The sequence below is a fragment of the Oncorhynchus tshawytscha genome, linkage group LG04, assembly GCF_018296145.1.
Source record: "Oncorhynchus tshawytscha isolate Ot180627B linkage group LG04, Otsh_v2.0, whole genome shotgun sequence".
NCBI classification, from domain to species: Eukaryota; Metazoa; Chordata; class Actinopteri; order Salmoniformes; family Salmonidae; genus Oncorhynchus; species Oncorhynchus tshawytscha.
In genome coordinates this window covers 47,803,004-47,946,038 of record NC_056432.1, presented here as the reverse complement: position 1 = coordinate 47,946,038, position 143,035 = coordinate 47,803,004, and the positions used below count along the sequence as shown (strand labels likewise).

The window sequence follows — 143,035 nt, the reverse complement described above, 5'->3', positions numbered from 1 at the left end:
TTTGGTACCCTTCCACAGATCTGTGCCTCGACACAATCCTGCCTCAGAGCTCTACGGACAATTCCGTCAACCTCATGGCTTGGTTTTTGCTCTGACATGCACTGTCAACTGTGTGACCTTACAGTGCCTTGCAAAAGTATTCGGCCCCCTTGAACTTTGCGACCTTTTGCCACATTTCAGGCTTCAAACATAAAGATATAAAACTGTATTTTTTGTGAAGAATCAACAACAAGTGGGACACAATCATGAAGTGGAATGACATTTATTGGATATTTCAAACTTTTTTATCAAATCAAAAACTGAAAAATTGGGCGTGCAAAATTATTCAGCCCCTTTACTTTCAGTGCAGCAAACTCTCTCCAGAAGTTCAGTGAGGATCTCTGAATGATGTTGACCTAAATGACTAATGATGATAAATACAATCCACCTGTGGGTAATCAAGTCTCCGTATAAATGCACCTGCACTGTGATAGTCTCAGAGGTCCATTAAAAGCGCAGAGAGCATCATGAAGAACAAGGAACACACCAAGCAGGTCAGAGATACTGTTGTGAAGAAGTTTAAAGCTGGATTTGGATACAAAAAGATTTCCCAAGCTTTAAACATCCCAAGGAGCACTGTGCAAGCGATAATATTGAAATGGAAGGAGTATCAGACCACTGCAAATCTACCAAGACCTGGCCGTCCCTCTAAACTTTCAGCTCATACAAGGAGAAGACTGATCAGAGATGCAGCCAAGAGGCCCATGATCACTCTGGATGAACTGCAGAGATCTACAGCTGAGGTGGGAGACTCTGTCCATAGGACAACAATCAGTCGTATATTGCACAAATCTGGCCTTTATGGAAGAGTGGCAAGAAGAAAGCCATTTCTTAAAGATATCCATAAAAAGTGTAGTTTAAAGTTTGCCACAAGCCACCTGGGAGACACACCAAACATGTGGAAGAAGGTGCTCTGGTCAGATGAAACCAAAATTGAACTTTTTGGCAACAATGCAAAACGTTATGTTTGGCGTAAAAGCAACACAGCTCATCACCCTGAACACACCATCCCCACTGTCAAACATGGTGGTGGCAGCATCATGGTTTGGGCCTGCTTTTCTTCAGCAGGGACAGGGAAGATGGTTAAAATTGATGGGAAGATGGATGGAGCCAAATACAGGACCATTCTGGAAGAAAACCTGATGGAGTCTGCAAAAGACCTGAGACTGGGACGGAGATTTGTCTTCCAACAAGACAATAATCCAAAACATAAAGCAAAATCTACAATGGAATGGTTCAAAAATAAACATATCCAGGTGTTAGAATGGCCAAGTCAAAGTCCAGACCTGAATCCAATCGAGAATCTGTGGAAAGAACTGAAAACTGCTGTACACAAATGCTCTACATCCAACCTCACTGAGCTCGAGCTGTTTTGCAAGGAGGAATGGGAAAAAATGTCAGTCTCTCGATGTGCAAAACTGATAGAGACATACCCCAAGCGACTTACAGCTGTAATCGCAGCAATAGGTGGCGCTACAAAGTATTAACTTAAGGGGGCTGAATAATTTTGCACGCCCAATTTTTCAGTTTTTGATTTGTTAAAAAAGTTTGCAATATCCAATAAATGTCGTTCCACTTCATGATTGTGTCCCACTTGTTGTTGATTCTTCACAAAAAAATACAGTTTTATATCTTTATGTTTGACGCCTGAAATGTGTCAAAAGGTCGCAAAGTTCAAGGGGGCCGAATACTTTCGCAAGGCACTGTATATAGACAGGTGTGTGCCTTTCCAAATCATGTCCAATCAATTTAATGTACCACAGGTGGACTGTAATCAAGTTGTAGAAACATCTCAAGGATGATCAATGGAAGCAGGATGCACTGGAGCTCAATTTCGAGTCTCATAGCAAAGGGTCTGAATACTTATTTACATAAGGTATTTCTGTTTTTAATTTTAATAAATGTGTTTTTGCTTTGTCATTGTTATTATTTAGAATAAGGCTGTAACAAAATGTGGAAAATTCAAGGGGTCTGGGTACTTTCTGAAGGCATTGTAAATCGTGAATCTTTGTGTTGTTGTGTGGCTGGGAATGTGCATGGTGCTGAATTTTGCATGGTTCTTGTTAATGCCTTCATCTTTATGAATGGACAATTGCGTGCCTGAGGTCACTTGGGTTCACTGACTTTTTTTTATGCCCGAGGTACGGGACATTTACTGAGGAACCTAAGTTATTATTTTGTGACTAATATTGATTGTGTGATAATTTATGTTGGTAATTGTAACGGAGACGCTGAGTTGAGTTTGGTAAAGAACTGGGCCCTGCGGAGGTATTCGAAGGCACCAATGGGAGATTGTACCGATACTTTGTGGTGATTTCGTTAAGTCCTCTGAGGTGTGTGACATCTACCTCCATGGGTTCAGGCTCTGATCCCGAGTGTTCACTGAGGAAAGGAGAGAAGCGATGAGTACCGGCTCTCCTGAAGTTGGTTATCTGGACGGCGATCGCAATGAGTGTGTCCAGGGTAAGGTTGTCGTCTCGACAGGCCAGTTCCATCTGGACTTCTTTGAGTAAACCTCTTCTGAATAGCATACGAAGCACCGGCTCATTTCATCCACTGGATGCTGCTACTGTCCGGAAGGTGAACGCATACTCAGAAGCTGTCATGTCCCCCTGTCGTAATTGCAATAGAGCATTACCCTCTGGGGAATTATCAAAAATACATTTAAAACAGAGCCATGAACCCCTCACAGGAATCCTGTCTCCCAGATGGCCGTAGCCCATTCCAACACCCGCCAGTCAGTAGAGAAGTAACCGTGGCAACGTTGGACCTCTTGGTGGTGGGGGCTCCCATCTGGTGTGTAAAGTAGAGGGAGCACTGAAGTAGGAAGCCACGGCTTGTGGATGGTGTACTATCATACTTATCCGGGAGGGATAAATGGCCATAGCTGACCTGAGCAAGTTGCTGAATGGGCTGTTGTGCTGGCTCGCTGGGTCGACTGGTTGTAGAGTGTCATCCGTTGGTTGAAGGCAACACCTCCTGGGTGTGTTCGAGACATTTCAAACGGCAAAGAACCTTCTCCATAGCCATCCCCAGTTGTGCCAGCTGGTTATGGTGTTGAAGTAGAAGGTAACCCTCTTCGTCAACCGTCAGAAATATTCAATGTTCCTGCTGCTTCCATAGTTGGAGTCGGTATTCTGTAAAGTAGGCGCTCTGAGTCGAGAAGCAGGTGCAACATTTAATAAAACAACAAACATGAACCGAGACACCACAACAGTGGCGATAATGCATGTACACAGGAACAATACCGACTGATGAAGGAACCCAAGGGAGTGACAGATAAAGGGGAGGTAAATCAGAAAGGAAATGGAGTCCAGGTGTGTATCAAAATGATCTGCAGGTGTGCATAATGATGGATGCCAGGTGTGAGTAATGATGGATCCCAGGACTGGTGGTTAGTATACCGGCAACGTCGAACGCCGGAGGGGAGGAATGGGAGTATTTAATATATATATATTTAACTAGGCAAGTCAGTTAAGAACAACTTCTTATTTGCAATGACGGCCTACACCGGCCAAACCAAATGTCCTCCCAGACCCACCCATGGCTGCACCCCTGCCCAGCCATGTGAAATCCATAGATTAGGGCCTAATTAATTCATTTCAATTGAGAGATTTTATCATATGAACTGTAACTCAGTAAGATCTTTGAAATTGTTGCATGTTGCGTTTATTTTTTTATTCAGTATATATCCCTTTCCCACCCCATCCTACTTCTTGCTATGAATTCTATCTGATGGCATATGCCTGTTTAGGCCAGTGCTTGACTTGGACTGAAATAGGTGCCGGTACTCATTTTGGGTGCCGGTAGCGTTTTTATTCAGGTGCAGGAACTCCTCAATACTTTTGAGCTAATATTCTATAGGAGGTGGAGGAAGTCAAGCAGAAGAAAATTTGAGGTGCCGGTACTCAATTCCAGTGAGCTCCTGCCCAAATCAAATACTGTGTTTTGGTAAAAAGACAAATAATGTCTGATTTGGAACACTGATTGAGTGGGCCTGGGTCCAGGTGGTATATTGGTGTACACTATCAGTCAAAAGTTTTAGAACACCTACTCATTCAAGGGTTTTTCTTTATTTTTTACTATTTTCTACATTGAAGAATAATAGGGAAGACATCAAAACTATGAAATAACACAAATGGGATCATGTAGTCAACAAAAAAGTGTTAAACAAATCTAAATATGTTTTATATTTGAGATTCTTCAAATAGCCACCCTTTACCTTGATGACAGCTTTGCACACTCTTGGCATTCTCTCAACCAGCTTCATGAGGTAGTCACCTGGAATACATTTAAATTAATAGGTGTGCCTTGCTAAAAGTTCATTTGTGTAATTTCTTTCCTTCTTAATGCGTTTGAGCCAATCAGTTGTGCTGTGACAAGGTGGGGGTGGTATACAGAAGATAGCCCTATTTGGTAAAAGACCAAGTCCATATTATGGCAAGACCAGCTCAAATAAGCAAAGAGAAAGACAGTCCATCATATCTTTAAGACATGAAGGTCAGTCAATACGGACCATTTCAAGAACTTTAAAAGTTTCAAGTGCAGTCGCATAAACCATTAAGCGCTATAATGAAACTGGCTCTCATGAGGACCACCACAGGAATGAAAGACTCAGAGTCACCTCTGCTGCAGAGGATGAGTTCATTAGAGTTACCAACCTCAGAAATTGCAGCCCAAACAAATGCTTCACAGAGTTCAAATTACAGACACATCTCAACATCAACTGTTCAGAGGAGACTGTGAATCAAGCCTTCATGGTCGAATTGCTGCAAAGAAACCACTACTAAAGGACAGCAATAAGAAGAAGAGACTTGCTTGGGCCAAGAAACATGAGCAATGGACATTAGACCGGTGGAAATTAGTCCTTTGGTCTGGAATCTAAATTGGATATTTTTGATTCCACCTGATGTGTCTTTGAGAGACGTGGTGTGAGTGAACAGATGATCTCCGCATGTGTATTTCCCAATGTAAAGCATGGAGGAGGAGGTGTTATGGTGTGGGGGTGCTTTGCTGGTGACACTGTCTGTGATTTATTTGGAAGGCACACTTAACCAGCATGGCCACCACAGCATTCTGCAGCGATATGCCATTCCATCTGGTTTGGGCTTAGTGGGACAATAATTTGTTTTTTAACATGAAAATGACCCAATACACCTCAAGAATGTGTAAGGGCTATTTTACTAAGAAGGAGAGTGATGGAGTGCTGCATCAGATGACCTGGCCTCCACAATCCCCCGACCTCAACCAAATTGAGATGGTTTGTGATGAGTCGGACTGCAGAGTGAAGGAAAAGCAGTCAACAAGTGCTCAGTATTTGTGGGAACTCCTTCAAGACTGTTGGAAAAGCATTCCAGGTGAAGCTAGTTGAGAGAATGCCTAAAACTTTTGACCGGTAGTGTATAAATAAAATTGTACTTTGAGTGGTGATGTTTAAGGTTTAAATTATTTTATAGAGGTCAGACTCTCCAACTGTTACGGTTTACTTTAAACTGAGACTCGACGATATGATGTGATAAGTTGGCCGCATATAGCTGTTTACTTTGTGCATAACTGACTTTGCCTTTATTATAATACCTATTTTGCTATAATGAGTTGGGATTTAATTTTTTTTGTCAACGTGGGTCTAGACTTTGACTCTCATACTATACAAGATACACAGGGTGAGAACCTGGGCTATTGCTGAGTAGCAGTGAATCATGCTCATGACAACATCTTTCAGCACTGGCACCAGGAATCAATATTTTGAGTGTGATACAGTGACATACCATCTGTAGTTTGACAGGGCAGTAAACACATTTTGCCACTGCTGTCAGTCAGATATTTGCCTACCACAGAGAGTACACATGACATGATAATGAATGCCCTTCAGACCACCTGTTGGGTGCAAATGGCTGCATGTCAGAAGCGTTTGGGGAGCCTTGTGCCCTCTAGTTGTGCTGTATTTGCTTAATTTCAATAATCTTCTTGTGTTATATGTTTTATGTTCTTTGACCATTCTGTAATTGAAAATGTTTGTACATGACAAATGGTTGATTTTCCATATAGTGATGTTGAAAGATGGACAACTAGCATTGGTGTTGGAAAATAATACCAGCATGCAAAATTGGCTAGGACTACTCTATAGACTGACAAGTGGTCGGTACAGTAATAGCTAACAGCTGAGATATTCCAATATTTTAGGCTATTCATTGTGTGAATATGTCACAGTGGTAGTGCTCTGACAACTTGTTCTAACTACACTGAACAAAAATATAAATGCAACACTCAACAATTTCAAAGATTTTACTGAGTTACAGTTCATATAACGAGATCAGAACATTTTAATAAATTCATTAGGCCCTACTTGGGAGCTAGGCCCAGCCAATCGGAATGAGTTTTTCCCTACCGAAGTGCTTTATTACAGACAATCCCGCAGGTGAAGAAGCTGGACGTGGAGGTCCTGGGCTGGCGTGGTTACACGTGGTCTGTAGTTGTGAGGCCGGTTGGACGTACTTCCAAATTCTCTAAAACAATTTTGGAGGTAGCTTATGGTAAGGGAAATTAACATTAAATTCTCTGGCAAAATCTCTGGTGGACATTCCTGCAGTCAGCATGCCAATTGCACGCTCCCTCAAAACTTGAGACATCTGTGGAATTGTGTTTTGTGACAAAACTGCATATTTTAGAGTGGCTAATAGGTCTACCAAAACAAGTGGCTGACAATTTCACTGGAATAGAGGTAGATAGATATATTTCTAATTACCAGTTAATACGTAGAACACAGTAAATATTTTTTTTTTTTAAACATGACAAGGATATCACAAACGTCAGAGACTTATTTCCATTGTAGTCCCTTTAACTTGCAAAGCAAAAAATAAACAGGCACAGCAATTTATAGATATATTTAAAAAATGTAACGCAAATGGTGTCTCTAGCCTACTTCAGATAGAAGTAGAGGCAGTTCGGAAAGGCAGGATTGAGTGAAGATAAGGGTATTGATAGTTACAGTAGCTAGGGTCCGGGAGAAAGTCAGCCTGACAGACAGGCTCTTCTTCAAGGCACCTTGCCATCTCCAACCTTCATTCCCCCATACTTCCTCTGAATGTCTTAGTGCACCACCGACAACAGTGTAGCACCCGCCTCTGGGTGATGCTTCGGCTGCTCCTGAGGAGGTATCACAAATATATCAGCATAAGTGTCTTAGGCCTTAGAATTTAAAAATATCTACTCATAGCCGCTAGCCTATAGTTTATAAAGGGATAAATACCTACACGCCTTCACCGACTGCTTAGGATACTGAGTATTTTCCAACAGAAATAAATCAACTTACAAAATCATTTGGCATATTTACCAACGTAATCTGTCCCAAACTAACATTTACTTAGATATTTTTATACATGATCTCAGTAAAACTTCCTATATTCATACCAATAGTGTCATTGTTCCATGTAGAAATGGCACAATTTATATAGTTGACTTCTGCAGTCCTTTTACAGTGATACTAGAATACGCTTGAGAAAACTGAACTCCTCGGGTCAGTTTCCAACACTCTTCAACCTGTTTTAACTGCAAGTGTGTACACTTCGTTCACTTAAGCCTACTTAAGCCTATGTGTAAGCCTTAAACCTAAGTATAGATAATGCTGGACTAAAAAGTATGCTCAATAGTGAATCTTCCCTTAGTGTGAGACAAAACAGGAGTGATCATGATAAAACATGTTTTTTTATTGATATCAGAAAAAATACATCACTCTTCACGAGAACAGTGGGGACAAATGCAACACTCCGTTATGTGTCATCTGCCTGTTTGGCAAGTTTGCTCTTCCTCAGAAGTTCGTCATTTAATTTCTTCAGATGTTTTGTTCGATTCTCAAGCCTTCGGTGCCATTCGTCTCGCAGCCTATGTAAAGACAAAGTATTATACTTTTTTAAAAGTCAGACACATTCCATAAGCCATATGTTTCCAATATTGCTTTAGGCTACTTAATTGTATGTGTATTGTTCGGACAATGGATGTTTTCTAGCCTGGTTACAGATCTGTTTGTGCTTTTACCTACTTCATTAGCAAGAGAGCAGAAACAAACGGGCACCCAGGCAAAATTTCTACGACAATTCCTCTAGGAATTCCAATGGGTTTATTATTTGTGACACCATGCTCTTGTGCCCAGTATTGTGAGGATGGCTCTGCCACCTTCCTCACATCTACTTGGCTTATTGCATTTGTTGCTGCTGTGACACTGCTGTGTCTGATAATCCTCTAACCTTAAAGCAGCACAGGTTATTGTAGGACAGCTAAGCAAGGAATATGGCATCCCCTAATATCACTCAACACTCTCTGATTATCATATCGGATTCCCTAAAGTTTTTCCAGTCCTTCTCAGATCGGGGATATACACATGATTACATGGACTAGCTACGGACAAGCCATGGGGTTATGAGATATTAGAGTGCGCTTTTGCTTTTGTGGTTAGAGATTCTTATGGCCAAGTACTTTAATATGATTGTCAGTGTAAGTTGTCCTGAGATGCCCTTAGTGTTAACATTTTGCTCGTAACAAAATCATGATCTGTTACATGTAGCATGTGCGTCGAAAGTGATATTGCCTAAATTGTGGAAGTTTTATCACTCATAGCAGGATGTATTCCTAATCCAATTATGAAGAAGAAAAGTTCTGCAAAAACATAAATAAATAGACCTTTGTTTCCCTTGAGTAACCTTTCCTCATATCCTGTGCAGTATTCTTATAGCACAAAAGTGTATCCCTTCAGAATGTCCAACAATTCTTACTTGGTGAGAGAACTATTTTTCTTCCTCATGTCTTCAGTTTCTGTCCTTTGGTCGTGTTTAGCAATTTTTTGTTCCCAGAGATCTTTTATAAAAAGCTTATCATGAATAAGAGCCACATTCATTTCCTAGAAGAAAATACACATCTAATTAGTTAACATGGACTCAAATAAATTCTTCTAGATTTGATTCTGGTTTGAAAAAGCTACGCAATGTCTCACATTTCTCAATGGCTCAGAAAATCAATGTCAATTATGTTTACTCTTGACAGTAATACATTTTTCATATTGAATATGTATTTGTATAGTAGTAGATAGTAGCTACAGTATATGTAGTCAGATATTAGTGATGAGACAATGAGTTCCAAACAGCTGGACTAATAAGAGGAACAGCATGCATAGATCATTAAAAACAAACCTTCTGTGGGTATGAATCTTCTTCTCCCAAAGAGCCTCAATGTCACAGGATGTACTGTATAGTCCTGTCGTGGTGGATGTGGTGCCGATGAAAGTCTCCCCTCTTCCGCGCCCCCTGCTGAGCTTTATTTAAGTGGGGACAACATAAGACCTTCGTGTCATCTGGCCTTTTTGAGAAGAGTTTGGAAGGGAGGGGGAAACATAACGTTACTTCCCTTTGTTACGTCTGATGACATTATGTTTAGAGGGGACCTATAGCAGAGCTGTAGTAGTGCTCAGCTCAGCATTAGGGGCCTCCCACACTGGCCTTATTCTAATCGCCCCCACTACTCCAATGACACCAGCACCAAAAGAAGGATTGGCTTGTTCTGTTCATTCTGGCTAGATCGCATCAGTCATTTGATATCATCCCCTTTTATTCAATTTGAATGGCTCGCGCCAAATTTTAAGACGGTGGCCCCTGAGAGGCTAGAGCAGCAAGGCTAGACTGGGTAGCTATGGATCGTGTTACTTGTAAAACTGATGAATGTATCAGGTTCTAATTTATGACCAGAAAATCCTTGACATCTTCTTGACAACTCCTTGACTGCTTATGACAACCTCAATGATTGGATGGCATTGAGGTAAAAGGAGGGCAGTCCAAATGATTAGCCAAGCAAGGGAAGTTTGCAACGTAAGCCCCTCAGCCCTCGTGTTTAGTCGGCTTTGCAAGTGTACAATTATGTTCACTCCGGGGCCTGAAACTCCCCATAATTCAATTCGCGACAATAGTACATCCGCTAAGAAAAGTCTGTGAAAACTTTTAAAAAACGTCAATGGAGAAGTCAAAATACAAATGTTAGTAGAAACAAATGCAAATAAGTTTTGCAAATTGAAATTGTGCTACTAATGCACATGACGACACAAACACGTCTTGTAAAAAGTACATGTGTTTTTGTTTGGTTATCTTTTGGAAATTGTAGAAATAAAAAATGTTCCTTCTTCAGAAGTTCCAGCTAGGCAGGCAAATGTTAGTTAGCTAATTCATTTGCTAGCTTTCATACAGTAGGCTTATATTAATGATATATTTAATATAAGTAGACATGCACTCATAATTGACTGTGGTGCATATAAAGCACCCACAAGCTACCGGTGGCTGAAAACACAATCATTGCGGGATGAACGAGTGACGAATTTCCGGCCAAGGGTGGTCCATTTAAAAATCATTCCTTCCTCTCGCCCATTGCCCTGCAAGTTTATTCTCGTCAGACGTCATGACACGTCATCAGAAGTGTCCACTTAATTTGAGGACTGAGGGGATAGGGTGTGTCTTTTTAGTGTTTGGACCGCAACCAGTGTCTTTATATTGCAAGTGCAACAGTTCACTCTACCTCAATGCCATCCAATCATTGAGATTCCCCCAAGGGTATAAGGTGATAAGGTATAAGGTATAAGGGTAAGTGGACGAGGGTGTATTTTAAGTGTTTGGACCTCAGCCACTGTTTGAAGCTACAATTGATATTAAGTGTTTTTTTGTGTGTTAACTGACTGCAGATGAGTGGTAATAGTATTCGTTCTGAAAATGTTATACTGCCACTACTCCTTTGTTTTATCTCTCTGAAAACAATTGCGCAAGACAACACTTAGCCTAAAAAAATGTAAATGTGCCCCACAGAAAATGTTTTGATATCCCTACAAATTCTTAAAATTTAATTGCATTTATTTTATCTTTGCTTAAAAACTATAAGTTTTATATAGTCATCTATGCCACCTTGACATGACTGGTTGATGTATACAATATAGATACATTTCACAATAAATCTGATTCATTAATTGAATTTTACTATTATAATTTCTCCTCTTTGTCCATAGAACATTTTTGTTTTCTTTGTATAGTGAACTTAACCTGTCTCAGATGTGTGATACAGTTTCCCTCATAATGTTGGCCTTACAAACTTTTTTTAATAAACAGGGATATAAAATCCAAAATAACTTTTCATCACATGGATCTTTTTAATATGAATAGGTTATAACATCTAAAAAGCTCAATAAATCATTGCCATATAAATCAACCACAACAATCAAGCCACCACTCACATGCTGAATGATGTCTAAAATGAAGACAATTGGTAATCCACTCCCATAGTATTGCACCAGACATGTCCAAGGCAGAACGACGACAACATTTACTTCGGCCAATCAGTGAAAGGGGCACAGAGAACATTGTGTGGAGCGAGAAAGTGATCTATGTTGGCCATGAGGCAATTAACACTGGTGGTCAGTGTAGCGAATACTTTTTTGAGAGGGTAGCTGTGATGATAAATGTGATAACACATGTCTGACATTTCATTTCCTCTGGGTGTGACACACTGTACGCCAACAGTATTAAAAATAGGTAACAAGGGTTGTCATGTGGTCTATTTTGGGCACAGCCAGAGCCTTTGCTAATGTACTATAATTACACTATAATTCCCATATACTGATTCAGTTGTCATTGGATACAATTTTGAAGAGTAATCAATCAATAATTACCATGATAAGTACAGTTATAATAATATAGGCATCAATCAATATTGAAGATATCCAGCTATGTGAATGATATGCAAACTCTCAAGGAATTAGTTGGGACTGAGAGTGAAGAGAGCATTCACTCACACACTTCAGACTCATCTTCCATTTAAAACAAAAGCACAAGAGATAAATATTTTGTGAAAGGCTAGAACATTTCTTGTTGATGAAAAAAACATGATTTGAAATAATTCCAAATGATAATAGTGCTGCATTAAAAGGAACTTGCATTTCATTGCTCCTTTGTTCTATACAGAATATCATAATATGAAGGTGGAGATAGTGTAGGAAGTGCAACTGAATCCAAAGATTAAACTGGTATACAGTGCATTCGGAAAATATTCAGACCCCTTGACTTCTTTCACATTTTGTTTCAGCCTTATTCTAAAATGGATTAAATATCAATCAGGCCTTTATGGTAGAGGGGCCAGACAGAAGCCACTCCTCAGTAAAAGGCACCTAAAGACTCTCAGACCATGAGAAACAAGATTCTCTGGTCTGATGAAACCAAGATTGAACTCTTTGGCCTGAATGCTAAGTGTCACGTCTGGAGGAAACCTGGCACCATCCCTATGGTGAAACATGGTGGTGGCAGCGTCATGCTGTGGGGATGTTTTTCAGAGGCAGGGACTGGGAGACTAGTCAGGATCGAGGGAAAGATGAACGGAGCAAAGTACAGAGAGATCCTTGATGAAAACCAGCTCCAGATCGCTCAGGACGTCAGACTTGGGCATAGGTTCACATTCCAACAGGGCAACGACCCTAAGCACACAGCCAAGACAATGCAGGAATGGCTTCAGGACAAGTCTCTGAATATCCTTGAGTGGCCCAGCCAGAGCCCAGACTTGAACCCGATCGAACATCGCTGGAGAGAGCAAAAACTAGCTTTGCAGCGATGCTCCCCATCCAACCTGACAGAGCTTGAGATGATCTGCAGAGAAAAATGGGAGAAACTAATACAGGTATTCCAAGCTTGTAGCATCCTACCCAAGAAGACTCAAGGCTGTAATCACTGCCAAAGGTGCTTCAACAAAGTACTGAGTAAAGGGTACACAAAATACCTCATAATGACAAAGCAAAAACTTTTATAAATTAGCCAAAATGTATAAAAAACTGTTTTTGATTTGTCAGTATGAGGTAGTGTATAGATTGATAAGGGAAAAAATGACTTAATCAATTTTAAATAAGGCTGTAACGTAACAAATTGTAGAAAAAGTCAAGGGTTCTGAGTACTTTCCGAATGCACTGTATTTATCTTTGATATGAAGGTGCTAAATAGAACCATCAGTGGCGACCCATCATTCAGGGCAGGTGGGCAGAGCCCCACCTGATTTTCTTGCCTATTTTGCATGTTATTTTGTCATCAGCTTGCAAACAATGTAAAAAAAAAAGAATAATCATTGAGCTAATAAAGCCGCATACAAACATGGTCTCTTTTTTGCTTTCTTGACTAAGTCAGCTCCAAACTGCAGGTGTTTCAGCCTAGCTCAGTGCTTTCTATGGTGGTTGGAGCCAGTGGAAAATACGGAGCGTAGGGGTTGGTAATGTTCTCTTGTTGCTCCTTGATTGGCTCAGTGTTCTCTCACTCATGGGGACACTACTTCACCACAAGATCTACGGGGAGAGATTGAAAACTCAAGCCCCTGGGTGCTGCCATAGAGTTACATTAGAAGTGCCCATCCAAGAAGGCTGAAGGTAATTGGACACAGATATAATGCTGTCAAATTGCATTATAACTACCGTAGCTTTGATTGGACTGATCATGTCAACATCATACTTTCAAAATCTTAGCTAGCAGTCATCATGAATCAAGTCGACAATCTACTGGCAAATATTTTTCAATCCTTGTCACATAAAGAGAAATTATAGATAAAGTGTATCGGTACTCATTGGCCATTGGACATTAACATTACGCAACAAGTTGGATGTCGAAAATTCAACAATGAATGGTTTGGAAGAAATCAGTGGCTAACTGCAAGCATTGCAAAACAATCACTTGCCTGCTATTCCTGCTATTAAGGGTCTCTTTTCCAAGCTTAAATGATAAACATTCAACATTGGCCATGTTGTCAATCCAGCATGACTTCTGCCACGTTCAAAATAACTGGAAACTCGGAATTTGGAAAACTCAGACTTCAGTGAGTTCAAGACAACTGGGAACACTGAAAAAAAACTATTTCCGTTTTGAACGGTCATCCAACTCGGAATTCCAAGACGGGAACTCTGACCTGAAGATCACGGACATCATGATTCTACCTTCTTTTTTTCCCAAATTCCCAGTTGTCTTGAAAGCACCATAAATCCAGAGAATGCCAGAATTTAATGACAAAGTTTGATGAGAAAATTTGCCCACAAAGGACCGCTGCGCCATCTTCCTGTTCAAGTAAGCACAGTACAACAAGTCCAAATATGTCTTGTATGCTGCTGCATAAATGATGTAATATGCCAGTGAGATATGTATACTGTAGCTAAGGATGTAACACTAAGTGTATGTTGTGTAGTAAGCTGTTAGTAGCCCATGTGCTTCACACTCAAAATGTGGTCCCTTTTATCCTCATAACTTTGCCTACTGTTCTGTCTTGGTGGTGCACATGTAGCCTTTAGCCTGTTTTAGAGAAATGTCATCATCGAATATTGTAAGAGCTTTCATTGTCCACTTATATGCCCTCTTTATTTATCCTACAGTTCTGACTTTGTGTACATGGAGAATACTGTAAGAATGGCCCATGATCTGAAAACAAAGTTATATTGACTACGTCAGTCCAGGTGTAGCAGAGGTAAGGTGTTGGAACTGCTGTTGGGATAGCTTTATGTACAGTTGCAGTCAGACGTTTACATACACTTAGGTTGGAGTCAATAAAACTTGTTTTTCAACCACTCCACAAATTTCTTGCAAACAAACTATGGCTTTGGCAAGTCGGTTAGGACATCTACGCGTTCTGTCTCCTAAACATGAACGTACTTTGGTGTGAGAAGTGAAAATCAATCCAAGAACAACAAGGGACCTTGTGAAGATGCTGGAGGAAACAGGTACAAAGTATCTTTATCCACAGTAAAACGAGTCCTACATTGACATAACCTGAAAGGCCGATCAGCAAGGAAGAAGCCACTGCTCCAAAACCACCATAAAAAAAACACAGTTTGCAACTGCACATGGGGACAAAGATCGTACTTTTTGGAGAAATGTCCTCTGGTCTGATGAAACAAAAATAGAACTGTTTGGCCATAATGACCATCGTTAGGTTTGGAGGAAAAAGGGGGAGGCTTGCAAGCCGAATAACACCATCCCAACCGTGAAGCAGGGGTGGCAGCATCATGTTGTGGGGGTGCATTGCTGCAGGAGGGACTGGTGCACTTCACAAAATAAATGGCATCATGAGGCAAAAAAAATATGTGGATATTTCAAAGCAAAATCTCAAGACATCAGTCAGGAAGTTAAAGTTTGGTCGCAAATGGGTCTTCCAAATGGACAATTACCCCAAGCATACATCCAGAGTTTTGGCAAAATGGCTTAATGACAACAAAGTCAAGGTATTGGAGTGGCCATCACAAAGCCCTGACCTCAAACCTATAGAACATTTGTGGCCAGAACTGAAAAAGCATGTGCGAGCAAGGAGGCCTACAAATCCGACTCAGTTACACCAGCTCTGTCAGGAGGAATGGGCCAAAATTCACCCAACTTATTGTGGGAAGCTTGTGGACGGCTACCCTAAACGTTTGACCCAAGTTAAACAATTTAAAGGTAATGCTACCAAATACTAATTGAATGTATGTAAACTTTTGACCCACTGGGAATGTGATGAAAGAAATTAAAGCTGAAATAAATCTCTACTATTGTCACGCCCTGGTCTTAGTATTTTGTGTTTATATATTTATTTGGTCAGGCCAGGATGTGACATGGGGTTATTTTGTGTTGTGTTGTGGTATTGGGGGTTTTAGTAGGTATTGGGATTGTGGCTGAGTAGGGGTGTCTAGCATAGTCTATGGCTGCCTGAGGTTCTCAATCAGAGTCAGGTGATTCTCGTTGTCTCTGATTGGGAACCATATTTAGGTAGCCTGGGTTTCACTGTGTGTTTGTGGGTGATTGTTCCTGTCTCTGTGTTAGTTGTCACCAGACAGGCTGTATAGGTTTTCACATTCCGTTTTGTTGTTTTTGTATTGTTCGTATTCGTATTCATTAAAGATGTATCGTACTAACCACGCTGCATTTTGATCCGACTCTCTTTCAACGGAGGAAAGCCTCAACAGAATCACCCACCACACCCGGACCAAGTGGCGTGGTAACAGGCAACAGCAGCAGCAGGAGCAGGAGCAGCAGCAGCAGCAGCTGCAGTGGGAGAGGTTGCACCACCTGGAGAAATGGACAATGGAAGGAGGAACTGGACGGTAAAGGACCCTGGGCTCAGCCTGGAGAATATCGCCGCCCCAAGGAAGAACTGGAGGCGGAGAAAGCGGAGAGGCGCTGGTATGAGGAGGCAGCACGGCGACGCGGATGGAAGCCTGAGAGTCGGCCCAAAAAAAATTCTTGGGGGGGGCTCACAGGGAGTATGGCTATGCCAGGTAGGAGACCTGCGCAAACTCCCTGTGCTTACCGGGGGGCTAGAGAGACCGGGCAGGCACCGTGTTATGCTATGGAGCACACGGTGTTTCCAGTGCGGGTGCATAGCCCGGTGCGGTTCATACCAGCTCTTCGTATTGGCCGGGCTAGAGTGGGCATCGAGCCAGGTAAGGTTGGGCAGGCTTGGTGCTCAAGAGCTCCAGTGCGCCTGCACGGTCCGGTCTATCCAGAGCCACCTCTACACACCAGTCCTCCGGTGGCAGTTCCCCGCACCAGGCTTCCTGTGCGTGTTCTCTATCCAGTTCCACCAGTGCCAGCATCAGGCCTACAGTGCGCCTCGCCTCTCCAGCGCTGCCGGAGTCTCCCGCCTGTTTAGCGCAGCCAGAGCCTTCCTTCTCTCCTGCGCTGCCGGAGTCTCCCGCCTGTTCAGCGCAGCCAGAGCTTTTCTCCTCTCCTGCGCTGCCGGAGTCTCCCGTCTGTTCAGCGCTGCCAGAGCCTTCCTTCCTGCGCTGCTCTCCCGCGCTGCCGGAGTCTCCCGTCTGTTCAGCGCTGCCAGAGCCTTTCTCCTCTACAGCGCTGCTGGAGTCTCCCGCCTGTTTAGCGCAGCCAGAGCCTTCCTCCTCTCTAGCGCTGCCGGAGCCTCCCGCCTGTTCAGCGCAGCCAGAGCCTTTCTCCTCTACAGCGCTGCCGGAGCCTCCCGCCTGTTCAGCGCAGCCAGAGCCTTCCTCCTCTACAGCGCTGCCGGAGCCTCCCGCCTGTTCAGCGCAGCCAGAGCTGTCAGTCTGCATGGAACAGCCAGAGCTGTCAGTCTGCATGGAGCAGCCTGAGATGTCAGTCTGCATGGAGCAGCCTGAGATGTCAGTCTGCATGGAGCAGCCTGAGATGTCAGTCTGCATGGAGCAGCCTGAGATGTCAGTCTGCATGGAGCAGCCTGAGATGTCAGTCTGCATGGAGCAGCCTGAGATGTCAGTCTGCATGGAGCAGCCTGAGATGTCAGTCTGCATGGAGCAGCCTGAGATGTCAGTCTGCATGGAGCAGCCTGAGATGTCAGTCTGCATGGAGCAGCCTGAGCTGTCAGTCTGCATGGAGCAGCCTGGAGCTGTGTCAGTCTGCATGGAGCAGCCTGAGCTGTCAGTGTCTCTGCATGGAGCAGCCTGAGATGTCAGTCTGCATGGAGCAGCCTGAGATGTCAGTCTGCATGGAGCCTGAGCCAGTCTGATGGAGCAGCCTGAGTGTCAGTCTGCATGGAGCAGTCTGCATGGAGCAGCCTGAGCTGTCAGTCTGCATGGAGCAGCCTGAGCTGTCAGTCTGCATGGAGCAGCCTGAGCTGTCAGTCTGCATGGAGCTGCCAGTCTGCATGGAGCAGCCGGAGATGCCAGTCTGCATGAAGCAGCCGGAGCTGCCAGTCTGCATGGAGCTGCCAGTCTGCATGGAGCAGCCGGAGCTGCCAGTCTGCATGGAGCAACCGGATCCGCCAGTCAGCCAGGATCCACCAGTCAGCCAGGATCTTCCAGATCCGCCAGTCAGCCAGGATCCGCCAGTCAGCCATGATCTTCCAGATCCGCCAGTCAGCCAGGATCTGCCAGAGCCTACTACCTGCCTGAGTTTCCTCTCAGTGCTGGGCTTCCCCTCAGTCCCGAGCTTCCCCTCAGTCCCGAGCTTCCCCTCAGTCCCTAGCTTCTACCTCAGTCCCGAGCTGCCCCTCAGTCCAGTGGGGTCCTTGGTGAGGGTTATTAGGCCTAGGTCGGCGGCGAGGATCGCCAATCAAAGGACGCGTTACAGGGGGACTAAGACTTGGTTGGAGTGGGGTCCACGTCCCGAGCCGGAGCCGCCACCGTGGACAGACGCCCACCCGGACCCTCCCCTATGGGTTTTAGTGTGCGGCCGGGAGTCCGCACCTTGGGAGGGGGGTTCTGTCACGCCCTGGTCTTAGTATTTTGTGTTTATATATTTATTTGGTCAGGCCAGGATGTGACATGGGGTTATTTTGTGTTGTGTTGTGGTATTGGGGGTTTTAGTAGGTATTGGGATTGTGGCTGAGTAGGGGTGTCTAGCATAGTCTATGGCTGCCTGAGGTTCTCAATCAGAGTCAGGTGATTCTCGTTGTCTCTGATTGGGAACCATATTTAGGTAGCCTGGGTTTCACTGTGTGTTTGTGGGTGATTGTTCCTGTCTCTGTGTTAGTTGTCACCAGACAGGCTGTATAGGTTTTCACATTCCGTTTTGTTGTTTTTGTATTGTTCGTATTCGTATTCATTAAAGATGTATCGTACTAACCACGCTGCATTTTGGTCCGACTCTCTTTCGATGGAGGAAAGCCGTAACAACTATTATTCTGACATTTCACATTCTTAAAATAAAGTGGTAATCCTAACTGATGTAAAACAGGGAATTTCTACTAGGATTAAATGTCAGGAATTGTGAAAAACTGAGTTTAAATGTATTTGGCTAATGTGTATGTAAACATCCGATTTCAACTGTATGTCCTAACAGTTTGTAGGCACCGTTTTCACCGTTAAAGTGCAATTGATGCATTGTTTAGTGTTGTGTTGATTAATGGCTTTGCTGGCATACATCAAAATAATGTTTTGGGGAGATTGCCCCACCAAGATGTACATGCTAAAATTGCCATTTGATGGAATAAATGATGATGAACTTCAGTGTGGTGAAAGTGAACACAGTGATGAGCTTGATGCTGCTTTCCAATAAATATTGAGGGTCTTTTTCTGGTGACATGATGATCCATGCTTGACTGCCATTTGAGAAATACAAATATTCTCGCTCTTATCCATAATAATGTCATCATGTAGACTAGCCAACCCTCACAGCATACCCGCACTGTATTTGCAAGCTGTTGACTAGAGCGCAGGTGCCAGGACCAGAGTAGGCACATTTGCTATTTGACAGTTTTTGTGATGGAATGTGATGGAAACACATTGAACTTCAGAATTTTATTCAGTAAATGAAAACTTAAGTGAAAAAGTACATTTTGTGTGCACTACCTCATCATGCACTGATTTTTATCCGAAACAAGTCCGTTTGGAGGAAAATGCTCAAATTCCAGAATATTCACATGAAAATGTATTCCCAATTGGATGGAAACCTAGCTACTGATGTTCTTTTCTATACATAAGATCATACATAATTATTGCCTGATGATCTTCTGAACAATATATACCTTTCTGATGCATTTCAGTCACTTCAAACCATACTTCTTTCAGATTGAAAAACTGTCAAAAGTACTGTCAGACTCATTTGTAATAGACTGTCGTAGCCTCAATTAAAAGAGTAAACATTGGCCATTGATTACATCACTTTTTTACATAGATATTTTTAAATATCAAAATGGGGTCTCTGGGTGTAGCATAAGATTGGTAACACATTTTATGGGGTCCTTATTACAGTGTAATTAGGGGTTCACAGTAAACTGTGAAACCTATTGTTATTCAAAAACAAATGATTGACCTTGTCAATTAACTCAAGCGTAGATTGGTATTTTTTTTGTTTTGGCACACTAGAGGACATGAGTAACTTGGTCAAAAATAATTGCACCGATTGGCCTATAGCTGCCTATAAGCAGTCTCACATAACCCCTCATATCCGCTGCCCCGTTTGACCTAGGGCCTTGTTTGTAGGTCTGTCAGGATATATTTTCCTCCATCTTGGAAATTTTGGAAAACCTTTGAAAAACGTATTCTCATGAACCATAAGTTCAAATAACACCACAATGGTTATGTAGGCCCATGGTATATCTCTTAACTTAGTTTGAGAAAAGCTAAGGGATTGGTTAAGAGATGGCTGAGTTATTGACAAATAAAAAATCTGATTTTAGGTGTCTATTTAAACCACTGTAAATCCACTCCACAATGGCCTTTCAACTTGTTATCGCTACCATGGGAGTCCCTAAAATGAACCTTTCAACAGCTTCTTATCTCATATTATTTTGGGATTCCTCCAGGCCGGTACATGCGTTGCTTTCTGCAAGTATGGACAACCCCACTGGGCACAGACGTCAGTTCAACGTCTAGTTTTTATTTACATTTGTAAACTAACGTGAATATAACACGACATCAACAAAAAAGGTCACGATGTCATTGGATTTAGGTTAAAAAAAGTACTAAATTCCCTTATGTTGTTGACTTTTTTGAAATCGAATCAGTTTCCACGTTGATTCAGCATCGTCACATTGAATTTTGTTGAAATTATGTGGAAACATTGATTCAACAAATATTTCCCCAGTGGGACGGAAAGTGTGTACAATTGAAACCAAGGTGTGACATGGCAACCTCATAATGTTGCTAGGGGAAATTACCCCAAATGCACTATACTTTTGAAATTGTACCTTTGATTTATAATATTTAATTAATGTGCAACTTTCACAAGTTTTCAACCACAGTGTTCATATTAATAAAATTATCCACATAATGATGTTGTTTTTGTTTCTTGGGTCACAGAATGCCTTTTCTGAATGCCTTTTCTTTTTTGGTGGGTGGCCCTTGGACTATAACTATAAATATATTTTTTAGACATAATAAACAGTTATGGTTCAAATTGAGAGATAGTCATTCAATGCTTGCCAAATTGTGAGCCTATTAGGCTTGGTTGATTAATGGTTTATAAATGCACTTTAAATGGTCATAAGAAAACCTCTTTTTCAATCATGTTTCACGGTTGAAGCCCATTCTCATTTTTGGATGAGATGCATTGGTACATTTATATGTCACAGAAATTAAGGCATCATGTCAAGATCTGCCCATCTGTGCAACGCGCTCTAAAAAAGGAAGACCTCAAACATGCCCACAATTTGTGTTGACACTGACATGAAAGTACTCAAAGAACCGGGATTGAGACAAAGGTTGTGTGCAAAATCCAGACATAAGAGATTGCTGCGAAAGAACCAAGTGTTTGAGCAGGAAAAGGGAAGATTGCGGAAGTGGATGCCAGGGTTGCAGTAGCGGTACATGGGGAAAATTACTGGGGAAGCCAAGCCAGTAAAAAAAAGCTATATTACAACCTATGTTATGATAATTGCTTTGTTTGCTCTATAACCCATTCGTTCATACACCAACTTGATATTGCCTACAATAAGGCACCTTTCCAACAAGTCAGCGCGTCAAATTTCTGCCCTGCAAGAGCTGCCAACTGTAAGTGCTGTTACTGTGAAGTGGAAACGTCTAGGGGCAACAACGGCTCAGCCACGAAGTGGTAGGCCACACAAGCTCAGAGAACACGACCGATGAGGGCTGAAGCGCGTAGCACGTACAATTTGTCTGTCCTCGATTGAAACACTCACAACCGAGTTCCAAACTGACTCTGGAAGGAATGTCAGCACAATAACTGTTAGTCGGGAGCTTCATGAAAGGTTGTTTCCATCACCATGTGCAATGCCAAGCGACGGATCGAGTGGTGGAAAGCTGGCCGCCATTGGACTTTGCAACAGTGGAAACATGCTCTATGGAGTTATAAATCACACTTCGCCATCTGGCAGTCCGACTCGGTTTGGCAGATGCCAGGAGAATGCTACTTGCCCGAATGCATAGTGCATATTGTAAAGTTTGGTGGAGGAGGAATACTGGTCTGGGGCTGTTTTTCATGGTTCGGGCTAGTCCCCTTAAGTTTCAGTGAAGGGAGATCTTAACTTAACTGAATGGAATTAAATAAGAACATTTCATGGTCCTGTTCTTTTTTTTAATGAAGAGCACCTACCTATGCATGTGAAGCTTGTTTATGTACGATTAGCTGTGAAAGCTTTCATCCCCAAATCACTGCAGTGTAAAAAAAGAAGAAGAAGGATTTGGCCATGTTTCAAATGTGTGCAGATGGACAGAGTATACTGAAGAACAGTGTGTAGAAGGACAACGGTGTTGCAATAGTGGTGGGGATCATGATCCCGAGTTCCTGGAGTACCCTGTAAGGGTGAAGGAAATTCAGGTGGCAAAAGTTTGGGCGGTCAATCTAATCTCCTATGCGGAGGTGATTAAAAGAGTTGAGAAAACAAGTGACTTTGCCTGTAGGCCAAGTAAATGTTTGCTGCCAGTCAAAAGATACTATGTGTGTTAAGGGGGATTTTGTGGTGTTCATGCCACAGTTATAAACTGTACGGCTTAAGTGTCAAAGCAACTAGACATTATTGTGGCTGCGGCAGCAATTTATTTGGGACTTAGGAGTTTATATTGGAGACTTTCAAGATGTACTGACTCCAATATACCATAGAAGAAGAAGTGAGAGAGAACGTAGGATTTTCGAAGAAATTTGTTTAGCTTTTTGGATACAGTAATTGTGCTGGATGATTTAGCACAGGTAGCTAGTTAGCATTTGCCTGCTAGCCAGCCTAGTGTTGGCTAGCTAGCTAACGATAGCTTGCTAGCTAGCCAGCTAACATTATCTATGCTAAATCGTCCAGCAGAATACCAAAAACTAGCTAGCTACATTAGCTGCCATTTTTGGTAGGCCTACCAACTAGGCTAGACAGGAGGCTAGCTAACTTAGTTAACATCTCCACAGAATATACTTTCCATGCTAGCTAGTTTTCTAACCTTGACAGCTAACATTAGTTACCTAGCTAACTACCTATAGCTGGCAAATAGCTAGCTAGCTGGGCTCTACAGTCAAGTTCTTCCCTGAACCTTGTTCTCAGGGTATCTGTACCCAATAGTATTACGTGAAGCACATTCAGCATGTTAACCTTAGGTAGCTAGCTACATGTGTCAACACACCTATGTATACACTCCTTGGGTATCTTTACTATTTGTTTTTTGACAACTTTTACTTTTATTTCGCTATATTCCTAAAGAGAATTATGTGCTTTTTACTCCATACATTTTCCCTGACACCCAAAAGTACTTGGGCTATACGTACATTTAAAAAAAGACAATTGTGCAGTCTTGTTTGCTTAATATAAAGATTTAGAAATTATTTATACTTTCACTTTTGATACTTAAGTACATTTAAAACCAAATACTTTTGGACTTCTACTCAAGTAGGATTTTACTGGGTGACTTTCACTTTTACTTGAGTCATTTTCTATTAAGATATCTTTACTTTTACTCAAGTATGACAATTGGGTACTTTTTCACCACTGAGGCTATGTCCTTTTCAATGGAAACACTATTAGTATAATACTAGTTGAATAACACAACTAGGTATCTATGCAAAGCTACGGACTAGACCCTAAATGATAGAAATTATGATAATGATCATTACAGAGGAAGGTTTCTAGCTATACTGCCTCTGAGTCTGATGATAGCTAGCTAGTAGGCTAAATGTCTTTGCTAACGATGCATTATTTTTCTCTAATTTTACCACAGATTTCCACAAGTTCTCAGACTCCAGGTGTCACGTTTGTCATAAGGATCGGACCAAGGCACAGCGTGAGTAGAGTTCCACATCATTTTAATAAATCGAAACTCACTGAACAAAACAACAACCAACCGACCGACCGACCCAATCGTGAGGCTACTGATGTGCACTAAGGCAACTATACATAGACAAGATCCCACAACACAAATGAGGAACATGGCTACCTAAATATGATCCCCAATCAGAGACAACGATAAACAGCTGTCTCTGATTGGGAACCATATCAGGCCAACATAGACATACAAAAACCCTAGACATACAAAAACTAGATTACCAACCCTAGTCACACCCTGACCTAACCAAAATATATAGAAAAACAGAGATATCTAAGGTCAGGTCGTGACACCAGGATAGGAAAAATGTTTACAAGAATCAAACAGATGAAGACATAGATGTTTCCATTGTTATTTCTATTGTTGCTTGTAAAAGGGGGAATACATTTCTGTCTTCTCTGAATTACCTAGCTACCTAGGCTACTCAACATACTATAGGCTGCAGATTTGAATCACCACTAAAACAGTTATTTTTTGCAATTGAGTAAGCCTATATCTTTGTTTAATCTAGTTAATCAAATGATTAATCCAATAATACAATCCTTATTACTTTGTAAGATATGTAAGGTTGTTTTACATGCAATAGAGTTAACTAGAAGCTCATCTTTTGTTTGTTGGTATTTTCACTTGGTAATGATTAGTAAGTAGGTACTGTATATGGTAATTGCTCATTGGTAACCTATATATGTAGGTAATGTACTATGTAGGTACACAATAATTACACGTAAGTACCCCTCAATGTAATCCGGACGCTTATAAGAAATCCCGCTATGCCCTCAGACAAAACATCAAACAAGCAAAGCGTCAGTACAGGATTAAAATCGAATCCTACTACACCGGCTCTGATGCTCGTCAGATGTGGCAGGGCTATGACTACAAAGGGAACATTCTTGAACTCCACACTGCCCTTTCTCACCTGGAAATAAGGAACACCTATGTGAGAATGCTATTCATTGACTACAGCTCAGCGTTCAACACCATAGTGCCCACGAAGCTCATCACTAAGCTAAGGACCCTGGGACTAAACACCTCCCTCTGCAACTGGATCCTGGACTTCCTGACGGACTGCCCACAGGTGGTAATGGTAGGCAACAACACGTCTGCCATGCTGATCCTCAACACTGGGGCCCCTCAGGGGTGTGTACTTAGTTCCCTCCTGTACTCCCTGTTCACCCATGAATGCATGGCCAAACAAGACTCCAGCACAATCATTACGTTTGCTGACGACACAACAGTGGTACAGGTGGACACCTACACCACCCGATGCTACAGGAAGGCCATAAAGATCATCAAGGACATCAACCACCCGAGCCACTGCCTGTTCACCCCGCTGTCATCCAGAAGGCGAGGTCAGTACAGGTGCATCAAAGCTGGGACCGAGAGACTGAAAAACAGCTTCTATCTCAAGGCCATCAGACTGTTAAACAGCCACCACTAACATTGAGTGGCTACTGCCAACACACTGTCAATGACACTGACTCTACTCCAGCCACTTTAATAATGGGAATTGATGGGAAATGATGTAAATATATCACTAGCCACTTTAAACAATGCTACCTTATATAATGTTACTTACCCTACATTATTCATCTCATATGCATACGTAGATACTGTACTCTATATCATCGACTGCATCCTTATGTAATACATGTATCACTAGCCACTTTAACTATGCCACTTGGTTTACATACTCATCTCATATGTATATACTGTACTCGATATCATCTACTGTATCTTGCCTATGCTGCTCTGTACCATCACTCATTCATATATCCTTATGTACATATTCTTTATCCCCTTACACTGTGTATAAGACAGTAGTTTTTTTGGAATTGTTAGTTAGATTACTTGTTCGTTATTACTGCATTGTCGGAGCTAGAAGCACAAGCATTTCGCTACACTCGCATTAACATCTGCTAACCATGTGTATGTGACAAATACATTTGATTTGATTTGATTTGATTTGGTAGGCCTCATCACCGACAATGATGAGACAGCCTATAGGGAGGAGGTAAGATAACTGGCAGTGTGGTGCAAGGACAACAACCTCTCCCTCAATGTGAGCAAGACAAAGGAGCTGATTGTGAACTACAGGAAAAGGAGGGATGAACAGGCCCCCATTAACATCGACAGGGCTGTAGTGGTGCGGGTAGAGAGTCGAGAACGAACTATCATGGTCCAAACACACCAAGACTGTCGTGAAGAGGGCACGACAAAACCTATTTCCCCTCAGGAGACTGAAAAGATTTGGCATGAGTCCCAAGATCCTCAAAAAGTCCTACAGCTGCACCATTGAGAGCATCCTGACCGGTTGCATCACCGCCTGGTATGACAACTGCTTGGCATCTAACCTTAAGGCACTACAGAGGGTAGTGCGTACGGCCCAGTACATCACTAGTGCCGAGCTTCCTGCCATCCAGGAAGTAATAGGCGGTGTCAGAGGATAGCCCATAAAATTGTCAGAGACTCCTGTCACCAAAGTCATACTGTTTTCTCTGCTATCGCACAGCAAGCGGTACCGGAGCGCCAAGTCTAGGACCAAAAGGCTCCTTAACAGCTTCTACCCTCAAGCCATAAGACTGCTGAACAAATAATCAAATGGCCACTGTACTATTTGCATTGCCGTCCCCCCAATAGTTGTGTTGTACACTGCTGCTACTCGCTGTTCATTATCTATGAGAGAATACCAAGAGTGTGCTAAGCTGTCATTAAGGCAAAGGGTGGCTACTTTGAAGAATCTCAAATATATTTTGATTTGTGTAACACTTTTTTGGTTACTCCATGATTCCATGTGTTATTTCATAGTTTTGATGTCTTCACTATTATTCTACAATGTAGAAAACATTAAAAATAAAGAAAAACCATTGAATGAGTAGCTGTGTCCAAACTTTTGACTGGTACTGTAGGTCAGAGAAGGTAGGACAGAGGTCACAGCATCCAATGTGAAATACCATTCATGCATGCATCCTGAGGGTTGAGTATTCTTGCATGCAAGCACACACACACATTTGCACGCACGCACATGCCTATGTAAGTTTAACATTCCAACTGTTTTCTTTACTGATGTAGAATGTATAGTTAAGCAATAAGGCACAAGGGGGTGTGGTATATGGCCAATATACCATGGCTATGAGCTGTTCTTATGCGCACCACAATACAGAGTGCCTGGATACAGCCCTTAGGCTCGGTATATTGGCCATATACCACAAACCCCGAGGTACCTTATTTCTATTATAAACTGGTAACCAACGTAATTAGATCAGTAAAAATACATGTTTTGTCATACCCGGTCTGATATACTGTACCACAGCTGTCAGCCAGTCAGCATTCAGGGCTCGAAACACCCATTTTATAACTTGCAATGTATCACTTCTAATCACTTGGAACCACTGCAATATGAGAGCTTTAGTTTCTTAACCACTGAAACTTGAGAGCAGTTTAGTAGAACATTTTCCATAAGAGATTCCATAAGGTGACAGACGGTAGGGCTCATGCTGTAATGTTGGTACTCATGAGAGTGCCTCCATGTGACCCATGGAATCATATCTCCAGTGTAAAAATAGCACCTTGGTCACAGAGAGGCAGACAGTTGTTAGTCATCTGTATTTTAGCCTAACAACTTTGTAAACAACTAAACAAGCAGTTGAAGTTACACAGAAGCGGTCAATTTACACAGGTAAGAAAATGTATTTGTTGTACACATTGTCTTATCACTAATCGTACCTATGGATGTCTTCATTGTTTTCATACAGGATTTATAGCTTAGGGGGAAATCTGGTTATTTTCACGCAATAATAAATGTGTGTTGTGCAATTCAAGGTACAGACAAACTACAGCAAACAACTGTTTTGGATCTAAAAGTAGAGAGAAACCAATATGTTTCCAAGTTAGATTGATAAATGACCCGACTCTTGAGCTGAAAGTAATATATATATGAAGACATACATTTATGAAAGCATTCAAGCCGGTTCAAGTGCTTGCTACCATGACTTGCTACCACACCCTCCTGTAGTCTATGGACCAGGAGAAACTATCACCAATGGTTTGTTTTTCTTTAAAATCATCTAAAATAAAGTTGTACAATCCTGAAATTCCCCATTAATGAATATTCAGTTCAGACTGTTCAACAGGGTTAAAGTCAAGTCACATGTTTTCTAGGTTTCAGTGTGGTATGACTGTGATCAGAGACCAAATGTGTCAGTGTGGTCAGAGGCATTAGAGAGCGAGGTGAGCTTAGCAAAGCTGACTGCTGTGACTGTTCTCATCAAAATGCTGTGGTGATGATTGATGTGCTCCACATATAGGGCATGGTTACCTTTAGCATACATAATATATACAGTTCCAGTCAAAAGTTTGGACACACCTACTCATTCAATTTTTTATTTTTTTGTGTGACTATTTTCTACATGGAATGGAATCATGTAGTAACCAATAAAGTGTTAAACTGTCACGGTCGTCATAATGAGGAGACCAAGGCGCAGCGTGATAAGCGTACATAACTCTTTTAATGAAAAGAACAAACACTGAACAAAACGAACCGTGAAGCTATATGACAAGTGCAAACAGGCAACTAAACATAGAATAACAACCCACAAAATAACCAAGGAATATGGCTACCTAAATATGGTTCCCAATCAGAGACAACGATAAACAGCTGCCAGAACCAATCTTGGCAACCATAGACATAAACACCTAGACTAGAAACCCCCCCCCAAAGGTGCGGATTCCCAGCCGCAAACCTAAACCTATATGGGAGGGTCTGGGTGGGCATCTAACCTTGGTGCCGGCTTTGGTTCTGGAAGCCGCCCCCCTTCTTTACTCTGAGTCCACTTTTGTATCACTGACCCGTGGATCATCGCCGGATGTTCTGGACTGGGGATCGTAGCTGGAGACCCCGGACTGTGGCCCGTCGATTGAGGTTACGGACTGTGGCCCGTTGATGGAGGTTCCGGACTGGGTACTGTCGCCGGACGCTCTGGACTGCCAAGGCGCACTGTAGGCCTGGTGCGTGGTGCCGACCCTGGTTGTACCGGGCTGGGGACACGCACCTCAGGGCGAGTGAGAGGAGCAAGAACAGGGCGTACTGGACTGCCGAGGTGCACTATAGGCCTGGTGCCGGCACTGGTGGGACCAGGCTGGGGACACGCACCTCAGGGCAGGTGCGAGGAGCAGGAACAGGGCATACTGGACCCTGGAGGCGCACTGTAGACCTTGTGCGTGGTGCTGGAACTGGTGGTACCAGGCTGGGGACACGCACCTCAGGGCGAATGCAGGGAGCAGGCACATGACGTACTGGACCGTGGAGGCGCACTGGAGGTCTGGAGTGTAGAGCTGACACAACCCGTCCTGGCTGGATGTTTGTTTATTTTCGCCCTGCAAATGCAGGGAGCTGGCACAGGATGCACTGGGCTGTGCAGGCTCACCAGATACACAGTACGCAGAGCCGGAGCAGGATATCCTGGTCCAAAGAGGTATACTGGAGACCAGGAGCGCTGAGCCAGCACCCTCCTTCCTGGCTGGATGCCCATTCTAGCCCGGCCAAAATGAGAGGAGCTGGAATAGAGCGCACAGGGCTAGAATAGCGCACTGGACACACCGTGTCCTCTACCGCATAACACGGTGCCTGACCAGTAACACGCTCCCCACAGTAAGCACGAGGAGTAGGCTCAGGTCTCTGACCTGACTAATGCAATCTCCTCGTGTGCCACCCCCAAAAAAATGTATTGGGGCTGCCTCTTGGGCTTCCTTGCTAGCCGTGTACCCTCATATCGTCGCCATTCCTCCAGTGCAATCTCCACCTGCCTCCATGGTAGGTGATCCTCTCCTGACAGTATTTCCTCCCACGTCCAGTATTTCGTCCCATGTCATTGCTGTCTGCTCCATCAAACGCTGCTCCTCCTTTTCACGCTGCTTGGTCCTTTTATGGTGGGTTGTTCTGTCACGGTCGTCATACTGAGGAGACCAAGGCGAAGCGTGATAAGCGTACATAACTATTTTAATGAAAAGAACGTGCTCATGTTTCTTGGCCCTAGCAAGTCTCTTATTTTTATTATTGGTGTCCTTTAGTAGTGCCTTCTTTGCAACAATTCAACCATGAAGGCCTGATTCACGCACTCTCCTCTGAACAGTTGATGTTGAGATGTGTCTGTTACTTGAACTCTGTGAAACATTTATTTGGGCTGCAATTTCTGAGGCTGGTAACTCTAATGAACTTATCCTCTGCAGCATAGGTAACTATTGGTCTTCCTTTCCTGTGGTGGTTCTCATAAGATCCAGTTTCATCATAGCGCTTGATGGTTTTTGTGACTGCACTTGAAGAAACTTTCAGATTTTAAATTTTCCACATTGACTGACCTTCATGTCTCAAAGTAATGATGGACTGTCATTTGTCTTTGCTTATTTGAGCTGTTCTTGCCAAAATATGGACTTGGTCTTTTACCAAATATGGCTATCTTCTGTATACCACCCCTACCTTGTCACAGCACAACTGATTGGCGTAGATGCATTAAGAAGGAAATAAATTCCACAAATGAACTTTTAAGAAGGCACACCTGATAATTGAAATGCATTCCAGTTAACTACCTCTTGAAGCTGGTTGAGAGAAAGCCAAGAGTGCGCAAAGCTGTCATCAAGGCAAAGGGTGGCTACTTGGAAGAATCTCAAATATATTTAGATTTGTTTAACACTTTTCTGGTTACTATATGATTCCATATGTGTTATTTTATAGTTTTGATGTCTTCACTATTATTCTACAATGTGGAAAATAGTAAATAAATTAAGCCTTTATTGTATATAGCATGATCCTTTTTTTAATCAATATCAAATGTTTTTTACAGGAGAAATCAAGACTTTTCCTATTCAGCGCACTGAAAAGTAAGCATGGTAAACCATGTTTGTTCTTGTCCAATCTCGCTTGGGGAAGCCTGTGCTTCTGATGCTAATACTTGTCTTAACAACTGTAGAGTAAATTATTTGTGTAAGATTTTCTCCCAAAGCTCTAGAAAATGCATGTCAAGTCGCTATGGATAAAAGTTTCTGCTAATTGACTAAAATCTAATGTACACATAAAAGACAAAGGGCACAAAATCAATGTTTGTTTTCAAAGGCACTTCCTGCACTATGGTATTAATTAATACATTTTTATTTAACTAGGCAAGTCAGTTAAGAACAAATTCTTTTTTACAATGGCGGCCTACCCTAATGGCCAAACCTAACCCGGACGACGCTGGGGCAGTTGTGTGTCGCCCTATCGGACTCCCAATCAAGGCCGGTTGTGATACAGCCTGGAATCGAACTAGGTTCTGTAGTGATGCCTCTAGCACTGAGATGCTGCAGTGCCTTAGACCGCTGCTCCACTCGGGAGCCCAAAAAAGGAGTGTCAATTGATACCAATTTCAATATGGAATCAAAGATCTACAACTCTACATCTGAACTTGTACAGTGTCATTCATATTGGCAGACACGTTTAAAACACATAACATGGAATCAACAATCAACTGTGAGATTCAACCTAACAGTTCCAGAGGTAAGATGGTGGGACAAACGGCTAGACACAGTTTTTGGATTGCCCTTGTTTTATATAAGATAGTCATCTGATTTCTAACAAGATATAACATTTTACCCACTTGATGCTGCTTAACTTTTAGCTAAACCCAATCCTTTTTTAAATATAATTTTATAACAGATTTTCTCAAAAGGATAGAGGCTTGAGGTGAAATACCTTTTTGTTTGTGGCTATAATGTCATGTTTTTTACTTACCCTAAATTTATGCATTTTTCCACAGGTGAAATTAACATGAGGGTGGACAGGACGGTTGATATACCAGTTTATGACATCTCACTGCTCAGGAACATTTGGGAAGGCAGAGAGAAAAAATACAAAAACAAGCAGAAGAAGGAACATGAGCGAGTACAGAAAAGCGCTCTGGCAAAGTATGTTTATGAATCAAAGCTCAGAGGTTTGACAACCATATTCTAGATATATTCTCATATAATTTTTAACTTAAAGGAAAATTAAACCCCAAAACTATATTTAAGGTATTTGTTTCATTAGTCCATTGTTAATATAGTCCCATTTTTTTTGCATGACAGCAATCAAGTTTTTAAGATACATATCTTTCAAAGTAGAGAAGTACTGCTGGTATGATGCATTGTGGAGAAAATATGGCGCCGACAGAGAGGGCTGCCTCACTTCTAGTCCTGAGGAAACTTAGCAGTATTTTGTATTTTTTATGTATTATTTCTTACATTGTTAGCCCAGAAAATCTTAAGTGTTATTACATACAGCCGGGAAGAACTATGGATATCAGAGCGGCCAGGAATACGACTTTCCCGAAGCGGATCCTTTGTCCAAACCACCCAGGGCATTTGAACTGATTCCAGAGGCTGACCCAAAACAACGCCTCCGGAGAAGAGGCAGACGGAGCGGTCTTCTGGTCAGACTTCGGAGGCGCGCACACCACCCACCCGAGTATATTACTCGCTAGTGTCCAGTCTCTAGATAACAAGGTAGACGAAATTAGGGCAAGGGTTGCTTTCCAGGGAGACATCAGGGATAGTTACATAGTCTGTTTCACGGAAACATGACTCTCTCGGAATATGCTGTTGGAGTCGGTACAGCCAAATCAAATCAAATCAAATCAAATCAAATTTTATTTGTCACATACACATGGTTAGCAGATGTTAATGCGAGTGTAGCGAAATGCTTGTGCTTCTAGTTCCGACAATGCAGTAATAACGAGCAAGTAATCTAACTAACAATTCCAAAAAAAAACTACTGTCTTATACACAGTGTAAGGGGATAAAGAATATGTACATAAGGATATATGAATGAGTGATGGTACAGAGCAGCATAGGCAAGATACAGTAGATGATATCGAGTACAGTATATACATATGAGATAAGTATGTAAACCAAGTGGCATAGTTAAAGTGGCTAGTGATACATGTATTACATAAGGATGCAGTCGATGATATAGAGTACAGTATCAACGTATGCATATGAGATGAACAATGTAGGGTAAGTAACATTATATAAGGTAGCATTGTTTAAAGTTTCTAGTGATATATTTACATAATTTCCCATCAATTCCCGTGATTAAAGTGGCTGGAGTAGAGTCAGTGTCATTGACAGTGTGTTGGCAGTAGCCACTCAATGTTAGTGGTGGCTGTTTAACAGTCTGATGGCCTTGAGATAGAAGCTGTTTTTCAGTCTCTCGGTCCCAGCTTTGATGCACCTGTACTGACCTCGCCTTCTGGATGACAGCGGGGTGAACAGGCAGTGGCTCGGGTGGTTGATGTCCTTGATGATCTTTATGGCCTTCCTGTAGCATCGGGTGGTGTAGGTGTCCTGGAGGGCAGGTAGTTTGCCCCCGGTGATGCGTTGTGCAGACCTCACTACCCTCTGGAGAGCCTTACGGTTGAGGGCGGTGCAGTTGCCATACCAGGCGGTGATACAGCCCGCCAGGATGCTCTCGATTGTGCATCTGTAGAAGTTTGTGAGTGCTTTTGGTGACAAGCCGAATTTCTTCAGCCTCCTGAGGTTGAAGAGGCGCTGCTGCGCCTTCCTCACGATGCTGTCTGTGTGAGTGGACCAATTCAGTTTGTCTGTGATGTGTATGCCGAGGAACTTAAAACTTGCTACCCTCTCCACTACTGTTCCATCGATGTGGATGGGGGGTGTTCCCTCTGCTGTTTCCTGAAGTCCACAATCATCTCCTTAGTTTTGTTGACGTTGAGTGTGAGGTTATTTTCCTGACACCACACTCCGAGGGCCCTCACCTCCTCCCTGTAGGCCGTCTCGTCGTTGTTGGTAATCAAGCCTACCACTGTTGTGTCGTCCGCAAACTTGATGATTGAGTTGGAGGCGTGCATGGCCACGCAGTCGTGGGTGAACAGGGAGTACAGGAGGGGGCTCAGAACGCACCCTTGTGGGGCCCCAGTGTTGAGGATCAGCGGGGAGGAGATGTTGTTGCCTACCCTCACCACCTGGGGCGGCCCCGTCAGGAAGTCCAGTACCCAGTTGCACAGGGCGGGGTCGAGACCCAGGGTCTCGAGCTTGATGACGAGCTTGGAGGGTACTATGGTGTTGAATGCCGAGCTGTAGTCGATGAACAGCATTCTCACATAGGTATTCCTCTTGTCCAGATGGGTTAGGGCAGTGTGCAGTGTGGTTGAGATTGCATCGTCTGTGGACCTATTTGGGCGGTAAGCAAATTGGAGTGGGTCAAGGGTGTCAGGTAGGGTGGAGGTGATATGGTCCTTGACTAGTCTCTCAAAGCACTTCATGATGACGGATGTGAGTGCTACGGGCGGTAGTCGTTTAGCTCAGTTACCTTAGCTTTCTTGGGAACAGGAACAATGGTGGCCCTCTTGAAGCATGTGGGAACAGCAGACTGGTATAGGGATTGGTTGAATATGTCCGTAAACACACCGGCCAGCTGGTCTGCGCATGCTCTGAGGGCGCGGCTGGGGATGCCGTCTGGGCCTGCAGCCTTGCGAGGGTTAACACGTTTAAATGTCTTACTCACTTCGGCTGCAGTGAAGGAGAGACCGCATGATTCCGTTGCAGGCCGTGTCAGTGGCACTGTATTGTCCTCAAAGCGGGCAAAAAGTTATTTAGTCTGCCTGGGAGCAAGACATCCTGGTCCGTGACTGGGCTGGGTTTCTTCCTGTAGTCCGTGATTGATTGTAGACCCTGCCACATACCTCTTGTGTCTGAGCCGTTGAATTGAGATTCTACTTTGTCTCTGTACTGGCGCTTAGCTTGTTTGATAGCCTTGCGGAGGGAATAGCTGCACTGTTTGTATTCAGTCATGTTACCAGACACCTTGCCCTGATTAAAAGCAGTGGTTCGTGCCTTCAGTTTCACACGAATGCTGCCATCAATCCACGGTTTCTGGTTAGGGAATGTTTTAATCGTTGCTATGGGAACGACATCTTCAACGCACGTTCTAATGAACTGCCAAATGGATTCTTTGTGAGTAGTGCCAACAGGAATAAACATCTCTCTGGGATGAAGAAGGGTGGGGGTGTATGTTTCATGATTAACGTCTCATAGTGTAATTGTAACAACATTACAGTCCTTTTGTTCACCTGACCTACACCTGACCTACAATAAAATGCACAATAAAATGCCGACCATATTATCGCCCAAGGGAATTCTCCTCAAGCCGATACCACGACGGCCCTCAAGGAACTTCACGGGACTTTATGCAAACTGGAAACCACATTCCTGAGGCTGCATTTATTGTACCTGGGGATTTTCACAAAGCTAATTTGAGAACAAAGCTACCTAAATTCAATCAGCTTATTGACTGTAGTACTGACACTGATAAAACACTGGATCACTGCTACTCTAACTTCTGCAATGCATACAAGGCCCTTCCCCGCCCTCCTTTCGAAACATCTGACCACGACTCCATTTTGCTCCGCCCTTTATATAGGCAGAAACTCAAACAGGATGTACCCGTGCTAAGGGCTATTCAACGCTAGTCTGACCAATCGGAATCCACACTTCAAGACTGTTTTAATCACGTGGATTAGGCATGTTCCGGGTAGTCTCAGACAATAATATCGACGTATACGCTGATTCGGAGAGTGAGTTTATAAGTAAGTGTATTGGAAATGATGTAGCTACTGTGGCTATTAAAACCTATCCTAACCAGAAAACATGGATAGATGGCCGCTTTCGCACAAGACTGAAAGCACGAATCACCACATTTAACCATGGAATGGTGACTGGCAATGTGGCCGAAAACAAACAGTGTAGTTATTCCCTCCGCAAGGCAAACAAACAAGCAAAACGTCAGTATAGAGACAAAGTGGAGTTGCATTTCAATGGCTCAGACATGACACGTATGTGGCACGGTCTACAGACAATCACAGACTACAAAAGGAAAACCAGCCATATCACGGACACTGACGTCTTGCTTCCAGACAAACTAAACACCTTCTTTGCCCACTTTGAGGATAATACAGTGCCACCGACACGGCCCACTACCAAGGTCTGTGGGCTCTCCTTCTCTGTGGTCGACGTGAGTAAGACATTTAAACGACATTTAAACCCTCACAAGGCTGCCGGCCCAGGCGGCATCCCTAGCCGCGTCCTCAGAGCATGCGCAGACCAGCTGGCTGGTGTGTTTACAAACATATTCAATCTCTCCCTATGTCAGTCTGCTGTCCCCACATGCGTCAAGATGGCCACCATTGTTCCTGTACCCAAGTAGGAAAAGGTAACTGAACTAAATGACTATCGCCCGTAGCACTCACTTCTGTCATCACGAAGTGCTTTGAGAGACTACTCAAGGATCAATCATATCACCTCCACCTTATCTGTCACCCTAGACCCACTTCAAATTGCTTACCGCCCCAATATGTCCAGACGATGCTATCGCCATCACAATGCACACTGCCCTATCCCATCTGGACAAGAGGAATACCTATGTAAGAATGCTGTTCATTGATTGTAGCTCAGCATTAAACACCATAGTACCCTCCAAGCTCATCATTAAGCTTGAGACCCTGGGTCTCAACCCCACCCTGTGCAATCGGGTCTTGGACTTCCTGACGGGTCGTCCCCAAGTGGTGAAGGTAGGAAACCACTTCACTGATCCTCAACACTGGGGCCCCACAAGGGTACGTGCTCAGCCCCCTCCTGTACTCCCTGTTCACCCATGACTGCGTGGCCATGCACATCTCCAGCTCAATCATCAAGTTTGCAGATGACACAACATTAGTGGGCTTGATTAGCTACAATGACGAGACAGTGTCAGGAAAACAACCTCTCACTCAACGTCAAGAAAAAATAAAGACTTCAGGAAAGAGTAGAGGGAGCACCCCCCTATCCACATCAATGGGACAGCAGTGGAGAAGGTGGAAAGTTTTAAGTTCCTCGGCGTACACATCATGGACAAGCTGAAGTGGTCCACCCACACAGACATTTTTTTTTCACCTGTATTTAACCAGGTAGGCTAGTTGAGAACAAGTTCTCATGATGTGCAAGTAGAGATACTGGTGTGCAAAAGAACAGAAAAGTAAATAAAATAAATCAAGTATGGGGATAGGTAGGTAGATTGGGTGGGCTATTTACAGATGGACTATGTACAGCTGCAGCGATCGGTTAGCTGCTCAGATAGTTGATGTTTAAAGTTGGTGAGGGAAATAAAAGTCTCCAACTTCAGCGATTTTTGCATTTCGTTCCAGTCACTGGCAGCAGAGTACTGGAAGAAAAGGCAGCCAAAGGAGGTGTTGGCTTTGGGGATGATCAGTGAGATATACCTGCTGGAACGTGTGCTACGGGTGGGTGTTGTTATCATGACAGTGTGGTGATGAAGGTGCAACATTGCCTCTTCAAACTCAGGATGTTGAAGAAATTAGGCTTGTCACTTAAAACCCTCACGAACTTTCACAGATGCACAATTGAGAGCATCCTGTCGGGCTGTATCACCACCTGGTATGACAACTGCACCGCCACAACCGCAAGGCTCTCCAGAGGGTGGTGTGGTCTGCACAATGCATCACCGGGGGAAAATTACCTGACCGCCAGGACACCTACAGCACCCAATGTCACAGGAAGGCCAAAAAGGTAATCAAGGACAACAACCACCTGAGCCACTACCTACCATCCAAAAGGCGAGGTCAGTACAGGTGCATCAAAGCTGGGACCAAGAAACTGAAAAACAGCTTTTATTTCAAGGCCATCAGACTGTTAAACAGCCAAAACTAACACAGAGAGGCTGCTGCCTACATACAGACTTGAAATCATTGTCCACTTTAATAATGCCACTTGAATAATGTCTACATATCTTTCATCACTCATCTCATATGTATGTACTGTATTCTATTCTATACGATCTATTGCATCTTGCCTATGCCGCTTCGTCATTGCTCATCCATATATTTATACAGTTGAAGTCGAAAGTTTATATACACTTAGGTTGGAGTCATTAATTAAAACTTGTTTTTCAACCACTCCACAAATTTCATGTTAACAAACTATAGTTTCGGCAAGTCGGTTAGGACATCTCCTTTGCGCATGACACAAATAATTTTCCCAACAATTGTTTACAGACAGATTATTTCACTTATAATTCACTATATCACAATTCCAGTGGGTCAGAAGTTTACATACACTAAGTTGACTGTGCCTTTAAACAGCTTGGAAAATTCAAGAAAATTATGTCATGGCTTTAGAAGCTTCTGATAGGCGAATTGACATAATTTGAGTCAATTGGAGGTATACCTGTGGATGTATTTCAAGGCCTACCTTCAAACTCAGTGCCTCTTATCTTGACATCATGGGAAAATCAAAAGAAAATCAGCCAAGACCTCAGAAATAAATTGTAGACCTCCACAAGTCTGGTTCATCATTGGGAGCAATTTCCAAATGCCTGAAGGTACCACGTTCATCTGTACAAGCAATAGTATGCAAGTATAAACTCCATAGGAGTTGTCATACCGCTCAGGAAAGAGGCACGGTCTGTCTCCTGGAGATGAACGTACTTTGGTGCGAAAAGTGCAAATCAATCCCAGAATGACAGCAAAGGACCTTGTGAAGATGCTGGAGGAAACCGGTACAAAAGTATCTATATCCACAGTAACACGAGTCCTATATTGACATAACCTGAAAGGCCGCTCAGCAAGGAAGAAGCCACTGCTCCAAAACCGCCATAAAAAAGCCAGACTACGGTTTGCAACTGCACATGGGGACAAAGATTGTACTTTTTGGAGAAATGTCCTCTGGTCTGATGAAACACAAATGTAACTATTTGGCCATAATGACCATCGTTATGTTTGGAGGAAAAAGGGGGAGGCTTGCAAGCCGAAGAACACCATCCCAACCATGAAGCATGGGGGTTGCAGCATCATGGTGTGGGGGTGCTTTGCTGCAGGAGGGACTGGTGCATTTCACAAAATAGATGGCATCATGAGGCAAACAAATGATGTGGATATATTGAAGCAACATCTCAAAACATCAAGCAGGAAGTTAAAGCTTTGTCGCAAATGGGTCTCCCAAATAGACAGTGACCCCAAGCAGACTTCCAAATTTGTGGCAAAATGGCTTAAGGACAACAAAGTCAAGGTATTGGAGTGGCCATCACAAAGCCCTGACCTCAATGCTATAGAAATTCTTTGGGCAGAACTGAAAAAGGGTGTGCGAGCAAGGAGACCTACAAACCTGGCTCAGTTACACCAGCTCTGTCAGGAGGAATGGGCCAAAATTCACCCAATTTATTGTGGGAAGCTTGTAGAAGGCTACCCGAAACATTTGACCCAAGTTAAACAATTTAAAGGCAATGCTACCAAATACTAATTGAGTGTATGTAAACTTCTGACCCACTGAGAATGTGATGAAAGAAATCATTCTCTCTTCTATTATTCTGACATTTCACATTCTTAAAATAAAGTGGTGACAGGGAATTTTTACTAGGATTAAATGTCAAGAATTGGGAAAAATTTAGTTTAAATGTATTTGGCTAAGGTGTATGTAAATTTCCGTCTTCAACTGCATGTTTATATTCTTATTCCATTCCTTTACTTAGATGTGTGCGTATTAGTTAGTTGTTATGGAATTATTAGATTACATGTTAGATATTGTTGCACTGTCAGAACTAGAAGCACAAGCATTTCGCTACACTTGCAAAAACAGCAATCAAATTTATTTTCAGCCCTTTTTACATCTGCTAACCATGTGCATGTGACCAATACAATTTCATTTGATTTGAACGCAGCATTATTTGAATGCAAAATTAATCATACCAGCTGTATTGCTGTATTTTGAAAGTTATATATCTTGATTTCTTATATATCTTATATATCTATATCTTGATTTCTGGCATGCAAAACATTTTGGAACTATACCAACAATGTTCTAATGAAACAAATACCAAAAGATAGTTTTTGGGTGGAGTTTTCCTTTTAAGTCACCTAGATTACCAGTCTGTTTGTGCCATCGTGCTCCTTGTTTGGAGCGGCAAAATATTTGGTGTGACAAAACGAGTAGCATGATGGCACAAAAAAAGACTGGTACCCCGGTAAACTAGATTCACCTCAGCTATGTGATAATAATGACATCCAACAGCAGTGTCTTTCTCGTTGCTCTCATCCAGACAATGTATTTTCAACAATTGATGGTGCTGTGATGATCGGGTCGAACCATGCCTTTTGTAAATATGCTACTACGCAAATGTCAACATTTCCAGAAAATCGTTTAAATGTTTTTCCCAAGGATCAATCAACAATGGCAGTATCGCATAGCATGCAAGACATTGAAGTCCAACGAGGTGGAAGTGCTCCAACACTACCTGACGAGAACAGCTCTGAATGAAATTCAGCCCCACCAGGATATACCAAACACAGGCAAGCTCAGCTAAACAATTAAATCATTAGGACAGCAATCCAACATGTCCCGTGAAAATGTTGTAAATGTAGAAAAATAAAACAAATATGCATTTACATAAGTATTCAGACCCTTTACTCAGTACTTTGTTGAAGCACCTTCGGCAGTGATTACAGCCTTGAGTCTTTTTGGGAATGACGCTACAAGCTTGGCACACCTGTATTTGGGGAGTTTTTCCAATTCTTCTCTGCAGATCCTCTCAAGCTCTGTCAGGTTGGATGGGGAGCGTCGCTGCACAGCTATTTTCAGGTCGCTCCAGAGGTGTTCGATTCAGAGACCCCTGCATTGTCTTGGCTGTGCTCTTAGGGTCGTTGTCCTGTTGGAAGGTGAACCTTCGGCTCAGTCTGGCCACTCTACCATAAAGGCCTGATCGGTGCAGTCCTGCAGAGATGGTTGTCCTTCTGGAAGGTTATCCCATCTCCATAGAGGAACTCTGGAGCTCTGTCAGAGTGACCATCGGGTTCTTGGTCAACTCTCTGACCAAGCCCCTTTTCCCCCGATTGCTCAGTTTGGCCGACGGCCAGCTGTAGGAAGATTCTTTGTGGTTCCAAACTTCTTCGGGACCTTCAATCCTGCAGACATTTTTTGGTGTCCTTTCACAGATCTGTGCCTCGACACAATCCTGTCTCTGAGCTCTACGGATAATTCATTTGACCTCATGGCTTGGCTTTTTCTCTGACATGCACTGTCAACTGTGGCACCTTATATAGACAGGTGTGTGCCTTTCCAAATTATGACCAATTAATTGAATTTACCACAGGTAAACCAATCAAGTTGTAGAAACAGCTAAAGGATGATCAATGGAAACAAGATGCACCTGAGCTCAATTTCGAGTCTCAAAAGCAAAGGGTCAGAATACTTACTGTATGTATTTCTGTTTTTTATTTGTTATAATGTGCAAAAAAACTGTTTTTGCTTCGTCAATATGGGGTATTGTGTGTAGAGTACATGTTATAATTTAATCCATTTTAGAGTAGGCTGTAATGTAACAAAATGTGAAAAAAAGGGAAGGGGTCGGAATAGTTTCCGAATGCATTGTATATTTATCTGAATAAGTACTTGTGCCATAGTTACTGTGCTCTCTCTCTCTTCTCACTCTCAATCAATGCCATGCTCCACTCTTTAACTGACTTTTTTATCCTACAGATGCAAATTCCATAATTGAGGGCATCAAATTCATTTTTGAGCTGGATGGTGATAAATGGATGGTAAATTGGCTCATACCATCTCATTCTTTTTCATCATGATTGTTTTCAGATAAAATCACTACCATTGTATGTATCCACATTATTGTTGTTTTCATGTTGTATTACTTTCAATGCAGGAACTTCCTGATAATCTTCTTGATATGACATACCTTCGAGAATGGCACATAAGAAGAACTAAAATCTGCAAACTACCAGAGTGGATTGTGCAGTTTCCGGACCTCTGCGTATTGGATATACCCCAAAACGGAATTGACAAGCTGCCTGTTGAAATAGGTAATTATTATGTATCATGCATGTCCTCCTATTTGAAAATATGAAAGTTGAAGTCTCTCCTATGACTTTGTCTTTATTTGTTACATTAGCTCATTAAACATCCTTCATTTGAATTTAATTTCAATGCGATTTAGAACATATCTGTTTCTTCATTCCATTACATGTCTTTCCAATGTTTTTTTGTAAGGTCAATTAACAAAGCTGAGGGTGCTGAAAGTTAATTACAATAGGCTGTCCAGTATTCCTCCAGAACTTGGTGAATGTGAGAATCTGGAGAGATTGGAGCTAACTGGAAATTATCTTGAACAGTTGCCTTTTGAGGTAAGGGGTATTTGTGTGAAATGGCTTGTGTGGTATGATATCTTCAAAAGCTCCATTTATACCTTGTTCTAACATGCATCCATTTTCCTGATTTGATCCAGATTCTGATTGTGCACAATATTTTTTGACAGGGGTAAACAATCAAAATACACATTGTGATCTGATTGTGATCAGATCTTCTTGCCCACCTCCGGAGTTAGTCATGCACACATTGGATCTGAATATCTTGCATTTGTAGACAGATCTGGGCCTCGTTTCCTAGTTGTGACACAAATTAAGCATTACGATTATAGTACCAGATGCAGGTGCTTCCCAAGTTATTTACTTTTTAGTGTTTCCCAAACAAGCACGCAGAGTGAATCTGTAAGTGTGACAGCTAAGAGCATCATTGCCATGTTCGGTTTTTCACGTGATCCCATCCAGTTCCCTGGTGCTGAAATCGCAAACACCACTAATAGCCCACATTTCATGTGAAATGTAAGCTATGTCAATACATTTCACAGATTAGTTTTTAAGAATGAAAATAAATGACAAAAATAAATAACAAACAATCCATTGATTTCAAGATTTGAATCTGTTGTCTTCTTTTCTACAGTGCTTAAGCTCTAGTGCTGAGCTAATTGAATTTTGGTATTAATTGTTTTCTGTGAGCTCAATGTGCACATTGCACAGTTTCTCTAGAGATCAATCAAATCAAGCAGGCTATGGTGTGAAATAGGCTTTTAGAAGTGTCATCTTTATTTTTTTCCTTATCATTAATGCCGTCTTTTGTGTGCTTATCAATACACAAGCACCTCTTTTCAAGATTGAAGTTTTAATGTCACTGTAACGCCCGGGGTGTAGTGGAGGAAGAAGTCAGGAAGCAGAGAGTTCAGGGTAGCGCTACTTTATTTGCACCACAACGGGGAAACGACGCCAACCCAAACAAATGCCCCAAACACGGGGAACTTAAACAGTCCAGCAAAATACAAAATACACGGACAACCGTGACCGACAGCCATGTACAACATGTACACTGAAAACAATCCCGCACAACAAGCAGGCGGGCCGGCTGGTAAATAAAGCCCAAACAATTATCCTAAACTAAACACAGGTGCAACTAATAAACAGAAAAGGGGGAAAAGGGATCAGTGGCAGCTAGTAGGCCGGTGACGACGACCGCCGAGCGCCACCCGATCAGAAGGGGGAGCCACCTTCGGTAGGAGTCGTGACAGTCACATGCAATACAGTGAAATGCCTTTCGTGCAAACTCGAAAACCAACAATGCAATAATCAATAACAATGTACAACTAGAAGAAAAAAACACAAGAAATAAAAATAAATATGAAGAACACAATAAGTAAGTAAGCATACTGTATACAGGGTCAGTTCCAATACCACATTTACAATGTGCAGGGATACTGGAGTGATGGAGGTAGATATGTATAGGGGTAAGGTGACTAGGAAACAGGATATAAGATACACAGAGTAGTAGCAGCTTGTATGTGAGTGGGTGTGTGTAGAGTCAGTATAAATGTGTGTGCATATTATGTGTGATTGAGAAGATGATGGAGTGAGTGTGTGTGTGAGTGTGTAGGGCCCTGTGAGAGTGCAGTGCAAGAATAAAAAGTAAAAGGTCAATAAGGATACAAGGTTAACTCAAATAGCTATTTTGTTATCTATTTATCAGTCGTATTGCTTGGGGATAGAAGCTGTTCAAGAGCCTGTTGGTGCAAGACTTGATGCACCGGTACCGCTTGCCGTGCAGAAGCAGAGAGAATAGTCCTATGGCTTGGGTGGTTGGAGTCTTTAAAAAATTTCTTGGCCTTCCTACTACACTGCCTGATATAGATGTCCTGGATGTCAGGGAGCTCGGACACAGTGATGTACTGGGCTATCCGCACCAACCTCTGTAGCTCCATGAGATTGAGGGCGATGCTATTGCCATACCAGGCAGTGATGCAGCCAGTCAAAATGCTCTCAATGGTACAGCTGTAGAACTTTTTGAGGATTTGAATGCCAACTTTTTCAACCTCCAGAGGGGAAAAGAGGAGCTGTCGCGCCTTCTTCACAACTGTTCGCGTGTTTGGACCATTTTAGGTCTTTAGTGATTTGGAAACTTGAAGCTCTCAACCTGCACCACTGCAGCCCCGTCGAGGTGGATGGGGGCGTGCTCGCTCCCCCGTTTCCTGTAGTCCATGATCAGCTCTTTGGTCTTATTGACATTAAGGGAGAAGTTGTTGTTCTGGCACCACACTGTCAGGTTACAGATCTCTTCCCTGTAGGCTAACTCATCATCGCCGGTGATCAGGCCTACCACCTTCATGTCATCAGTAAACTTGATGATGGTATTGGAGTCGTGCGTGGCCACGCAGTTGTGGGTGAACAGGGAGAACAGGAAGGGACTAAGCACACACCCCTGTGGGGACCCTGTGTTGAGGGTCAGGGTGCCGGAGGTGACGTCGCCTACCCTCACCACCTGGGCTCGGGCCGTCAGAAAGTCCAGGATCCAGTTGCAGAGGGAGGTGTTCAGACCCAGAGTCTTAAGCTTGGTGGAGAGCTTGGAGGGGACAATGGTGTTGAATGCCAAGCAGTAGTCAATGAACAGCATTCTCACATACAGTATGTATTCCTCTTATCTAGGTGGGTAAGGGCAGTGTGGAGAGCAATTGAGAATGTGTCATCTATGGATCTTTTGGGGTGGTATGCAAATTGGAGTGGGTCTTTGAATTTGATTAAGTCATACAAAAAAACGAATTTAAGGGTTTTTCTTTATTTAGACTATTTTCTACATTGTAGAATAATTGTGACATCAAAACTATTAAATACCATATGGAATCATGTAGTAACCAAAAAAGTGTTAAACAAATAAAATACATTTTATATTTGAGATTCTTCAAAGTTGCCACCCTTTGCCTTGATGACAGCTTTGCACACTCTTGGCATTCTCTCAACCAGCTTCATGTGGTAGTCAGCTGGAATGCATTTCAATTAACAGGTGTGCTTTGTTAATTTGTGGAATTTCTTTCCTTCTTATTGCTTTTGAGCCAATCAGTTGTGTTGTGACAAGGTAAGGGTGGTATTTAGAAGATAGCCCTATTTGGTAAAAGACCAAGTCCATATTTTTTTATTTTTTTATTTCACATTTATTTAACCAGGTAGGCCAGTTGAGAACAAGTTCTCATTTACAACTACGACCTGGAAAAGATAAAGCAAAGCCGTGTGACAAAAACAACAACACAGAGTCACACATGTGATAAACAAACGCACAGTCAATAACACAATAGAAAAATCTGTATACAGTGTGTGCAAATTAAGTAAGGAGGTAAGGCAATAAATAGGCCATAGTGGCGAAGTAAATACAATTTATCAATTAACACTGGCGTGATAGATGTGCAGATGAGGATGTGCAAGTAGAAATACTGGTGTGCAAAATAGCAGAAAAACAAATTCAAATAAGGGGAGGAGGTAGGTAGTTGGTAAGAACAGCTCAAATAAGGCAAGAACAATATGGCAAGAACAGCTCAAATAAGCAAAGACAAATTACAGTCCATCATTACATGAAGATCAGTCAATACGGAAAATTTCAAGAACTTGGAAAGTTTCTTCAAGTGCAGTCACAAGAACCATCAAGCACTATGATGAAACTGGCTGTCATGAGGACCTCTACAGAAAAGGAAGACCCAGAGTTACCTCTGCTGCAGAGGATAAGTTCATTAGAGTTACCAACCTCAGAAATTGTAGACCAAATAAATGCTTCACAGAGTTCAAGTAACAGACACATCTCAACATCAACTGTTCAGGGGAGACTGCGTGATTCAGGCATTCAAGGTCAAATTTCTACGAAGAAACCGCTACTAAAGGACACCAATAATAAGAAGAGACTTGCTTGGGCCAAGAAACACGGGCAATGGAGATTAGACTGGTGGAAATCTGTCTGATGAGTCCAAATGTGAGATTTTTGGTTCCAACCGCCGTGTCTTTGTGAGACACAGAGTAGGTGAATGGATGATCTCCGCAAGAGTGGTTCCCTCCGTGAAGTATAGAGGAGGAGGTGTGATGGTGTGGGTGTGCTTTGCTGGTGACACTGTCTGTGATTTATTTAGAATTCAAGGCACACTTAACCAGCATGGCTACCACAGCATTCTGCAGCGATACGCCATCCCATCTGGTTTGCATTTAGTGGGACTATCATTTGTTTATCAACAGGACAATGACCCAAAACACACCTCCAGGCTGTGTAAGGGTTATTTGACGAAGAAGGAGAGTGATGGAGTGGTGCATCAGTTGACCTGGCCCCCACAATCAATTGACCTCAACCCAATTGAGATGGTTTGGGATGAGTTGTACCTCAGAGTGAAGGAAAGGCAGCCAACAAGTGCTCCTCAGCATATGTGAGAACTCCTTCAAGACTGTTGGAAAAGCATTCCTCATAAAGCTGGTTGAGAGATTGTCAAGAGTGTGTAAAGCTGTCATCAATTTGACAACAGCCAGTGAAAGTGCAGGGCGCCAAATTCAAACAACAGAAATCTCATAATTAAAATTCCTCAAGCATACAAGTATTGTACACCATTTTAAAGATAAAGCTGTTGTTAATCCCACCACAGTGTTCGTTTTCAAAAAGGCTTTATGACAAAAGCATTCCATGCGATTATGTTAGGTCAGCGCCTAGTCACAAAAAAACGCAATTCTTCCAGCCTGAGAGAGGAGTCACAAGAAGCAGATATAGAGATCAAATTAATCACTAACATTTGATGATCTTCATCAGATGGCACTCATAGGACTTCATGTTACACAATACATATATGTTTTGTTTGATAAAGTTCATATTTATATCCAAAAATCTCAGCTTACATTGGCGCGTTATGTTCAGTAATGTTTTGCTTCCAAAACATCCAGTGATTTTGCAGAGAGCCACATCAATTTACAGAAATACTCATCAGAAAACATTGATGAAAGATACAAGTGTTACACATATAATTAAAGATATACTTCTCCTTAATGCAACCACTGTGTCAGATTTCAAAAAAGCTTTACTGCAAGTACAGCGCTCAGCTACAAAAACAAGCCATACAGATACCCGCCATATTGTGGAGTCAGTAAAAGTCAGAAATAGCATTATAAATATTCACTTACCTTTGATGATCTTCATTGGAATGCACTCCCAGGAATCCCAGTTCCACAGTGAATGTTTGTTTTGTTCGATAAAGTCCATGATTTATGTCCAAATACCTCCTTTTTGTAAGCTCGTTTAGTCCAGTAATCCAAAATGCACAAGGCGAGAGCACTAGGTCCCGACGAAAAGTCTAAAAAGTTCTATTACAGTTCGTAGAAACTGTAAAATGATGTCAAATGATGTATAGAATCAATCTTTAGGATGTTTTTATCATAAATCTTGTATAATGTTTCAACCGGATAATTCCTTTGTCTTTAAAAAGGAATAGGAGCTCAGCTCGTACTCACGGCTGCACGCGTGACTAAACTAATGGCTTTCTGCCAGACCCCTGATTCAAACAGCTTTTATTCCCTCCGCCTTCATAGAAAAAGCCTGAAACAATGTTCTAAAGACTGTTGACATCTAGTGGAAGCCTTAGGAAGTGCAATCGGACTCAATGTACACTGTATATTGGATAGGCACTCACTTGAAAAACTACAAACCTCAGATTTCCCACTTCCTGGTTGGATTTTTCTCAGGTTTTCGCCTGCCATATGAGTTCTGTTATACTCACAGACATCCTAAAATGCATATCTCAGCTTCTGGGCCTGAGTAGCAGGCAGTTTACTCTGGGCACCTTATTCATCCAAGCTACTCAATACTGCCCCCCCCAGCCCAAAGAGGTTCAAACATTTTTGGTTACTACACGATTCCATATGTGTTATGTCATAGTTTTGATGCCTTCACTAATATTCTACAATGTAGAAAATAGTCTAAATAAAGTAAAACCCTTGAATGTGTAGGTGTCCAAACTTTTGACTGGTACTGTATGTATTTACACACAAAAACAGTTGAATAATACAATATTTAATAAATTGTCTTCCTCAAACAAAGGGGGTGATGACACAATCTTTGCAAGAGGGAGGCATTCTGATTTCATTGGTCCTCAACTCGCAGATCAAACACTTCATTCAGGATAAATGGAGTTAGCCTTGAGTTAGTCTGCTCCTGAGCAGGTTAGATCTGAAGTATTTGTTGCCATAGAAATTGACCTGACTAAAAGGTAAGCCATAATCATATGACTGGTTATCCCGAGTTGAACTCAGAGTTGACCAAAGTTACGTCACTAACTCCTCAAACCTGATTTGTATGATACCACTCTGGTCTCATAGACTAAATGTAACATCGTAAATGAAAATCCAAAATTAACCCTAACTCTTTAACCTAACTTCTAACCTTATCCTTAACCCCTAGCCTACCTAACGTTAGCCACCTAGCTAATGTTAGCGTTAGCCACCTGTTACTGTAATTTAATTATGCCAATGTGCTTTCATCAATTGAAAGCCCTTAATCTATTTTATGAGAATTTCTAAGATTTCTTGTTTGCATAAAATAGACGCAGACCAGTCTTTCAATAATAGGTCATAGAATTTATTCTCGGAGCGTGCTCCCACTTAATCACGTGCAGCAGTTTATATACAGATCATGACGTCATTTCATTGCTTTAACAGAATCCCCTCCTCTCGACCGGGACAAAGTAAGGTGAAAAGTTCATTCTAACTTACTAACACACTCCCAGATAACTTTTGACCCCTCAACATTATCGATCACCACTGAACTGACAGTTTTAATTAACAGAAAACCAAGGAATGCACTCACTGCCTTATCTAAAAACCCCAGAGCTAAGTTTCTGTAGGTTCAACGTTAGGTTAACGACATTGTTTGTTTACACAGTCCCCAACCCATTAGTTTCTTCCTAGTGGAATGGTGTTCATTAAATTTAATTACTCCTTGTCCGTGTCTCACAATCCCACCTTATGAACTCATATAGTTAATCAGATATAATAAAACAGAGTATAAGTTTACTTAGTTACAGTTCCATTTAAAATGATTTGTTCAGTCATATTAATCATCATTTCCTAACACCACCTAGCTAACATTAGCCACAACAAATTGGAATTCATAAAATATCATGTATTGCATATATTGAACATATTGTACGAATTGCAATTTCTGACATATACGGATTGTAATTCAAACCATATCATGCTAATTGTAATTTGTAACATATCATACGAAATGGATGATGGACATCCACAAAGTAATACATACAAACGTAACATATCGTACTAATTAGAGTGTCCCAGATTTTTGTTTACTATGTTACATCTACCCTAAGCCCAGGTTGCAGCACTCAGGCAAAGTTGCAGTGGGTTGGTCGGCTTATTGAGGGAGACACAAGGTCAAGCAGTCTGATTATCTCCTCTCGTGGGACCCTGTATTTTTTAAGGAAAGCCCCATCATTGTGAGTCTGCAACGGGCTCAGGTTGTTGTGAATATGCACATTTATATACACCAACCAACTGCGCGGCAGTCGCTGCAAGTTATGTTACAGAGCAACAATCCTCTGAATAGCAGCCATGCTATATTACTGTTGTTCCACTGATCTCTGACCTCTAGCTGGATGTTTATAGTGTCCAAGGTCTTTCCAAAAGTGTCTGGAACTCTATTGGAGGGATGCAACACCATTATTTATCGAGAAATTCCATAATTTGGTGTTTTGTTTATGGTGGTGGAAAATGTTGTCTCAGGCGCCTCTCTAGAATCTCCCATAAGTCTTTAATTGGGTTGAGATCTGGTGACTGAGACTGCCATGGGATATGGTTTACATCATTTTCATGCTTATCAAACCATTGTGACCACTAGTGCCCTGTAGATGGGGGCATTGTCATCCTATGGGGGCATAGCCATGGTAGCCAAAATAATGGCCTATCCATCATTTTTATATATGACTCTAAGTATGATGGGATGTTTATTGCTCAGGAACCACACCTATGTGGAAGCACCTGCTTTCAATATACTTTATATCCCTCATTTACTCAAGTGTTTCCATTATTTTGTCAGTTAACTTAGAACCAGGTATTTCCACTGAGTGTAAAAAACATTAAGAACACCCTTTCCATGATATAGACTGACCGGGTGAATGCAGTTGAATGCTATTATCCCTTATTGATGTCACTTGTTAAATTCACTTCAATCAGTGTAGATGAAGGGGAAGAGACTGGTTAAAGAAGGATTTTTAAGCCTTGAGACAATTGAGACATGGATTGTGTGTGTGCCATTTAAAGGGTGATTGGGCAAGACAAATGATTTAAGTGCCTTTGAATGGGGTATGGTACTAGGTGCCAAGAGCACTGGTTTGTGTCAAAAACTGCAACACTGCTAGGTTTTACAAGCTCAACAGTTTCCTGTGTGTATCATGAATGGTCCACCCAAAGGACATCCAGCCAACTTGGTTGTGGGAAACATTGTAGTCAACATGGGCCACCATCCCTGTGAAACGCTTTCGACACCTTAAAGTCCGTACCCCTATGAATTGAGGCTGTCCTAAAGGGGGGCTACTCGATATTAGGAAGGTGTTCTTAATGTTTGTACACTCAGTGTGTATACTGTACAACAAGCAACAATGGCGAACCACAACCATGCGAAAACTTAACAAAAATGCAAAAGGTCTCATTCTGTGATGATAATGTTTTATAAGGCCTTTATTGTAGGGATTTGTTTTCTTGCTACTGCTCTTCTATGTAAACACAGAATAAATCAGAGTCTTTGTTTCAGTTAAGCAATCTCAAGAAAGTCACACATCTGGATATAGCAGAAAACCAATTCGCCAGCATACCCATCTGTGCTCTTCGTATGACAAGCCTACAATTGTTGGATATGAGTATCAACATGTTGACGGATTTGCCTGAGGATATGGACAGGTATGTGAAGCATAGCCTTAATGCTATAACAGATTACCATTTCATCATTCATCACTCACACATTACCATAATGTATTATCATGATGATCATCTAATGATAAAAGTTTCATATTCATAAATTATACTAAAATGGTTATAATGATGACATGTTTCCACTTTGGGTGGGGGCAACCTTCTGCCTGGAGAGCTACTGAGTGTGCAGGTTTTTTCTCCAACCCTGCTGAATGCTCTGTTAATCAGCTGCTCATCAGGATCTTGATTAGCTGGGGTGTATTTGCTAGTGCAAATCGTAGCAAAGTATTTGGCAACGAAAAATGTTCTGCAAGAAAAACTTGTTAATTTTTGGACAAATTTAGGTAGGACCCTCCACGTTTTGTCGCATTTGCTTTGGTTTAGTTCCTAGTGAGTACACCCCAGAATTAGATATGTGTTGGGTTAAGGTAAAAGCCTGTACCTTGTAGCTCTCTAGGAGGAGGGTTGGCCGCCGCTTCTTTAACTATTCCCAATACCTCCTGTGTCCGATTCAGGTTGGAAGAATTGGAATCCTTGTTTGTTCATAAGAATAACATGTCATATTTGCCAAAGTGTTTGGTAAATATCACTACACTCAAGATGATTGTTGTTAGTGGAGACACATTGATCTGCTGGCCTTCAGGGCTTAAAGAAAATCCTGCCATCAAGTAAGTCTGACGAGATGACTGAGAGTGATTAGTATCATAATATCACTGTATAACTACGCCTGGTGGTCACATATACACTATATATACAAAAGTATGTGGACACCCGTTCAATTTAGTGGATTTGGCTATTTCAGACACACCCATTGCTGACAAGTGTATAAAATCGAGCATACAGTCATGCAATCTCCAAAGACAAACATTGGCAGTAGAAAGGCCTTACTGAAGAGCTCAGTGACTTTCAACTTGGTACTGTCATAGGATAAAATTCCATTAAATTGTATTGGTCACGTACACATTCAGCAGATGTTACTGCGGGTGTAGCGAAATGCTTGTGTTTCTAACTCCAACAGTGCAAAACTATCTAACAAGTAACATCAAACAATTTCACAAGAATACACACAATACACACAAATATAAGTAAAGGAATGGAGTTAAGAATATATAAATATAAGGACGAGCAATGTCAAAGCGGCATAGACTAAGATACAATAGAATAGAATACAGTATATACAAATGAGATAACTAATGCAAAATATGTAAACATTATTAAAGTGACTAGTGTTTCATTTATTAAAGTGGCCAGTGATTTCATGTCTATGTACAACTACCGTTCAAAAGTTTGGGGTCACTTAGAAATGTCCTTGTTTTTGAAAGAAAATCACATTTGTTGTCAATTAAAATAACATCAAATTATATCAAATTGATCAGAAATACAGTTAATGTTATAAATGACTTTTGTTTCTGGAAACGGCTGATTTTTAATGGAATATCTACATAGACGTACAAAGGCCTATTATCAGAAACCATCACACCTGTGTTCCAATAGCACGTTGTGTTAGCTAATCCAGGTTTATAATTTTAAAAGGCTAATTTATCATAAGAAAACCATTTTGCAATTACGTTAGCACAGCTGAAAACTGTTATGCTGCTTAAAGAAGCAATACAACTGGCCTTCTTCAGACTAGTTGAGTATCTGGAGCATCAGCAATTGTGGGTTCGATTAAGGGCTCAAAATGGCCAGAAACAAAGAACTTTCTTCTGAAACTCGTCAGTCTATTCTTGTTCTGAGAAATGAAGGCTATTCCATGCGGGAAATTGCCAAGAAGCTGAAGATCTCGTACAACGCTGTGTACAACTCCCTTCACAGAACCTGCAAACTGGCTCAAACCAGAATAGAAAGAGGAGTGGGAGGCCCCGGTGCACAATGAGCAAGAGGACGAGTACATTAGAGTGTCTAGTTTGAGAAACAGACGCCTCACAAGTCCTCAACTGGCAGCATCAATAAATAATACCTGCAAAACCCCAGTCTCAATGTCAACAGTGAAGAGGCGACTCCGGGATGCTGGCCTTCTAGGCAGAGTTGCAAAGAAAAAGCCATATCTCAGACTGGCCAATAAAAAGAAAAGATTAAGATGGGGAAAAGAACACTGGACAGAGGAACTCTGCCTAGAAGGCCAGCATCCCGGAGTCGCCTTTCACTGTTGACGCTGAGACTGGTGATCTTTTTGGCCGTACCGTGACATCAGGTGCTATAGGTGTCCTGGAGGGCAGGTAGTTTGCCCCCAGTGATGCATTGGGCAGACCGCAACACCCTCTGGTGAACCCTGAGGTTGTGGTCGGTGCAGTTTCCATACCAGGCGGTGATACAGCCTGACAGGATGCTCTCAATTGTGCATCTGTAAAAGTTTCTGAGGGTTTTAGGTGCCAAGCCAAATTTCTTCAGCCTCCCGAGGTTGAAGAGGCGCTGTTGCGCCTTCTTCACCACACTGTCTGTGTGGGTGGACCATTTCAGTTTGTTAGTGATGTGTCCTTTCGATGTGGATAGGGGTATGCTCCCTCTGCTCTTTCCTGAAGTCCACAATAATCTCCTTTGATTTTTTGACATTGAGTGAGAGGTTATTTCCTGGCACCACACTCCCAGAGCCCTCACCTCCTCCTTGTAGGCTTTGTCGCTGTTGGTAATCACGCCTACTACTGTTGTGTCATCTGGAAACATGATGATTGTGTTGTAGGTGTGCGTGGCCACGCAGTCATGGGTGAACAGGGAGTACAGAAGGGGGCTGAGCACACACCCTTGTGGGGCCCCAGTGTTGAGGATCAGCGAGTGGAGGTGTTGTTTCCTACCTTCACCACCTGGGGGCGGCCCGTCAGGAAGTCGAGGACCCAGTTGCACAGGCCTGGGTTCAGATCCAGGGCCTCAAGCTTAATGTGGAGCTTGGAGGGTACTATGGTGTTGAATGCTGAACTATAGTCAATGAACAGCATTCTTACATAGGTATTCCTCTTGTCCAGATGGGATAGGGCAGTGTGCAGTGCAATGGCGATTGCATCGTCTGCGGATCTATTGGGGCGGTAAGCAAATTAAAGTGGGTCTAGGGTGTCAGGTAAGGTAGAGGTGACATGATCCTTGACTTGTCTCTCAAAGCACTTGTGAGAAGTGAGTGCTATGGGGCGATAGTCATTTAGTTCAGTTACCTTTGCTTTCTTGGGTACAGGAACAATGGTGGCCATCTTGAAACATGTGAGGACAGCAGACTGGGATAGGGAGAGATTGAATATGTCCATAAACACACCAGCCAGCTGGTCTACACATGCTCTGAGGACATGGCTAGGGATGCCGTCTGGGCCGGCAGCCTTTCAAGGGTTAACACGTTTAAAGGTTTTACTCTTGTCGGCCAGAGCCCACAGTCCTCGGTAAGCGGGCCGCATCGGTGGCGCTGTCTTATCCTCAAAGCAGGCGAAGAAGGTGTTTTGTAGTCCGTGATTGTCTGTAGACCCTGCCACATACCCCTTGAGTCTGAGCCGTTGAATTGCGACTCCACTTTGTCTCTATACTGACGTTTTGCCTGTTTGAATGCCTTGCAGAGGGAATAACTACATTGTTTGTATTCTGCCATATTCACAGTCACCTTTCAATGGTTAAATGCAGTGGTTTGCACTTTCAGTTTTACGCGAATACTGCCATCTAGCCACGGTTTCTTTTTAGGGTAGGTTTTAATAGTCACAGTGGAAACAACTTCTCCTATACACTTCCTGAAAAACTCAGTCACCGTATCAGTATATTCATCAATGTTATTCTTGGAGGCTACCCGGAACATATTCCAGTCTGCGTGATCAAAACAATCTTGAAGTGTGGATTCCGATTGGTCAGACCAGCGTTGAATAGTCCATACTTCCTGTTTGAGTTTCTGGCTATTGGAAGGGCGGAGCAAAATGGAGTCATGATCAGATTTGCCGAATAGAGGGCGGGGGAGGGCCTTGCAGGCATCCCGGAAGTTGGAGTAGCAGTGGTCAAGTGTTTTAGCAGCACGAGTACTACAGTCGATGTGTTGATAGAATTTTGGTAGCACTTTCCTCAAATTTGCCTTGTTAAAAATCCAGCTACAATAAATGCGGCCTCAGGATATGTGGTTTCCAGTATGCATAAAGTCCAGTGAAGTTCTTTGAGGGCTGTCGTGGTATCGGCTTGAGGGAGAATATACACGGCTGTGACTATACCCGCATTTGATTGTGAGGTGTTCTAGGTCAGATGAAGAACAGGACTTGATATCAAAATCACACAATGAGTAGGAAATCATTTAACATACACCCCGACCTTCTTCTTCCTGGAGAGATATTTATTTCTGGCTGCACGATGAACTGAAAACCCAACTGGCTGTACGGACTCAGACCGTAAATCCCAAGAGAGCATTGTTTCCGTGAACCAGAGTATGTTACAATCCCTGATGTATATCTGGAAGGAAATCCTCAGCTCATCAACTTTATTATTGAGAGATTAAACATTAGTGAGTAATATACTCGGAAGCGGTTGGTGCTGTGCGCGCCTCCTGAGTCAGACGGTGATGTTTTGGGTCAGCCTCTGGAATCAGTTCAATTGCCCTGGGGGGTACAAACAAAGGATTTGATTCAGGAAAATCGTATTCCAGGTCATAATGCTGGTAATGCTGGTGAGTTATCGCCGCAGTGATACCTAAAAGTTCTTCCCGGCTGTATGTAATAACACAAAAATTATTCTGGCCTAATAATGTAAGAAATAACACATAATCAAAACAAAATGCTGCAACGTTGCCTAGGGGCTAGAAGCATGGCTGCCCTCTCTATCGGCACCATTTTTTTAATCGACCCCCTTAGTGCCAACAAGTCAGTTCATCAAATTTCTGTACTGATAGAGCCGTCTCAGTCAAACGTAAGTGCTGTTATTGTAAAGTGGAAACGTCTAGGAGCAGCAACGGCTCAGACACAAAGTTGCAGGCCACAGAATCTCACAGAACGGGACTGCCGAGTGCTGAAACGCGTAGCGCATAAAAATCGTCTGTTCTCGGTTGCAACACTCACTACCGAGTTCCAAACTGCCTCTGAAAGCAACGTCAGCACAATAACTGTTCATCGGGAGCTTCACAAAATGGCTGAGCAGCTGCACACAAGCCTAACATCACCATGTGCAATGCCAAGCGTCGGCTGGAATGGTGTAAAGCTCGACCCCATTGGACTATGCAGCAATGGAAACGAGTTCTCTGGAGTGATGAATCATGCTTCACCATCTGGCAGTCCGACGGACTAATCTGTGTTTGGCGGATGCCAGGAGAACGCTACCTGCCCCAATGCATAGTGCCAGCTGTAAAGTTTGGTGGAGGAGGAATGGTCTGGGGCTGTTTTTCATGGTTCAGGCTAGGTCCCTTAGTTGTAGTGAAGGGAAATCTTAATGCTACATTATACAATGACAATCTAGACAATTCTGTGCTTCCAACTTTATGGCAACAGTTTGGGGAAGGCCCTTTCCTGTTTCAGCATGAGAATGTTCCTGTGCACAAAGCGAGTTCCATCCAGAAATGGTTTGTCAAGATCGGTGCGGAAGAACTTGACTGGCCTGTACAGAGCCCTGACCTTAACCCCATCAAATACTTTTGGGATGAATTGGAACGCCGACTGCAAGCCAGGCCTAATCGCCCAACCTCACTAATGCTCCTGTGGTTGAATGGAAGCAAGTTCCCCACAGCAATGTTCCAACATCTAGTGGAAAGCTTTCCCAGATCAAAATGAATCAAATCTGTAACATATTACATCATATACTACAACAAAGATCATGTTATATGATCCCATGACATTTGTTCTAATGAAGGGGGAACTAAATCAAATGGGGGAACAAGATTGGGACAACACAGGATAATTTTTTCTGTATTAAAAAACTGGGTCCAGATGATAAATATTCAATTAAAATTGAAAAGATTGCAAATGGGATGGGTTGCCAAAAATAACTAACTGGAAGCCACACCCCCAATAAGCCACAAATATGACTGCAATGAAGCTTATATCCTTGTGCTTCTATGCCACTGCCATTTCATTTGTTCATTTAGCAAGCAAGACAGCTCATATTCCAGTGCCTTTATCACAGTCAACCACCTAAATTTGATCTTTATTTAGGTATAAAATTGCAGGAAATTATCTTTAAAACAGCAACATTTTCTCTCAGCCTTATGGCAAAATGTAAAGAATAGCATGAGATTAGCTATAAAACAGCACATTTTTCTCTTTGCCCCATGAAAAAAAAAAACACAAAATTGGCCCATGCCACCGTTTTAACATATAAACTAACTCCATCATATGATTTTGCAATCTGATATGCCTTTTCTTTTCAGATTCATTAAGCTATATGACAACATGGTTGATGAAATAATGGAGGGGGATGATGAGATATTGGAAACAAGGCAAGACCATCACAAAGAATTTATGCAGACATACATTGACACAGTGAAGGACAGAGGTAAGACATCGCTTTTCATATTTGTGGGTTGTTTCACTGTTGGACAAGTTAACAATCACTTAGCAAGACATTAGATCCATCCACCACAGACAATTTCTTTACCACTCAAGGCACTCATATGTCTAATACTGTATTATTGTGTAGCCTATAAATGCAGAGTTCGACATGTAATGTATAATTTCTCTCCAGAAACTGCCCCAACATACACCACCAAAGTGTCATTCTCATGCTGTCTGTAATGGAGATTCAGATGACCAGAAGAAAACGGACAACCATGCTGCTGTGCATGCATTGCATGTCAATCCTCTGAACACTTGTAAACAGTGGCCGAGTTCCAGGCTGACTACATTGCCGATGCATGCCAAAACTCGCATCACCTGGATAGTTGTTTAACACAGGGGCGTAGGCATGTAACGCTCTTTACTTGTCAGTGTTCCAAATGGGATATTATTTACCTAAACATACAAACACCATCCGATAGAATTCATAGCAAGCAGTGCATTGGGTTAGTCAGATTTGAATAAATATAACAGAAGAGATGAACTGGAATTATTTTTTGTATTTCACCTTTATTTAACCAGGTAAGCTAGTTGAGAACAAGCTCTCATTTACAACTGCGACCTGGCCAAGATAAAGCAAAGCAGTGCGACAGAAACAACAACACAGAGTTACACAAGCGTACAGTCAATAACATAATAGAAAAAAAGAAAGTCTATATACAGTGTGTGCAAATGGCATGAGGAGGTAAGGCAATAAACAGGCCATAGTACCAAAGTAATTATAATTTAGAAGATTAACACTGGAGTGATAGATGAGCAGATGATGATGAGCAGATGATGGTGTGTAAGTACTGATACTGTTGTGCAAAAGACCAGCAAAGTAAATAAAAACAATATGGGGATGAGGTAGGTAGATTGGGTGGGCTATTTACAGATGGACTATGTACAGCTGCAGCAATCGGTTAGCTGCTCAGATAGCTGATGTTTAAAGTTAGTGAGGGCAATGTAAGTCTCCAGCTTCAGCGATTTTTGCAATTCGTTCCAGTCACTGGCAGCAGAGAACTGGAAGGAAAGGCAGCCAAAGGAGGTGTTGGCTTTGGGGATGACCAGTGAGATATACAGTGCCTTGCGAAAGTATTCGGCCCCCTTGAACTTTGCGACCTTTTGCCACATTTCAGGCTTCAAACATAAAGATATAAAACCGTATGTTTTTGTGAAGAATCAACAACAAGTGGGACACAATCATGAAGTGGAACGACATTTATTGGATATTTCAAACTTTTTTAACAAATCAAAAACTGAAAAATTGGGCGTGCAAAATTATTCAGCCCCTTTACTTTCAGTGCAGCAAACTCTCTCCAGAAGTTCAGTGAGGATCTCTGAATGATCCAATGTTGACCTTAATGACTAATGATGATAAATACAATCCACCTGTGTGTAATCAAGTCTCCGTATAAATGCACCTGCACTGTGATAGTCTCAGAGGTCGGTTAAAAGCGCAGAGAGCATCATGAAGAACAAGGAACACACCAGGCAGGTCCGAGATACTGTTGTGAAGAAGTTTAAAGCCGGATTTGGATACAAAAAGATTTCCCAAGCTTTAAACATCCCAAGGAGCACTGTTCAAGCGATAATATTGAAATGGAAGGAGTATCAGACCACTGCAAATCTACCAAGACCTGGCCGTCCCTCTAAACTTTCAGCTCATACAAGGAGAAGACTGATCAGAGATGCAGCCAAGAGGCCCATGATCACTCTGGATTAACTGCAGAGATCTACAGCTGAGGTGGGAGACTCTGTCCATAGGACAACAATCAGTCGTATATTGCACAAATCTGGCCTTTATGGAAGAGTGGCAAGAAGAAAGCCATTTCTTAAAGATATCCATAAAAAGTGTTGTTTAAAGTTTGCCACAAGCCACCTGGGAGACACACCAAACATGTGGAAGAAGGTGCTCTGGTCAGATGAAACCAAAATTGAACTTTTTGGCAACAATGCAAAATGTTATGTTTGGCATAAAAGCAAAACAGCTCATCACCCTGAACACGCCATCCCCACTGTCAAACATGGTGGTGGCAGCATCATGGTTTGGGCCTGCTTTTCTTCAGCAGGGACAGGGAAGATGGTTAAAATTGATGGGAAGATGGATGGAGCCAAATACAGGACCATTCTGGAAGAAAACCTGATGGAGTCTGCAAAAGACCTGAGACTGGGACGGAGATTTGTCTTCCAGCAAGACAATGATCCAAAACATAAAGCAAAATCTACAATGGAATGGTTCAAAAATAAACATATCCAGGTGTTAGAATGGCCAAGTCAAAGTCCAGACCTGAATCCAATCGAGAATCTGTGGAAAGAACTGAAAACTGCTGTTCACAAATGCTCTCCATCCAACCTCACTGAGCTCGAGCTGTTTTGCAAGGAGGAATGGGAAAAAATGTCAGTCTCTCTCGATGTGCAAAACTGATAGAGACATACCCCAAGCGACTTACAGCTGTAATCGCAGCAAAAGGTGGCGCTACAAAGTATTAACTTAAGGGGGCTGAATAATTTTGCACGCCCAATTTTTCAGTTTTTGATTAGTTAAAAAAGTTTGAAATATCCAATAAATGTCGTTCCACTTCATGATTGTGTTCCACTTGTTGTTGATTCTTCACAAAAAAATACAGTTTTATATCTTTATGTTTTAAGCCTGAAATGTGGCAAAAGGTCGCAAAGTTCAAGGGGGCCGAATACTTTCGCAAGGCACTGTAACTGCTGGAGCGCGTGCTATGGGTGGGTGTTGTTATCGTGACCAGTGAGCTGAGATAAGGCGGAGCTTTACCTAGCATAGACTTATAGATGACCTGGAGCCAGTGGGTCTGGCAACGAATATGTAGCGAGGGCCAGCCTACTAGAGCATACAGGTCGCAGTGGTGGGTGGCATAAGGCGCTTTGGTAACAAAACAGATGGCACTGTGATCGACTACATCAAATTTGCTGAGTAGAGTAGCTATTTTGTAGATGACATCGCCGAAGTCGAGGATCGGTAGGATAGTCAAGTTTTACGAGGGTATGTTTGGCGCCGTGAGTGAAGGAGGCTTTGTTGCGAAATAGAAAGCCGATTCTGGATTTGATTTTGGATTGGAGATGTTTGATATGAGTCTGGAAGGAGAGTTTACAGTGTAGCCAGACACCTAGGTATTTGTAGTTGTCCACATATTCTAGGTCAGAACCGTCCAGTGAATGTCATTCACTCTCATGGGATGGGTTGCCAAAAATATATAACTGGAAGCCACACCCCCAATAAGCCACAAATATGACTGCAATGAAGCTTATATCCTTGTGCTTCTATGCCACTGCCTATTTCATTTGTTCATTTAGAAAACAAGACAGCTCATATTCCAGTGCCTTTATCACAGTCAACCACCTACATTTGATCTTTAATTAGCTATAAAATTGCAGGAAATGATCTTTAAAACTGCAGCATTTTCTCTCAGCCTTATGGCAAAATGTAAAGAATAGCACATGATTAGCTATAAAACAGCACATTTTTCTCTTTGCCCCATGAAAAAAAATAAAACAAAAGTACAAAATTGGCCCATGCCACTGTTTTAACATATAAACTAACTCCATCATATGATTTTGCAATCGGATGCCAAAACAGTCGATGACATATCACGCAACCATTGGTTGATGCAATGCAATGACTGCAATGAAGTTGACCTGGAACAGTTCAGTTAGTTTTTTCAAGATTATGGATGGGTTAATGTTGTGCCATGATTACTAGTCTCTGCTGGAGTGCAATATCATTTTAAATTGTTGCAATATACACTGCTCAAAAAAATAAAGGGAACACTAAAATAACACATCATAGATCTGAATGAATGAAATATTCTTATTAAATACTTTTTTCTTTACATAGTTGAATGTGCTGACAACAAAATCACACAAAAATGATCAATGGAAATCAAATTTATCAACCCATGGAGGTCTGGATTTGGAGTCACACTCAAAATTAAAGTGGAAAACCACACTACAGGCTGATCCAACTTTGATGTAATGTCCTTAAAACAAGTCCAAATGAGGCTCAGTAGTGTGTGTGGCCTCCACGTGCCTGTATGACCTCCCTACAACGCCTGGGCATGCTCCTGATGAGGTGGCGGATGGTCTCCTGAGGTATCTCCTCCCAGACCTGGACTAAAGCATCCGCCAACTCCTGGACAGTCTGTGGTGCAACGTGGCGTTGGTGGATGGAGCGAGAGATGATGTCCCAGAAGTGCTCAATTGGATTCAAGTCTGGGGAACGGGGGGGCCAGTCCATATCATCAATGCCTTCCTCTTGCAGGAACTGCTGACACACTCCAGACACATGAGGTCTAGCATTGTCTTGCATTAGGAGGAACCCAGGAGGCACCCAGGGCCAACCGCACCAGCATATGGTCTCACAAGGGGTCTGAGGATCTCATCTCGGTACCTAATGGCAGTCAGGCTACCTCTGGCGAGCACATGGAGGGCTGTGCAGCCTCCCAAAGAAATGCCACCCCACACCATGACTGACCCACCGCCAAACCGGTCATGCTGGAGGATGCTGCAGGCAGCAGAACGTTCTCCACGGCGTTCTCCACGGTCTCCAGACTCTGTCACGTCTGTCACATATGCTCAGTGTGAACCTGCTTTCATCTGTGAAGAGCACAGGGCGCCAGTGGCGAATTTGCCAATCTTGGTGTTCTCTGGCAAATGCCAAACGTCCTGCACGGTGTTGAGCTGTAAGCACAACCCACACCTGTGGACGTCGGGCCCTCATATATCACCTTCATGGAGTCTGTTTCTGACCGTTTGAGCAGACACATGCACATTTGTGGCCTGCTGGAAGTCATTTTGCAGGGCTCTGGCAGTGCTCCTCCTGCTCCTCCTTGCACAAAGGCAGAGGTAGCGGTCCTGCTGCTGGGTTGTTGCCCTCCTACGGCCTCCTCCACATCTCCTGATGTACTGGCCTGTCTCCTGGTAGCGCCTCCATGCTCTGGACACTACGCTGACAGACACAGCAAACCTTCTTGCCACAGCTCGCATTGATGTGTCATCCTGGATGAGCTGCACTACCTGAGCCACTTGTGTGGGTTGTAGACTCCGTCTCATACTACCACTAGAGTGAAAGTACCGCCAGCATTCAAAAGTGACCAAAACATCAGCCAGGAAGCATTGGAACTGAGAAGTGGTCTGTGGTCACCACCTGCAGAACCACTCCTTTATTGGGGCTGTCTTGCTAATTGCCTATCATTTCCACCTGTTGTCTATTCCATTTGCACAACAGCATGTGAAATTTATTGTCAATCAGTGTTGCTTCCTAAGTGGACAGTTTGATTTCACAGAAGTGTGATTGACTTGGAGTTACATTGTGTTGTTTAAGTGTTTCTTTATTGTTTTGAGCAGTGTAGTATGCTGTGTGATTTTTACTTGACATATCAAATGCCTTTTGGGGACTTTGCATTTTGCAAAGGAAAGCATGGTCCCCCACTTTTTAATCCATGATCAATAAGGTTTGTAAATGACATGACCATATCTATATACATTTGTTAGGTGTAGAATTTGTGCAGATTGGGCTAGCACTAGCTTCAATATTTACGAAAAGGTCTCTCACATGTTATGGGAGACAATACGGTAGTTGTAATATGGTATATGTGTTCTGATGTGACCAAACACTTGTTGCATTGCAATAGTTAAAGGCCTGAATGTAGGTTTATATTATATTTTTCTAACTTTTTTTCTCAAAGACAACAATTGTCAATCAAGTTTACTGAATGAGTGTCTGGGATGCTGAGTGTTTTGCAAGTGAGCAGTTTGTATGATTTGTTATAGACAATGCTGTATGATTAAACACTTTCGAAGTCTGCACTCTGATACCAAGAGCAAATATGAGGAATCCTTTTCACATAATCAAATTTGATATAACACCCACATAATGGTGGTCAAAATGTGTGGATTATAAAATCCATACATACTAGTATAAATGATGTAATGCAGACATCCAACAATGGCTATACATGTCTTTATTATTGTAGATATTATTCAGAATTATGATTTAAGAGAAAACAAAGCTATTACAAATGCACAACCCATGAAGAAATAATTCAACATAATTTTTTTTAAAAGACCTCAAAATAGATTGCGTTTTATATTTTTGCTCAACATGTAAAGTGTTGGTCCCATGTTTCATGAGTTGAAATTTAAAAAATCCCCAAAAAGTTCCATACGCACAAAGCGTATTTCTCTCAAATTTTGTGCACAAATTTGTTTACATCCCTGTAATTGAGCATTTCTCCTTTGCTAAAATAATCCATCCACCTGACAGGTGTGGCATATCAAGAAGCTGATTAAACAGCATGATCATTACACAGGTGCAACTTGTGGTGGGGACACTAAAAGGCCACTTTAAAATGTGCAGTTTTGTCCCACAACACAATGCCACAGATGTCTCAAGTTTGTTGGGAGCATGCTGACTACAGCAATGTCCACCAGAGCTGTTGCCAGATAATTGAATGTTACTTTCTCTACCATAAGCTGCCTCCAACGTCGTTTTAGGGGAATTTGGAAGTGCGTCCAACCGGCCTCAAAACCGTAGGGGGTTAGAAATATTACAGTCTGTAATAAAACCATTTTGTGGAGAAAAAGTCATTCTGATTGCCTGTGCCTAGTTCCCCATTGGGTGGGCCTATCCCCTCCAAGGCCCATCCATGACTGCACCGCTGCCCAGTCATATGAAATCCATAGATTAGGGACGAATGAATTCATTTCCATTGACTAATTTCCTGACATGAACTGTAACTCAGTAAAATCTTTGAAATTGTTGCAAGTTGCGCTTATATTTTTGTTCAGTATATTAAACATGTATATATATTTTTAGGCACACATATTCATTGAAATTAAGGTGCAATACTCAGCAAATGAATGCATAATTTACACTGCAAGAGTTGAGTAAATGACTCATCCATGTAGAAATAAGTATTTTAACTGCATAATTGAATCGTTTTCTTTAGCAATAACAATGGCTAAATATATTAACCTTGTTCTTAAAATATACAAAGTGCTGCATTACGAAAGTCCAAGACTTGGGTCTTACATAAGTTATTGAACAGATTCATACCGTTTCATCAACATGAGATATGTCATAAGTTAGATTCAAACCTGCTGGCAAAATTAATACAGTACACAACATGGAAAATGTAACACTAAATTCCACTTTTACAGGTTAGTTATGATTGTATGCAAAAATATAGGTTGTATTGTGTTTTTTTACACCAACTATCTTTGAGAGAGCAACATTTAAAAAAATCTGACAGAGCAACATCTTGGTCTCCATTCAGTCTGGGGTCATAATAGATACAGGAAACTGCTAAAATAAAGGAAACACCAACAAAGTGTCTTAATAGGTCATTGGGTCACCATGCCAGAACAGCTTCAATGCACCTTGGCATACAATATATTCTACAACTGTCTGGAACTACATGCGACACCAGTCTTCCACGAGAAAATCCATAATTTGGTGCTTTGTTGGTGGTGGAAAACGTGGTCTCACGCTCCGCTCCAGAATCTCCCATAAGTGTTAATTTGGGTTGAGATCTGGTAACAGACGGCCATGGTATATGGTTTAAATCGTTTTCTTGCTCAGCAAAAAATTCAGTGACCATTCGTGCCCTGTGGATGGGGGCATTGTCATCCTAGAAGAGACCACTTCCATCAGGACAGAAAGGATTCACCATAGGTTGAAGGTGATCACTCAATGGCTGTGTATTCATTGGTGTTTACCTTGTCCTCTAAAAGGGGTCGAGTGGAACTAAACCATACCAGGAAAATGCACCATAACAGAATGGCCAGAACCCTCATTTACTCAAGTGTATCCTTTATTTTGACAGTTACCTGTACGATACCACAAAAAAGCACTTTCCAACTAGTTGCAATAGTTGAGGCCAAACAACTGTACTCTGAAAATACATTTTTAAAGTACCACAATATGCCATTATCACGGTTTTAATTTCAATTCAGGATTGGCAGTTAAAATGTTAAAGTCTCAAGTTAAAAACTGAGGAGTACAACTGTACTGTGGGTCTCAAGTTAATCCATTAATACGTCACGGGTAGCCACAATCCCATCAGACCTTTATGCAACACTCAGATGTAAAAGGTAACAGTTCCTGTAAAAGTGATGATTTAGTTTTTAAAGGTTATGAGAAGCTATACCAAATCAGGGGGCCAAGATTTGTCTTTAATTTACATCTTATGAAGAGGTAAAAATTTGAGGTAGCTGACAATATACTCCGGTTGGGATTTGTAGGGTGGATAGGCATATTTGGAATGTCATGTTCAACTCTTTCAGCAACTATTTCTGTAACATTCAAGTCCAAGTCAAGTCTCACTCGGCTGATTCAACAATGCATGACAAAAGGCAAAAATAAAAAATAATATATGGCACAGCATTTATAATAAATTGCATCACCTTTAAGGTACATACACTATATATACACAAAAGCATGTGGACACCCCTTCAAATTAGTGGATTCGACTATTTCAGCCACACCCGTTGCTGATAGGTGTATACAATCAAGCACACCGCCATGCAATCTCCATAGACAAACATTGGCTGTAGAATGTCCTTACTGAAGAGCTCAGTGACTTTCAACATGGCACAGTCATAGGATGCCACCTTTCTGCCCTGCTAGAGCTGCCCCGGTCAACTATGTGCTGTTATTGTGAAGTGGAAACGTCTTGGAGCAACAACGACTCAACATGACAACGCCCCCGTGCACAAAGTGAGGTCCATACAGAAATGGTTTGTCGAGATCGGTGTGGAAGAACTTGACTGGCCTGCACAGAGCCCTGACCTCACCCCATCGAACACCTGCACTGTTGGAGCTAGAAACACAAGCATTTCGCTACACCCGCAATAACATCTGCTAAACACATGTATGTGACAAATAAAATTTGTTTTAACACCTTTGGGATGAATCAGTGCCCTACCTCACTAATGCTCTTGTGGGTGAATGGAAGCAAGTCCCCGCAGCAATGTTCCAACATCTAGTAGAAAGCCTTCCCAGAAGAGTGGAGGTTGTTATAAGCAGCAAAGGAGGGGAGGGGGGGGGGCAACTCCACATTAATGCCCATGATTTTGGAATGAGATGGTCTAAGAGCAGGTGTCCACATACTTTGTCATGTAGTGTATTTACCTAACTATACACCAATCCGTTTACAATCTAGATTGCACAGTAACTTTGATGAGATACAGGTCAATATTTTATTAACATAAAGCTGGAGTGGGCATTGATTGGCATTTTAAACCCATTAATAGGAGGGGGGTTCTTTAAGCATATGAGAAACCAGCAGAGCTTACGGTCATCTCTTCAACTCCACAAACACTGTCTAGGCCAATGTTTGACACCAAAACACATTGTCACTCAACCCGGTGCATTAAGAAGTGTTTCTGTCCTTGTCGCAATGTAAAATCACAGTAAACGATAAAACCATCTCGCTGGACAAAAGACCGATCCCTAATCGTAGAAACAGAACTGTGTTCAACGTGGTTGAAGGATATACCCTGCATGGCTCCATGTCGGCTGCTGCTGGTTGAGGTTGTAGTTTAGGGGCCATTAGGGGGGCTCATGTTGGAGTCTCTTTCAGTCACATGCTGCTGTCCTGCAGGAGAGGCTCTATGTCCTCTTCGCTGGCAGGCAGGGGTTTAAACTCTGGAGGTTGTTGCTGGTGCTGATTTTGCGCGTGTCCGTGTAGGTCTTCACTGCCATACTGTGGTGGTCAGGGATGAAGATGGCCACAAGGAGAGCCAGCAACACTAAACAGGCTCCGAACAGGAAGGGCGGACCGGGAATGGTCTGTTTCTGAAAGAAAATTCACAATAACTGTTACCAAAATGAACCGCTTGCATGTACAATGCTGTCGTTAAGTATTCAGACCCCTTGACCTTTTCCACATTGTGTTACGTTACAGTGTTATTCTAAAATGGATTAAATTGTTTCCCCCCCTCATCAATCAACACACAATACCCCATAATGACAAAGCAAAAACAGGATTATATTTTTTGCAAATGTATCAAATAAAACTTACACTTTTACATAAGTATTCAGACCCTTTACTCAGTACTTTGTTGAAGAACCTTTGGCAGCGATTACAGCTTCGAGTCTTCTTGGGTATGACGTAACTAGCTTGGCACACCTGTATTTGGGGACTTTCTCCCATTCTTCCCTGCAGATCCTCCTCTCAAGCTCTGTCAGGTTGGATGGGGAGCATCGCTGCATAGATATTTTCAGGTCGCTCCAGAGATGTTCGATTGAGTTCAAGTCCGGGCTCTGGCTGGGCCACTCAAGGACATTCATAGACTTGTCCTCTAGCCACTCCTGCGTTGTCTTGGCTGTGTGCTTAGGATCGTTGTCCTGTTGGAAGGTGAACTTTCAAGCCAGTCTGAGATCCTGAGCGCTCTGCAGCAGGTTTTCAAGGATCTCTCTGTACTTTGCCTCAATCCTGACTAGTCTCCCAGCGCCTGCCGCTGAAAAACATCTTCACAGCATGATGCTGCCACCACCATGCTTCACCGTAGGGATGGTGCCAGGTTTCCTCCAGACGTGACGCTTGGCATTCAGGTCAAAGAGTTCAATCTTGGTTTCATCTGACCAGAGAATCTTGTTTCTCATGGTCAGAGTCTTTAGATGCCTTTTGGCAAACTCCAAGCGGGCTTGTCATGCATCTTTCACTGAGGAGTGGCTTCCGTCTGGCCACTCAACCATAAAGGCCTGATTGGTGCAGTGCTGCAGAGATGGGATAACCTTCCAGAAGGACAAACATTTCCACAGAGAAACGCTGGAGCTCTGTCAGAGTGACCGTTGGGTTCTTGGTCACCTCTCTGCCCAGTTTGGCCGGGCAGCCAGCTCTAGGAATAGTCTTGGTGGTTCCAAACTTCTTCCATTTAAGAATTATGGGGACCACTGTGTTCTTGGGGACCTTCAATGCTACAGAAATGTGTTGGTACCCTTCCCTAGATCTGTGCTGACACAATCCTCTTGGAGCTCTATGGACAATTCCTTTGACCTTATGGCTTGGTTTTTGCTCTGACATGCACTGTCAACTTTGGGACCGTATATAGACATGCGTGTTCCTTTCCAAATCATGTCCAATCAATTGAATTTGCCACAGGTGGACATCAAGGATGATCAATAGAAACAAGATGCACCTGAGCTCAACTTCAAGTCTCATAGCAAAGGGTTTGAATACTTATGTAAATAAGGTATTTCTGCTTTTGCTTTTTCATTATGGGGTAGTGTGTGTAGATTGATCAGGATTTTTTATTTATTTAATCCATTCTAGAATAAGGCTTTTACATAACCAAATATGGAAAAGGGGAAGGGGTCTGAATACTTTTGTAATGCAGTGTATGTATTGATGATAGGTTTTACTTTGATAATGATTATTTTAACCATCATCAAAAAGTAGAAAAAGCTTCTCTTAATGGGATAACTTTTTGTTTTTCTAATCCAACTCCATAAAATAAAACTACTGTTTCTTAGCCAACAGAAGGGTTTTTTGTGCTCTAAGGGCCTAAAGCAAACTGACTATCACATTCACCATCACAGCTGTACTCATATGATCTCAGAGTTACACAGCCATGAAATTAAAGATGTAAGCGTATTCTGGGCTCTGTACCTCGCTGGGCTCCTGAGATGTGCTTTTGTTTCTTCCTGTCATAGGGTCAAGCTCGTTCAGCTCCACGTTGAACAGGAAGAATATGAAGCCGTACAGAGCTGGACCCAGCCCATTGCATAGGCCTCTGATACCCGTAATCATTCCCTGGACACATCCTGTAAGCGTAACAAAACCAGATTTTACTCTGACGGCACAGATAAACTCACAATTCACCTCCTTTCAGACACCTCAGGTAGAAAGGGTATAAAAAGCATAATGCCTGTTATGGTGAAAGAGAGAACAAGGTAGAGATTACATAGACCAAGGCTTGAATCAGTTGTCACATGTCAGCTGTTGCTCTTTAGTTGGTCAGTGGCAGTGACCTCTGCAGCTCCGTGTAAGGGCAATGTGTGGAGGGGAAAAGGTAGAGCCACAGAGAGGAGACTGGTGTTGTCTTACCTTGCTGATCAGAGGCTGCTATCCGGGACACCAAAGCACTGACTGCAGGGAAGGTGATACTGGACATGGCTGCGACTGTACCCGCAGCCCACATCATCCTGAAAGTCAGGAGGTCCCACAGTGGGGTTAGAGCTATTTCACACGGACAATGGACAAATCCCCTCCACACTCACGCGGTGCCAACACTTGGACAGCTGGACAACACTAAAGACTAAAAGACCAACCCTATGTATTCTAGCACGTATGAGATATCATTTTGGCTGTGGATCAAACACAAACTTACCATGGTTCTGATCCAAAGCCATACCAGGCTAACTGGAACAGCTGAAACCCCAGTCCAAGTAACACTGTGTTTTTATTCCCGATAGTTCTCATAAAATATGTTAAGAGCAATGTCTGTTAAAAGAAAAGGGGAGAGGAAAAATTACAGTAAATCCAAAATATTGTATTCTTCATTATCTTTTAATAGTTTACTGAGGTAAATATTGAGGTGGAACATCGCAAATAGTGACACTTTTCACAGTTGATGAATAGAGGAAATACTAATATAGCAACAAAATACCTGAGCGATAATAGAGAGGATCCCGACCATTGCTATAAAAGCAGCAATTGTCGCAGGCGAGAATTCAATAACCTGAAAAGGAACGCAAAGCACATCTCATATTACACAGCGTGGATAAAAGTGAAGTATACACGTCACCCTCCCCATATCCAATTAATTTAGACAAGGCAGATGCAATGTTGCCAATTGAGTGACTTTGTTGCTAATCCTATGCAAGTTCAGACCACTCCAGTGACTTTTATTGGTTCTAGTGACAAATTCAGCTACTTTTCAGGGTGCCTTTGGGAAGTTTTGACACGAGGGCTTTGCACACTAAATTCTGCCGCAAACAAGAGTTGGATTCACAGCAACGACACACACACCGGCTGAGAAGCACACGGGGAGAGGATGTGCGGCGAGAGAGGGTGCGAAAACGGGGACTGCAGCTATGCCGCAGCAAGCCAAATTTGTGCTGTGACGTCGTCACAGAAATGGCAAAACATCTAGAGACTTCTAGCGACAAATCAAGGAGCCAATAGCGAAACTCACCGCAAAATTGTTGGCAACACTGGTTAGATAACATTACATAATGATTGATAACAATGCTAGAATGACTTAAGACTTCCCAGGATGCGTATAATTGACTTATAACCAGTCGCACCTGTCGCAGGTAGAGGAAGAAACTGGAGTACTGGCCTGCCTCTGGCAAGTAGGACAGGAACACTGTGACACATATAAGCAACACTGTCGGGTCCTTTCCCACTCGCCTAAGAGACTGGACAAATGACATGGGAGGAAGAAAAACCAAGTGGTCAACATTCAGTATCACAGTGAAATTCTAAACATATTGAACAGCTGTAAGACTTGAGGCTAATTTGTACCCAACCAACATACGCAAGAATGCAAAATGACGATCCTGCGTAGCCAAAATACGCAGAAGTATGCAGCCCTTCAATTTTTTACTCCACAAAATGGCCATTTTACGGAGCTAATTGCCTTCTTGCATTGTATATGTACATACGGTATAACAGTTCATTCAATTTGGGTAAGGTTATGTCAATGTCACTCACAGCAAAGGGGTCAGCTTGCTCCCAGGAGATAGGCGACCCCCAGGACATCAGTCTCATTTTGTCTGGGAGAGATTCTGGCACGACCAAAAGGACAAAGGCGATATCCACCACTGCAATGATAGTGGCCACTAGCACCACCAAACTGTCGCCGTAATTTGCAGAAAGGTAGGCACCGATGGCGGGACTCGTGACCAAACTGGCGGCAAACGTTGCTGACACCTGAAGCAGAAGGTGGAACATCCTCAACATTTGTGTGTTAATTTATTTGATCCTCTTTAACATATCCCCCACCACCCTTATGACTTATAAGGCGTTAAGACAGACAAGAGCCATTACCAGTCCATATGCGGTGCTTCTTTCATGTTCTTCAGTGATGTCAGCCACATATGCAAATATTACAGAGAAAGTCACAGCGAAGACGCCAGAGACTGATATCATGGCAAAATGCCACCTGTAGAGAAACATTCAAAAGTAAAAATCTTACTCAAAACAGAGGAAATGTCACATATATTCAACACTGCTAGAAATGTATAGTTGAAAACAATGTTGAAAACAAAGTTGTGTTTAAATTCAGCAGCAAAGATACATTTGTCTCAGTGTGAGAAGGTAAGCATCAGCAGAAAACACATAGGGAGAATCTCAATTTCATACTCCACGCTTCCTCTCTTCTTTCCTCCTTCTCAAAACCCATTGGAGGAGAAGATCAGAGGGGAGGGACCTATCTTTCTCATCCAATAGGTTTTGAGAAGGAGGCAAAGAGAGAGGACACGAGGAGTATGCAATTGAGATTTTCCCATTGCGCACATACGACCCTTGTTCCCAGCAGGTTCGCAGTCAGAAGCCACGGAGAGCGCTGTAGAGATCACTCACATGAGAAGCATGTGACTGAGCACAAAGGGTGCTATGTCTACCGGTGCCTCTTACCATGGGCTTATCCTCATTAGGGGGATTGGGGCACAGGTGAAGAACACTGTAACCAGCAGGAAGGACTTCCTGCCCCAAACATCTGATAAGGCACCTATCAGAGGGGCACTCAGGAAAGACAGCAACCCCTACACACGACACAGGGGGGTGGGTAAAATGTCATCACAATGCTACGCCAAAAATGCATCAAGCACGAGACCTATATGGGAAGGCGTTTGACACAACTCCATGTAGGTGTGAAAGAGCCTCATTACCAGTGTTAAAATTGCTCACCTAAGCACATAGAGAGTGTGACATAGCTAACTGAAGTATAGTAACATGGGGTCTTGCTGTGGGTAGTAAATGCAGGACAAAGACGATCATGACCAAGCCGTAGGCAGACCTGGGTTACCAGGCAAGCTCAATCCTCTGTGATTTTGACTGACAACCATCTCTATGTCATACATGAAAATAAGTTATATTACAATGCTGTAATACTGAGCTCTTTTCACCATTGACTAATGCTGATCTGAACAAAGCAGATGCCTAGTAGAAACTTGACAAACAGGTTTTCCCCCCTGCACCTCTCATCCTCTCAAAGTGAGCATAGTGACCAAATATCCTCTCATCGCAACTTTGAAATAAAAGTTCCTAATTAAAAAATATATAGTAAACATTGATTCTTAAAAGCAACCCAAATGGCAATGCCTCTTACCTTAACACCTTGAATTAGACCATTCATGAGAAATGTGTGCTGGGGGAATGTTTCATGAAGAACCTGGAGGACAGAGGAAGGAGACAATATAAATACCCTTGTTAGGTCATTTGCAAAGTCTACAGATAAAGCTGTCATTTATTCATGACCTTTGGGGCACTGAGGAGGGTGCACGTCTTGCCGCTTCCTGCTCGACTTTGCTTTTATTCATTGGTATTTTTTGCATTAATTATGACTGTTTGCGCAATGATTTCCTACGCGCGACAAACTTCTGGATCATGAATCAGAAGCTACAGACTTATCGCTCAGCCTCCCAGATCTGGAATAATAAATGTCTCGCACAGCTGGCTTACCTGTTGCTCCTGGCCGAGACGACAGAAGGCAATGCCGGTGACGAAGAAGAAGAACGAAAGGGGGACTCCAAGCAAAGCTGAAAAGACAGGCTACATGGCCTCCTCTTTTTAGCATCCTGATGGCTAATGTCCAATCGCTGGAAAATTAACTTTGTGAACTCAGAGCAAGGCTTCAAATCAAGGAGGGACATCAGGGAATGCTGAGTCTTGGTTTTTACAGAGACATGGCATATGGACAATTCACTTGACTCTGTTATTCAACCAGACAACTTTTACATTTTCCGTATTGATTGAACGCAGGCTTCTGGTAAGAGTAGGGGGAGGCATAGGCTTCCTCGTCAACAGTTCATGGTGTACCGAAGTTAAAAACATTTCAAGCTCCTGTTCACCCTACCTGGAGTTTTTGGTGCTAAAATTTGTACCCCACGATATGCTGAGGGAATTCACATGCGGCACTCAGCGAACTGTACAAGAAAATTGGCCAGTAAGAATCCTCTCACCCGGAAGAAGTCTTTATGGACAGGGGAGATTTTAACAAAGCAAGTTTGTTTTTTATTATTTCAAAGTATCACCAAAATGTATCCGGGACCACAAGAGGAAACAACGTGCTGGACCATGTGTACACAAACATCTGTGATGCATATAAAGCCTTCCCCGCCTCCACAACGGTCAATCAGATCACGTCTCTCTGTTCCTACTCCCTGCCTAGAAGCAGCAACTCAAGAGGGAGCCACCAACACAAAGAATAGTGAAGTGCTGGACAGAGGCAGACTCAATGCTGTAGGAGTGTTTAAGAATATTAATTGGAATATGTTCAAAGATTCATTCACCCAGGACTCATCCATCAATATTGAGGTATATACATTGTCAGTCACAGGCTTCATTATGAAATGTGTTGATGATGTACTTGCAAAAACAATCCGGACATACCCAAACCAAAACCCTGGAAGAACAGAGAAATCCGTACCATGCCGAAAGCCCATACTGCAGCATTCAATGTCAGCAGCGCGAACCCCAACAATTCGGTGGCGTGCGACGCGTACAAGGCAAGCATGAACGAGCTCTACAAATCCTTGAGGGATGCAAAAAGACACTACAAACTCAAATTTTAAATCGATGTTTGACAACTCAGACTCGCAACGCATGTGGCAAGGAATACAGGCTATCACGGCCTACAAAGGCAAATACAGCTGTGTGGTGCCCTCCCTCTCAGACAAGATTAACACAATCTATGCACTCTTCGAGGCAGACAATTACTGAGCAATCCTGGAAGGCTCTCGCTGCTCCGGAACCAGATGTTTTTGCTCTCCGAGTCTGACGTGAGGAACTCTCATGAGTGAATACACAAAGCCAGCGGCCCAGATGGCATCCCTGGCCACGTCCTCAGAGTGTGCGCTGACCAGGGGGTGTCTTCTCTGCCATCTTCAACCTGTCCCATGCTGTAGTCCCCCCACTTGCTTCAAGGAGACCACCATCATCGCAGTGCCCAAGAAAAACAAGCTGACATGCGCAAATGACTATCGCCCAGTCGCATCATGAAGTGCTTCAAGAGGCTGGTCATGGCCCACATCAAGGCCAGCATGCCAGGCACACTGGACTCACTCCAATTTGCCTACCGCTCCAACAGATCCACGGAAGATGTCATTACAACCATTACTCATACGGGCCTAACACATCTGAACAAGAGGAACACCTATGTGAGAATGCTGTTAATTGACTACAGTTCAGCATTCAACACTATTGTTCCCTCTAAGGTCAGAGTCCCGACTCTGGACACTACTCTCTAAAACTGGACGCTGGAATTCCTGATGGGCAGAACACAGGTTGTGAGGAATAGCAACAGACCCTCCTCCATACAGACTCTTAACACGTGGGCCAGCATCCACATCAAAGAGGACTTGACATGGACCAACACCACCACTCGTCGAGGGTGCAACAGCACATTTACTTCCAGGCTGAAGAAATGTGGCATGCCACCCCGGGTCCTCTCCAAATACTACCGCTGCACCATCGAGAGCATCCTGACCAGTTGCATCGCAGCCTGGTACCGGAATTGCTCCACTAACGACCGCCAGCGAGTGGTGAACACTAGGCTTGGGTGGTATACTGTATACCAAGGTATTTGAAAATAGCCACGGGATGGTTTTTCAATACCGGTAAAACTATTTGTTACATGTTTTTCTATACATTTTAACATTTGTAGCTACTTTTTAAGTAAATACCTGCAGTCAACTTGTGCAATATGTTAGAAGATAAAGCAGATTGCGTTCTCCATTTCACCTGTCACATTATGAAGCATACCGTAGTTCCCCAGAACATTTGAGCCAGTCACGTGTTTGTTTGTAAATAGCACAACTGGAGAAAGCGGAAGCAGATGAGTACAGCTGTTTATTGACAGCAGTTGCGTTTTATATTGAAAGTCTTTTTATTTTTTGCTTCAATAGACTGTTCAGGGACATGCAACTATAGTTTTCCATTACAGAAAGTACTTTAGTGCAACACAATTGGCAGAAAATAGTCATTTTCATCAGATGACAACAGAAGTGCAACGCTATTTGGCTGGAAGTAGGCTAAATTAGCTTACAATGAAAAAGCAAGGTATTTTTTTGCTAAATCAATGCACGGCCATCATATTTCAGTTGATCGCAGAAAGAATGTAGCCGGCTTGCATTTTACCGGAGAAAAGTTGGCTGGCCACACCTTGAACAGTACCAGAGAAAAGTAGCTACACATCAGTCAGAGCGCTGTCTGCTGATAGAATGCCCGTTTTTGAATTCTCATCCCAGTGGAGAAGTGCAAAAAAAGCACAAAGTTGTCTGATGCCGAGAAGAAAGATATTTATGCGTTTTAACTTTTTTTTCCCAGTGTGAAAAACAAAGAATTCTATATTAAAGCAACCCTTAAGTTTAACTTTCTAGTTATCTAAGTAAGTGGCTGAATTAATAAGGTGACGGGGCATCATATTGTTTTGGCTTTCTGTCGTGTTTGAGAAGTCAAAGCCCTTTGGATGAATTGTCTTTTGATTTCCTTGCATTTTTTCTCCTCTCCGTTCTCGGCCTGTCTGCTCTTTTGCCATCTTCTCCAGGCAGGCCCATTGCCCTAACAACTCCAGACTCCACACAGACACAGCATGTACACATGCTGCTCCATAGCCAGTACTGTTCATTTGCACAATGTCTCTCGTTCACATTCACATGTAAATGTCCAAACTCACCAATAATGACATTTGGTAGCACCTACCTATTTACAGTGCATTCGGAAAGTATTCAGACCCCTTGACTTTTTCCAGATTTTGTTTCATTTACAGCCTTATTCTAAAAATATATATTTTATTATCAATCTACACAATACCCCATAATGTCAAAGCAAAACAGTTTGTTAGACATTTTTTTAACTGAAATATCACATGTACATATGTATTCAGAGCCTTTGTCAGTACTTTGTTGAAACACCTTTGGCATTGATTACAGCCTAGAGTCTTCTTGGGTATGACGTTAAAAGCTTGGCACACCTGTATTTGGGGAGTTTCTCCCATTGTTTTCTGCAGATCCTCTCAAGCTCTGTCAGGTTGGATGGGGAGAGTCACTACACAGCTATTTTCAGGTCACTCCGGAGATGTTCATTCGGGTTCAAGTCCGGGCTCTGGCTGGGCCACTCAAGGACATTGAGACTTGTCCAGAAGCCACTCCTGTGTTGACTTGGCTTGGCTGTGTGCTTAGGGTCATTGTTCTGTTGGAAGGTGAACCTCTTCCCCAGTCTGAGGTCCTGAGCAGGCTTTCATCAAGGATCTCTCTGTACTTTGCTCCATTCATCCTTCCCTCGGTCCTGAGAAGTCATCAGACTAGAGAATCTTGTTTCTCATGGTCTGAAAGTCCTTTAGGTAACTCTTGGCAAACTCCAAGTGGGCTGTCATAGGGAGTGGCTTCAGTCTGGCCACTCTACCATAAAGGCCTGATTGGGGGAGTGCTGCAGAGATGGTTGTCCTTCTGGAATGTTCTCCCATCTCCACAAAGGAACTCTGGAGCTCTGTCAGAGTGACCATCGGGTTCTTGGTCACCTCCTTGACCAAGGCCCTTCTTCCCCGATTTCTCAGTTTGGCCAGGCGGCCAGCTCTAAGAGTCTTGGTGGTTCCAAACTTATTCCATTTAAGAATGATGGAGGCCACTGTGTTCTTGGGGACCTTCAATGCTGCAGAAATGTTTTGGTACCCTTCCACAGATCTGTGCCTTGACACAAAAAATTAATTTGACCTCATGGCTTGGTTTTGGCTAACATGCACTGTCAACTATTGGACGTTATATAGACAGGTGTGTGCCTTTCCAAATCATGTCCAATCAATTGAATTTACCACAGGTAGAAACATCTCAAGGATGAGTAATAAAACTGTCTCCTGTGTTAAAATGACTAATAAAATATCAAACTTAAAACTTGGGTGTCTGGTGTGTTTACTTACAGTCAGCATTGGTGTTGTAAGCAGCCCCCAAGCAAAGAACTCTAGAAAGATGACCACAACTGCATGGGACACCTTGGCACGGCCGGTGGTTTGCTGCAATGGGAAGATAGTGACAGAGGCTGTTTAGGACATTCCACGGTGCAAAATAGCAGTGCCTGATCTGTAATAACATTGAGCAAGAACTTGCCACACCCTTCCTTGTTGTTTAAAAGTGAAAATATGTCAACGTGGGGAGATGCTACAATAGGGGGACTACTGCCACGTTCAGGTCATGTCGGAAACTCTGGGCCTCAGAATTAAAATTAATGTAAGTTAGTTACGTAGACTCTTAAAGCTTCCTATTGCTTGATTCTGATGAATATTAATGGAAGGAGTTACCTGCCGAAACTCAATTGGAAATGCAAATGGACAAATGATAAATCAATATCAAGATTGCAATTCCTTTTCCTCAATGGGTGACGAAATTCTAATTGAAATGCAAAATAAATTGCATTATCATTTTCATGATTGAGTACGCATGTCTACCAATTTGAAAAAGAAAAATGTGTGACATTTAATTCCCATGGTACTAACCAGTACAACACTGACACGTTTAAAAATCTAACGTAAATGCGTAAATGACAAATCATTTCTCATGTTTGCCATTTAATTGCATTGTTGTGATAACATGAATTGTGACAAATCTAATGAATTCTCAACTGGCAATTGACAATGCTTTTCCATACTCTGTGTGGTTTAAGAATGTCAAAATTCAAATGATCAAATTCAATAAATCAATCGCAATTCTTCATTTTGCAATTTAGTTTAGGTTATCGGTTTTGACTTGTGGGCGGGTTTTGGTAACATGAGGCGGAAGAGGTTGCCTATGCTTGTTGGGAACAGTAACTTTTAGTCATAGTTGTATCGATGTGGCGTGTTTTTAGGCAACAACAGCCAGTGTCCAGCCAGTTGTCCAGGCAACAACAGCCAGTGTGAAACCCCACAGATGAAGAAAAACAGACAATGTGCGCGAGGAGTTTGCAAGAGGGGACTATAAATCTCAGTGGAGGGGACACAGGGAGCTAGTAGCTAGCTAACATAGCTAATTGGCTATTAGATGTACAGTGCGGAGAAAGTTTGTGAACCCCTTATCATTTTCACATATTTCAAACCTAAAATGTTAGATCATAATCTATGTCTAAATAATAGATAAAGATAACCAGATTAAACAAATTACACAAAAACATGATACTTTTTCAACATTTATTTATCCACAAATGATTCAACATGCAATATCCATGTGTGAAAAAGTATGTGCACCCCTGGTTTTAAGGGGAAAATTAGAATTGGGTGTTTAAATCATTTCATGGAGGCTCGTCACCACATTAGCTCTTTGAGATACATTGGCATCGAACATGTTAAGACTCCTAAGAGGGGGGAAGATACTGATCATCTATTATTGAAGAAGAGAAATGTAATGGATTGGATTCACCATGTGTACCATGTCTCCTAGAGGTCTGAACCAAGAGTTTAATATCTGACCATTTTTTACATGAATATGTCACTTTGATTTGTCTCGTCTTCCAGGTCACCTACTTGGACATTTTGTAATTATCTGGAACTACTACATGTACCCATCTCATTGTTATCAAATTATTAGAGATACACAAATAGTTTTTGCACCCAACATGCGTCATGTCTGCAATGGTCATGTGAGGTGAAATGTGTATATTTTGGGATGTGAGCACCCAGTTTGTGTGTTTGTCCTGACGAAGATCCGTTCCGGATCTAAACTTTGTCAATAAGCAGTGATTTGGGAGCTTTAACAGTGTGAGGGAATTACTGTTCTTTACTAGAATTCTTTATAAGCCCAGCACCTACAGTACCAGTCAAAAGTTTGGACACACCTACTCATACAGGGTTTTTCTTTATTTGTACTATTGTCTACATTGGTCTAATAATAGTGAAGGCAACAAAACTATGAAATAATACATATGGAATCATGTAGTAACCAACAAAAACAAAAAAGTGTTAAACAAATCTAAATACATTTTATATTTGAGATTCTTCAAAGTAGCCACCCTTTGCCTTGATGACAGCTTTGCACACACTTGGCATTCTGTATTGTCATGTGTTGTTGCCTTGCTATGTTGTTGTCTTAGGGTCTCTATGTAGTGTTGTCTCTCTTATCGTAATGTGCATTTTGTCATATATTTTTAATCCCAGCCCCCGTCCCCACAGGAGGCCTTTTTCCTTTTGGTAGGCCGTCATTGTAAATAAGAACTTGTTCTTAACTGACTTGCCTAGTTAAATAAAAGGTTAAACACAAAATAAAAACATTAAATAAAAATGCTCTCAACCAGCTTCATGATGTAGTCACCTGGAATACATTTCAATTAACAGGTGTGCCTTGTTAAGTGAATTTCTTTCCTTCTCTTAAGACATTTGAGCCAATCAGTTTTGTGACAAGGCAGGGGTGGTATACAGAAGATAGCCCTATTTAAACCAAGTTCATATTATGACAAGAACAGCTCAAATAAGGAAAGAGAAACGACCATGCATCATATCTTTAAGATATGAAGGTCAGTCAATCCGGAAATATTCAAGAACTTTGAAAGTTTCTTCAAGTGCAGTGGCAAAAACCATCAAGTGCTAAGATGAAATTGTCTCTCATGAGGACCACCACAGGAAAGGAAGACCCAGAGTTACCTCTGCTGCAGAGGATAAGTTCATTAGAGTTAACTGCACCTCAGAAGTTGCAGCCAAGGAAATGCTTCGCAGAGTTCAAGTAACAGACACATCGCAACATCAGCTGTTCAGAGGAGACTGTGTGAATAAGGCCAAATTGCTGCAAAGAAAAGACTACTAAAGGACACCAATAATAAGAAGATACTTGCTAGTGCCAACAAACACGACCAATGGACATTAGACTGGTGGAAATCTTTCCTTTGGTCTGATGAGTCCAAATTTAAGATGTTTGGTTCTAACCGCTGTGTCTTCTTAGTAAGACGTAGAGTAGGTGAAAGGATGATCTCCGCATGTGTGGTTCCCACCGTGAAGCATGGAGGTGGTGTTATGGTGTGGGGGTGCTTCGCTTGTGACACTGTCAGAAACGTATTTAGAATTTAAGGCACAATTAACCAGCATGGCTACCACAGCATTCTGCAGCAGTATGCCATCCCATATGGTTTGAGCTTAGTGAGACTGTTTTTCAACAGGACAATGACCCAACACACCTCCAGGCTGCGTAAGGGCTATTTGACCAAGAAGGAGAGTGATGGAGTGCTGCATCAGACGACCTGGCCTCCACAATCACCCGACCTAAACCCAATTGAGATGGTTTGGATGAGTTGAACCGCAGAGTGAAGGAAAAGCAGTCAAAAAGTGCTCAGCATATGTGGAAACTCCTTCAAGACTGTTGGAAAAGCATTCCAGGTGAAGCTGGTTGAGAGAAAGCCAAGAGTGTGCAAAGCTGTCAAGGCAAAGTATCTCAAATATAAAGTATATTTAGATTTGTTAAATACTTTTTTTGGTAACTATATGATTCCATTGGTGTTATTTCATAGTTTTGATGTCTTCACTATGATTCTACAATGTAAAGAAAAATCCTTGAATGAGTAGAGGTGAGTCCAGATATTTGACAGTACATATTTTTTATCATGGTGAACAAGAAACCAGTCTGATTCCCGCCTCTCTGAGTGGACTAATTCACCATGGAGGCTGTGGGGATGACAGTCCATCACAAGACATATGCTACTGAAATGGTATATGTTAATATTAAGTAAGAACACAGGTGCAAAACTTATAAAACTAGAGAGACTTTTGAATAATTAAAGTAAACAATAAATAAACCTTTCCATTTCGGAAATTGCGTTCATTAAATGAAAGCGATTATTTTTAACTTTGCTGTAATAAAGGCTTAAGGAGAAGTTTCTGTATTCGTATGTTTAACACTTGTATCTTTTATCAATGTTTATGATGAGTATTTCTGTTATTTGATGTGGCTCTCTGCACTTTCACCAGATGTTTGTTTGAGACAATGCATTTTTTCTTTTTTTCTTTTACCCCCTTTTTCTCCCCAATTTTGTAGTATCTAATTATTAGTAGTTACTATCTTGTCTCATCACTACAACTCCCGTATGGGCTCGGGAGAGACGAAGGCCTAAAGTCATGCGTCCTCCGAAACACAACCCAACCAAGCCGCACTGCTTCTTAACACAGCGCGCATCCAACCCGGAAGCCAGCCACACCAATGTGTCGGAGGAAACACCTGGCGACCTTGGTTAGCACGGACTGCGCCCGGCCCGCCACAGGAGTTGCTGGTGCGCGATGAGACAAGGATATCCCTACCGGACGAAGCTAGGCCAATTGTGCATCGCCCCACAGACCTTCCAGTCGCGGCCGGCTGCGTCAGAGCCTGGGCGCAAACCCAGTCTCTGGTGGCACAGCTAGCGCTGCGATGCAGTGCCCTAGACCGTGGTTGGTGTGCTTTCGCTGTAAAGCCTATTTGAAAAATGGGACACTGTGGCTGGATTTACAAGAAGTTTATCTTTAAAATGGTGTAAAATACTTGTATGTTTGAGGAATTTTAATTATGGGATTCTGTTTTGAATTTGGCGCCCTGCAATTTCACTGGCTGTTGTTGAGGTTGGGGACGCTAGCATCCCACTTGTACCAGAGAGGTTAAAACACATTAGGATGTCAATATGGAAAAATACATTTTAAAATTTTTATGAATCTATTTGTGGAAAGAACAGACGACTCTTGGGCAACTAATATTTTTTTAGTTGGGGACAGCCCTAAATAAAAGTTTAAAACGTAGGTGCACAGGTCGAGAGAAATTTGAGCAATCAAGGTGACAGGCAATAACACACTCAACATCACCTTCACACTCTTGCCTGCATCTAACTGATCTAGGGTGTAATCATTAGGCCAACAGTTACAACAGTTCAGGTATGTTTACCCTTGTTTCATTCCGCTTGCTTCCGTTTAAGAAACGTTTTTCAACAGAGTCGGCAGAATTAATAAACCCCTGATCACACGCAAACACAGTTCACTTTCATAGTAGCTACAAACAGGTATGGTCCCTTTGATCGTTGTATAATTCCTTCTCGCATCTAAGCGCTCTCCTCCTACTCTCATCTTTTCCCTTCGTTTGTGGACATCAGCTGTGTGTAACCAGGTGAAGAAAAGTTATCAAGTCAAATCTTAATGTTATAACCACTATACACTGCCTACATCGTTGTCACCATGTTAGTTAACATCTTAGTGAACATATCTACTAGAACTAACGTGTTAGTAAACCCGCTACAATCATGCAGTACAGTGTAGTCAGCAAGCATTTTAGCAGTTACACTGGCGGGCCCCGGTGGCAATACATTTATAAAACCTTGACTTGGAAGAGTTCTAGTGTTGGATAGCCATAGCCAGCTAGCTAACATAAGATCCCAGTCTGCTTGAGTATGCTAAACTAGCTAACAGCCTTCGCAAGCTAAGTGAAAAAAATACAAAATATAGCTCTCTCTCTCGCTTCTTTCATTTTTGAACAAATTAATTTGTTCAAAACTGTTCAACTATTGACTTTCTGAGTAAACTACTCAACCACATTTCATCCATTGCAGTGATAGCTAGCTGTAGCTTAAGCTTTCAGTACTAGATTCATTCTCTGGATGTTTGATTGGGTGGACAACATGTCAGTTCATGCTGCAAGAGCTCTGATAGGTTGGAGGACATCATCTGGGTGATGTCATAATTACTGTGTAAGTCTATGGAAGGTAAGGCTGGACAACAGATTTTTTTTCAAACTTATGGGAGATTCACAATATATATCTTGATGGTTTTTATGTTCTCTAAATAAGTGTTGTTCTACAATTAAAGGTCAAATACACTGCATTTCAAACAGTCAGCAATAATCCAATGAATTCAGGGCTTATGAAGTTATAACTAAGCTAAATATAAGCCTTCCACAACCATAAGACCCACTAATAATTTAATTATTTTCTTAAAATAGTTTAACCTGCTTTTTGGGGGAAAAAAAAAAAATCTGGCTTTCAAGTCTATCCAACGAAAATTCTATTATTTTGTTAATGTAACTACAACCATGCATAATGCACATTCACTAAAAATGACAAACTTCTTGTAACATGCATTAGGCTATTAAAAATGAACACAGGTCTCATCAAAAATCTGTCAAAACCACCTGCTAGTGATTAGCCAGCTAATCTTTATATTTCAAGTTCAGCCTATTTGGATCTATTAACTAGCTAACAAGGTTGAACAGTTGAATTGTTAAACACACCCTTCTGTGTGTCTCCAACTGCTTGAAAAGCATGTTCGCCTTTCCACTTCGTTCAGATGTTGAAATCAAGTGGCCTTGCAAATTATGACTTGACTTAATAAGCTAAGTTGATTGTCGCAAGAGAAAAGAATTTGCACTTAACATCGCCAGAATTTTCCATCAATGGATTTCGATTGAACTTGTTTGACTGCTATGATTAAGCAATAAGGCACAAACAAGCCGACTGGATAGAGCCGTTAGCCATGGTACTGTATATTGGCCACATACCGCAGGGTGCCTTATTGCTATTATAAACTGGTTACCAACGTAAAAGTAATTGTGTCATTCCCATGGTATATGGTCTGATATGCCAACCAAACAGCATTCAGGGCTCGAACCCGGTTTATAATTATAAGTAAATCCCTTTTGCGCATGAGCATAACTATAGATAAATTTGACAGGGGAGTTTGAGTAATAAAAGATGGACAGAGGATCTCAATCTCTGAGCAAGCAACACTTCGATGAACTACATTTTTTTAAATGTTAGGCTAATTTCTGGCCACTGTGCCGTTATTATGTGCCAGCTATTAAGACTACAAACAGTTATAAATGGCCCATTTGCGAGACTGACTTGTCATTTCAATAGGCATAGACTACAAACTAAAATCTGGGTTTACGATTGTACTTAAACTTTGCCATGGTTTGCTTAGATAGATGCAAGTAGCCTATAGCCCCTGATTGGCCTACATCTTCAGTCTATAGTAGCCTAATGTAGGCAAGATGTCATCTGAACGATTTTAGCAGCTTGCTTAGTTCAAAGTTACAGACTAATTTATTTGAACATGAATAGTTTGGCGATTTCGAGATAAGAAGTGCTTGTGTTTCCCAATAGCCTGCTGGAATAGGCTACTGAGAATGGGGTCATAATTTCAATCACTGAATTAAATATTAATAATATGTTTATGAACGGAATATGCTTGTCAACAGCCAGTGTTTATTAATATTATTATTCTCTTTTTAAAACATTTTTTTTTTACCTGGGGCCTAAATCTGACTGACTGTCTGTTACCATCAATCTAATGCATTCTAACCACTGACTGGCAATTGCGATACAGCTTTGATAACTTCCAATTTGATTAACTAAATGTGGCCATTAATAATTGCATAACACAAGGCTACAACTAGAATACACTGAAGTTATAGGCTATTTATTCAATCTGTTTGTCAGCTCCAGGTAGGCTACTTGATGGCCAACAGATGAAAATATATTAATTGAGGACTTTTCCCCATAACAGAAGCAAGCGAGGGAGTTCCATAACTTCCATTTCAAGTTTCCACTTGCGCATAATGACAAGTTAAATAGTCTACCTACAACTGGTAAAAAGTTGCCGAGCATGTGTGCTGCTTTGTCTCCTCTCACTCACATGACTCAGCCAATAGTGGACTAAGCTGCATGCTCTCTCAACACACACACACACACACACACACACACACACACACGGCGGCCGGAGTGAAACTTAGAAGTAGCCCAAAAACCTGCAACCAATACATTTTGAACATATCCCAATTTGGCAGGAAAAACGTGAACATGGCAACCCTGGTGAAAGAGGAAGATATGAACTCTCAACTTTGGTGTGAGAGGCAGGGGAAGAGGCTTAGAGTGTGGGCTTATTTTGGACCTAAGCTTGACGCCTGCCTTCCTGCATTTGAGACAACGACTCCCATTGTTAGGGCAGAGATGTGCCTTTCATCATTATATACAGATCTCTGATGTAAATGAGAAGGTGCACACAGCACAGGAGTTTTATCTTAATTTAACTAGGCAAGTCAGTTAAGAACAAATTCTTATTTTCAATGACAGCCTAGGAACAGTGGGTTAACTGCCTTGTTCAGGAGCAAAACGACAGATTTTTAACATGTCAACTCGGGGAGTCGATCTTGCAACCTTTCGGTTACTAGTCCAACGCTCTAACCACTAGACTACCTGCCGCCCCAGTGAGTGAAGGAGACGAGACCAAAAATACAACATTAGAGCAAGTGGACGTAAGCGCTCATAAAAAAGAAAAACAACAAAACCTACAGACATTTGTAATATCGCTCAAAAACTAATTTGAATTCAATCAAATTAATCCGATATACAGTATCGCCCAGCCCGAATGGAAGTGGATGAGAACAACGAGCCTCCTAGGTTTTTTATTGAAGTCAATGTACCCAGAGGAGGATGGAAACTATCTGTCCTCTGGCTACAACATGGTGTTACCCTACAGAGTGCTGTTAAGGCTACTGTAGACCTTCATTGCAAAACAGTGTGTTTTAATAAATTATTTGGTGACGTGAATATATTTAGCATCGTTATCTAAAAATGTTTCATTATTTTTATGAAATTCACTGAGGAAGGTCCTCCCCTGGTCTATATCCCATAATGACGAGGCAAAAATACATTGAGAAATTTTTGCAAATTTATTGCAAATAAAAACATTTACATAAGTATTCAGACCCTTTACTCAGTACTTTGTTGAAGCACCTTTGGCAGCGATTACAGCATCAATTCTTTGTCGGTATGGCACTACAAGCTTGGCACATCTGTATTTGAGGAGTTTCTTCCATTCTTCTCTGCAGACTCTCAAGTTGGATGGAGAGCATCGCTGCACAGCCATTTTCAGGTCACTCCAGAGATGTTGGATCGGGTTCAAGTCCGGGCTCTGTCTGGGCCATTCAAGGACATTCATGCGTTGTCTTGGCTGTGTGTTTAGGGTCATTGTCCTGTTGGAAGGTGAACCTTCAACCCAGTATGAGGTCCTGAGCAGGTTTTCATCAATGATCTCTCTGTACTTTGCACCGTTCATCTTTTCTTCGATCCTGACTAGTCTCCCAGTCTCTGCTGCTGAAAAACATCCCCACAGCATGATGCTGCCACCACGCTTTACCGTAGGTATGGTGCCAGGTTTCCTTCAGACGAGGAATTCTGGAGCTCTGTTAGTCACCATCGGGTTTCTTGGCCACCTGCTGACCAAGGCCCTTCTCCCCCTGATTGTGCAGTTTGGCCAGGTGGCCAGCTCTATTAAGAGTCTTGGTGGTTCCAAACTTCTTCCATTTAAGAATGATGGAGGCCACTTGGGAACCTTCAATGCTGCAGACATTTTTTGGTACCCTTCCCCAGATCTGTGCTTTGACACAATCCTGTCTCTGAGCTCTACGGACAATTCCTTTGAATTGTCAACTGTGGGACCATATCCAATCAATTGAATTTACCCCAGGTGGACTCCAATCAAGTTGTGGAAACATCAAGGATGATCAATGGAAACAGGTTGCACCTGAGCACAATTTCGAGGCTCATAGCAAAAGGTCTGAATACTTACGTAAATAAGGTATTTCTGTTTAGGTTTTTTTTATACATTTACAAAAATGTCAAAAAACCTGTTTTTGCTTTTTCATTATGGGGTATTGTGAGTAGATTTAATAGGGGAAATTTGTATTTAAGCAATTTTAAAATAAGGCAGAACAACATGTGTAAAAGGAGAAGGGGTCTGAATACTTTCCGAATGCACAACTCCAGTGTATATTTGGCCTTGTGTTTTCGGTTATTGTCCTGCTAAAAGGTGAATTCATCTCCCAGTGTCTGGTGGAAAGCAGACTCCACAAAGTTTTCCTCTAGGATTTTGCCTGCTTAGCTCTATTCCCATTCTTTTTTATCTTGAAAAACTCTGCAGTTCTTATCGATTACAACCATACCCATAACATGCTGCAGCCACCACAATGCTTGAAAATATGTGGAGTGGTAGTCAGTAATGTACTGTATTGGATTTACCCCAAAAGTAACACTTTGAATTCAGAACAAAAAGTTAAATTGCTTTGCCACATTTTTTGCTGTATTAATTTAGAGCCATTTAGCTGCAAACAGGATGCATGTTTTGGCATATTTTTATTCTGTACAGGCTTCCTTCTTTTCACTCTGTCAGTTAGGTTAGTGTCCCGGGAAATACAGCAAAAATTAGAAGTGCCCATTTAAAGTGTTTAAAACCAAGATACGGTCACTATGACAGGGATCTCCCAAAATTACATTGTCGGTGCGACACATTGCCGGTGCGACACATTGCCGGCTACACCACTATGTTAAGATTTCACAGCAAGTGAAACTGATATTTAGTAATGATAGAGTAACTTTGATCGACAATTGTGAAACAGGCTGTTCATACATTCCAAGTGTTATCATGTTCCTCAATTAATTCAGCGCAATTAAGCAGTAGGCCTAGGCTATCTCCACAGAGTGTGCTCAGGATGCACAGAAGGCACCCAGAGTAGGCTATAGCGTTTTTGAATCATACAAACTTTGTAACGACAGTCAAAAAAAAGTCAAATTACCAACGTTGCTAAGCTTGCTAGATAACCTCCCAACAAATGACAGAATATCCCCTATTTGGCTAAATTGAGTTGTTGATTAAACAGATCAGCTCATGAATAAAACAGGGAGATGAAGAGAGGAAATAGTTTAAATATCAAGGTATCTTAACAAGGACCAACTCTGTAAACAAACTATCCATACCTACTCTCATTCAGTCTGTTGATCACACATTCTCTCCCGAAGCTCTCATATGGGCCGCAACAAGAGACAGCGGGGTAAATGTTATAACGGTATTTTGACATGACTAGGTGAGACGTGCTTTGATAATGCAACCTATGGCTTACAAAATAAAGTTATCAATTTTCATGCGATTCTGGGTTTCAAAATCAAATCAAACTTTATTTGCCACATTCGCCGAATACAACAAGTGTAGACTTTACCGTGAAATGCTTACTTACAAGCCCTTAACCAACAGTGCAGAACAAGAAGAAGAAAATATTTACCAAGTAGGCTAAAATAAAAAGTTATAATAAAAAGTAACACATATACAGGGGGCACCGGTACCGAGTCAGTGTGCGGGGGTACAGGCTAGTTGAGGTAATCTGTATATGTAGGTGGGGGCGAAGTGACTATGCACAGGTAACAAACAAACAGCGAGTGGCAGCAGTATACAAAAAGGGGGGTCAATATAAATTGTCCGGTGGCAGTTTTATGAACTATTCAGCAGTCTAATGGCTTGGGGATAGAAGCTGTTGAGGAACCTTTTGGTCCTAGACTTGGCGCTCTAGTACAGCTTGCCGGGCGGTAGCAGAGAAAAGAGTATAACTTGGGTGACTGGAGTCTGACAATTTTATGGGCTTTTCTCTGACACCGCCTATTATATAGTAGGTCCTGGATGGCAGGAAGCTTGGCCCCAGTGATGTAACTGGGCCGTTCGCACTACCATTGTAGCGCCTTATGGTCAGATGCCGGACAGTTACCAAACCAGGCAGTGATGCAATCGGTCAAAATGCTCTCGATGGTGCAGCTGTAGAACCTATTGAGGCTCTGGGGACCCATGCCAAATCTTTTCTCAGTCTTCTGAAGGGGAAAAGGTGTTGTCGTGCCCTCTTCACAACTGTCTTGGTATGTTTGGACCATGATAGTTCGCTGGTGATGTGGACACCAAGGAACTTGAAACTCTCGACCCGCTGCACTACAGCCCCGTCAATGTTAATGGGGGCCTGTTCGGCACGCCTTTTCCTGTAGTCCACGATCAGCTCCTTTGTCTTGCTCACATTGAGGGAGAGATTGTTGTCCTGGCACCACACTGCCAGTTCTCTGACCTCCTCCCTATGGGCCGTCTCATCGCTGTCGGTGATCAGGGTTGGGTCGTCAGCAAACTTAATGATGGTGTTGGAGTAGTGTTAGGCCACTCAGTCATGGGTGAACAGGGAATACAGGAGGGGACAAAGTACACACCCCTGAGGGGACCCAGTGTTAAGGATCAGCGTGGCAGATGTGTTTTTGCCTACTCTTTCACCGGGATTCAGTGGGAAAATAGCCTAGGCTTTATATAAGGCTATATAAGGCTAATACATGAGTCAATAGATAAATAATACACTTGATTTACATTATGCTAAATGTTTCTGATCAGTAGATAGATGAGTAAACGAATAAATGAGCTACCACTTCCACTTGTCCAGCCAGAGATGAATTAACCAAAGGCTTTTGGTCAGGAGTAGGACAGGCTACTACACGAGTGAAGACCAAGCAGACTTGTATAATGTGCTAGCAAAAGATTCTGCTCTACTAATATATGAGCAAACATTAGCGCTCAACTCAATTTAGCTAACATTTCCCCAGTCTGTTACCAAATATTCAAACGGAGATTTAGTGAAAACAAAAAACTGACTTGGATTGATTTATCTATACATGTCCCCCACGCTTGTCTGAAAGCAATGCAATGGTGCTGTCCCAATCAAAATGGTGCTGAAATTATAATCTAGGTGACCACACACACACGACTATTGCTTTAAATTAGTTAACGGTTGGATATGACTTTGGGAGTTTCAATATAAGCAAGAATTTGATACATATCTTCAATTGCATTAGTCTACTTTATTCTAACACACAATCAAAATAGCCTGCTGTCTTCTAGAAATCTAGCTTTTTTCGGGTTAATTTCTGTGATGTCGGACTGGGTCTCTGGCTTCAACTCACCGGGCATGGGTCGGACCACGATCTAATTTTCAGTTCAGATGAGAACTCTAAAGTGCATTCGGTTCTCGTGTGCAGTCCGGCAGTGTCAATTATGCGTGCGCTTTGAAATTATTGCATCTTTGTGTGAAGGAAATACGCTAGTCTAAAGGCTTCGATGCAACAACCTGTTTGGATAATGTGCCATTTTACTTTTGGCCAATCTGCTGCTGCGCATGTTGTGTATTTTTTGGAATTGCATGAGTGCGACATTGGGGGACAATTTTGTAATTTCCCAGGTCTTGTCATTACATTTTTCCAGGAAATGTGAAGAGTGGTCCCGGGATCCCGGTGTTAATCACTATTGTGGAGTAACTAGTGTTGTTGAGCCATCCTCAGTTTTCTCCCATCACAGACATTAAACTCTAACTGTTTTAAAGTCACCATTGGCTTCATGTCCTCTCCATGGAAACTGCGTTAGGAAGGATGCCTGTATCTTTGTAGTGACTGGTTGTATTGATATTGACACACCATCCAATGTGTAATTATTAACTTTACCATGCCCAAAGGGATATTCAATGTAATTTTTAATTAATTTGTAACATTTTCGAAAAACATCATCCCACTTTGACATTATGGGGTATTATGTGTAGGCCAGTGCCCCAAAACATCTTGATTGTATTAATTAAAAATGCCCTATGCAGAAATCGCGTCGCCATTTCCTGGTTGCTAAAGTTCGAATAGTTCGCCTATTTATTTGTTTATGTGACAAAACAAGCAAGTATAGTGTAGAATATCATTGTAACACCTAAACACCTGTGAAATATATTTTTTCCATAACCAAAAATGTTGTATTTTCAGCTGTCCTATCAGTCTAAAAAAATTATAAAGCCAAGTAATGGATTTGCTAGTTCGCTAACGTTACATGCATAGCTCCAGACCAAACATTTTGCTTTACTACAATGTTATGTTGGAGAAAGACATTTTAGGGCACCCAGCTGTATGTTATTGTGGTAGATATAGCCACTTACTGTTCATATGACCCCGACCCTCGCCTAGCTAATCATATCAGATTGGAATTCAAGAGCACGGACAGCAAACTTTATTGCTAACGAGTTCGCAAAATGTAGCGACAAAGCTATCTAACGTGTATGTATCGAATCATGTGAAAATACGTAGCTATATGGACACAAAAACCTCGTGAAAATACGATTGTCAAAATGGCAGAGATATTATCTAGCGAAAACAGAAGAGATAGCTAACGTTAGCTAGAAAGCTAACGTACTAGCTAGTAGCTAGTTTATAACATGCTAACTTCGGCTATAAATAACGTCATTGACACTTCCGGCATAGCCATACCTAACGCGTTACTAGCTAACTACAGTAGCTAGCTAAATATTTTTGAAGGATGTCCAAACGTGGGTAACGTTAATTTAACTTACAGGGGTCCCATCTCTCATGTTTCGAACCAACATGTCGTCTTTGGTCTCAGTCGGTATTTTCTCCTGGGTCAATTCACATCTTGCTGTAACGATATTTACATAAAGTCCATGCTGTGTAATATTCTTAGATACGTCCGTATCTTCCAGTTTGTCTTAATGATTATGACTATTACCTGGACTGAGTAAACTGTTGTGAGTTTTTCTGTCAGATTCTGAATTTACGTCATGACGTTCTTCTTCTTTGGTATTATGTGGCGTTCGCACATTTTGTTTGCGCATGAGGTCACCTACTGTGCGGTCGTGTGTGGTCGATCACGTTACATTTTGTGATACAAAAATAAAAAAGGGGGAAAAGGAAGAAAAATAATACACTACCAACTAACCCTACACCTACTGTATATACCAATACTACAAAAAAACAAGGTATCACCCCATTTCACTACCTTGACCTTAACTAGTTCTACACCAGGCCTACTGCCTGGGAGGACAGGCCTCTTTGTTCAGCACACCTTGTAACCCTTCTGCAGTAAAACCCCATATACCTAAGTACTTCTCTGCAGCTGCCACTAAAACATCTATTTTCTCTGATTTTACATTCCATTTCTGCAGTACAGTTGGAAATGAATGCTAAGAAGCCAACCTTAAAGCACACATTCCTATCACTCTGTATTGGCTTAGGGCTACTACTCACCCTTGATCCATCATCCTCTACTCTCTTCACTTTCTCAGCATACGACACCTTCTGTTCTACTCTGACCCTGGCAACCTCAACCTGACTCTCTCGCACCAGGCACTTCTGATCCCCAGCAACATGGACACCACCACAATTGACACTGTTTTTCCCACCAATACTACACATTCCTTTGTCCCATGCCCTACTGCACACTTGTCACATCTCAGAATCTCCCTCCTACACACTGATGCAACATGACCATAAGCTTGGCATCTGAAACACCTTAGTGGGTTCAGCACAAAAGCTTAGGGAGTGGGATGTCTCGCTTCCTCTTCCGTCCCTGATTTGGCTGTGTGAAGAAGATTCCATCAGCTAGCACAGCTACAAAGTAAACATTGGATATACCGTAAAAATTAATGAAAACAAAAATTAACTTTTTAGGTTATTAGGTTAGCAGTGTAGTTAAGGTTTTAAAAATATAAATTGTAGAAAAAGGTGAGGTTTATGACAGTGGCTGTGTTATCTAGTGACGACCTTGAGAAGCAGGCAAGAATAACTAAGCACGTCTGGGTCAAAGATTTTTGGAATCCTTCAAAATAACGGACACACGTTTGAGTGGTAAGGCGAAAGTAGCCGACGGTAGACAGAAGTCAACGAATAAAGTGGAGGGAGGTACATCTGCCCGATAGCAAGTCAGACAACTTCTGCTGTTTCTAGGACAGACGAAAATGGCACACATTGGCATTCGTCTTTGTTATTGCCGATGAAGTTGAGGGTATCGAAAATTCACCTTTCCTACACAAAGCAGAACATTATCAACATGTTCCAAGGAATTAATATCCTGATGATAAGGAAATAATATACCAGTCCAAGCTCTTTCTAACATTCACGAGACTTGTTTTGTATTTTTGTGATGGTTTCTCAAAATATAACCTGGTAGTTAGTACATAGGCTACTAGAACGAGAACATATAGGTGTTTTGCAGCCTATGGGCTATGCTCTGTTGTTTGCCATTACTTCATGCCCTTGTACCTTCCTCATTATTATTTGTGATTGTGCAACATGGAATTGTAATAGATGTGATTAAATGCAGTCCACAAAGATTCTTACTGTATAGTAATTGATTGCATGTCAGCATCACTACAGCCTGCAGTGTATTTCTTTAATTCTCAACTGTTTTTTGATTCAATCACAAGGACAAAACACTCACTGTGCAGAAAAGTATTAGACAATACATGTACATCAGTTCACATAAGTTACTGGGTAAACAATATTCCAAGCAATATGCTAAGCAGTCAAAAACGCTTGGTATTGACTCCACAACTGGTGTCTGGGGTACTTGCTCATTAAGGGACAGTTCCCCAGACACAGATTAATTCTCCAAAATTGCAAGTGTAGAAATCCACTACAATAACACATGTAGCCTACAATATGTATTACATTTTATTCACATAAAATAAACGATCAACAAATTTGAATTTGTTTGTGGAACAATATTATAGACAAGACAAAGTGTAGGCTATAACATGGGACAAAACATTACAGTAACATCTAGATAAATACATTAGCTATGTTGTTGCAAACTGGATATTGCATTTATTTATGTTAGAAATTTGCAGCATATGTAGGCCAATGTAATTAGATTGTAAGGATAAATATGTATTTAAGCTCTAAATAGTCATAGACCCAAAACACTAAACATGCATTGATAATAACCAATGATAGGTGGTGAAATCAACCATTTATTAGCTTGTAGTGCCTTTTGCGTTTAAAAAAACAAACATAAAAAGGTTGTCTCCCACAATGCTTTGGTTCCGAATTCAAGTTGCAGTTGGTGTGGAAGCAACTGCAGAAATTTCCAGTCAACTGCTGTCGAAAGTTCATGACCTTTGATCACATGCTTGTTATAAAGGTCATACGGGCAACATTGGCTGCAGTCCAAACTCAAAGTGGACAGCCCTCGGCCCTAAACCCTCAGCCCTTGAATGACGTTTTACATCGTCACATCCAAGTGTACCTTAAATGTCTCTTGCCCATGCGAGGGAGAGTGATGATCGGAGAGGCAGCATTCTTGGTAGAAAACAATGAAGTTGCGCTAAAAACAACCAACCTAAAGCTATTAATGTACTTAGCAAGCTAATGTAGCTAGCTAGCACTCCTGTCAGGAAACTAGCTACAGTTACCCATAGCTGGCTAGCTAGTTTTACAGTTTGGTCATTTATTCCAATACATTTCAGAATTCCCAAAAATATGTTAATGAAGCTAGCTACATTTTACAGGCTCTTCACTACAAGACTAAGCCACTTTGCCAATGCTAAAATCAATGTCATCTACTTGTAAATATATATATTTTAGCACGCTAGCATCATAATTTTGTCTGACATGCCGAAAATGCAGCCGTATTGATTAAATTTCACACTTCGCAGTCACCAGAGTGTCACGCCCTGGTCAAAGTATTTTGTGTTTATCTTTATGTATTTGGTCAGGCCAGGGTGTGGCATGGGTTTTTTGTAATTGTGGTGTGTTTGTCTTGGGGTTTTGGTGGTGGTATTGGGATTGTAGCTTAGTGGGTTGTCTAGCAAAGTCTATGGCTGTCTGGAGTGGTTCTCAATCAGAGGCAGGTGCTTATCGTTGTCTCTGATTGGGAACCATATTTAGGCAGCCATATTCTTTGAGTTTGTCGTGGGTGATTGTCCTTAGTGTCCTATGTGTACTCTCTGTTAGTTTGCACCAGATAGGCTGTTTCGGTTTCGTTTATTGTTTTGTGTAGTGTTCGTGTTTCTTTGTTGTATTAAACATGGATCGCAATCGACACGCTGCAGTTTGGTCCGACTCTCCTTCATCACCACTAGAAAACCGTTACAGAATTACCCACCACCAACGGACCAAGCGGCGTGTCAACAGGCAGGAGCAGCCGAAAAGGAGATGCTCAACAAGGATTTCTGGTCATGGGAGGAGATCTTCGACGGGAGAGGACCCTGGGCTAAACCAGGGGAGTGTAGCCGCCCAAAGGAGCAGCAGGAACAGAGGCAACAGAGGCAACAGAGGCAGCAACAGCAGGAGCAGCAGCTGCAGTGGGAGAGGCTGCACTACCTGGAGAAATGGACATGGGAGGACGTACTGGACGGTAAAGGACCCTGGGATCAGCCTGGAGATTATTGTCGCCCCAAAGCCGAGCTGGAGGCAGCAAAAGCAGAGAGGCGGCATTATGAGGAGCTAGCACGGCAGAGCGGATGGAAGCCCGAGAGTCAGCCCCAAAAATTTCTTGGGGGGCTCACAGGGAGTATGGCTATGCCAGGTAGGAGACCTGCGCAAACTCCCTGTGCTTACCGGGGCTGGAGAGACCGGGCAGGCACCGTGTTATGCTGTGGAGCGCACGGTGTCTCCAGTGCGGGTGCACAGCCCGGTTCGGTATATTCCAGCTCCTCGTATCGGCCGGGCTAGAGTGGGCATCGAGCCAGGTAAGGTTGGGCAGGCTCGGTGCTCAAGAGCTCCAGTGCGCCTGCACGGTCCGGTCTATCCAGTACCACCTCCACACCCCAGCCCTCCGGTAGCAGCTCCCCGCACCAGGCTTCCGGTGCGTGTCCTCGGTCCAGTACCACCAGTACCAGCATCACGCATCAGGCCTACAGTGCGCCTCGCTTCTCCAGCGCTGTCGGAGCCTTTCTCCTCTCCTGCGCTGCCGGAGTCTCCCGCCTATCTAGCGCTGTTAGAGCTTTCCTCATCTCCGGCGCTGCCGGAGTCTCCCGCCTGTTCAGCGCAGCCAGAGCCTTCCTCCGACACAGCGCTGCAGGAGTCTCCCGCCTGTTCAGCGCAGCCAGAGCTGCCAGTCTGCATGAAGCAGCCAGAGCTGTCAGTCTGCATGGAGCAGCCAGAGCTGTCAGTCTGCATGGAGCAGCCAGAGCTGTCAGTCTGCACGGAGCTGTCAGTCTGCACGGAGCTACCAGTCTGCACGGAGCTGCCAGTCTGCACGGAGCTGCCAGTCTGCACGGAGCTGCCAGTCTGCACGGAGCTGCCAGTCTGCACGGAGCTGCCAGTCTGCAAGGAGCTGTCAGTCTGCATAGAGCTGTCAGTCTGCAAGGAGCTGTCAGTCTGCAAGGAGCTGTCAGTCTGCACGGAGCTGTCAGTCAGTAAGAAGCCGCCAGTGCTGTCAGCCTATATGGAGCAGCTAGTGCCGCCAGTCTGCCCAGCGCCGCCAGTGCCCCCAGTCTGCCCAGCACCGCCAGTCTGCCCAGCACCGCCAGTCTGCCCAGCGTCGCCAGTCTGCCCAGCGCCACCAGTCTGCCCAGCATCGCCAGTCTGCCCAGCGTCGCCAGTCTGCCCAGCGTCGCCAGTCTGCCCAGCGTCGCCAGTCTGCCCAGCGCCACCAGATCTGCCAGTCAGCCAGACTCTTCCAGATCTGCCAGTCAACCAGACTCTTCCAGATCTGCCAGTCAACCAGACTCTTCCAGATCTGCCAGTCAACCAGACTCTTCCAGATCTGCCAGTCAACCAGACTCTTCCAGATCTGCCAGTCAACCAGACTCTTCCAGATCTGCCAGTCAATCAGACTCTTCCAGATCCGCCAGTCAGCCGGGATCTGCCAGAACTGCCAGTCAACCAGGATCCGCCAGAAGTGCCAGTCAGCCAGGATCCGCCAGTCTGCCAGGATTCGCCAGAACTGCCAGTCGGCCAGGATTTGCCAGTCGGCCAGGATCTGCCAGTCGGCCAGGATCTGCCAGTCTGCCAGGATCAGTTAGATCCGCCATTCAGCCAGGATCCGCCAGTCTGCCAGGATCCGCCAGTCTGCCAGGATCCACCAGTCAGCCAGGATCCGCCAGTCTGCCAGGATCCACCAGTCAGCCAGGATCCGCCAGAAGTGCCAGTCAGCCAGGATCTGCCGGAACCACCAGCCAGCCAGGAGCTGGTAGATCTATCTACCTGCCTGAGCTTCCTCTCACTCCTGAGCTTCCTCTCACTCCTGAGCTTCCTCTCACTCCTTCACTCCTGAGCTTCCTCTCACTCCTGAGCTTCCTCTCACTCCTGAGCTTTCTCTCACTCCTGAGCTTTCTCTCACTCCCGAGCTTCCCCTCAGTCCCGAGCTGCCTCGGTCCCGAGCTGTCCTTCAGTCCCGATCTGCTCCTCAGTCCAGTGGGGTTCTGGGTGAGGACTACTAGGCCATGGTCGGCGGCGAGGGTGGACTATCCAGGGACGAAGGGAGAGGGGACTAAGACATTAAAGGAGTGGGGTCCACGTCCCGCGCCGGAGCCGCCACCATGGACAGACGCCCACCCGGACCCTCCCTATTGTTTTGAGGTGCGATCGGGAGTCCGCACCTTAGGGGGGTTCTGTCACGCCCTGGTCAAAGTATTTTGTGTTTATCTTTATGTATTTGGTCAGGCCAGGGTGTGGCATGGGGTTTTTGTAATTGTGGTGTGTTTGTCTTGGGGTTTTGGTGGTGGTATTGGGATTGTAGCTTAGTGGGTTGTCTAGCAAAGTCTATGGCTGTCTGGAGTGGTTCTCAATCAGAGGCAGGTGCTTATCGTTGTCTCTGATTGGGAACCATATTTAGGCAGCCATATTCTTTGAGTTTGTCGTAGGTGATTGTCCTTAGTGTCCTATGTGTACTCTCTGTTAGTTTGCACCAGATAGGCTGTTTCGGTTTCGTTTATTGTTTTGTGTAGTGTTCGTGTTTCTTTGTTGTATTAAACATGGATCGCAATCGACACGCTGCAGTTTGGTCCGACTCTCCTTCATCACCACTAGAAAACCGTTACACAGAGCTTGACAAGTGACTACAATTGGCATTGAATTGTGGGTCATATCAACCCCACAAGAGATCAAAGTTCTTAACTCGCTCACTCAAACTAAATCGAGGGAACGAGAGGGCAACATTTGTGAATTGGACCTCCACTTAAGATGGCAATCAAACTGCATCCGGTTTCAACAGGGATTCCCCGGAGGGAATGTAGCCGCAAGTCAGACAATTTTTATACCCATAATGCAACACACATTGAAAGGCAGTGATCAACATTGGTCAACAATCTGCTCGAATGTGCCCACTCTTTTCAAGCCATTTCACCCGGTGGGCGGTGCTATACGTCAATGATTCCCAACCAGGGGTACTAGGACTAGGAGGTACTTGAGAAGACTCATGAGACCACAGGCCTACTAGTACAATGTACATGAGGGGGTACTTCAGGGGTACTCCTGGCAGAGAAAAATGATTTGCCCATGTGTACGTGCAAAACTGATAGAGACATACCCCAAGCGACTTACAGCTGTAATCGCAGCAAAAGGTGGCGCTACAAAGTATTAACTTAAGGGGGCTGAATAATTTTGCACGCCCAATTTTTCAGTTTTTGATTTGTTAAAAAAGTTTGAAATATCCAATAAATGTAGTTCCACTTCATGATTGTGTCCCACTTGTTGTTGATTCTTCACAAAAAAAATACAGTTTTATATCTTTATGTTTGAAGCCTGAAATGTGGCAAAAGGTCGCAAAGTTCAAGGGGGCCGAATACTTTCGCAAAGCACTGTATATATATAAAAACATGAATACCTTATTTACGTAAGTATTCAGACCCTTTGCTATGAGACTCGAAAATTGAGCTTGCATGCATCCTGTTTCCATTGATCATCCTTGAGATGTTCCTACAACTTTATTGGAGTTCACCTGTGGTAAATTCAATTGATTGGATATGATTTGGAAAGGCACACACCTGTCTTTATAAGGTCCCACAGTTGACATTGCATGTCAGAGCAAAACCCAAGCTATGAGGTCAAAGGAATTGTCAGTAGAGCTCAGAGACAGGATTGTGTTGAGGCACAGATCTGAGGAAGGGTACCAAAACTGTCTGCAGCATTGAAGGTTCCCAAGACCACAGTGGCCTCCATCATTCTTAAATGGAAGAAGTTTGGAACCACCAAGACTATTCCTAGATCTGGCCACGCGGCCAAACTGAACAATTGGGGGAGAAGGGCCTTGGTCAGGGAGGTGACCAGGAACCCAATGGTCACTCTGAAAGAGCTGCAGAGTTCCTCTGTGGAGATGGGATAACCTTCCAGAAGGACAACCATCTCTGCTGCACTCCACCAATCAGGCCTTTATGGTAGAGTGGCCAGGTGGAAGCTATTCCTCAGTAAAAGGCATATGACAGCCTGCCAAAAGTTTGCCAAAAGGCACATAAAGACTCTCAGACAATGAGAAACAAGATTCTCTGGTCTGATGAAACCAATATTGAACTATTTTGTCTGAATGCCAAGCCATCATCACATCTTGAGGAAACCTGGCACCATCCATTTTTTTAGTGGCAGTTACTGGAAGACTAGTCAGGATTGAGGGAAAGATGAATGGAGCATAGTACAGAGAGATCTTTGATGAAAACCTGCTCCAGAGCACTCATGACTTCAGACTGGGGCAAACGTTCACCTTCCAACAGACAACGACCCTAAGCACACAGCCAAGGCAATGCAGGACTGGCTTTTCGGGACAAGTCTCTGAATGTCCTTGAGTGTCCCAGCCAGTGTCCAGACTTGAACCCAATCGAACATCTCTGGAGAGACCTAAAAATAGCTGTGGAGTGATGCTCCCCATCCAACCTGACAGAGCTTGAGAGGGTCTGCAGAGAAAAATTTGAGAAAATCCCCAAATACTGGTTTCCGAAGCTTGTAGCATCATACCCAAGGTGACTTGAGGCTGTAATCACTGCCAAAGGTGTGTCATGACTGTCCTGGTGTGATCCAAATGGTCAGATCAGGTCTGCAATGAATAAACTTCCACCAGACCCCCTCTCACCCACAGAGGGGAGGAGGGAACTGGTGTGGGGGTTTTGACACCTCACACCCTATTGTAAATTAAGGTTGAAGAAGACTCACTCCCTCCCTCTTCAAATGCACATTAGGAATGTGCTTTTGTTTCACAGAAGTCTTCTCACTAAAGTGAATAGTGGAACAATATTTCTAACATAAGAACGTGGGGAGTTGTCAGAGACAAGCTATAGAAAACTAATGTCATATTGGGTTTTATTTTGTGATGTCATTAAAAGGGTTGTGGGGGAAATACTGTAACTTGAAAAGTGTTTACACTTCAGGCATGAAGTTTCCCCTCTTAACGTTGTATATGAAATATGAACAATTATGAAAGTATTTTTGTTAGGATAGAAATGTGATTTTAGGAGGTATAAGAGAATCTATCTCCTATAAACTGTGCACGGTAAGTAGCCCCGCCCCGAGTGAGGTCAGAGAGTGTGTCAGACTGATGGAACCGTCCCCTTCGGCCAGAGTGCATAAAAGGATTTCCAACAGAGATAAACATTAGACCAGGAAACGTGAGGTGGGAGCTACACGTTTGAAATGGTTGGAACTTTGAACCTCAACACGAGGTGGAGAAAATACCTCACCTCCCAGACTAAAACAGAAAGACAGAGAGGTTCAGCTCATGTCCAAAGTGGTCTGAATCCTGAATATCAACACGAGGAGGAAGACGCCAGAAGTTCACCTCTTAGACAATCATTGGTACAGCTGATTAGCTGTCTTGAGTCAAATATCTAGAAAAGCAAACTCGTCAAACCATCCACGCTAGCTATCTTCCAGAGTAGACAACAGTAGAAGACGGGAAAGGGGAGACCCCTTTCGGACAATAAGAGCCGTACAGCTTGCCGCTGAAAGGCCAACAACCTTCCTAAGGTGGGCTGGTTCCGACAGAGATAAATGGCGAACAAAGGCACTCACACGAAAAAACATTCATGATTTCTTATTCCAAATGGGCAGCGGTCCATGTGCAAACTATATGATTTTCTGTGAGAATTGTTTTGAAATGTATCAACGATGTGTCTTTTTCTCCCTCTCTCTCTCTCTCTCTCTCTCTCTCCCCCTCTCAATGTCATTGTGTAAAAACCCACAATATTGTAAAGGTTCGCTAGGGACCTTTGTCTCATGAATTAAGTGTGTATGTTATCCTGTTATTATTTAGTTACAGTGCCTTGCGAAAGTATTCGGCCCCCTTGAACTTTGCAACCTTTTGCCACATTTCAGGCTTCAAACATAAAGATATAAAACTGTATTTTTTTGTGAAGAATCAACAACAAGTGGGACACAATCATGAAATGGAACGACATTTATTGGATATTTCAAACCTTTTTAACAAATCAAAAACTGAAAAATTGGGCGTGCAAAATTATTCAGCCCCTTTACTTTCAGTGCAGCAAACTCTCTCCAGAAGTTCAGTGAGGATCTCTGAATGATCCAATGTTGACCTAAATGACTAATGATGATAAATACAATCCACCTGTGTGTAATCAAGTCTCCGTATAAATGCACCTGCACTGTGATAGTCTCAGAGGTCCGTTAAAAGCGCAGAGAGCATCATGAAGAACAAGGAACACACCAGGCAGGTCCGAGATACTGTTGTGAAGAACTTTAAAGCCGGATTTGGATACAAAAAGATTTCCCAAGCTTTAAACATCCCAAGGAGCACTGTGCAAGCGATAATATTGACATGGAAGGAGTATCAGACCACTGCAAATCTACCAAGACCTGGCCGTCCCTCTAAACTTTCAGCTCATACAAGGAGAAGACTGATCAGAGATGCAGCCAAGAGGCCCATGATCACTCTGGATGAACTGCAGAGATCTACAGCTGAGGTGGGAGACTCTGTCCATAGGACAACAATCAGTCGTATATTGCACAAATCTGGCCTTTATGGAAGAGTGGCAAGAAGAAAGCCATTTCTTAAAGATATCCATAAAAAGTGTCATTTAAAGTTTTCCACAAGCCACCTGGGAGACACACCAAACATGTGGAAGAAGGTGCTCTGGTCAGATGAAACCAAAATTGAACTTTTTGGCAACAATGCAAAACGTTATGTTTGTCTTAAAAGCAACACAGCCCATCACCCTGAACACACCATCCCCACTGTCAAACATGGTGGTGGCAGCATCATGGTTTGGGCCTGCTTTTCTTCAGCAGGGACAGGGAAGATGGTTAAAATTGATGGGAAGATGGATGGAGCCAAATACAGGACCATTCTTTGAAGAAAACCTGATGGAGTCTGCAAAAGACCTGAGACTGGGACGGAGATTTGTCTTCCAACAAGACAATGATCCAAATCATAAAGCAAAATCTACAATGGAATGGTTCAAAAATAAACATATCCAGGTGTTAGAATGGCCAAGTCAAAGTCCAGACCTGAATCTAATCAAGAATCTGTGGAAAGAACTGAAAACTGCTGTTCACAAATGCTCTCCATCCAACCTCACTGAGCTCGAGCTGTTTTGCAAGGAGGAATGGGAAAAAATTTCAGTCTCTCGATGTGCAAAACTGATAGAGACATACCCCAAGCGACTTACAGCTGTAATCGCAGCAAAAGGTGGCGCTACAAAGTATTAACTTAAGGGGGCTGAATAATTTTGCACGCCCAATTTTTCAGTTTTTGATTTGTTAAAAAGGTTTGAAATATCCAATAAATGTCGTTCCACTTCATGATTGTGTCCCACTTGTTGTTGATTCTTCACAAAAAAATACAGTTTTATATCTTTATGTTTGAAGCCTGAAATGTAGCAAAAGGTTGCAAAGTTCAAGGGGGCCGAATGCTTTCGCAAGGCACTGTAGCTAGTAAATAATAAATTGGATTGCCGATGCTATCTATTGGCCAATGAGAGTGTAAGTGTGGACTTGGTGGACTGTATATTCTTTAGGTCAGCTTATACAGAGAGGCTTTGAAGCCACCGGTTGGCCGTATTGGCATTCCCCAGAAGGAGCAGTCCTCCATAGGAGATTAATGGAATTCCACAGTATTTCAATTCAATCTTTCAAGGACAAAATTACATGTGTTTAAGAAGTGTGTTACTGTAGTGGGGACAGTGAAGTGAGAACCTTCTAAAAATTCTACTTTAAAGAAAATATTTAGATATATTTTTTCATTTTTATTTGTATGTTTAGCTAACATAATATGCATTAAGGTGTCTGTAATAGAATAAACCGGTGAAAAACAAATGTATTTCTGTAGCTTCCTAAATATATATATTTTTTTACAATGATGGGGGTGCCAAGATGGAGGTGGCTTCAAAACAGAGCTCCCTGTTAGTCATCTAGTGTATATATAAACCATTGGTTCACACAGTGTAGAGAATGAGTCAAGCACCCTTGGCTCAAGTCCAGGTTGTGGATTCTATTCAACACATCGCTAAGCCATAGAGTACAGGGTCAGGGTCTATTTTTTATTTATTTCACCTTTATTTAACCAGGTAGGCAAGTTGAGAACAAGTTCTCATTTGCAACTGCGACCTGGCCAAGATAAAGCAAAGCAGTTCGACACATACAACAACACAGAGTTACACATGGAATAAACAAACATACAATCAATAATACAGTAGAAAAATCTATATACAGTATGTGCAAATGAGGTAGGATAAGAGAGGTAAGACAATAAATAGGCCATGGTGGCGAAGTAATTACAATATAGCAATTAAACACTGGAATGGTAGAATGTGCAGAAGATGAATGTGCAAGTAGAGATACTGGGGTGCAAAGGAGCAAGATAAATAAATAAATACAGTATGGGGATGAGGTAGGTTGGATGGGCTAATTACAGGTGAGCTATGTACAGGTGCAGAGATCTGTGAGCTGTTCTGACAGCTTGTGCTTAAAACAAATGAGGGAGGTAAGAGTCTCCAGCTTTAGTGATTTTTACTGTTCGTTCCAGTCATTGGCAGCAGAGAACTGAAAGGAGAGGCGGCCAAAGGAAGAATTGGCTTTGGGGTGACCAGTGAGATATACCTGCTGGAGCGCGTGCTACGGGTGGTATGGTGACCAATGAGCTGAGATAAGGCGGGGCTTTACCTAGCAGAGACTTGTAGCCAGTGGGTTATGCGACGAGTATGAAGCGAGGGCCAGCCAACGAGAGCTTACAAATCAAATCAAAGTTTATTTGTCACATGCTCCGAATACAACAGGTGTAGATCTTACAGTGAAATGCTTACTTAAAGGCTCTAAACAAAAGTGCAAAAAAAAAGGTATTTGGTGAACAATAGGTAGGTAAAGAAATAAAACAACAGTAAAAAGACAGGCTATATACAGTAGTGAGGCTATAAAAGTAGCGAGGCTACATACAGACACCGGTTAGTCAGGCTGATTGAGGTAGTATGTACATGTAGATATGGTTAAAGTGACTATGCATATATGATGAACAGAGTAGCAGTAGCGTAAAAGAGGGGTTGGCGGGTGGTGGGACACAATGCAGACAGCCCGGTTATCCACTGTGCGGGAGCACTGGTTGGTCAGCCCAATTGAGGTAGTATGTACATGAATGTATAGTTAAAGTGACTATGCATATATGATAAACAGAGAGTAGCAGCAGCGTAAAAAGAAGGGTTGGAGGGGGGCACACATTGCAAATAGTCCAGGTAGCCATTTGATTACCTGTTCAGGAGTCTTATGGCTTGGGGATAAAAACTGTCTGGAATCCTTTTTGTCCTAGACTTGGCACTCCGGTACCGCTTACCATGCGTTAGTAGAGAGAACAGTCTATGACTGGGGTGGCTGGGTAGTATATGGGGCTTTGGTGACCAAACGGATGGCACTGTGATAGACTGCATCCAATTTGTTGAGTAAAGTGTTGGAGGCTATTTTGTAAATGACATCGCTGAAGTTGAGGATCGGTAGGATGGTCAGTTTTATGAGGGTATGTTTGGCAGCATGAGTGAAGGATGCTTTGTTGCAAAATAGGAAGCTGATTCTAGATTTAATTTTGGATTGGAGATGTTTGATATGAGTCTGGAAGGAGAGTTTACAGTCTAACCAGACACCTAGGTATTTGTAGTTGTCCACATATTCTAAGACAGAACCGTCCAGAGTAGTGATGCTGGACGGGCGGGCAGGTGCGGGCAGCGATCGGTTGAAGAGCATGCATTTAGTTTTACTTGCATTTAAGAGCAGTTGGAGGCCACGGAAGGGGAGTTGTATGGCATTGAAGCTCATTCGGAGATTAAGTTAACACAGTGTGCAAAGAAGGGCAAGAGGTATACAGAATGGTGTCGTCTGCGTAGAGGTGGATCAAAGAATCACCAGCAGCAAGAGTGACAACATTGATGTATACAGAGAAGAGAGTCGGCCCGAGAATTGAACCCTGTGGCACCCTCATAGAGACTGCCAGAGGTCCGGACAACAGACCCTCCGATTTCACATACTGAACTCTGTCAGATAAGTAGTTGGTGAACCAGGTGAGGCAGTCATTTGAGAAACCAAGGCTGTTGAGTCTGCCAATAAGAATGCTGTGATTGACAGAGTCGAAAGCCTTAGCCAGGTTGATGAAGACGGCTGCACAGTAATGTCTCTTATCGATGGTGGTTATGATATCGTTTAGGACCTTGAGCGTGGCTGAGGTGTACCCATGACCAGCTCTGAAACCAGATTGCATAGTGGAGAAGGTACGGTGTGATTCGATATGGTCGGTTATCTGTTTGTTAACTTGGCTTTCGAAGACCTTAGAAAGGCAGGGTAGAATAGATATAGGTCTGTAGCAGTTTGGGTCTAGAGTGTCTCCCCCTTTGAAGAGGGGGATGACCGCGGCAGCTTTCCATTCTATGGGAATCTCAGACGATACATAAGAGAGGTTGAACAGGCTAGTAATAGGGCTTGCAACAATTTTGGCAGATAATTTTAGAAAGAGATGGTCCAGATTGTCTAGCCCGGCTGATTTGTAGGGGTCCAGATTTTGCAGCTCTTTCAGAACATCAGCTATCTGAATTTGGGTGAAGGTTACAGAAATGGATGTTACTGTTTCATCAGGGAGCCACAAAGATTAAGTAAACAAAGCTGAATTCACGTTACGTTTCATACAACCACAGAATAGAAAGAAGCGATTGAGTTTGTATTAAAATTTTGCATTGTTTAAAGTTGATAAATATCATTCATGCAAAGCAATGAGACTGGGGTGTAAGTATGCTTCTAGAATGATATGATCGAGTTGGCATGCATATGCCAACTTTGAAAGGTCAGACCCCGCACCACATTTGACCTAGACTCATTAAATTTAGTTCCTACACTTAGTTCCATACACTTCCGGCGCCGACAGAGATGGCCGCCTCGCTTCGCGTTCCTAGGAAACTATGCAGTTTTTTGTTTTTTTACGTGTTATTTCTTACACTAGTACCCCAGGTCATCTTAGGTTTCATTACATACAGCCGAGAAGAACTACTGAATATAAGATCAGCGTCAACTCACCATCAGTACGACCAAGAATATGTTTTTCGCGATGCGGATCCTGTGTTCTGCCTTACAACCAGTGTAACGGAGTGGATTACATGCAGCGACCCGAAAAAACGACTCAGAAAAAGAGGGAAACGAAGCGGTCTTCTGGTCAGACTCCGGAGACGGGCACATCGTGCACCACTCCCTAGCATTCTTCTCGCCAATGTCCAGTCTCTTGACAACAAGGTTGATGAAATCCGAGCAAGGGTAGCATTCCAGAGGGACATCAGAGACTGCAACGTTCTCTGCTTCACGGAAACATGGCTAACCGGAGAGACGCTATCCGAAGCGGTGCAGCCAGCGGGTTTCTCCACGCATCGCGCCGACAGAAACAAACATCTTTCTGGTAAGAAGAGGGGCGGGGCGTATGCCTTATGACTAACGTGACATGGTATGATGACAGAAACATACAGGAACTCAAATCCTTCTGTTCACCTGATTTAGAATTCCTCACAATCAAATGTAGACCGCATTATCTACCAAGAGAATTCTCTTCAATTATAATCACAGCCGTATATATCCCCCCAAGCAGACACATCGATGGCTCTGAACGAACTTTATTTAACTCTCTGCAAACTGGAAACGATTTATCCGGAGGCTGCATTCATTGTAGCTGGGGATTTTAACAAGGCTAATCTGAAAACAAGACTCCCTAAATTTTATCAGCATATCGATTGCGCAACCAGGGGTGGAAAGACCCTGGATCATTGTTACTCTAACTTCCGCGACGCATATAAGGCCCTGCCCCGCCCCCCTTTCGGAAAAGCTGACCACGACTCCATTTTGTTGATCCCTGCCTACAGACAGAAACTAAAACAAGAGGCTCCCACGCTGAGGTCTGTCCAACGCTGGTCCGACCAAGCTGACTCCACACTCCAAGACTGCTTCCATCACGTGGACTGGGAGATGTTTCGTATTGCGTCAGACAACAACATTGACGAACACGCTGATTCGGTGTGCGAGTTCATTAGAACGTGCGTTGAAGATGTCGTTCCCATAGCAACGATTAAAACATTCCCTAACCAGAAACCTTGGATTGATGGCAGCATTCGTGTGAAACTGAAGGCACGAACCACTGCTTTTAATCAGGGCAAGGTGTCTGGTAACATGGCTGAATACAAACAGTGCAGCTATTCCCTCCGCAAGGCTATCAAACAAGCTAAGCGCCAGTACAGAGACAAAGTAGAATCTCAATTCAACGGCTCAGACACAAGAGGCATGTGGCAGGGTCTACAGTCAATCACGGACTACAGGAAGAAACCCAGCCCAGTCACGGACCAGGATGTCTTGCTCCCAGGCAGACTAAATAACTTTTTTGCCCGCTTTGAGGACAATACAGTGCCACTGACACGGCCTGCAACGAAAACATGCGGTCTCTCCTTCACTGCAGCCGAAGTGAGTAAGACATTTAAACGTGTTAACCCTCGCAAGGCTGCAGGCCCAGACGGCATCCCCAGCCGCGCCCTCAGAGCATGCGCAGACCAGCTGGCCGGTGTGTTTACGGACATATTCAATCAATCCCTATACCAGTCTGCTGTTCCCACATGCTTCAAGAGGGCCACCATTGTTCCTGTTCCCAAGAAAGCTAAGGTAACTGAGCTAAACGACTACCGCCCCGTAGCACTCACATCCGTCATCATGAAGTGCTTTGAGAGACTAGTCAAGGACCATATCACCTCCACCCTACCTGACACCCTAGACCCACTCCAATTTGCTTACCGCCCAAATAGGTCCACAGACGATGCAATCTCAACCACACTGCACACTGCCCTAACCCATCTGGACAAGAGGAATACCTATGTGAGAATGCTGTTCATCGACTACAGCTCGGCATTCAACACCATAGTACCCTCCAAGCTCGTCATCAAGCTCGAGACCCTGGGTCTCGACCCCGCCCTGTGCAACTGGGTACTGGACTTCCTGACGGGCCGCCCCCAGGTGGTGAGGGTAGGCAACAACATCTCCTCCCCGCTGATCCTCAACACTGGGGCCCCACAAGGGTGCGTTCTGAGCCCCCTCCTGTACTCCCTGTTCACCCACGACTGCGTGGCCATGCACGCCTCCAACTCAATCATCAAGTTTGCGGACGACACAACAGTTGTAGGCTTGATTACCAACAACGACGAGACGGCCTACAGGGAGGAGGTGAGGGCCCTCGGAGTGTGGTGTCAGGAAAATAACCTCACACTCAACGTCAACAAAACTAAGGAGATGATTGTGGACTTCAGGAAACAGCAGAGGGAACACCCCCATCCACATCGATGGAACAGTAGTGGAGAGGGTAGCAAGTTTTAAGTTCCTCGGCATACACATCACAGACCAACTGAATTGGTCCACTCACACAGACAGCATCGTGAGGAAGGCGCAGCAGCGCCTCTTCAACCTCAGGAGGCTGAAGAAATTTGGCTTGTCACCAAAAGCACTCACAAACTTCTACAGATGCACAATCGAGAGCATCCTGGAGGGCTGTATCACCGCCTGGTATGGCAACTGCACCGCCCTCAACCGTAAGGCTCTCCAGAGGGTAGTGAGGTCTGCACAACGCATCTCCGGGGGCAAACTACCTGCCCTCCAGGACACCTACACCAACCGATGCTACAGGAAGGCCATAAAGATCATCAAGGACATCAACCACCCGAGCCACTGCCTGTTCACCCCGCTGTCATCCAGAAGGCGAGGTCAGTACAGGTGCATCAAAGCTGGGACCGAGAGACTGAAAAACAGCTTCTATCTCAAGGCCATCAGACTGTTAAACAGCCACCACTAACATTGAGTGGCTACTGCCAACACACTGTCAATGACACTGACTCTACTCCAGCCACTTTAATAATGGGAATTGATGGGAAATGATGTAAATATATCACTAGCCACTTTAAACAATGCTACCTTATATAATGTTACTTACCCTACATTATTCATCTCATATGCATACGTAGATACTGTACTCTATATCATCGACTGCATCCTTATGTAATACATGTATCACTAGCCACTTTAACTATGCCACTTGGTTTACATACTCATCTCATATGTATATACTGTACTCGATATCATCTACTGTATCTTGCCTATGCTGCTCTGTACCATCACTCATTCATATATCCTTATGTACATATTCTTTATCCCCTTACACTGTGTATAAGACAGTAGTTTTTTTGGAATTGTTAGTTAGATTACTTGTTCGTTATTACTGCATTGTCGGAACTAGAAGCACAAGCATTTCGCTACACTCGCATTAACATCTGCTAACCATGTGTATGTGACAAATAAAATTTGATTTGATTTGATTTGATTTAGGTCCCTCTCCTCACAAGGAACAAATTTGCCTCAAGAACCCATGAAGTCAGCCATGATGGATTTTCTGCAATTCAGAATTTTGTGAAGAACACTTAAAACGCTACTCCTCTAGCACCGTTTGACCGATCTGCGTGGCTGCTATTGACCAATGAACATTCACGTGTTGTGCCAAAAATTGGTACACATGTTCCAAACACTGTCAAGGCTCAACATATCAAAGCACATCTGGATCGACCACACAGTGGTGCAAAAAGGCACATTTTTGTATCTCTTGATCTGTTTGACTCAGAGTGATGAAATGTGGCACACATATGAGGCTTATGAGGCTAGCTAACCTGTAAGCTCATTGGCTCATAGTGTCCCTATTGTTTCAGCTAGAGATTTGGAACATAGTGCATTTGAAGACATTCATAGATGCTTATATACCTAATTTGGTTCCGATCGGTCTAGCGGTCCTGGAAAAGAAGACATTTAAAGTAGTCAACATCATTGAAAATGGTCCAAAATATACTGAACAAAAATATGAACGCAACATGCAAACAACTTCAGAAATGTTACTGAGTTACAGTTCATATAAGGAAATCAGTCAATTTAGATTCATTAATTATGCCCTTATCTATGGATTTCACAAGACTGGGCATAATTTATTTAAATAGACTGATTTCCTGATATGAACTTTTGCAGTTTTCGGTTCTGTTCCCTGAATCGGTTCCAGACCCTGGTTCTCTCCCATCACAGTCATTAAACTATTTAGCTGATTTAAAATCACCAATGGCCTCATAGTAACATCCTTGAGCAGTTTCATTCCTGTCCTACAGCTCAGTTCAGAAGGACGAGTGTATCTTTGAGGTGTCTGAGTGGTTTAATACATAATGCACAGCATAATTATTAACTAGACCATGCTTAATGAGATATTCAATGTCTGATTTGTTATTGTTACCCATCTATCAATCACTGTCCTTTTTATGAAGCTTTTGAAAAGCTCCCTGGTGCGAGCAGAGCACTGATTGGCCAGCTTATCATCCTCAGGAGGATGACATCATCCTCTATGAGGAAATAGCAAGCTTTTTTTTAAATGTTCTGATTCAAGTTTGAGGTGGGTTTAAAAACAGTTTTTTTCTGTCAAATTTATGCTTTGGCCACATGTGAGTATAAGATGAGTCAACAACATTATTTGGGTATGAGTTAACAGATGATTAACTTTTAAAAGTGAGATTTCCGCTGGACTGTTACTTTAAGGGCCGCAAAATGAACAGCAACTCTGGCCCTTTTGGAAAGTAAAAGTGCTCCTGAGTAGAATGGACCCCCTTTTACTGGGACACAATGTACAGGCAATTATGTACGGTGCAATATGAAAAGCATACTGAACATCATGCAATACTAATGGACTAAATAACAATGGGATTTAAATGTGTTTTCTAAAGTTGATTATTATAATATTAATATTATTATTAATATTGATATTACTATTATTATTAACAGTTGCATTATAAATAATGTTTTGTCATTTGGATGACTGTTGCTACCATAATAACAATCTAGTAATCATTACTTCTAATTCTGTAAAAAAATATTGTCAATGCTATATTCATTTTTTAAAATATTGTTAAACAACAATCTAAGTCTTCTAACATTTCCTAATAAAATGTTACGAATTTCGAACGTTTGTATTCTTTTTTACCATCTTCTTTGCAGGACTTTTATTTTGAAGAGAAATCGTTGAGGTCACGGCCTTATTCTTGCTTGGTCTTGCATATTCTTGCTGGCCTCTCAGAAGTATGACATTCTTCTTCCTCTTGCCCCTGCTTCCATCATGAACGCAATGGAAATGAGATTTTCCAAAGATGACACTTGGTAGCATAATGACAAAAAACAAAAACTGACTTTAGAACAGCAGCTACTTTTACAAGCAGCTTTCTTTATTTAAAAAAAAATAAATAATAATATATTTTTAAAAATCTCCGTTATTTTACCAGGTAAGTTGACTGAGAACACATTCTCATTTACAGCAACGGCCTGGGGAATAGTTACAGGGGAGAGGAGGGGGATGAATGAGCCAATTGTAAACTGGGGATTATTAGGTGACAGTGAATGGTTTGAGGGCCAGATTGGGAATTTAGCCAGGACACCGGGGTTAACACCCCTACTCTTACGATAAGTGCCATGGGATCTTTAATGACCTCAAGAGAGTCAGGACACCCATTTCCACCCACGTCCCATCCGAAAGACGGCACCCTACACAGGGCAGTGTCCCCAATCACTGCCCTGGGGCATTGGGATCTTCCTCATTGGTTCAAATAATTGATTTCAAAATGTGCATATGCCATCTAATGTCTTGTAGTGGAAATGAGAGGCCTACAATATTATATTTAGAAAATCTTTGTTGACTTTGAAAATATATAGCAGAGTAGCCAGAACATAACTCTTAACTCAGCCCCTGCGACTGTCAGTCCAACATACACCAATACACCAAGTGGTCTGAATGTCTGCGACTGTCAGTCCAACAGTCCAACTAGGTTGTTGTGTTGTACTCAGGTCGCTACATTATACACTGTCATTTGGGGGAAGGTATACTACAGTATACTATTGTATAAATACTATAGTATTCACTTTAGTGTTTTTGCTGATTTTACTGTTGTATACTGTAATAATTTGTGTAGTATTTACTGTAGTATACTGTAGTATGTACAGTTAACTTTAGTATAAAGACTGTAGTAAAATAACTACAGTATACACTATAGTAATTAAATGTGTTTTTGCGGCTTGAAGTACACTATTATTTACTGCAGTGTTTTTGCAGACTTTACTGTAGTATTTACTATATTGTTTTTGTTTTATTATCTTTGACATAGAAGTGGAAGCTTTCTCCTTCAGGAAACCTACGGGAGAAAAACTAATAGAGCAAGTTTTCCATATCCTGTAGGTATGTCAGACTGGGGCCTGACTAGATAGTTCAGAGCTTCTGATCTGTTCTATAACTTTGGGGCGGCAGGTAGCCAAATGGTGGCCACTGGGGCTAAGCTGCCTGCCATCCAGCACCTCTACACCAGGCGGTGTCAGAGGAAGTCCCTAAAAATTGTCAAAGAACCCAGCCACTCCAGTCATAGACTGTTCTCTCTACTATCGCATGGCAAGCGGTACAGGAGTGCCAAGTCTGGACAAAAAGGCTTCTCAACTATTTTTATCCCCAAGCCATAAGACTCCTGAAAATGTATCAAATTGCTATCCGGGCTTTTTGCATTGTGTGCCACCCCCCAACCCCTCTTTTACGCTGCTGCTACTCTTTGTTTATCATATATGCATAGTCACTTTAACTATACATTCATGTACAAACTACCTCAATTAGCCCGACCAACCAGTGCCCCGCACATTGGCTAATGGGGCTACCTGCATTGTGTCCCGCCACCCACCACCCACCACCCGCTAACCCCTCTTTTACGCTACTGCTACTCTCTGTTTATCATATATGCATAGTCACTTTAACCATATCTACATGTACATACTACCTAAATCAGCCCAACTAACCGGTGCCTGTATATAGCCTCGCTACTGTTATAGCCTCGCTACTGTATATAGCCTCGCTACTGTATATAGCCTCGCTACTGTTATTTTTCACTGTCTTTTTAATGTTGTTTTTATTTCTTTACTGAACTATTGTCACCTAATACCTTTTTTAAAGAAATTGCGCTGTTGGTTAGAGCCTGTAAGTAAGCATTTCATTGTAAGGTCTACACTTGTTGTATGCAGCGCACGTGACAAATAAACTTTGATTTGATTTGATTTGGTTAGAGCGTTGGGCCAGTAACCGAAAGGTTGCAAGATCGAATCCCTGAGCTGACAAGGTAAAAATCCCTCGTTCTGCCCCTGAACAAGGCAGTTAACCCACTTTTCCTAGGCCGTCATTGTAAATAAGAATTTGTTCTTAACTGATTTGCCTAGTTAAATAAAGGTTCAATTAAAATAACTGTACTTCTTCTTCGATGAGGTTTAATGGCGGTTGGCATCCAATATATGTTGCATTACCCCAACCTCCTGTACTTTGCTTGAAAATTAAAATAACTCAACAAATAACCTACAATTTAACACTACACTAACTAAATACCCACCACCCTACTCCACTATTTAAATCTATTTAGTCCTACCTCAGGCTAACAATCTGAAAGGCTAGGACAACACAACCCTGTAACTCTTCTGACGTCAAGTCTTGTATACCCAAATACCTCTCTGCAGCTGCCACCACAACCTACATTTTTTATGACTTACGTTCCATTGCTGCAGTACAGTAGATAACCATTGCTATAAACGCTAAAAATCCAATCTTGCTGAAGCATATATCACTTGTTGGCCTATCCCTCTGTACTGGTACAGATATACTACTCACACCACTCCTCTCAGGATCCCTCCCCGTTGACCCATCTTCATCGACTTTCTTCACTGCCTCGGAATACATCGACTTCTGCACTGCTCTCACCCTGGAAACCTCAACCTGCCTCGCTCACACCAGACATTTCTGATCCACAGCCCATGGGCACCCCTATAACTAACACATACCACTTTCCCCAATGCTATACATCCCTTTGTCTCATGACTTCTGCACACTTATCACAGCTAGGAACCTCCCTCCTACACAGTGCTGCCACATGCCCATAAGCTTGACAGCTGTAACAACGTAATGTATTCGGCACAAAAGCTTGTACAGGACAACATAAATACAATAACATCACTTTGTCAGGAAAAGGCAACATCACAACTCAAAAGAACAGACGACTCTTCTGTTTCACCACTCACGCCACCCTGTCTGCGTCGCACCAAACGACGAGCATCACAAACACCGGGAATCTTCCCTTTCAGTTGATCAACTTTCACATGTATCACTACCCCAGTAATCACTCCTTTCAATGGCGCCCTTTTCTTGAGAGCAAAACAATTCACATCGCTTGTCCCCATTTATTTAACCCGGAACGCCTGCTCCCTCTGACCTGCAGAAATATAAACAATTATCACAAGACCACTTCTGGTAACCCTCACCGATTCCACTGCACCCAACTCTGTTTTCACCTACCCTGAAACCACAAATGGATCAGCCAAAAGGCAAGGGTCCACTTTTTCCAAAAATGTCAGTCCTACCGTCACAGACTGATATTTATCCTGACCCTTCGTGCCTAGGGCTCTGAGAACTTCACCACACCTAACCCTCCAATACTTCGCCCTCCTCCTGTCTTCGATCCAGCGTACAGCTCACTCTGCTTACACTTTCTGACATTCTTCTTTATAGAAGCCATTTTTAACTGATTCAAGCTCACCCTCTTCCTCCTTCGCTCTTTTTGACCTCCTCTGCCTCCTCCGTATTCCAAGTATACAGCTTCTTATGATAACACTGCACTTCTCCTGACATACCTCGTGTTTGTGCCTTCTTAAGGGACCATTTTCCTTCTAGAACTGTAGGGAACACAATAAATGGTATGTACTTAGCATATAGGTTTCTCACTTCTGAGTGGCACAAATTGTGATATGGGGGAATGGGCAGGGTATATGCAAATTAAATACTGTAATATTTACTATAGTTTCATTGTAGTGTTTTTGTGGACTGTAGTGTTTTTGCGGACATTACTGTAATATTTACTACATTGTTTTTTTTAATAGATAATACTGTAGTATTTACTATAGTATTCTACAGTATACTACAACATTCTATAGTAAGTACTACACATGATCGAGGGATACTGCAGTGTGTAGTATATTATTCCACAATATACTACAACATTCTAAAGTAAGCACTACACAATCAAGGGGTACTACAGTGTGTAGTATACCATACTACAGTTTACTACTCTATTCTATAGTAAGTAATGTAGCAATTATTCTAAAGTAAAGTGAGGTATTTTTCAATATCGGTACTACAATAAGTAATAACAACTGTTTACTTGTTTATATTCATGTACCTGTATTCATATTTCATGTTCATCACAACGTTGCAAGTGGTAGCCAATCACAGTTGCTTGTATTAAACAGAAATACAGATGTTTTCAAATACGTGTAGGCTTCTACGAATGGTGTTGTATTGTCCGCGCATGCGCAATTTGCGGTCGAAGAACCCACTATTTGGCAGGAAGACGGAGCTTCCCGCGTCCCCATCCACATTTCCAGATCACTATTTGGTAGAAAGCGGGATAGGTGGGACTCGGCCATAGGATTTGGGTTGTATGCAAACGGAGCCAGAGGAAAAGCGAGATGGGATCAATTTAGATGTACAATTCATCGGGTAAGCAACCCTCAAACTAATCACTCGATTGGTAATCAAATGCATTGATTCAGACGACCACTAACTACACTAGTTCATTGGGAGGTATGCATGTGCATGAGCAATTTGTGTATAAACCTGCTTTGTTGTTTGCATTTCAAATGCATGTCAGACAGACCCAAACCTTCCCCTCCTTTGTTCGCTTGCGCTGGTTTTGATGCGGGGTTTGTATATACTGGTGCAACATGGCTGACATTGAGGTACCATACCTCCTCAGTTAAAATCCAGTCAATCCGCCTATTTGACAATCAAGCGAATCGGTGCTTCAGGATGCACATGTATGCAACGTCAAGCAACATATTTCCTCCCTTTGACTTTATTCATTGTAAACTAAATGACAATCCTATACTTTCTTGGGTCACTCTAGAGCATCTTGAGTAGTTTTACTTAGCTTGAACTGCTTGCCATTTCTGTTAAATAAAAGTATACAACAGTGAGTTCGAGGCAATGAGACGAACGTTATTTCAATGTTACCTGTAGGTAAGTAATGTTTGAAAAAACATGTCTGAAGGGGGCGGGTCTAATCCTAGTCTACTAAAAAATAATTTCTGCTGTCTGGATAGAAAAAAAACCGGGGGGGTGTAAATCCCTATTGTTTATACATTTTCAGGAAATACAGCCTATGCTGTCTATTTTCATAAGTATACATTATTCTATTACACCTAACGTTGTAGAAATGACATCAGAATTGTGACAAATTGAGCCAAGATGGGCCTACTTTCTCTATGGACCACTAATAGTAAATTGAGTCTGATTGACCTGTGTTGGTAGGCCTACTTGGTCTCTACTGTAATTATGACTCGTTGAACATGGTGTGCAAGACTAAGCCACCCTGCAAAAACAAAAAATTATATATTGTTCTGCAATTGTTTTTAGGCAGCTACTGGTGCTATATATGATTGTATAAAAGGCAGGTCTATAGCACACGAGTCAGCATGACTGAATAGGTTCATAACAGTTACATTTGCAATGAGATACTTGCTAGTTAGGACATTTTCTACCCCAAAGTCATTCTTCATCATAATGTTGCCATGTTTAACACATGCTCATTTTTCAACAGTTTGAACTGCCACATTAAGTGTTCCTGCCCTGGAGGGGAGTGATCCTCCCACCTGGGGCCACCACCTGCACACTGTCCTTCTTTCTCCTGATTACCTAGTAGAGACATTGTCACCCTAGTCTGGCAGCCTGGCTGCTTACCTACATGTATATCAATGAAGACCCCATTTGGGAAGAGGCCAGGCCAGCGCCCCAGAGCTGATGGGGGTGAGACACAGGGAATGCAGGAATGTTACACATTACATATAGCCTGCTACACTATATGGCTGTAATTTTGAAGATATAAATATGATACAGTAATAAATACTGATTGGAGAGATTTCATGCACACATTTGTTTTGTCCTTTTAGGGAATATTGGGGTATCTGCAAATATGATGAAGAAGAAAAATTCCCACAAGTAAGTTCTCTCATTGTGTAGACACAGCATAAGACCAAAAGCAGGTTGGCTTACAAACTGATACTACATAGATTGATTTGACATTCATTTACATATTGCTGTCCTTGACTCTCAAATTGGGATCTCTATAGGAAGCAAAAGAATAATGTTGGTCCAAGCAAGCCTATTGCCCAACCCAGACGAAACATAGTGGGTTGCAGGATAACACACCAGTGGAAGGAAGACTCCAAGGTTTCCCAGTGGAAAGGAACAGTTCTCGACCAAGTCCCTGTTAACCCCTCTCTCTACCTAATCAAGTATGATGGATTTGACTGCATCTATGGACTTGAGCTTCACAAAGATGAGCGGGTGCAAGGCCTGGAGGTTTTACCAGACCGAGTTGGTATGTGTTGTGAAGACATGACAAAAATCTGCTTTGCTCTGCCATAAAAAGCATATTACTCTTATGTCTGTTCAGTATGGTATAACCAATGTACTTATGTGCTTGATGTGTGTTTGATCATGCATACCTTATATCACAGATTAGTAAATATGTCTTTTCATAGCCATATTAGCTGTCCATTTGAAAGTGCTCTCTGTATTGTAGCTCCAGCTCGTGTCAGCGATTCCCAGCTAGCAGAAACCATGATAGGTAAAGCAGTGGAGCACATGTTTGAGCAAGATGAAGGACCAAAGGAGGAGTGGAGGGGCATGGTGCTAGCACAGGCTCCCATTATGAACACATGGTTCTACATCACTTACGAAAAGGACCCTGTTTTGTACATGTACCAACTCTTGGATGACTACAAAGAGGGGGATCTCCGGATAATGCCTGATTCAAGTGAGAGTCCATCAGAAATGATCTTCAGTGTTTAAAATGTAGACATTGAGTACATTTACATGCACAGTAATAGTTTGGTATTAAACTGATTATGGCAGCAGGCAGATTATGCAATAGTCATGTAAACACCTTACACTGCTTATTTTAATCAGTATAAGCTCAAAATTGAAGTAAGCATACACAGATTAGAACACAGTTTTCTGAGCAATCTTTTGAATTATTAGGACATGTAAACAGCTTAATCGGTGTTCCGGTGGTGTATTTGATCTGCGCCTGTGCCAGCACCAGGTAGTGGGAGTGAAGTGAGTTCTGAAAGTATGCGTCTTATAAATAGTTTTCACATACAAACTTTTGTCTGAACACAGAATCAAATATATTTTTATTGCAGATTTTTCTGCACTTATCAAAAGGCCTATCAGTAGCCTGATTTCAGATGTGTACATATGTAAACAGGATTATTAGGGAAATCGTTCTTCTTGCAAAGCATGTAAACATTTTAAACAAACTATTATATTAACCTATCCACAATAATCACATTATTGTGTGCATGTAACCGTGCTCATTGTTTAATGTCTCTATCTCTTTTAAAAAACAACATGTCATTCTAAATTGTTTTACTGTAGATACAATCATACTACATAGATGTAGTCAACCAATTATCTCACTAAAGCTGGTAATATTCTATGCTTTTGCAGATGACTCGCCTCCAGCAGAGAGAGAGCCTGGAGAAGTGGTGGATAGCCTTGTTGGCAAACAAGTGGAGTATGCCAAAGAGGATGGCGGCAAAAGGACTGGCATGGTTATCCATCAGGTTGAAGCCAAACCCTCTGTTTATTTCATCAAGTTTGATGACGACTTTCACATCTACGTCTACGATTTAGTAAAAACGTCTTAGGGCATAGGCATTGAGAAAATCATTGATCCACAGACCTTGGCAAATGTTCTGACGTTTCTTTGAAACAACATACATTTCCATTCAAAATGGACAATTCCTTCACAGGCTGCAAATGTGGAACTTGTCGTTTCCTGTGTCAATGCTTCCAATGCGAAATCTTTTAGTGTACTTTGTTTCAAGTCCACTCTGTTTCTAAAAGAAGGGAGACCTCAGCAGATTTCGGCATGTCTGAACATTTACACTGTTCAATTGGGCCAGATGCCATGTGCGACATGGTTTATGAATGTAAAATGCGGGAAGAAAAAAATCATTGCGCTGGTAATATGGGTCAGATCTTTAACTTTAGTTTTCACTGTATTAATGGTGCAAGCATGACGCTAACTAATCTGCACTCTGGAAACAATGTTACAGTGACACTTTATCATTACAGCAATTATTAAAAATATATATATATATTGGATTATAATTATTTCGCACAGTGCTCCCAAATTAAAACTCCAGGTCGCACAGCAAAATATTTAGTTGCATACCTTAGAACCCTGCTTGCAGCATTTTGAATTTTAACTAATTCTCACCTAAAAAGAACCATGTCATGGTTCTTTTACGAGAGAATTGTTGTATTGTTAACACATGATTCAATTGTTCACCTTGTGTTACTGAAGCCTACGTCACTGTTGTCCTATGCAGCTCTTCTGATGCTGCTGCAGGTTTACTTACCGCTACTACAGTCACTCTTGTGTACAAAGATCAGCTCCTGCCTAACCTCAATGTAGTATTATTGATAAGACATCTTGACGGTCTGCAACGGGTCTCTGAACCATGTGCACCTGGATATACTTTGGTCAAAATGCTAGATCCTTGATGGCCCCTTCATGATTTCCGAGGTGTGGAAATCATCATATGCTGCCAATGGCTGTGGGAGGCATCAGGGCATTTAACATTTTACATTACTGTTGTGCTGTATTGTGTGCAATGTCAGTTCCACTTCTGAAAAGCAGACTTGTGTTTTCATGTTTATAGCTAAATGTAAGTTGATGTGAGTTGCATGTCAGTTTGTTCTTTTCAAGGTTATGAGCTTATGTAAACTGTGACATTTATTTTGTTGTTTTTGTACCATGCATTACAGAAACCAGTTGACTGGTAATGCTAAGTGAGTGCCAACTAATGGTGCCAGTGTTGTACAGCATTTAATGGGTAACATTTCTAAATAAATCAGTTCTCTGTTTTTTGTTTTTGTTTTTTCCACAAAAACATGGCTTATTTGTATGTATCAACAAAGAGCTTGCCTTATTTGATTGGGAGAAATGTGTGTGCATGTAAGGATGGAGCTTGTGTGTACATATTCAGTCACAGTGGTTGTATGTCAAAATAGGACTAACATATTTTGAGTTGAAATGGAAGAGAATTTAGATCTAGCTAAGGGACCAGTAGTGAAGTCCTGTTAATACATCAATATAGAGGTAAAATGTGTTCTTAAAGGCATTGTGTGTTCTACATTCAGTTAATATACCTAATGCATTATTTTTGAATAATGAAAATGGTTACAGTTTGTCATTTGGCACAAACACTTTAACGTTACATAATTCTGTAAGGACATTTTATAATTAAAGACTACTCTGAATATTAAAACAAGTATGTCATATGTTTTAATGTTATTTAAGAATGTTATGTTTAATTTTAACATAACCTTGGAAGATTGTCGATTGTTTGTGTAGCTGGGTGTAGTAGTCCAAATGGGGTCCATGGAAAAGCTCTCATAACATTGAGTGTTGCAAAACACAAATACTAGCTAGCCATTCCCTCTGTCATGCTAACTCTGAGAAATACTTAGCAATAGAATTACATATAGAATATGAATTATAGGATTGCTGTGTATTTAGCTGCAAGATATTGTCAAACTTGTATAATTTATTAGATGATTACTTTATCAATACTTTAGCACATCATGAGCGAAAACAATATAGTCAAGGAACTAGGCCCTCAGATCCGGTTCTGCCACTTGTCACTTTTACGTGTGCCATCGTAGGGTAAGGCTGAGAGGAAGGATGTCATGTTTCTTGTTTTTCAGATCCTAATCTTGTCTCACTTGAGTTTTCTTAGGCACTAGTGCTGCATTCATAACAAAGTGAGAAAGTGGTCTTTACCACATACGACTGGGGGGAAAACACTTGAACGCCCCTCCAACTGGTAATTACTAGTGGGAAACTCATCTGCCAACACTGAGCACTGACTTCTCCCACATGCTGACCATGTCACCTACTATGAAATTACAACAAAACTTTATTTATGAAAAGTAATCTATTAATTCGTTTTTTTTAGCACCATAATTTCTTTACAAGCATGATAGTTGTACTTTTGGTTATGGTTGACACTAGGTTGTTGGCCATTAGCCAATCAGCGTTTCTCAACGACTTCAGAGCATGTGAATGCATCCAACTGGTATTTACAACTTCCCAATTGTAATTAACCCCTTCCCGCTTGGTTATGAACGAGCATAAAAACAAGTAAATAAGAAACCTCTTTCTTCCATAGCATGAGGTCTTATAATGTAAAGAAGACGTGTCACTGATTTTACACCTCTCTAAACCCTTTAGATCTAGGGAGGAGGGGCTATTGGTCGATTTGGATGTCAAAGGACAGAGCAACTACACATATTATCCATTATATTGACCAGATACTCTACTAGCCACTCTAACAATGAAAATACATGTCTTAAAAAAATAGAGGCAGTCGGGAGGAGGCAAGATCAGGTGGGCACATTCTAGCCAATGAGAGAGCATATACTCGCGTGAAAAACAGGCTCAACGGTGCCCATTAGTTACTACAGCCAAAGTCAAAATAGTCTGTAAAATTCATAAAAACGAAAATGTGATTTTTATTTGAGGTTAGTGTTAGGCATAAGGTTAACAGTGAGGTTAAGGTTTCAAATCACAATTTAAGAAGATAAATTGTGAAAATAGGCGAGGTGTATGACTTTATGACTGTGGTAACTAATGACGACGAGGCACAACTCCGATAAATGTTTTTCCTCAAAGTTTACGAGTCCCAGATTTATCAGTAAACTCTAAACATCCTAATCATTACGAAACATATATTTGATCAAATAAGCCACACATAGCAAATAAGCCATTACATGTGTTGTTAACCAAATTCACTTTCATTGACCTCCATACAAAAACTAAAAAACGGCACCTGCTGGAGAAAGATTTTTTCGCTCTCGCTTCGCCTTTTCCTCTCTGCTAACTATATCCAATGTCCCAGAATGCATCATTTATGAATATATTATAATGCGAACTACTGACGGTTTGCTGTACTTTATTGGAAATTCACAAACATTTTAGCTTATTTCATGTTGAGAAATTGTAATTATATTTTTGTACTGATCGTTGAATGTAATTATACATGAAAACATGGACTTTGTTTCCAAACCAGTTTATAAAAGACTATGAGCATACCTCTAATACTTTTGGAACCTTTGCCAACGTTGATCCTTCGGTTCATTAATGTGATGATCGGGAGCGTCATAGTGTTTCTGTGACAGGTGTGACCTCATTGTTACGCAATGCACCTCAGCCGTCTGACCATGAACCAGGGTTTCATTAAAAGGTTAAAAAAATGTGCCCGATATTCGAAACATTGAAAGGTTAGATTTTTGGTTAACCTCTGCACACAAGCAGGTTTCGCTGAAGGGTAAATACAGCTGAGGCTTTCCAAGCGTTTTTGGCTTCGTGAACTACTAAAACAGCGTGCCTGAGTTGTAACCCAATAGAGAATAGCGGTGTAAAAACATGGACCAAATAATAAGTACAAAATAAAACCTCTGCTTCAGAACATCTAACTTTATAAAGATCTTAAAATCTGGTCAGTTTTAAGGGGCTGACTGACACTCTTATAATGGATTAATTTTTTATATGCCAAAAAATGTCAACCTACGACGCACTTGAACCCCTCCCACGACCCAATCCCGAATGATGTAGGGCCTATATGCTAGGTTGAACATACAATTGAAATCGGAAGTTTACATACACCTTAGCCAAATACATTTAAACTCAGTTTTTCACTATTCCTGATATTTAATCCTAGTAAAAATTCCCTGTCTTAGGTCAGTTAGGATCACCACTTTATTTTAAGAATGTGAAATGTCAGAATAATAGTAGAGAGAATGATTTATTTCAGCTTTTATTTCTTTCATCACATTCCCAGTGGTTTACATACACTCAATCACATTCCCAGTGGTTTACATACACTCAATTAGTATTTGGTAGCATTGCCTTTAAATTGTTTAACTTGGGTCAAAAAATTTTGGCTCATTCCGCCTGACAGAGCTGGAGTAACTGAGTCGGGTTTGTTGGCTTCCTTGCTCGCACATGCTTTTTCAGTTCTGCCCACAAATCTTCTATGAGAATGAGGTCAGGGCTTTGTGATGGCCACTCCAATACCTTGCCTTTGTTGTCCTTAAGCCATTTTGCCACAACTTTGGAAAGATGCTTGGGGTCACTGTCCATTTGGAAGAACCCTTTGCAACCAAGCTTTAACTTCCTGACTGATGTCTTGAGATGTTGCTTCAATATATTCACATAATTTTCCTCCCTCATGATATCATCTATTTTGTGAAGTGCACCAGTCCCTCCTGCAGCAAAGCATCCCCACAACATGACGCTGCCACTGTCGTGCTTCACGGTTGGGATGGTGTTCTTTAGCTTGTTCTTCGGGTTGCCAGCCTCCCCCTTTTTCCTCAAAACATAACGATGGTCATGATGGCCAAACAGTTCTATTTTTGTTTCATCAGACCAGAAGACATTTCTCCAAAAAGTACAATCTTTGTCCCCATGTGCAGTTGCAAACCGTAGTCTGGCTTTTTTATGGCGGTTTTGGAGCAGTGGCTTCTTCCTTACTGAGCGGCCTTTCAGGTTATGTTGATATAGGACCCGTTTTACTGTGGATATACAAAGGGGCAAAAAAGTATTTAGCCAGCCACCAATTGTGCAAGTTCTCCCACTTAAAAAGATGAGATAGGCCTGTAATTTTCATCATAGGTACACTTCAACTATGACAGACAAAATGAGGGAAGAAAATCCAGAAAATCACATTGTATGATTTTTAATGAATTTATTTGCAAATTACGGTGGAAAATAAGTATTTGGTCAATAACAAAAGTTTATCTCAATACTTTGTTATATACCCTTTGTTGGCAATGACAGAGGTCAAACGTTTTCTGTAAGTCTTCACAAGGTTTTCACACACTGTTGCTGGTATTTTGGCCCATTCCTCCATGCAGATCTCCTCTGGAGCAGTGATGTTTTGGGGCTGTTGCTGGGTAACACGGACTTTCAACTCCCTCCAAAGATTCTCTATGGGGTTGAGATCTGGAGACTGGCTAGGCCACTCCAGGACCTTGAAATGCTTCTTACGAAGCCACTCCTTCGTTGCCCGGGCGGTGTGTTTGGGATCATTGTCATGCTGAAAGACCCAGCCACGTTTCATCTTCAATGCCCTTGCTGATGGAAGGAGGTTTTCACTCAAAATCTCACGATACATGGCCCCATTCATTCTTTCATTTACCCGTACGGATCAGTCGTCCTGGTCCCTTTGCAGAAAAACAGCCCCAAAGCATGATGTTTCCACCCCCATACTTCACAGTAGGTATGGTGTTCTTTGGATACAACTCAGCATTCTTTGTCCTCCAAACACGACGAGTTGAGTTTTTACCAAAATTTTCTATTTTGGGTTCATCTCACCATATGACATTCTCCTAATCTTCTTCTGGATCATCCAAATGCTCTCTAGCAAACTTCAGAAGGGCCTGGACATGTACTGGCTTAAGCAGGGGGACACGTCTGGCACTGCAGGATTTGAGTCCCTGGCGGCGTAGTGTGTTACTGATGGTAGGCTTTGTTACTTTGGTCCCAGCTCTCTGCAGGTCATTCACTAGGTCCCCCCGTGTGGTTCTGGGATTTTTGCTCACCGTTCTTGTGATCATTTTGAACCCACAGGGTGAGATCTTGCGTGGAGCCCCAGATCGAGGCAGATTATCAGTGGTCTTGTATGTCTTCCATTTCCTAATAATTGCTCCCACAGTTGATTTCTTCAAACCAAGCTGCTTACCTATTGCAGATTCAGTCTTCCCAGCCTGGTGCAGGTCTACCATTTTGTTTCTGATGTCCTTTGACAGCTCTATGGTCTTGGCCATAGTGGAGTTTGGAGTGTGACTGTTTGAGGTTGTGGACAGGTGTCTTTTATACTGATAACAAGTTCAAACAGGTGCCATTAATACAGGTAACGAGTGGAGGACAGAGGAGCCTCTTAAAGAAGAAGTTACAGGTCTGTGAGAGCCATACATCTTGCTTGTTTGTAGGTGACCAAATACATATTTTCCACCATAATTTGCAAATTAATTCATTAAAAATCCTACAATATGATTTTCTGGATTTTTTTTCTTCTCATTTTGTCTGTCATAGTTGAAGTGTACCTATGATGAAAATTACAGGCCTCTCTCATCTTTTTAAGTAGGAGAACTTGCACAATTGGTGGCTGACTAAATACTTTTTTGCCCCACTGTAGATACTTTTGTACCTGTTTCCTCCAGCATCTTCACAAGGTCCTTTGCTGTTGTTCTGTGATTGATTTGCACTTTTCACACCAAAGTACGTTCATCTCTAGGAGACAGAACGCGTCTCCTTCCAGAGTGGTATGACGGCTGCGTGGTCGCATGGTTTTTATACTTGCATACTATTGTTTGTACAGGTGAACGTGGTACCTTCAGGCATTTGGAAATTGCTCCCAAGGATGAACCAGACTTGTGGAGGTCTACAATTTTTTTTCTGAGGACTTGGCTGATTTCTTTTAATTTTCCCATGATGTCAAGATAAGAGGCACTGAGTTTGAAGGTAGGCCTTGAAATACATCCACAGGTACACCTCCAATTGACTCAAAGGATGTCAAATAGCCTATCAGAAGCTTCCAAAGCCATGACATAATTTTCTGGAATTTTCCAAGCTGTTTAAAGGCACAGTGAAGTTAGTGTATGTAAACGTCTGACCCACTGGAATTGTGATACAGTGAATTATAAATGAAATAATCTGTCTGGGTGACTTTCACTTGAGTTATTTTCTATTAAGGTATAATACCTGACCAAATACTTATTTTCCACCATAATTTGCAAATAAATAAATAAAAATCCTACAATATGATTTTCTGGATTTTTTCCCCCTCATTTTGTCTGTCATAGTTGAAGGGTACCTATGATGAAAATTACAGGCCTCTCTCATCTTTTTAAGTGGGAGAACTTGCACAATTGGTGGCTGACTAAATACTTTTTTGCCCCACTGTATGCTGAACACTTGTTTTACTTGCTTTTTCATTCCTTTACTCAGCTGTCCATCTCATCCCAAACCATCTCAATTGGGTTGAGGTCAGGTCATTATGGAGGCCAGGTAATCTGATGCAGCACTCTATTACTCTCCTTCTTGGTCAAATAGCCTTTATACAGCCTACAGGCTGCTATTTGAGAACTCATCTGATTTAGAAATCAAACTGGTTATCTTATTGCAGAGAACAATGCTATATGTGTAGGCTATGCCATATCTATTGGCTAATATGCATATGCAGTTGTCGTTTTTAAACTTCCATTCTGGCATACATGACACATCTGTCTATCTACATGCTTTTATTTGGGTTTCTATGCTAAGTATATGATTGAATGTTCATTTAAGCCTGCAGCGAGGTACTTGAAATGAGACAAAAATAATCATGCCAAAACATGATTCAGCAATTGAATTTACTGACAGAGATCGCTACTGAAACAGAAATTGGCATTTAAAGTAGCGGGCTAGTCTAACATTGGCTAGCTTTTCATAAATTGGCTAAATGGTCAACGGAGTTACCTCTTCATACAATCAAGACAATTAGTATTGCATGCGACATATTTCTAGTGCATTCGAAAACAGATACGTGTCGTACTTCATTCTGGGAGCTAGCTAGCAATATCTGTTGTCCTTCATCAGACAGCAGCTCACGTTTTCACAAGAGGATGTGTTTACATCGTGGATATAAGCAGGCCATTGGTTGACTTCATCATGAGGGATTGGTACGGGAGTTCTGATTGGTTCCATGTTTAGACGTTCGGCAAATTTGCCTGAGCGTCCGAGTGTTGAAATATACTTTTTTATAAACATACATTTCAATAATTGAAGGTGCCAACATATTTTATAGTAAAAATATGTTAATGTCACACAAAAAAATCAGCTCCTCCATTGACGGAGATCGATCAACTTCACGTTTTAAGGCTTCGGCCCACCACCCGGTGAATGTCCTCACACTCCAGTACAGCAGGTGGCGGTGTATGCACTTCACGTTTGCGATCCAGCAATACAAATGTAAAAAAAAGAAGAATTAACGTCCGTTTCCTATTGTTCCATGTGGTTGTACTGAGATAAAACGTAACTACACCTTGCCTGTAAAGTTGTACTATTTGGATTTGATAAAAAAAAATATATATTTTAAACAATCGGAGAATTCACAACACTCGCGTGGGGAACTAAAAATGCAGCACGACGATGTAAGTGAAGAGATACCAGCTAGCTGATTTCCGACACGATTTTGTCGACGCCACGCGCTATCTAGCGAGTTCTGGACATCAGTTTATTTTACACTTCTAGCTACAATATTGACTTGTGATTATGCATTCACATAGATTATCTCATCTTTCAATGACTAACAATAATACATAAAATGTCAGCTTGTTGGTTGGTTTGCCAGTTAGCTTGATCAATGTGTATTCTGCCATATACCTAGCAACCAGGCTAAATTTGCTAGCTGGGTCAATTCCAGGGTGATTGAGTGATGCTGAGACTCAAGATTATTTTCAAGCAAAAACCGAAGATTGTTTTACTTTGCAAACTATACACAAGGACTGCTGTGAAGAAAATCCACTGAACATTTTGCAAAAATATATTTACCTGCGTAACAGGACATGCAAATGATGGCACAAACTACATTTTTAAGTGAAGAATCAGTCTAAGCATCACTGTTACCGTAGAATTGCCCCAAGTTAGATATTTGGTAGATGGTTTTGGAGGAAAGTGACCAGGTAACTAATCGAACACTTAATTTCTAGGTTATCTGGGATGTCATAGGAAACAGAGCGTTCTGTTCCTTCAAAGTCAAGTAAGTTACCCACTGTTGAAGTTTCATCTTGTTACAAGTGTGTGGATGTGGAACCCATTCAGTGCTTTTAACGCCAGCTCATTTGTTGTAGCTATCAAGATGATAAGGTGGTTAACTTACAAAATACTGTTTCTGTTGGTCTTTTAACAGGACAAAGGTTCAGAACTTCTGCCGGAATGAATACAATATAACTGGGCTTTGTAATAGGTCATCTTGCCCACTAGCAAACAGTCAGTATGCAACTATAAGAGAGGAGAAAGGTACGTTGTCTCCTGTGAAATAAGTATCAGAAATATTTAGCTACACGTAGGAAGTATGTTTTTAGTAGTTAAAGGTATTGAGATTACAATGCAAATTGAGGTTTAATGTATCTGCTTACCTTTTTTCTTAGGTCAATGTTTCTTATATATGAAGGTTATTGAGAGGGCAGCCTTCCCTGCCCGAATGTGGGAGAAGGTAAGTGACAATAGAACTAAAGAACTGTCTGTTAATAGACATTGTTTTATATTTGATGTTTTTTCTTTAACTTCAACTTTGTCTCGTAGGTGAAACTTAGTAAGAACTATGAGAAGGCTCTGGAACAGATTGACCAGAACTTGATCTATTGGCCCCGTTTCATCAGACACAAATGTAAACAGCGCTTCACCAAAATCACACAGTACCTCATCCGTATCCGCAAGCTCACACTCAAACGACAGTAAGCATCCAACCTATATACACCATTCCTTTCACACACTCAAACTGATCTTTGCAGAAATGAGTTTGGTTTCCTTTAACTTGTAAAGGTCTAATTGTATTTTTTTTGTTATTTAATGTTTTTTTTTTAAATTTTATTTAAATGACATGTGAACTGTAAATGTATGATCTTTCAGGAGGAAACTGGTCCCACTTAGCAGAAAGGTGGAGGCAAGAGAGAAAAGGAAAGAGGTACGTACTTGGTTAAACTGTTCAGTAGTGTTTTTGTCCCTGGCATTCAACTGTTCTGCTCCAAGGAGTGTTGGTGAATAGACCGTAAGGCATTGGCGACTCAAGAGTTCCTGTCAAAGGGTATGATTTACAAAAATGTCATGTGATCTAAGCATGAGATTCATATTCTATTGTTTTACAGGAAAAGGCCCTGATTGCTGCACAGCTTGATAATGCAATAGAGAAAGAACTGCTGGAGAGACTGAAACAAGGAACGGTAAATACATGATTATGTACAGTGTCAATCACTCCACAATTTGTCACCACCTGAAGAATACTTTCAGACAAAGTAAAACTGCATGAGTCAAATATGGTATGTTCATAACAGGAGATTGAGTATTAATGTTCTATTTCTTTCAGTATGGCGACATCTACAACTTCCCCATCCATGCTTTTGATAAGGCACTGGAGCACCAGGATGAGGAGAGTGAGACTGACTCAGAGGAGGAGGAGGAGGAGGATGATGAGGTGAAAACGGCTCCTTAATCGAGTTTCTATTGAGCAGGGCCCAGATTCACAAAATCTTAAGAGATGTCTTCTTAACTGCCATTTGTTCCTTTAGCTATAGACTTCTGAAGAAAGTTAAGCAAAATTGCTATTCCTCAAAAGGTTCTTGGAAATATTGCGTTATTTCTTATGTTTTTCTTTAAGCAACAAGTTAAGAAATGTTTCTTGAAAAGTTATTGGATATGTTCTTAATTCCAAGGTAGATAAACCTTGTCTTAAACTCAGGGCAGTGAGAGAATAAGCTCATGAAAGCAATTGAACATGTTTAATTCACTCAAACTTCATCTGAAAGTTTCAGTATTGATTATTTCAAACCCAAGAACATGTTTTAGCATATTTCATACTGAGATTACTGTTCTAACATGATTGCCATTGCTTGCTAGATAGGTTGACTAGCAACAAACATCTTAAGATAGTTAGGACATAAGAAAGTGGTTCAATCTTAAGATATTGAGTAATTGCACTTAAGAACTATGTTATGAGCTTAAGTTTAGACTGGTCCTTGGACTGCAAGTGTTCCTATCAGCACAACCAATAAGATACCTCTTGTTTATTGGGCAGGGTCTGGTGCAGGACATTGGCACTGATCAAAATGAAACCCAAGTAGGAGGCCCAATGCCATCTGATGTATTTTAATCAAGTGAATGTGTTTGCAGGATGTTGGAAAGAAAGAATTTGTTGCTGAGGATGAAATAGAAGAGAGTGATCTCAGTGACTTTGAGGTAACTTAAATATATAGCATAATCACATCTAAAGATCACTCACATTTTGATAGGGTGTGATATTGCTTGATATGCTTTAAGACTAAACATGTCTCATTTGGAAGGACATGGACAATCTGAAGGCAGGCAGCGATGAACATGAAGAATCCAGTGAAGAGGATGAGTCTGAAGAAGAGATGGAAGAGGAGCCTGAGGCCTCAGGCTCCAAAGGAAAGATGCCCCTCAAAGGCGCTGTATTCAGGAAGAAAAGGGCCTATGTGGAGATTGAGTATGAACAGGAGATGGAACCTGTCCCCAAAAGCAAGGCAACATAGTCAGACTTCCTCTGACATGGACTCTAGGCCTTTCTTAGTTTGTAAGGTTAACCTGGTTATGTTGCCTGGAACGATTACTACTGGAATGCATCAAGACTTTTGGTTCTTTGAGCTGTCAAGAATGTTTTGCCTAATGGGACTGTACTTCCAGTAATTTGTCAATGTATCACTCCTGGGTGGATTATGAGGATGGGGCGTAATCCTGTGATCAGACTTGACCCCGTTCAATTTGCACAAATCTGAAATAAGCGAATTTAGACCCACCATTAACGCCATTTCAAATTATTTGCTGTCTTAAATTCAGTTTTTCCACATTCAGGTCCTCTTCTGCCCATTTGTTCAAATGAATAAATCTCAATCCCGAGTAGCCTGACAATAGTGTAATGTCTTAAACCTGGCTGAAAGAGTTTCTGTTTGATAAAGAATGACTTACCAAATCTCCCCAGCCAGTGACATTTTAATAAATACAGTGGATCCATGACACACAGAATGGAACATGTCAGTTTACTGTATCATAGCACTTGGGTCAGTCTTTGCCAGACTACATAGATGATGATCCAGGTTCTGTCAGTCCTGCTCAATTAACCACATTCATCTTGATCATATCACTGTTCCAGATATCCATAGATGTGGGCTTCATTTCCAATGGAGGAATGAACACTAGATATGTCATCTTCGGGCCATTGTGACTGTCTCTATGCATCTCAGCACATAGGTGCTGGTGCAGCTGCTGTCGACATCCTTTAGAAGCATCTGAAGAAAGAAAAAAAGTTACCATTAATATACTGAACAAAAATACAACTATTTCAAACTTTGACATTTTCTTATGAACTCAATTGAAATAAAGTAGGCCTTTAATCTATGGATTTCACATGACTGGGAATACATTCATCTGGTCACATACATGCTTTTTAAAAAGGTATCAGAAACCCAGTCAGTATCTGACATGACATCTTCGCATAGTGTTGAACACATTGATTGTGGAATGTTGTCCCACACTTCAATGGCTGTGAGAAGTTGCTGGATATTGACAGGAACATACTGTTGCACACATTGACCCAGAGCATCCCATGGAAGGACTGTCACATTCAGCTTCCAGGAATTGTGTACAGATCCTTGCGACATGGGGCCTCGCATTATCATGCTGAAATGTGAGATAATGGCAGTGGATGACCGGCACAACAATGGGCCTCGATCTCGTCACAGTATCTGAGCACTCAAATTGCCATCGGCAAAATACAATTGTGTTCCTTGTCAGCGTATATCATAATCTCACCGCCACCATGGGGCACTCTGTTGCCATCAAGTGGTAAGACTGGTTGGACATACTGCCAAATTTTCTAAAACTTCAGAGGTGGCTAAGGTACAGAAATGAAATGTTCTGGCAACAGCTCTGGTGGACATTCCTGCGGTCAGCATGTCAATTTCACACTCCCTCAACTTGAGATGGCATTGTGTTGTGACAAAACTACACATTTTAGAGTACCGTTTTGTCACTAGCACAAGGTGAATCTGTGTAATGATCATGCTGTTCAATCAGCTTCTTGATATGCTACACTTGTCAGGTGGATGGATTCTCTTGGTAAAGGACAAATGCTCACAAACAGGGATGTAAACTAATTTGTTCACAACAATAAGAGAAGTTATCTTTTTGTGATCGTTTATTTCAGCTGATGAAACATGGGACCAACACATAAGTTGCATTTCTGTTCAGTGTAAGTGGCAATAACTTGCCCCTTTATCTCAGAAGTTCTGAGCTCAGATTTATATCATACACAACTTGAAATACATAAATGTATTACTAGTTAAGCTAGAGGGGTATTTAACTACAATTTGAGAAGGTCCAGGTCCAATGTATACATTTTAAAGCAAATTTCTTGCAATTCTACACATTTTACAGTGTCATCCGAATGACTCAACAAAATCAAATTGGGGGGGCCTTGTGGTCGTGGCCTGTGAACAAACACTGTGTAATCTGACCATGTTAACTACAAGATAGCTGGTTAGCCTAATTTACCCACCTAGCTAACATGGCCTAGTTGATCAACTGAATATTTGACAGGTTATGAATAGCTCTAAGGTCTGTCAGTAAATGACATGACGAGGTAAACTGCCCATGCATTACCAAATTTCAAAATTGCACCTTTTACGACTACAACAGCAGCTAAAAGCCAGACTGATAAAAATGAAGACCCCTCAATGTTTTCCACATGTTAGGTTAGCCTTATTCTAAAATGGAATAAAAAAAATTATCTATACACAATACTCCATAAAGATAAACCAGAAACAGGTTTGTAGAAATGTTTGCTAATTTATTAAATATAAAAGATACCTTATTTACATAATATGCTATCCCTGAGCTATGAGACTTGAAATTGAGCTCAGGTGCATCCTGTTTCCATTGATCATCTTTGAGATGTTTCTACAACTTGATTGGACATGATTTGGAAGACTCTTCCTAGAGCTGGCCGCCCGTCCAAACTGAGCAATCAAGGGAGAAGAGCCTTGGTCAGGGAGGTGACCAAGAACCCAATGGTCACTGACAGAGTTCCTCTGTGGAGATGGGATAACCTTCCAGAAGGACAACCATCTCTGCAGCCCTCCACCAATCAGGCCTTTATGGTAGATAGGCAAGGGAGAAGTCACTCAGTAAAAGGCACATGACAGCCCGCTTGGAGTTTGCCAAAAGACACCTAAAGACTCTTAGATCACGAGAAACAAGATTCTCTAGTCTGATGAAACCAAGATTGAACTCTTTGGCCTGAATGCCAAGCGTCACGTCGGGAAGAAACCTAGCACCATCTCTATAGTGGTGCTGTGGGGATATGTTTCAGCGGCAGAGACTGGGAGACTAGTCAGGATCAAGGAAAGATGAACGGAGCAAAGTACAGAGATCCTTGATGAAAACCTACTCCAGAGGGCTCAGGACCTCAGACTGGGGCCAAGGTTCACCTTCCAACAGAACAACGACCCTAAGCACACAGTCAAGACAACGCAGGAGTGGCTTCAGGACAAGTCTCTGAATGTCCTTGAGTGGCACAGCCAGAACATCTGTGGAGTGACCTGAAAAAAGCTGAGCGCCGCTCTCCATCCAACCTGACAGAGCTTGAGAGGATCTGCAGAAAAGAATGGGAGAAACTCCCCAAATACAGGTGTGCCAAGCTTGTAGTGTCATACCCAATAAGACTCGATGCTGTAATTGCTGCCAAAGGTGCTTCAACAAAGTACTGAGTGAAGGGTCTGAATACCTACGTAAATGTGATCTGATTTTTATTACAAATTTGCAAAAATAATAAAACAGTTTTTGCTTTGTCATTATAGGGTAGTGTACATTAAGGGGGGAAAAAAGCAATGTAATCAATTTTAGAAGGCTATAACATAAGAATTTTGAAAAAGGGGTCTGAATACTTAATGAATGCACTGTATATGCAGGACTTGTGGTCCGTATTGACCCCGTTCTGGGTCCGGATCTGTTGAATATGGCTGCTCTAGGGGCTCAAATCAATCCGTATCGCTGAAAATCAGCTTTATTGCTTGATTGAAATGTAAAGGTAATTTTAGGATTGAGCTGACGTATGTAGCGTTTACCGTGAATGCAGTCTCCGCTAGCGCCGAAACGTTGCCTTTATATACCTAATACACTTTAGCGCAGCTCTTCAGCACAATGCATTGAATCGAGCCCTAAATCAATTTCTGATTATTGCCAAGTTGTATTCAACAGGAAATATACTTGGAGGTTAAAAGCCAACTCAACACCCTGAGTGGTACAGTGATACTGTTTTATGCCTACCTTGAGCTTGCCCTGGGTGCAGTTGTCCAACAGCAGCAGACAATGAGTGGCCTTGGTGAAAAGCTCCTCTCTCACTGCTGGGGGTATGGACTCTGTGGACAGGTCACACACTAGCCTCAACAGACTCTGCACCAGGGCGGAAAGACGGCACTCCATTCTGCAAGTCCAGAGGACACAAACACTCAGTATGACAACAAAAACAGAGATGGGATTTCCATTAGTCTAATTTATTTGCTGGGGGTAATGACAACCTTGGCCAGGCGATGAGCAGGGTCTTTTCTAAAGCATCCAGGATAGCTAGTCTAGTCTGTTCTTCAGGACCGTCTGAGATCTCTAGATACCCAATGATTACTCTTTCCAATCGTTTCAGATGGCGAACAATGACGATACCCATCCTGACAAAAGAAAAGTACAATCCAAAAGTAAATTTCCTAGATATGTCTTAAATTTTAAAAAGTGCCATTTACCAGATCACAACAAATGCAATTTCTCACAGATACTCAATGTAATAATAGTTCATTGTTAGCAAGAGGAGATAGACCGCACTTTTCAATGAAGTGTTCCAGAAACTTGGCATAGACACTCCGAAGTGCAAGTTTATGCTCTGTCTCCATATGGGTGAGGGTCAGCCGCAGCACCTCGTCATAACGGTTAGGTTTCCTGGGGAGCCCAGTGCAAGCAGGGTCTTTCTCCAACACAGGCAAAAGGTCTATCAGGCATGGAAGGACCACCTGAGACACAGAGGGGAAGATACAGTATATGGAACAATAGAATACCATGATGTGAATGAGGCTACTTGGTCACCAGCTCAACTAGTACATACAAAGTGTATTATGAGATGTTGGTCGGTGCATTGTACATACAAAAGCTGTTACTGCCATTGAAAGCCACAGCATTACCTCAATAAGCTGAGGCTCAGATGTGTAGAGGTGGTTGAAGAGGGCATGGTAGAGCACCTGGGCCCTGTTGTACTGACAGAGATCGGCAGCAGGCTGAAAGGGGGAGACGTTAATTGAACAGATACACAAAACACCAAACAGTTTTACAACCCATTACTGTAGATAACGGCATTATCTGGAAGTTCAGAGAGATATAGTACATCTCACCACATTGAGGACAATGTGATTCAGGCAGCGTACTCCCAGCACTTGGTTGTCAGTGCAGTAATCATCTGACATCAGCAGTGAAGGGGGGAAAACCTTCTCCAGATAGTCGGTCAGCCACGGCCGGCCCACCTGCATGACGATCCAGGCAAATACATGCTTAGTGGCCTGGTTTCGCTTCCAGCTGTCCCTGCAAAACATTATAAACAACACATTTAGAACATTCACAGCATGGTGCACTGATTGAAAATCTAATGCAAAGGATGTTCATTTTTGAGATTGGGATTGTTGATGAAATATGGTCAACAACACAGAGGTTAAAGTGTTTGAAATGTTCTGAATAATTTCAACTTGCACTATTTACTAGTAAGTCATTATGATGGAACTCACCTTTTTAAATCAGACTGCAGGATCTCCAAGATGGAGCCAAGGATTCCTGGTTGGCGCTCTGTGTTGTTCTTCCCAAACAGAAGCTGTGAGGTGGTCTCCCAGTCCCCTGCCTGAACCACTGAGTCCAGGAGGTTAGATGCAGCTGTTCTGGAGGCCTCACTGGTCCATGCCTGCTCTTGCATATGAGTCAACGCAAACACACACAAGAGGGGGGCAAGTGGACCTGTGAGGAAGACCCAGGAGGTGGCTTGGCAGTGGCTGGAAACAACCTCTCCTCCATTCCCAAGTCTTTGTACCAGGGCTAAGACTACTGAACTCACGACACAGGCTCTGGCCGGGATGGCCTCAAAGGAACTCTCTGGTAGTGTGCCACTGTCATTGTCACACAATGGCAAAGCAGCATACAGTGTCAGGGAGCTCACAAAGTCTACATACTCCCTTGTCAAGTCTGTGCTCTGATTGCTGCAACACTCAGAAAAAAGCCAATGTCTGTCCCCCAGTCTGAATAGCTGCTCCACAATATGAAGGATTTCTCCACTTTGGTCTGTGGTAAGTCCTGGTGCCTTAAGTTTCTCCTGGACATGAAGCAGGACCTCAGCCACTGGACGGGAGAGCAGCGTATCAGGTTCTGCTGGGGAATGTCCCTCTTCAGGAGCCTTACATTGTTGTAGGTCTTGCAGCATATGGGACAAGTCCATCTTTGAAATATCTGTTTGGTGATGGAATTATGTTGTTTTTGTGACAATAAAACATAGAAGACATGCATGCAATATTAATGGCACAGCTCACAATTCTGACCCAGCACAAAAGCATACCTTATTGTAGATGTGTGCTATCTAAAAAAAAAATTGCACGCTTATCCGTAAAAGTTAAAACTGTCAACTAGCTAGCTAAAGTTAGCCGTTTACGATGGGACCACATGGACTAACAAGCTCGCTACCGAGACATACTATAAAATCTGCGTTAAACTAAAGCTAGCCACCGTTGAGTGATACTTTATAAACATTCGTATTCATAGCTCTAGTATTGATAGCAGAGGGACTCTTGATTTGCAGCTTATGATTTGACGAAGGGCGGAAACCGCGGCAATATACTTCCTGGAATGAGAGAAGTAGGCGGAGCTTCTCTGGCTCACGTTATAACAGATAGGTGCACCCCATACAGAAACAAACAGTCGATATAATCGACAACAATCATCAGAAATCACGCGATATTAATCAGACAGTGGGGCGCTGTCTGATCCACTAGTTGGTCAGAAGGTTCAAATCAACGTTTCATACCATAATTTGCGAGTAGACAAATAGCATCAACCACGGCTGTTATTACACCCCGTATACGTTGGTGGCGGTAATGATAATTTTTATTACGCTGTAACAAACCTAAAGATCTTCTGACGTCCTTTCCCTTCGTCAAATTTACGTAATCGCATTATTTTGTAAACAATTTTTTTACAAAGCTAATCTAATGGATTTAAAAAGTGTTTTTACCCCGGGATAGCCCGCTAATATGAGCCATACTATGGAATAACATTTATTGAGTGCAATTCGATCTGAATATATCATATATTTAAAAGGATTTGCAATTTTGCATGAGCAGGCTTAAATTTCCCGGGAACCATAACATGGTGTCATTTCCGCGTCTTTCTTTTTCCAACGCAGATAAGCCAAAACCACGACCCGTTATTCAGAGGGGTTTTCTACGACGCTTTGAGTGCTCGCAAGTCTCCAAGACCGGAAGGGAATATCACGTAGTGCGAATTTTCGGTTACATTTCAAACAGTTAAAATAGACACCCTATCTCCCCAGCCCTCAAATTAAGTGCACACTTTTGATGACGTTGCATGACGTCTGTCGAGAAAACACTTGCAAGGCAAGGGAGGAAGGATTTAAAAAAAAAATTTTTTAATGATTTTTAAATGGACGCCTTTTCCCGGAAATTCGTCGATCGTTCACCCCACGATCATTGTGTTTTCAGCCACCTATAGCTTGTGGGTGCTTTATATGCGCCACAGTCAATTATGATTGCATGTCTACTTATATTAACTATATAATTATTAATATACGCCTACTGTATGGTAGCTCGTCTCGTAAAAGTAATGATGTTTTTGTTTGGTTAGCCTTTGGAAATGTTTAGATGTTTTTTCTTGTTTAAAAGTTCCAGCTATGCAGGCTAAAGTTAGTTAGCTAATTAATTTGCTAGATATCATACAGAACTATCATATATTAATAATTATATAGTTAATATAAGTAGACATGTAATCATAATTGGCTGTAGCGCATAAAGCACCCACAAACTACCGCGCGGTCCATTTGAAAATCATTCCTTCCTCCATCGCACCTGCAAGTGTAAACTCGGCAGATGTTATGATCCTTATCAGAAGTGTCCACTTAATTTGAGGGGAGAGGGTGTGTCTGGCAAGTGTTTGGAATGCAGTCCTTGATTAATAACATTTGCACTTGTATTTCAAGATTGAAAAATATAATAGCATAATGTTGTGGACCGAGCTAGCCATTAACGTCCCTTAATGCTCAGACACATTCAATGTCTGTAGCATAGCGTATTCTACTGATTTAGTTGTTTTACATCATATTCGTTAAATCCTTAATACATCTTTTTTTCTATGCCAGTGGCTAACCACTCCCATTGAGCATTTTGTATATTATTAAGACAGTAGGAACTTCAAGGGGAACATAATTTTACTTCACATGTGTTTTATTCACTTTGGGTGAGAACTATTTGCATACACTGAGTCAGACAACTTGTGATGTCTAATTTCTGATGGCCTTTTCCTTTTAGCATGTGAACAGTATGGGTGCTTAAAGCCACTGTTCTGGCCTTTTGTACCAGCCTTGGTGGAACAACAGGCAACAACTGTAGGCTGACAGGGAATCATAGTGCCTGGTCATCTGGCAGCTTTTCGGAGTGCTGCTGCTCTGTTGGCTGCTGGGCTGATGTGAGACTTCCCAAAGCAATGGATGGCAGACACAAGACTTGATGGGTTGCCTTTAATTACATTAAATTGCTTCGCCATTGCCTCCAGTGCCTCACTGAAGTTGTCATCGATACTCAGCCTATTTAAGTCATCCAGCATTCCAGCAACCAGGTCAGTTGGTGATAATTCAGAATCTGTAAAATAAACAAAGATGTTTTTTGTGCAATGTAAAAGTCACGTAATATATCACATAAAATGTGTCACTGTCAAAATAATGTCAGTGTGAACTGCTTAGAAGTACAATTCACCCTCATCATTGTCATTGGGCACAGGCTGTTAGTCAGGAGCAGCACACTCTGTTTGTTCCTCCAAGCAGGTGGCCATGTCTGCAAGTGAACATAGAAACTACTAAGATACAATGCACAATGAAGGTTGTATATTTGGATGGGTCAACTGCACTCAATATGGATGACAACACCATATACTATTATTTGAAAACAACAGTGGAAAATGATAACCCAAACAGAATACAAGTGCCAGTCTAAATACTTTTCCTGTATTCATTCATGAATACAAGTGCAGATGTACTGAACAGAAGTGCCACTGACAGAGGACAGTACCAGAGACTATGTAAGGGGTCAGATGATATGACATGGCCTGGAACCAGTCTGATTCTCAAGAGTTTCTGTTGAATGGTACCAAAGGTATTTTTGGAAGAAAAGCATTTTCTTCTCTGAACAAAAATATAAACGCAACATGTAAAGTGTTGGTTTCATGAGCTGAAATAAAAGATAACAGAAATGTTCCATATGCACAAAAAGCTTATTTCTCTCAAATGTTGTGCACACATTTGTTTACGCATTTCTTCTTTTACAAGATAATCCATCCACCTGACAGGTGTGGCATATCAAGAAGCTGATTAAACAGCATGATCATTACACAGGTGCACCTTGTGCTGGAGACAATAAAAGGCCACTCTAAAATGTGCAGTTTGGTCACACAACACAATGCCAACACAATGCCAACACAACACAATGCACAATGGATTTCACAAAAAAGGGGTCAAATATATAATTTTATGTTCATTTCTCTACCATAAGCCACCTCCAATGTAGTTTTTAGAGAATTTGGCAGTACGTCCAACTGGTCTCACAACCGTAGACCACGTGTAACCATGGCAGCCCAGGGCCTCCACGTCCGGCTTGTTCACTTGCGGGACCGTCTGGGACCAGTCACCCGGACAGCTGATGAAGCTGGGGTTTTGCACAACCGAAGATTTTCTGCACAAATGGTCAGAAACCATCTCAGTGAAGGGTCTTGACCTAAAAAAATGTATAAATATACAGTACCAGTCAAAAGTTTGGACACCTACTCATTCAAGGGTTTTTCTTTATTTGTACTATTTTCTACACTGTAGAATAATACTGAAGACATCAAAACTATTAAATAACACATATGTAATCATGTAGTAACCAAAAAAGTGTTAAACAATTTTTTAAACTCTTGGCATTCTCTAAACAGCGTCATCTGGAATGCTTTTCCAACAGTCTTGAAGGAGTTCCCACATATGCTGATCACTTGTTGGCTGCTTTTCCTTCACTCTGTGGTCAAACGCATCCCAAACCATCTCAATTGAGTTGAGGTTGGGTGATTGTGGAGGCCAGATCATCTAATGCAGCACTACATCACTCCTTCTTGGTCAAATAGCCCTTACACAGCCTGGAGGTGTGTTTGGTTCATTGTCCTGTTGAAAAACAAATGATAGTCCCACTAAGTGCAAAACCAGATGGGATGGCGTATCACTGCAGAATGTTGTGGTAGCCATGCTGGTTAAGTGTGGCTTCAATTCTAAATAAATCCCTGACAGTGTCACCAGCAAAGCACCATCACACCTCCTCCTCCATGCTTCACGGTGGGAACCACACATGCGGAGATCATCCATTTACCTACTCTGCGTCTCACAAAGACACAGTGGTTGGAACCAAAAATCTCACATTTGGACTCATCAGAGCTAAGGACAGATTTCCACCAGTCTAATGTCCATTGCTTGTGTTTCTTGACCCAAGCAAGTCTCTTATTATTGGTGTCCTTTAGTAGTGGTTTCTTTGCAGCAATTCGACCATGAAGCCCTGATTCACGTAGTCTCCTCTGAACAGTTGATGTTAAGATGTGTCTGTTACTTGAACTCTATTTGGTCTGCAATTTGAGGTGCAGTTAACTCTAATGAACTTATCCTCTGCAGCAGAGGTAACTGTGGGTCTTCCTTTCCTGTGGCGGTCCTCATGAGAGCCAGTTTCATCATAGCACTTTTTTGCGACTGCACTTGAAGAAACTTTCAAAATCCGTATTGACTGACCTTCATGTCTTAAAGTAATGATGGATGGTCGTTTTTCTTTGCTTATTTAAGCTGTTCTTGCTTCTGTATACCACCCCTACCATGTCACAAAACAACTGATTGGCTCAAATGCATTAAGAAGGAAAGAAATTCCACAAATTATTTTTTTAACAAGGCACACCTGTTAATTGAAATGTATTCCAGGTGACTACCTCATGAAGCTGGTTGAGAGAATGCCAAGAGTGTGCAAAGTTGTCATCAAGGCAAAGGTTGGCTACTTTGAAGAATCTCAAATATAAAATATATTTTGATTCCATATATGTTATTTCATAGTTGTGATGTCTTCACTATTATCCTACAATGTTGAAATTAGTACAAATAAAGAAAAACCCTGCAATGAGTAGGTATGCTCAAACTTTTGACTGGTACTGTATTTTAAAGGCTCAGTAATCGAGGAAAACACTGATTTCCCCAAAGAGGCACCAATCTCATCATGACCTGCTCTTTAAGTTAGCAATTACCTCCATCACCTCTATTACAACAGGAGGATCAAACTGAAGAAGAGAATGGAAATGTCCATTAATGTAGTCCAAGGGATTTCCATCAGTTTCCAACATTTTCTTTGACAGAGAGGACCCCACATTCACAAAAAAGTTATTGAATTCACGTGAAATAACATAAATAGTTGTAGATGCCTACTAGTTGTAGATGCCTTTTTCTTATTCAACAGTTGATTGATGATTTTCCAAGTTGACTTCACATTATTTAAGGATTCTTGGAATTTGTCAGTTAACTATATTTTTGGGGATATCCTGTCACGACTTCCTCCGAAGTCGGTCCCTCTCCTTGTTCGGGTGGTGTTCGGCGGTCGACTTCACCGATCTTCTAGCCGTCACTGATCAATTTTTCATTTTCCATTGGTTTGGTCTTGTCTTCCTTCACACCTAGTTCCAATCCCATCAATTACATGTTGTGTATTTAACCCTCTGTTTCTCCTCATATGTACGCCGCTCAGTAGACAATGGACCTGATCGGACAGCTCAGAGCCTCTGCTTTTTTTCTGTCTATAAGAAACAATAGGCTTGGTGGAAGAGGCAGGGCAGGAGCAAGGAAGGAGGGTGTGGTCAAGCAAGGCATCCCCCGAGGCTAGATGCCCTAAGGTTTTTATCAGAACGGGCGTAGATTAGATTCGCCTTTTTTCTTTTCCCGGCATGAGTTTGTGGTGTTTACTTTAAGATTGTTTTATTGTATGTGATTGTGCTAGTATGTGTTGGTGTGCGACGGGTTTTGTACCCACGTTGTTATTTTTGTATATTTTGGTTTTTGGTCAGCACTCATTAAACGACTCCGATTATACCAAGTTCGTTCTCCTGCGCCTAACTTCCCTGCCGCCAACAAAAGTTTTCTTAGAGGACGTACAAACATTGCGAATTGAATTATGGGCGTTTCAGGTCCTGAAGTGAGCATAAGTGTACACTCGCAAACTCCACT

The 143,035-nt window shown here is 42.1% G+C and overlaps 6 protein-coding genes and 1 non-coding gene across 12 annotated transcripts; 4 read left to right on the top strand and 3 right to left on the bottom strand.

Moving 5' to 3' along the window:
- Nucleotides 1-7,724: 7,724 nt before the first annotated feature.
- LOC112248935 (protein FAM240B) lies at nucleotides 7,725-9,404 on the bottom strand. The gene is made up of 3 exons (XM_024418401.2): nucleotides 9,222-9,404; nucleotides 8,808-8,932; nucleotides 7,725-7,920 (listed from the first exon to the last, which is right to left on the bottom strand). Exons 2-3 carry the CDS (start codon nucleotides 8,927-8,929, stop codon nucleotides 7,809-7,811), a joined length of 234 nt encoding a protein of 77 aa, XP_024274169.1. The 5' UTR covers nucleotides 8,930-8,932; nucleotides 9,222-9,404; the 3' UTR covers nucleotides 7,725-7,808.
- A 17,907-nt stretch (nucleotides 9,405-27,311) lies between these two features.
- On the top strand, nucleotides 27,312-57,813 carry lrrc2 (leucine rich repeat containing 2). 5 transcript variants are annotated; one of them, XM_042320830.1, is made up of 12 exons: nucleotides 27,312-27,413; nucleotides 30,574-30,610; nucleotides 30,890-31,262; nucleotides 31,522-31,669; nucleotides 39,965-40,095; nucleotides 41,282-41,343; nucleotides 41,460-41,616; nucleotides 41,804-41,937; nucleotides 50,690-50,835; nucleotides 51,363-51,515; nucleotides 57,152-57,276; nucleotides 57,466-57,813. In XM_042320830.1, exons 3-12 carry the CDS (start codon nucleotides 31,217-31,219, stop codon nucleotides 57,513-57,515), a joined length of 1,152 nt encoding a protein of 383 aa, XP_042176764.1. In that variant the 5' UTR covers nucleotides 27,312-27,413; nucleotides 30,574-30,610; nucleotides 30,890-31,216; the 3' UTR covers nucleotides 57,516-57,813. The 5 variants fall into 5 exon arrangements, with proteins under 5 accessions (XP_042176764.1, XP_024274164.1, XP_024274166.1 ...); XM_024418397.2 differs by lacking the exon at nucleotides 30,890-31,262 and adding an exon at nucleotides 27,896-27,964 and having other exon boundaries at nucleotides 27,322-27,413; XM_024418400.2 differs by lacking the exon at nucleotides 30,890-31,262 and adding an exon at nucleotides 27,896-27,964 and having other exon boundaries at nucleotides 27,322-27,413; nucleotides 30,574-30,619.
- Nucleotides 57,814-66,528: 8,715 nt separating this feature from the next.
- Nucleotides 66,529-91,888, bottom strand: mfsd14bb (major facilitator superfamily domain containing 14Bb). Its single transcript, XM_024418394.2, is given in 13 exon segments — nucleotides 66,529-66,994; nucleotides 66,997-67,140; nucleotides 68,957-69,111; nucleotides 69,395-69,492; nucleotides 69,678-69,790; nucleotides 69,957-70,028; nucleotides 70,597-70,710; nucleotides 71,006-71,224; nucleotides 71,342-71,456; nucleotides 71,930-72,057; nucleotides 72,624-72,686; nucleotides 77,430-77,522; nucleotides 91,648-91,888. Coding segments are annotated over 13 exon segments (1,416 nt in total). The 5' UTR covers nucleotides 91,681-91,888; the 3' UTR covers nucleotides 66,529-66,925.
- A 24,056-nt stretch (nucleotides 91,889-115,944) lies between these two features.
- On the top strand, nucleotides 115,945-120,545 carry spinb (spindlin b). Of its 2 annotated transcripts, XM_024418393.2 has the most exons (7): nucleotides 115,945-116,108; nucleotides 117,208-117,413; nucleotides 117,557-117,605; nucleotides 117,737-117,987; nucleotides 118,192-118,425; nucleotides 118,650-118,727; nucleotides 119,121-119,299. In XM_024418393.2, the coding sequence occupies exons 2-6, from the start codon at nucleotides 117,362-117,364 to the stop codon at nucleotides 118,715-118,717; spliced, it is 654 nt and encodes a 217-aa protein (XP_024274161.1). In that variant the 5' UTR covers nucleotides 115,945-116,108; nucleotides 117,208-117,361; the 3' UTR covers nucleotides 118,718-118,727; nucleotides 119,121-119,299. The 2 variants fall into 2 exon arrangements, with proteins under 2 accessions (XP_024274161.1, XP_024274160.1); XM_024418392.2 differs by lacking the exon at nucleotides 118,650-118,727 and having other exon boundaries at nucleotides 115,950-116,108; nucleotides 119,121-120,545.
- Nucleotides 120,546-122,807: 2,262 nt separating this feature from the next.
- Nucleotides 122,808-122,903, top strand: LOC112249784. Its single transcript, XR_002953443.1, has one exon. It is a non-coding gene; the product is annotated as a small nucleolar RNA U13 (small nucleolar RNA).
- A 4,792-nt stretch (nucleotides 122,904-127,695) lies between these two features.
- mak16 (MAK16 homolog (S. cerevisiae)) lies at nucleotides 127,696-131,361 on the top strand. Its single transcript, XM_024418391.2, has 10 exons — nucleotides 127,696-127,877; nucleotides 128,436-128,485; nucleotides 128,636-128,745; nucleotides 128,877-128,941; nucleotides 129,031-129,182; nucleotides 129,358-129,412; nucleotides 129,594-129,668; nucleotides 129,812-129,919; nucleotides 130,615-130,680; nucleotides 130,785-131,361. Exons 1-10 carry the CDS (start codon nucleotides 127,863-127,865, stop codon nucleotides 130,992-130,994), a joined length of 906 nt encoding a protein of 301 aa, XP_024274159.1. The 5' UTR covers nucleotides 127,696-127,862; the 3' UTR covers nucleotides 130,995-131,361.
- Nucleotides 131,362-131,433: 72 nt separating this feature from the next.
- tti2 (TELO2 interacting protein 2) lies at nucleotides 131,434-137,392 on the bottom strand. The gene is made up of 8 exons (XM_024418390.1): nucleotides 137,093-137,392; nucleotides 136,278-136,986; nucleotides 135,891-136,077; nucleotides 135,684-135,776; nucleotides 135,331-135,515; nucleotides 135,036-135,179; nucleotides 134,785-134,941; nucleotides 131,434-131,747 (listed from the first exon to the last, which is right to left on the bottom strand). Exons 2-8 carry the CDS (start codon nucleotides 136,973-136,975, stop codon nucleotides 131,664-131,666), a joined length of 1,548 nt encoding a protein of 515 aa, XP_024274158.1. The 5' UTR covers nucleotides 136,976-136,986; nucleotides 137,093-137,392; the 3' UTR covers nucleotides 131,434-131,663.
- Between the last annotated feature and the right edge of the window lie 5,643 nt (nucleotides 137,393-143,035).

What these genes read in the sequence shown, in the direction of transcription:
- LOC112248935 (XM_024418401.2), bottom strand. Translation starts at nt 8,929, where the DNA reads ATGAATGTGGCTCTTATTCATGATAAGCTTTTTATAAAAGATCTCTGG. An exon ending in AAAAATAGTTCTCTCACCAA is followed by an intron (nt 7,921 to 8,807) that starts GTAAGAATTGTT and finishes GTCTTTACATAG; the next exon opens with GCTGCGAGACGAATGGCACC.
- lrrc2 (XM_042320830.1), top strand. Translation starts at nt 31,217, where the DNA reads ATGGAATCAACAATCAACTGTGAGATTCAACCTAACAGTTCCAGAG. An exon ending in TTGAACAGTTGCCTTTTGAG is followed by an intron (nt 41,938 to 50,689) that starts GTAAGGGGTATT and finishes TCTTTGTTTCAG; the next exon opens with TTAAGCAATCTCAAGAAAGT. An exon ending in AAAGAAAATCCTGCCATCAA is followed by an intron (nt 51,516 to 57,151) that starts GTAAGTCTGACG and finishes TTTTCTTTTCAG; the next exon opens with ATTCATTAAGCTATATGACA.
- spinb (XM_024418392.2), top strand. Translation starts at nt 117,362, where the DNA reads ATGAAGACCCCATTTGGGAAGAGGCCAGGCCAGCGCCCCAGAGCTGAT. An exon ending in GCGCCCCAGAGCTGATGGGG is followed by an intron (nt 117,414 to 117,556) that starts GTGAGACACAGG and finishes TTGTCCTTTTAG; the next exon opens with GGAATATTGGGGTATCTGCA. An exon ending in GGTTTTACCAGACCGAGTTG is followed by an intron (nt 117,988 to 118,191) that starts GTATGTGTTGTG and finishes TCTGTATTGTAG; the next exon opens with CTCCAGCTCGTGTCAGCGAT.
- mak16 (XM_024418391.2), top strand. An exon ending in CAAGAGAGAAAAGGAAAGAG is followed by an intron (nt 129,413 to 129,593) that starts GTACGTACTTGG and finishes ATTGTTTTACAG; the next exon opens with GAAAAGGCCCTGATTGCTGC. An exon ending in GTGATCTCAGTGACTTTGAG is followed by an intron (nt 130,681 to 130,784) that starts GTAACTTAAATA and finishes CTCATTTGGAAG; the next exon opens with GACATGGACAATCTGAAGGC.
- tti2 (XM_024418390.1), bottom strand. Translation starts at nt 136,975, where the DNA reads ATGGACTTGTCCCATATGCTGCAAGACCTACAACAATGTAAGGCTCCT. An exon ending in CTGAGCCTCAGCTTATTGAG is followed by an intron (nt 135,516 to 135,683) that starts GTAATGCTGTGG and finishes TCTGTGTCTCAG; the next exon opens with GTGGTCCTTCCATGCCTGAT. An exon ending in CTGGAACACTTCATTGAAAA is followed by an intron (nt 135,180 to 135,330) that starts GTGCGGTCTATC and finishes TTCTTTTGTCAG; the next exon opens with GATGGGTATCGTCATTGTTC.